Source organism: Musa acuminata, chromosome BXJ1-2 (assembly GCF_036884655.1).
Source record: "Musa acuminata AAA Group cultivar baxijiao chromosome BXJ1-2, Cavendish_Baxijiao_AAA, whole genome shotgun sequence".
Lineage (NCBI taxonomy): Eukaryota > Viridiplantae > Streptophyta > Magnoliopsida > Zingiberales > Musaceae > Musa > Musa acuminata.
This window is the reverse complement of record NC_088328.1, coordinates 27,982,052-28,091,159: the sequence shown is the minus strand read 5'-3', so window position 1 is coordinate 28,091,159 and position 109,108 is coordinate 27,982,052. Positions and strand designations below refer to the sequence as shown.

Genomic DNA, 109,108 nt, shown 5'->3' with positions numbered 1-109,108 from the left:
TATAAATCTAGCTGCAATGATATCTAACATGAGGCATGTTCATGGTGAAGGAGGCCATGGAATGGAGCCCGCAGTGCTAGTGCTCTAAGGAGCTTCAAATGATTTCATGAATTGGTTAATGTAAGCTGTCGAACATTAATGTGAGTTTTCAGCTAGAGAGAAGGTAAGGTGGAGGATGATCTCAACATTGCCATGCTTAGACCTGTGACCACATGTTATGTGTAGCCCAACCTGCAGTTTGCATCAGAAAGAGACCTGTCTGTGTCTTAAATATCGTCGTATCAAACAGGTTTACCGCATGAACTTTTCTGAAAGCATGTATGCCTCTACTCTTTCTTGTGTTTCACAAGCCATGGAGCAGCAAACAAGTACATATAAGTGTGGTTGATCAGAGCAGAAGATCCTCCTTCTACCTATCGTTGAAGCTTTGGTACTTCACAACATGAGGGTTGCGTGAACAACAACTAAAGCAAAAGATTTAGCAAGACCAGACATGTGATTTCTTTCTGTGGATATGAGCTTTTACATCAGAAAGAATCCTCAGATCTCAAGTGATAGCTTCATAAAGAAACACCTGCTGCCTGAAGTAACGAGGACCTGCTCTTAAATTCATTGACCCTTTTAGACCATGGAGTCCAAGTTCACCGTAGGAAAGCTCTTCATCTCCTCGAACTTTTTGTGACTGGTCTGATCCTTTCTCTTGCTTTCTCCCTCCAGTCAGGGTTCTCGTGAATCCCTGTGGCATTCATGTGTCCATGGCCGGGAGGGAACCACATCGCCCATACCTATATCCAGCTACGTAATTCTATCATGCAGGCTTTGCATGCATGGCCCTTGTGGATCCTCACGTGAAGCCTTTTGCATCATTGTTTTCATCAACCTTTCTGTAATCATTACCGAGTTGCAAATGACTAGTTCCATCAACAAGTTTACCATGCAATTATCTGCATCAGTACATGCAGTCTTCTATAGATTGTTTGATAGAATGCCTCACAAACAATCACATCCATGATCACGTGAACTGCAAAAAATGCTGCACGCAATTTGAGTTGAACTTTATCGGTTGGGTTAACTCCTTTCCGATGAATGAGGTTAACTAGAAATGACAGGAAAGTTATATAGCTATATGTTCATGCATCCATAGCCAATTGATCTGCCGACAACATGCTCGTTTATATCCCTTTCTTTCCTATAAAGCTCACGAAAAATCTAAGGTTTTCGGCCTTTAGGGTTTGCGCTGAGTGTCTTCTATAAGTAGGGCTGTAAGTTTGAGTTACTAGCTTGTACTGAAACCGAAGCTGATCCCACGACACCTTTACTCTTGAAGCTTAAACCAGCTCTGTGTCTCTTCTTTAGGTCCTGTTGCTGTCTTGGAATCCCTTTGGCATGGCGCCCAATGGAGAGATGCTCATGGCTTTCTGCCCCAGGAACACCTTCGACGCTCCACAACGACCACGGAGACCCTCGCTGGAGGGCATCCAGAGGGCGGTGTCTGACCTCTCCTTCCAGCTGACCAAAGAACCTGCGGAAGCTACGCTTCCGCCCATCTCCGAGGTGGAGGACGCCAGCTGCGAGTGCTGCGGCATGTCGGAGGAATGCACGCCCGAGTACATCCACCGTGTCCGGGAGAAGTTCTCGGGGAAGTGGATCTGCGGCCTGTGCTCGGAGGCCGTGAAGGAGGAGACGGCGAAGAACGGCGGGAAGCAGCAGGAAGCCCTCGAGGCACACATGAGCATGTGCGAGAGGTTCAGCAGGATCGGGAGGACGCATCCGGTGCTGTACCAGGCCGACGCCATGAGAGAGATCCTGAGGAAGTCGTCGAGAGCCAGAGCTCAGTCGAGCAGCCCCAGAGACAGGGAGAGCGCGAAGAAAAGCAGCATTACAAGGAGCTCAAGCTGCATTCCAGCCATAACCAAGGAGATGAACGATTGCACAGCACTCAAATGAGGTTAGACAAAGAGGAAGGAGTCCATGTTGGTCTGCATGGCCTCCGTTGTTTTGTTGGATGGCCAATTCATGATCCTAAACAGGGTTTTGTTGGCCCGGAGGCTCACTTTCTCTACGTTGTTTGAGGAAGTGGAGGTCACTCCTACCCGTAACTCTTCAGCTAAGGTGGCAGACTTTTTTCCCCTCCATGAAGAATGACTTTGAGGGGTGATTGATCTTGCTATAGTTTCTATCTAGGGCTAGCAGTTAACCACGTCACATATATATGCTCTTCCTTAACTCTTGGAGCAGCAGTCAAAATAGATACTGTCTTAGATTGTACTCATCTCATAATGAGATGACCATCTAGTGTGTAAATGCCAATGTTGGTTAGAGAAAGGGAATACTGTATTATTTGTAGATCATATGTTTACTACTAATTAAACATGGTGAATAATTCCCTTGATGATGCATGCAGCAGAAGCTACTTGTGCATATGCAAAGGAAGTACTCCTTTTTCCCTTGAGATGCATGAAAGATGTTAAAGCTTGTTTGTGTCTTACAAGGATTGATCAAATCTTGTGTTGCAGCCATTAAAGAAAAAGTTTACAACTCTATCCATCTCATAGACCAATCCAGTATAAAAACCATTAATCCAACACAACCTATTGGTGTTTCAGGAATTGTGTGGGGTAATGATCTTAATGGGCTTTCTCTGGAGCTTTGATCTTAATGGGCTTTCAAGAAGACCCCACAGAATAAATGTCTTAGTTTCTTATATTCATTGTGCTAATCTGTTGATGGCTCAACATATGGCAGTATAATACACATGTGCCTTGTCCACAATACCACTTATAGTGAAGATATTGTGGACAAACATTTAAATGGGACCTTATTCATCCTTGCTGTTGTTGTTATTAGGGATAAGTTCCACATTAATTGGTGAGGTGAGGTCTTTTGTGGTACCCCATTTGCACCTACATCTATTAAGCAAGCATTGTTCTCCACTGGATCCCAAGGGCAGTGGTGGTGGCCACAAAACTGCTATGCTGATGATTTTATATTGGTTTGGATAGCTTCAGCCAGTGAGAAATAATTGTAGTCAATGCCCTATTCCCTAGAACACTGGGTAGGACACCAATATATTGAACTGGAAAAGGATGGCATATTTATAAGTGTGGGTCAATATACATATGCCCTGAGAACTTATTGGTGCAAGAATTACTAAAATCTAATAGCTCTTTGCATCCACAAGTGGACTGAATCTAGGCTGTGAGGTTTCCAGAGCTACAGTCAAAGATGTTTAGGAGGTTAATAGGATGGCAACTAATTAGGAGTATTAGAAAACAAGAACTGCAAGGCTTTGAACAGCCATATGGTGTATGAGCATCTTTGCTGAAAGCATTATATAATGGATGAAAGAGATGATCTCTGGCTTGTAGACCACTTGAATAGCCCAAGAGGCCAGATGGTAAATTTCTAGGGGGCACATGCCATATAGCTTAGTGTCGCGAGCATTGTGAGCACAACTTGCATTGTCAACTAGAAATCCTATACCATCTTGCTGAAGTCTTTACATTAATAAAGACGGTTTGGATGTCATACATAGCTTCACAATGGTTTCAAGCACTGTAGCAGAAACGTGTACAAGTACTCTATTCCTTTATTTTCAGACATGTTTTCCTCTCTCCCACGTCCTAAACACATATGTATGTAGGATGCATATGTCAGGATTGGGATCCCACTGCATTAGACTTTCTGAATTTGATTGTGCATGCCTAGTAACGATGGCAAAGAAGTTTGTCCCATGAACTGGTCATTGCTCTTCAAAGACTTTTCTTATTTGCTTGATTTCTGAAAGCATAGAAAAAGTAGCCTTAAGTATGCATTACCTAACTTGCAGTTGCTGAACTTTTATCAGCTAGAGTTCTTTGGATTCCCAACATCTTCTGATTCCAGACTGACATGATGAATGATGCAGAAACACTGTAGATGACATGCAACTAAGCACATAATTTTTGTTGGGAATCTACATAACAGATAGAGGAAGGTGGCGAGGATAAAATATGCATGGAGTTCTTTGTTTTAGGGTGAATTTGGCAAGTGGATCACCCAGATTTCTCTACAATACAAGCTTCTGCAGACGAAGCTTGAGAATCTAAAGGACTGGTTGCTGGCATACATATATCCTTCCTTATCTACTATTTGGATCCTTCTAGTATTTTAATATGCAACTAAACACACACAGTAGCCAAAGACCTCCATAAAGAAATACTCATGACTTAAAAGAAAGCTCTATCTGTACCACCATTTCATATGTCTGAAAGAATGTTTGTCCTATTAGGTAAGTAAAGGTTCTTTTCTCCTTGTTTATGCAATCGCTACAGCGGTATCAGTCATCTTCCAAGAGAGTGCTGCCATCATACGCACTATAATTGAGTCACAAGGCAAAGAAGGTGATGGAAGAATTTGGAGGTGTTTGAAGAAGATGCACATTTGGAAAAGAAACAAAAATAAAATAGTCCACTTTGTCAAACAAAATCTAAAATAAAAATGGATCAAAAATAAAATACATCCCCATCTCTTTTTTACGCGATGTCTGCAGCGGCAAATCTCAAGATGGTTGCAGGATCATATGAATGGGTCCCATTAGCGTCTTACCAGTCAACCCATGACATGTGCAGTGTGGTGGCAATGCCGACATCCCCTCTCGAGCACGACATTTGATGCTTCAGCATACATCCTTTCCTTCACAATTTTAATTATCTTTTGGCACTGTGAATTAGTACTCGGTTCTATGCATCTCTCTCTCTCTCTCTCTCTCTCTCTCTCTCCATTATTGTGATACTTAATGAATCGTATTAGACAAAATCTAGGACATCTTAGTAGGCCAATAATAGCTTGTTCATTTGACCTTAGTTTAAGCGAGAGTTTCTATAACCTTTATGAAAACTTCTCATTTCCCCTTTCTCTTTCTCGCTTATGTACAACACTATGTTAACATTCTTACTTGGAATCTCATTAGATCGATCATATTAACAATACTGAGAAGTTCTTTTGTGGAGAAAAAAAATGTTTTATTTCTTTTGTCCCCACAAAGGAAGTCTACAAAAGAAATCCAGACGATGTTTGTTCATGAATCACATCAATCTCACAATTGTTGGAATTTGGCACCATCTTTGACCAAGGCATTTATTATTTTCATTTTCTTTTTGACTTCCTCAGATCATTGTTTTTCCTCATTAATCTTCATGCTTGGACCAGTTCCACGATTAGATGTAGTGGGAAAGCTACCACTAATCTAATCTTTACAGCTAATTTTAGGACATTTCTTTCCAACTATTGTATCCTTTTCTTTAACAAAATGTATATATCTCTCTCTCCTGATTTGATCATCTGTGGAGATTACATTTGGTATTTCCAATCAATACAGCAGTGAGGTAGCGGATCCCAACTATTTCCTTGCTTAGAAACTCATGCCCTGGCAGCGAAGGCACGACTCTCTCTCTCTCTCTCTCTCTCTCTCTCTCTCTCTCTCACTTTGTGCAAATGATATGAAGCTTCACCAACCAAGTTGATGGATAGGAATTAAGCACATGCTTGCATGGCTGCGCACACTCTCCAATCCAAGAGTGTTTCCTTGGACCGCGGTTTCTCACTGAGGTTGGGGGCGACAAGCAACTACAAATCAACACCATCTGCAGCTGTACGTAGAAAATAAAAGCCTCTTTGACTGAGTCACCAATGTGAAGAAGATATGTAATTCCAGGATACTATTCTACATTATCAGCTCAATCGCATCCACGCTTGGAAAATGTCAACTTTTGTGATCCCTAATACCCATCCGTGTGTTGTTCGACTGTTTAAGCCATGTCAGTTCTGCACCGTCTAGCTCGCCATGGATGCAACTTAGCATTACAACACTCGACACGACAGTCTCTCTCTCTCTCTCTCTCTCTCTCTCTCTCTCTCTGTATATATTTGCTGCTGATTGATTATCTTTAGCCATTCTTTCTTTGTAGAATAATTATTCCTAGATGATCAATTATTTGACGTGACATCCTAACCAATCTTTCACATGAAGTTAGACAAAGATTTGAATAGTTTAGAGCACACGAAGCTGAGAAGTCTCAAAGAGTGTTTTGCATCTTTATAGCCCCTAAAATGCAATTCCATGAAAGTGAAACAACATATTTTTCCGCATATATATCTTCAGCAAATGATATTTTCCCCCTTATTACTATTATTATTATTATATATATATATAAGTTATTTTGCATGTTAATTTGGAGAAAGTAGACAGGAGGATACTTGACAGGAACACAGGGTACTCTTGCACCTTACAAGAGAACAACAGCTACTAGCTGTTTTCTGCACAACATGCACATGAACAACCAGCAACTGTGTTTCTCACACAGTATGCATCGGTAGTATGGTCTCTATCTTGGATTTGACGCTCACTTTGTATTAGGAATTGCTTCTTTCTCAAGCTGGTGACAGCGGAAACGTCAGAAACCTTGTTGCATTTGAGCATTCTCACTCCCAGCTATTTGTGACATCAACATGATGATACATACACCAAGCTGGAAAAGAGTTACGTTTTGGTCACAGATCCAAAGCGCAAGCTATCTTCAGCTCCAAACACTATTTATCATCTGGCCATCAAGGCTCGGGTTAGTGCTAATTTCATTGTGCAACCACAGTGCTTTTTGGTAATACGACTATGTGAAGGTATTGAAAGGAGACCAAAGTAAAGAGAGGAACTGTTGTCTGCAGTACATAAGCTGCCACAAACAACAGATGTGCCATGTTTGCAAGGAACATTGTAATATGCGAGTGTAGGGAGACTAAAAGGCCAAAGTGGCCATTGTTTTATGTTCTATCTGTAGACATGCTTCTCAAAAATGGACATCATGAAACATATACAGCTGATACGATCATTATGTTTGCTCAGTGCAATAGCAGTCCTTATTCACATCTATTTAACACTGTGGCAAAGAGCAACGTGTAACAAAGTTGATCACTCATTAGTATAGTTGTAGCTACAGGATAGCCACCCTGAGGAACATATGTACCTCCGGTATCAACCAATAGAACAGTAGGTCTACTTCACAATATTAATATTGGTGTGAAGAAAACATAGCCTCTATTTATCATGATTCTTGAAATATCCTCTATTTGCCATACTTTTGAGTTGGTTTCACCCTGTCGATCGAACCATGGGTGAATCGATCTAATCCCACATGTAAGATTTATAATATCAATTGTAATATTTTTAAATAGATTTATTATATTTTTGATGTAACTATCAAAATATTATAAATCTATTTAAAGATATTTTTAAAAAAATTAAATTAATTTATCTTATCGACATATTCAAATCGATTGATCGGATCAACCTAAGGATTAGTTCACCAAAAAGGACTGGAATTGCTGTTGTGTTGTGTCGACGGAGAATATGATAAAAAAAGGGAATACCAATCGGAAAAAATGAATTTCTTGAAAAAAAAATATATATTATAAAATCATTACACTGATATTAATAATAAAATAAATAAATAAATACATAATAGAGATCTAAGGGGTAGAGTGCTTTCAAGGATCTGATGGCAACACTTCCTCTTCCGCTGTTGTTTTCGCTAAAAAAAATAATTATCGAAAAAAGCGATTTGTGGGCCCCCACCGGTCTCTGTCGGGTAGATGGACGGGTAAACGAGGCGTGGGTAGTTGCACTTGTTCAAGTCAAAACGGCACGTGGTAATTTCTTTAGCTTTTTACGTGCATTATAGACCGCGAGATGATGCAGTTTTCGCGAGATAAGGTACATTTTTCGGACCACTGGCGACAGAGCCACCACGAGATGACCTCTATTGTCACTCGAAGCGTGCACATAATGACATTTACGCCCTCAACATCTCGTGGGCCCATCAAAAGCTCTGTGGGGTCAATATGGTCATTTCATGTGCATACGAACTCGACGAGGTGGAAACGCATGTGCGGGTGGCTGTGATGTTGTGCTACGCTGACGGCGTATTCAAGAGAAATCTGTGCTGGCAGTCTCAACGTCGTTGGGGGCGTTGAAATGTTGAAGGGTCGATGGCACTCGGTGCGTGCAATGGTGAGTGAGCCGAGAATAATGGCTCCGTCCGAGAGAGATTGGAGGCTATGGGTGTCATTGTCACATTCATAAAGAATGGATTACATCTGCTGGACCAGACAAACTATATCATGCATATCTTAGACGAACCATTGGCTAATCTATGAACGGAGATAGAGAGAGAGGGGTTGTGAACTTTGTATGGCACAGAAGCGGCCAGCACAACAGTGAGTCAAACCTAAGGAGAGCGGCGGTACCAGCATGGCCACTGAAGCAAGAGGGACAGTCCTCGAGCATAGGTAACCAAGGAAGAGGTTAAGCTATGGGTTTAGAGCCGAAGGGAACAAAGAACATCCAGTGAGACGAACATGGCACAAGATGATTGATTGCATGCACGAAACCAAGTGACTAGTTTGAGTCTTCTTTACTTGTTCAGAACACTACTGTACAGTTGATTTGCTTGGATGAGGTACTGTGTAATTCCACTTGATCCAGTGCGAAAGCTTATGGGAACAGCCATGAAGATAACACACACAGAAGCGAGAGAGAGAGAGAGAGAGAGAGAGAGAGAGAGAGAGAGAGAGATGGCCAAGAATGGCCTCAGAGAAGACGAAGTCCTTCAGCCCCGGCGACAAAAACAGAAGGGCAACAACAAAGAGGAGGGACGGAGAGAGAGAGAGAGAGATCAACAGTCCCATAAACGAGGGTCGAAGCTGGAAGGAACCAAAGCATCCGACCATTCCCACATCGGATCGGACGCCGAGTCGTAGAAATCGATCCCCGGACACGGCAACGAGTCGAGAGAGTCGTTGTGGTAGACGAACTCAGCGCCGGGATCGTCCGAGTCGAGGAACCACCCGCCGAGACGCGGCAGCTCCACGATCTCTCCCAGCTCGTCGTCGGCGGAGGGCGATGCCGCGGGGGCTGCCGGCAGAGATGTGACGGGTTCCGTCGCCGCGGCCTTGGCGGCGGCGGCCTGGATGTCGCGGGGTGAGAGGGAAGCGGGGCGGGGGAGGGAGGTGGCGAGCTCCGGGAAGTTGAGGATGGCGGCGGCACCCTTGATGCTGAGCGCGGCCACGTCGTGGGCGCGCGCCGCCATCTCCGGGGTCGTGAACGTCCCCAGCCAGATGCGCGACTTCTTGCGGGGCTCCCGGATCTCCGACACCCACTTGCCCCTGTTCCGCATACGCACGCCACGGTACACCGGGTGCCGGCACTGGTCGCGCAGCCCCTGCGCTGCCCCCTCGACGACCTTCTTGTCCACCTTCGACATCCGCGTCGCTTGCTGATGGAGAACCGGTGAAGGGGAGGATGAAGAAGGTGAGGACGGAGAGGAGTTGGAAGACATGGAATTGGCGCTGCTCTCGGCTTCGGATTGATTCGGAGGATGCGCCATTGGCGTCAAAAAGCGATCTTTTTGTTTGAGATCCGTGCTCTGCCCCACAAAGATGTAGCTGACGCCAAACGAAGTCGAAGACTTTGGTGTAAAGTTCAAGCGCTTATCTTCCATAGATAATGCTTATCTGAAAAAAGGATGCAGAATTAGGTACTACAGAATGCAGAAAGATCACATAGATGCTTCTGTAATCTAGTTGATGGATTTGAACTTACTTTTCGGTGGATCGGAGAACTATATAGATGTGGAAGGCTTCAGCTGACGTATTGACGGCCAGAGAAAGCTGCTGGTAAATCTATTCCATGACCAAGGCGATGACAAAGTTCTGATCTTTTTTGACCGACAAAGAAAGCTTGTCGGCGGAGAAGACAGTGGCAATTAGGATCTGAAATATCTGCTACGTGAAAGAAGAAAGAGGCCTGATTGCTGTTATAGTGTTTCCGAAGTGAGCAACAACAAGCAGTCGAGGACGGGAGTTCATGGAATCAAGCTCTTCTTATAGAAGGGGAGAAACAGGAGGAAGATGCATCATGAGAGAGGAAATGGCGAGGGGGTTTTAATATAGAGTATGGAGTAGAGAGAGAGAGAGAGAGAGAGAGAGAGAGAGAGAGCAGTTTCGGCTGGAAATCACCTACATAGCTTTCTTTACATTAAAACTCAGCATCTTTTCTATCATCTCTTTGTCTCCATTACCCATTACCCTCTCAAGGTAGGTAACTTCTGTCAGCCATGGCTACATCTCCCTCTAGATTAGAGGTTATAGATATTGTTCATCATGACTTGTGGACTTTGATGTTCTTGTTACTTCTACCTGTAACATAATTTATGATCAGATTCGAGACTCCTACAGTGGTCCTCCAAAGACAACTCACCACCATCTCGTTTGTGATATCCTAGCTAACATATTCTTTCAGATATATTGGATGCAGGGCAAGCTGTAGTGAATGACACACAGTGATTTCAACATGTTAATCTGCTGCATGATGTTGACTTCAAATGCAAGCTCTGGCAGTAAGAATTCTCCACCATGTTCCACGGTAACTGAGAAGAGATTGAAAGAAACGATGAGACAAAAGCTATGGGCATTCTGAAAGAGATAAGCCAAGGAAGAACCTTTTCATCCATTAAGATTCCAAGTTCCTCTTTTTAGCTGCAGTTTGACCCTATGAATCCTCTTCAATCTGCCGCTTCATTGATGACACTCGTGATGTGAAGGACTCACATCGACGATCCTAAAACACTCGACCTCTGAATGATCTCTCGATGACAGACGAATTATGATGCTAACATCCACAGTTTAAATGTAACATGCTCCCTATAGATGTCCGCGGTCATAGGGTCCTACACAAGAAATCTGTGATGGAAAATTGAGTTCCTTGTTCTGTTGACCTGCATGCAGCAGGTGTAAGAACTAAGCTGAGATTTCAGAGAAGGGGGGATGGTTGGAGATGGCTGATGCAAGTCTATTGGTGTCTGACCCAGTTGTGCTGTACATCCTCGTAGATAGGAGTTGTCGACAAGCACACCTCTCATTGCATTGCACTGCAGTGTAGGCAATAGGTGTAAGAACTTCTAATTATTAGGAGAAAAGAGTCAAACTGGTGGCATTCATTTATTCAGTAACAATCCAAAAGCTTAGTCTAATGTTTGGACATCATGCAATCAAGTCTACATGGACTTGATAAGACAAATAAATGTTATCCACATAAAAAATATGTTGCCTCCTCACAGCACAGACTTCAATTCTAAGTGTCCGTTAAGGAGTCAGCTAACAGCAAAGAGAGATGCATTCCTCAGGCTTCGACACTGTTTCTACTTTGCTTTACATGAAAAGCTTCCCCATCAAAGTTGCTGATGGTCAACAGTATAAGAATATGATGCATCAACTTTGAGAAATCAAAAATAGATTGAATTTGTAGTACATTGTGCTTCATGCAGGCAAGTCAAAATGGCAAAAACAACCAACCAATCAAATGTCAAGAACACTAATTTTTTATTCCCCCTAAACATCTCGGTTGCTAGCTGTATACATACAGAGAGTTAGCATAGGAGTTTGCAAACATCTTTCTTCTGAAAAAATAGTTTGAAAGATAACAAGCAACTTCTGCAGGTAAGCAGGGTTTGATCAACAGGAAATAATTTTACAGGTTGAGCACCATCAACCGGAACAGCAGGAAATGATTGCAGAGATTGATGAGGATGCCCTTCTTCAATAATAAGCCATCTGCCTATATTATCACTTCCGTAGATTTGCTTGTATATGGACAAAAGGAAGAGAGGGAAAGAAGAGTGGTTTCTCTGCCCTTCCGAGGTGTAGCACTAAGCTGAAGCGATAATTACATGATGAAGTAACAAAATCTGAAGCATAAGAAAGCAAGAGCTAGAGAAGTTTGGGCATGGAAGTCAAAAGCTTGGGTGTTGGATGCCCTGACCCATCGGTATGTGTAGGTTTGAGCTTTTGGATCCAATGGAGGAGCCGGTTTTTGTGATCTTGGCAATTCATGTTTGCAACAGTGTCGAGCGTGCCATTTTGAGCGAGAGCAGATTCAAATTGTTCTAATACCTTCACAATCTGCCAAAAGTCAGGTCTTTTGTCTGGTTGGAGTGCCCAGCATTGCTCGATCAAGGCTCGTAATGCATCCGGGCATTCAGGAGGAACAACAGGCCTCAAGTTCTGACAAGTACCGATTGAACACATTAGCAATGTACAAATTTCTGTAATTAACTACTAGCTTGCTACTATATTTCCTATGACAAATTTGAAAAGACATTGAGTTAGGAACCTAATGTTTCCTGAAATTAACTTAATACAATGCATAAATCATGGCAACAACAGTGTCCCTGATGGAACTATAAGTTTAACCAGAAACTATAAAGGAAACAACATTCAAGATACAGGTACACTGCTGGTGTACAAAATAGCTAGTTAAGAAAGAGAATGAATCAAAGAAGCATAAACAGTTATAAAGGAGATGAAAACAATTTGTCAAAAGAAAAGCGAGAAGCCACAAACATCAACTTAACCCCATTGACTAGTCTAGTGATTCCTATACCCAAATCCTGACAAAATTAAGTACATGGTTGAGAGATAAATTGTACCACGTTAAGAATCTGCACTTGTATCTCAAAAGACAAACTAAATGAAAGCTGAAGGGTGAAATGAAAAATTGATCTAGGGAACTAAGCTGTCGATCATTACATAGTAATCATGTGTTACGAGAAATAAATGGTTTGTGCTAGCTTCACGACACAATGTGCAAAAGATAAGATAATGAAATTGAAAAAAGAAAGAGGAAAGCACCTTATTAACCACTGCGAAAGCTGCCTGAATAGGTGTCATCTCCTCATAAGGGATCCTTCCCGTTGCCATCTCCCAGAGGACTAGCCCAAAACTGTAGACGTCAACTTTGTGGCCATAAGGCTTGTGTTTGATCATTTCAGGTGCCATCCAACGAAAAGTCCCAGGATCCTCTGCTAAAGCATCAAAATATGCCTCCTCGCAAGCTATTCCAAAATCGACAATTTTTACACAAAAGTCTTGATCGAAGAGAATGTTCTCAGGTTTCAAGTCTCGGTGAATGACACCTTGTGAATGAATGTACTCCATTCCTCGTGCAATATCTAGTGCAAATGCAATAAGTTTCTCAAGAGGAAGGGATTTGTGTTCGAGTTTGTGTAAGAATGCTCTCAAGGACCCTCCTGAAAGATATTCAGTGATTATGCAAAAGACGGACGGTTCTTTACATGCTGCTATCAGCTGCATCAAAGTAAATATATCATTAGGAAGGTGGACTATCACAATTACAACTGAATAACATTGTGACAATTCAAAAGGAAATGATATCGTCAGCATTGCCAACCTAGCAGAAGTCAAGGGAACAAGGAAAAACCTGTCATAATTAATACAATTAAAGTCATTGCTATAATCATACAATACCTTCTTCTGTCATGCAATCAAAATATCTTCCAGAGGTTGGACATTGGTTTTCATAAAATATCTGCTATCAAAGACTTTACAAACTATGCAAGATATATTCGGTACTCTTTCTGTAAAGCCAGCAAGTAGCCTTAAAACAAGAATTTACTTCTATTCTTCATAAAAAATGCAAGTAATATTAGGAAAGCTCTGATAATGTTTGCTAGAATGAGAATGTAAAAGTGTATAGAATATGAAAAATGTAGAAAGGAAAGAACTCCAAAAGTGTAAGTTGAGCCCCACAAAAGAGTGTCCTAGGTTTATACGGTAAGATCCATACATGGTATCCCATGGAAACAGATATAACAAATCACTTGCGAGAAATTTGGCCAGAAAACAGATCCGGTAAAATTAAGAGTTTGCAGAAGTCACGTATAAGAAGAACATCGATATTTGTTTTTTTAATATACATTTATTTTAATGCATATTTTCCTAGTGCAAAATCCAGAAATCATTTTAGTTCAGCATACAACTGATGCATCCAAAGCAAGATAAATTGTTTTCAAATCAATCTGGAGGCATAACTCGCTGACGAAGAAACTATAATAGAGGCACAGAGATAATCCGAGTACCTTTATTACATTCCGGTGATAGAGATGAGAGAGAAGGGTGACTTCCCTAGTAAATTGTTTCTCTAACCGAGCAGCCATCAGGCCGTTTTCGTCATCATCTGGTTGTGTAATGATCTTTACTGCGACTGGCCGATCTTTATAGATACCATGATGTAGCTTACTATGAGCTCCAGAAGCAAACCTAAGCCCAAGGTACAACTGGGAAAGATCAACCATCCATTCATGTAGAGTATCCACAGCATTTACCTTCCCCTCACCATGTTCAAAATAACTCGTCCATAAAGCCTCCTTCTGACTCTTATGCTTATCTGATGCTTTCACTAAAGAGAAGTGATTTAGAGGATTTGTCTCAGGAGGTGGTAAGTAACGAGGCACATGATGATCTCGCACTTCTCTCGAGAATAACTTGCCAAAGACACCCTTGTCTGATCCTCTCCTCCTAGGTGGTGGAGTTGAGAACCTCCTCTCATTAGCCCTAGCTTCCTTAAAGACATCTGAAAGGGTGGTTGTCGGAAGAGGAGAAATTGATCTCTGTTTCAGTTTATAATTCTGCCCATTCCTATAAGAAAAATGACCAGACTTCTGAGAATCAGAATCTAGTTGAGCCTTAACTGAAGTCCTAGATACAGAAGTTGTGCCAGAAATCGAGCCCCTCGCACTCAGCCTTCGATCTACATCTCGCTGAAAAGTGAAGGTAGAAGATCCCGAACTCAGAGTCTCTGGGCTCACCTTAGATTCTCGATCAACAGGAAATGAGAAGTCAGAGAACTCTAAATTCCTCAACGTCTTGAACTTCAGATTGGGATGCTTATTGCCCATCTTAGGAGAAATTAAAGATTCTCGCATTGAATTCATCGCATTTGCCCTTGGTTGTTGATCAGAGTTCACAGAAGCAGGACTTTTCGAGCTTGGCTTGCCTGCTTCTGATCCATGATGGCTATCCTCTAGCAATTGTAATGATGGCAAAGTAGTAGAATGAGAAATTGTGCCTGTTTCCTTTGGTCCTGCATCTCGATTGACTGGCAATGAAATTGATGCCAATTTTGATGCTTCTACAGTCCTTTTCGGCTTCAATTCCAGATTACTTTCGGATCTGACAAGCAATGGGATCGAGGGGAGCTTTGAAGAATCTAACCTGTGGTAAACCGTATGAGAAAACTTTGCCCTCCTCACCCAAGAGCTTCCCTCTTCCTCCATTACTGTCGACCAATTAACACACCTAATGAATCAAATTTCGGCAGGAAACCGCAGGAATCATATCCAAAGCAGCTACGGAAACGCTTTCGGATCTCCAGTTTGTTCCACATCAAAACCTGACATCAACCAATCCGATTGAAGAACTCGAAAAGCGAAGACTTCGACGATGCCCTGCACCAGATGAATCCTTCCACAACTAAACGAAATCAGAGCTCCACTGGCAGGAGAAGATGCGATCCCAACCTCTCATACACCTTTCGGAAAACCTATAAAGAAAGGAAGCAAGCAATTCAAAGAACCAATTTTTTAAGGAAAAAGAAAAGAAGAGGTCCTACGCCATGATCAGAAGCAAACACGCCGTCGTGGTCATCATCATCTTATCATAGACATATAAAAGAAAAAAATCGCTCATTTTCGTCGTCAAATCTACACCAAAAAGGATAAAAAAAGTTTCCTTTTCAGCATCAGTGACAGGGAAAAAGAGGTATAATAACACAAAGAAGTCATTCGATTAACAGAGCCGAAAACCTCAAAATCGTTCCTTTCGCAAAAGAACCCACGGATAATCAACGAAATGATCATAAAAAAAGGCCCCTTTACCGTGGCCTCCGGCTGTCAATATCCCAACGGAAGGGGGAAAACTATGGAAGGCGAAGCCGACGAGAAAAAATCACAAAGGGAAAGTACTAGACAACCTCCAAAGAGGAAGCCAAACGTCCAACGGCACGCATCCGCCTATGGAGAGTTCCCTCACACGGTGCTTACAAGCGGCCGCCCTTCCGCCGCCGCCGCCGCCGCCACCACAGAAGCCAAACGCGGGAAGACGGAGAGAGAGAGAGAGAGGAGGAGGAGGTGGCGATATCGTACGAAACGGACGCCATCACAGTCGTTTTGCCGTTAATTTATGTTTTCGCGAATAAGCCCTTCAAAGGAACGTTTTCACATCGCCGTCCACATTTCCATAGAACTTTTACGCAGAAAGCCCACTAAGATAAACTAATCAGCATCTATTAATGCAAAAACAAAAAGAGATATATGTAATACATATATAATTTCTTCGAGAGACTCCTATGATGAGAATATGGTATAAATCAAGATCTATCAATGCATATTATTTTGGATTTCAAGTGTGTATATATAAATTAATTATGGAGGTACGATGAATAAATGAGGGTGTCAATTGCAAATATAAATTTGTAATGGTGGCTCGATACAAAACGAGTTGACCTTATTATTCTTTGGCGGTGCTGCGGTGGGGCCCGTTTATGGCGTGAGGACAAAAGAAAAGTCAAGCAACGCAAGGAGAATTTTAGAGGAGGAAGGAAGAGTCTCGGTCAGAGAAGTGGCTTGGTAATCCTTCTCTCTACCTCTTTATGGATGACAAGGATGGAAATTTCAATCCGATTTGATCAATTATGATGCAAAAGGGGATGGAATTGAGATTTAATTTCAAAAGGATGAATGAGATGCTGAATAGTATCACTTAATTCTTATATATATATATATATATATATATATATATATATATATATATATATATATATATATATATATATATATATATATATATATATATATATATATATATATCGATTTGCGTAAAATGCCTACCAAGTGCGCCATGCAATTGAATGCATTAAGTTTAAGCATTTCACATTCAATACTTTGGTTTGATTTGATGGATTAAATAGTTAATTTTAAAAAAACAATGGGTAATTTTTTAAAAAAATCTTTTATTTTCATAAATTCTCAATTAATGCCCTTTTTATTTATTCTTGTAAAATATTTTTTCCTACAAGACAATATTACTTCTCGTCTCCACCCCTCATCGCCTCGTCATCCTCATCTCCCCACCCCTTTTCCACTATCCTTCTTCCCCATCGCCTCTCTTGCCTCTTCCTCTATCATCGTTCACTAACAACCTATCAATGTGTCCAGGTTTGACTCAACCTTCGCTACCACCCCTTCGCCAAAGTCGCCAAAGTCAACGACGAGGGCGATGGGGCAAAACAAGACCCTTAGTGACCTCCTTCCCCTCACTCTTGTTCGCCAAGTCCTCACCTCTCCTCTGTTGTTACCATCGTGAGAAAGGAGGGTTTCATAGACGTATGGGGGCATGATCATCTTTGATTTCCTTATATCAATGACAACAACATTTCATAAGGTGATGGTGGAGAACTTATGATCGGAACTTGAGTTAGGGTGATGATGGAGCACTTATGATCGGAACTTGAGAAAGATATGTAGAAGAGTAGGAGGTGTCGAAGATGAGTAGAGGTCAAGGATGATGACAACTTTGAGGCTAGTTCGCATAGGCCTAGGCCATGACTTCACCACAATTAGCTCACACAAGCTCAGGCCACGACTGGCTTAGACAAGCCCAAGTTGCAACTAACTCACATAAGCCCAATCACCCTCTCGAGAGATCGCCCATCTTAGCCACCGCAACAATATCGATGAACGAGGAACAAAGACGACGGAGTGAGGGCGGAGGCAATGGATGAGAGCATGACGACAACAACAAACAAGGGACAGAGGCAAGGAATAATAGCAACAACCAATGTGGCGAAGGCCATGAGCAATGTCATCTTTAAATAAAAAAAATGCTCTACAAAAATAAATGAATAAGGGACACTGACTAGGAATTAATGAAAATAAAATATTAAAAAAATCCAAAAAACAATTTGTCTACCCATGGCTTATTAATCATTGAAATCCTTTGAATGATGGATCACAATTATTGGTGACCAGATAAAAGTAAAGGCTGTCATCCCAATATACTCATTGAGCCCAAAGCCCAAAAGTCTAAGACCAATGGGCCTTTGGGAAGCATCAGAAGAAGACCTCATCACCCGCGCTAAGTTTTCCTACTAGAGCACACGTTATAATTGATATAATCAACCATTTAAGCCAAGAAAAGCTATGCAGGTTGAGAAAGCTATGAATCTATGATGGGATAAACACAAAATCTTCATTTATTGTGAGAAGAATCAACAATATTACTCAGATAAGGAAAGAGCATAGAACACGAGGACGATATGTATCGATCTAACAAAGCAAATCATGCATGAGAATTGAATCAACTTACGCCAAAAGGCACCACCAAGCAGATTCACCAAGCTCGGCACACGAACATTTGTAAAAAGTCAGACAAAATAATTCAACGGATGATGAGGAGGACGTCGGCGATGAGGATTCGAGCAAAACACCCATTTCCTACAAGAAACTTATCACTAGGAATGACTGAGTGTCATTTCGGCTTTGTGATAAATAGAAATAACTTTCAAGGCACACAAAAGCCTACGATTACATACACAATGACAAATGAACTGACAAAAAGTGTTGAAACATGCTATGATAGTAACTAAATGGCAGTCAAGACTCGGGCTTCACAATCCTTCACATATGTCTCGGTTTTCCTTGGGGTTTCCAAATATAAGCAAAGATTCAAGAGTGCAGATCCCAAAAATACAGAAAATCATGTTTATGCATTAGTTGGCAAATCATCCTCTGGCTATTATTAATTGTTTTACCTTTGTGGTATGTTTGCATACTCAACAGATTGAAGTAATTAAAACTTTGCTTGGATAACAGATAGCTTGTCTAAAACCATGTAGTATACAACAAGAAAAAATATTGATGATTTGAGTCTTAAATCTCAACTAAACAGTATGAGATTCATCTATTAGGCAGATAAACGTATAATGAGGAAAATTTTGGTTCAAACATGAATCTAATTATTTAAATTCAGTATCATGCTTGATAATACCAAGTATCCCTCTCTTTGACCTAGACATGCTTACAACTAGGTAAATGCCAGCTTTAAACCGGATGATAGATCCTATGTACAGAAAAGGAAGAAGAAAAAAAAAACCATAAGTTTTCATTTGTTATGAATGCATTGTATAGACTGCCAAAATTAATCTAATTTTCTTCCATGCTTGATGAACTCAAACTGCAACATTAGTTAAACAAATTCTAGCAAAGTACTTTTTGCAAGTTATAACACTCAAGGGGGCTTTCTAACTTTGTGTTAGCACATCCAGTATAGTTTCGTTTAACACAACAAAGATTGAGCACAAACAGTGAAACAAGCACATCCAGAAAGACATATAGACCCTTCTAATCGAGGAATACCTAATATGGTCAACAACAACTGTTCTCAGAACAGTTTGGTTTGAAGGAGTTTCAATCTTCTGCCAATGTATGTATTTTGCTTTTGGAAATGATCTCCCTTGTTACAGTTTTCGCTGTTGGCTTCATGAGAGCCTCTTGAGATAATCTTCAGAGCAATATATAACAAGTCCCGATAGAGCCTAACTATTTTGAACGTTTCTTTAAAAAGAATGAGCCACAAGATTCATTGATCAGCTCATATTATAGTTTTCTGTCTGTAAATAAGAGCTCATATATCATTGATCAGCTCATAAAAGAATGAGCCACAAGATTCATTGATCAGCCACAAGATTCATTGAGCCACAAGATTCATTGATCAGCTCATATTAGACTCAAACCAGTCAAGAATACCATCTGTCTCAAAACTGGTCATTTCATGCAAAGCAAATGCAAGGTTCAATTCCTCCCCAATGTGATTAAGCAATTCATAGTTTTCTGGGATAATGTTCCTTTGAATAAGAGCTTCCTTCCACTGAGTTTGTCGCCCGTCAGTATTCATAAACCCATTTTCATCAATAAATCCTTTCTCAGAAAAAAGATGATACATTTTGACAGACAATGTCTGGTTTATCCCTGGAATCCTGTTGGAGAACAAGTCTGGAGACAAAGGAAACTGCATACACCTAATCTCCTTGACAAGAACGCCATTCTGTCTCAAAGTTTTCATGTTCTTTTGTATCTTTTTCATTGTATTACGGTCCTTAGGCATGTGAACAAAAAGTGTGGGTGGGTAGTCCTTTGGCACACCAGCAGATGCAAATACTCCTTCTGCAATCATAATTGAGAGGCTTCTGAATCTCATCTCAGCAGCAAGCGCAGAAACAAAATACCCACCAGATGAAGCCCCCATGGCCATGATGGGAAGCTTCCCAAGCTTATTCTTTTCGATCCACCATTTGATGATCCACTTGATGGCTTCCGTTTCCTCAAACGACCAGCATCTACCCAAACTAGATATGGTTAGGACAGCAAATTTTCGTTCCAGAGCACGAAGCACAAAGATCCTCTCTTCGGGCAACCCAGTGCAGTTTGGGCAGCCTGGGTACTTGTCCCAGAAGTTGGAAGCTCGGACACCGCAACCATGAGCAATGAAAAGAGCGGCCTTGGGCGAATCGGGGATTTGCCAAATGACATCGGTGCCATTCATGAGCTCCAAAGATGGCCTGAATCGGACAGAAGACTGAAAGCCGGCATTTTTGTGCTTCAAAAGATCAGATGAAGGGTTTGGTTTTTCTCTGTTGATCAGAATGCAGGTGACAGCAATTAGGGTTAGTGATGCAAGGGCCACTGCACGCCATTTCTGAGCCCTGTAAAATTGGTTGCTTGAGTTGTGCAATCGACTCGACATCGCTGGCATCATGAAGATTAGCGAAGAATATGTTAATAATCCTATTCACTTGGCATCAGGAAATCAAAGCAAGCATCATTAGAAGGAAATGGGAATCCCTCAGAAGCCTTTCAACGATCAGACGCATTCACATCAAGGAAAACAAACATGGATTTCGAACAAAGGGGAAGCCTACTGGTTCGCAATCTAAACCTTAACTCAAATAGATAAGAGCAAAATCTAATCACTCTATACTAGTCAAAGATCTCATTCAGGAAGCCAAAAACAGATAGAAAAAGAGGTATTTTCCAGATCACCGAAACAAATCATACTGCTAAAGAGGTAAAAATGAGATCTGGAGGTTTCTGAAAGAATTGCGACGGCACAAAGGAACTGAATGCATAAAGGACTACAATCTCACCAGTTTCTTCTGGATCTGTCGACGTTGTTAGAGCAAAACCCTTCCTTCGGAGGGGATTTCGATGGTAACGATGTAGTTCGGGCTGAGCTGAAGGAACGGGCTCGTCGTTCGCCTAATCCACCAGGTTGAAGCAGCAGGGAAGACCGATGATCCGGCTAATGGCTCCAAGAGCAGCTCATACTCAGAGAGGTGGTGTCGTCTTTCTCGCTGCCACATACGTGGAGCCACCATTCGTACGCTCGACTTATACCCACTTATATTTGACTTCCACTGATGCTGTGGGAAACAACTTTGAGTCGTGGCCTCGGGACCGACGTGGTTCGGTTCGGATCCGGACGACGGAGATCTCCCTGGGTGTTCCTCGATGGCCGTCTCCTCAGGGTAGGAACTCCTCACCTGCGCGTCCGACGGGGACCTTCGGCTTCGCACCTGCACAAAGGTTGGGTCGGGGTGCTCAGCCCAACCCCTCCGACGATCAAGTTAGATGATTGTGGAGGGGATTTCAAGAGAAGAAATATTTTTAGTGTCTCTGTCCCCCTCTCCCTTCTCTCTGATGAACGAAAGGGTATTTATAGGGAAGCTTACTGTTGTTTGATGTGCCCGCCTGTAGGAGGCAGGCTGATAGCGTCTGACATGGGCGTTGGCGTGGCGTGAAGAACCGAGCCTGGGTAGGCGTTAGTGCGCCTCGACCGGTGTTTCGGTTCGGTTGACCGAGTGCAGTCGCGTCGATCGAGGCATGAGGCGTCAGCTGACGTCAGCCGAGTCTTATCATAATTACTATCCTCATCATATTCCCCCCGAAAAGAAGCTATGCGTCGATCGTTGTAACGGGAGTCCGAGGCATGGCTTTAGCTTTCAGATGGGCTGGACGCGCTGGTGTGTCTCGGGGACATGAAGCTGAGGAGCCGAGGAGCACGACGCAGGCGGGTTAGCCATGCAAGTGTGATCTCGGGAAGCATGGGACCGAGGAGCACGACGCAGGTGGGCTGACTGCGCAGGTGTGATCTCGGGGAGCATAGAGCCGAGGAGCACGACACAGGCGGGTTAACCGCGCAGGTGTGATCTCAGGAAGCATGGGACCAAGGAGCCGAGGAGCACGACGCAGGCGGGCTGGCCGCGCAGGTGTGGTCTCGGGGAGCATGGAGCCGAGGAGCACGACGCAGGCGGGCTGGCCGCGCAGACGTGATCTCGGGAAGCATGGGGCTGAGGAGCCGAGGAACACGACGCAGGCCGCGCAGGTGTGATCTCGGGGAGCATAGAGCCGAGGAGCACGACCCAAGCGGGCTGGCCGCGCAGGTGTGTCTCGGGGAGCATGGAGCCGAGGAGCACGACGCAGGCGAGCGAGCTGCGCAGGTGTGTCTCGGGGAGCATGGGGCCGAGGAGCACGATGCAGGCCGCGCAGGTGTGGTCTCGGGCATCATGCGACCGAGGAGCATGACGCAGGCGGGCAGGCCGCGCAGGTGTGGTCTCGGGCATCATGTGGCCGAGGAGCATGATGCAGGCGGGCAGGCCGCGCAGGTATGATCTCGGGGAGCATAGAGCCGAGGAGCACGACGCATGCGAGCTGGCCGCGCAGGTGTGTCTCGGGGAGCATGGAGCCGAGGAGCACGACGTAGGCGGGCTAGCCGCGCAGGTGTGTCTCGGGGAGCATGGGGCCGAGGAGCACGACGCAGACCACGCAGGTGTGGTCTCGGGCATCATGCGGCCGAGGAGCACGACGCAGGCCGCGCAGGTGTGGTCTCAGGCATCACGCAACCAAGGAGCACGATGCAGGCGAACAGGTCGCGCAGGCATGGTCTCGGGCAGTCTATGGCCGAGGGACGTGGCTCGGGCCGAGAGGCTGCCCTGAGGGGGGCTCGGCAATTTATGGCCGAGGGACACGACTCAAGCGGGCAGGCCGCCCTGAGGTGGACTTGGCAGTCTTCGGCCGAGAGATACGGGTCGAGCCAAGCCATGTAGATACAGAAGGGGGTTAGGTTGAAGCTAACCACGAACCGGGAGGCAGTCAAATAGGTACTGAACCTTCGCTCGGAAGGAACTGAGGCAGGGCCTCGATTTCTTTTCATGAGGACTACATCAGGTAGCTACCGCGGGTGCTTGACCTCTCTTATGGAGCCCATTGCCGGAAGTCGTCCCTTCTCTTCACGGCCGCCTAGGCCTCCGCCGCGATGTACCGGTTAGCCCGCTAGAGCATCTCTGGCACCGTGGTGAGAGGTCGCTTCGCGAGGGACTAGAGGAATTTGGAAGGTCGCAGGCCTATCATAAACGCCTGCACTAATAGAGAGGGGTGAGTGTCCGGCAAACCCCGAATTTGCGTGGCAAAGCTATCCACAAAATGTGAGAGGGGCTCGTCCTCCCTTTGTTTGAGTCTGAGGAGCAGTGCCGCGGAAGGCTTTGGTCGTGCATAGGCTACGAAGTGGAGCTCAAAGTCATTGGCGAGCTGGTTGAAGGAAGTGATAGTCCCGGTCTTCGAGCCGTCATACCACGCGTGGGCCGACCCTCTCAGAGTGGTGGGAAACGCTATGCACATCAGGGCATCAGAGGTTCCGTATAGCACCATTTGGGTGCGAAAAGTAGCTACATGGTCCGTCGAGTCGGCGGAGCCATCGTAAGCGTCTAGAGAGGGGAGCTGGAAGTCCAGGGGGACTGTCAGATCCCGTATCACGGGCGTGAAGGGAGACCCTTAGTGTGCGTCCTCCCCGAGCTCTCCCTTGGACCTGCGAACCTCTTTCTGCACCTCATCGAGTCGCTGGCTGACGAAGCGCAACTGGGCCCGCAGGGAGTCCGAAGAGAGTGCCTCGGGTTCCGAGCGGCCACTCGGGTTTGCCATTATTGGATCCTCGAGTGGGGCCGGATGGACCCGAGGTGAAGCGGGGGCTCCGGAAGTGTCGTGTGGGCCCGAACGGGCACCTTGCGTTGTCGTAGTGGTTCGATCGCAGGTGGGTGCATCGGATGAGAAACGAGCGGGATAATGGTTTGCACCATTTCCATTAGAGCTCGGACTTGATGGGCGAGGTCCTGAAAGGCCTCGGGTGACACGGGCGTTGAGTCGGCTGGGGCGCCGTCGGGCGACGACAAGCCCGAGTCGTTGAATATTCGCCAATATCGTTCAGAGGTCGTGGCGGGGTGTTCGTCATGATGGTCTCCGTGCGGAGGATGTTCCCCCGAGGCTTCGGTCGGGTGTGACCTCTCAGCCGTGGGCTCATCTGAGCCGCTCGGGTGATCACCCGACATTCCGGGCCCTCCTTCAAGCCCCAATCTGTTGTGGGAAACAACTTTGAGCCGTGGCCTCGGGGCCGACGCGGCTCGGTTCGGGTTCGGACGACGGGGATCTCCCTGGGGCGTTCCTCGAGCCTGCGGGGTCGGTCTTGTGCGACGTCCGATTGGGACGGTGTGGCCGTTTCCTCCGGGCAGGAACTCCTCGCCTACGCGTCCGGCGGGGACCTTCGGCTTCGCACCTGCACAAAAGTCGGGTCGGGGTGCTCGGCCCGACCCCTCCGACGATCAAGTTAGATGATTGTGGAGGGGGTTTCAGGAGAAGAAGTATTTTTAGTGTCTTTGTCCCCCTCCCCCTTCTCTCTGATGAACGAGAGGATATTTATAGGGAAGCTTACTGTTGTTTGATGTGCCCGTCTGCAGGAGGCAGGCTGATAGCGTTTGACATGGGCGTTGGCGTGGCGTGAAGAACCGAGCCTGGGTAGGCGTTAGTGCACCTCAACCGGTGTTCCGGTTCGGTTGACCGAGTGCAGTCGCGTCGATCGAGGCGTGAGACGTCGGCTGATGTCAGCCGAATCTTATCATAATTACTATCCTCATCAACTAATATTTTGTTATTAAATAGCTTTTTAATTCATTTACTTATTTTTAGAAAGAAAAAAACTCATATACATTTTTTACTCTCTTTAGCCATTTTATGAGAGGGTGGAAGGTCGCAACAGAGTAAGCAGAGAGGGTCAAGCGTCCCCCGACGTTCCGGTACCTCCCGCCTCGCTTTTGTCTCCCGGTCGCGCGACTACTGCAAAGCCACCACCTACCTCCCACCTCACCTTCGCCGCGTCTCTGTCGACTCCTCGTCGATCACACCTTGCAGCCACCGCACTGTCCCCATGCAAGTGACAGCTACCGCTACCTTCGGCATCAACATGAAAGACAGCGGCCGTCGCAATGGCGGCCAGCACCAGCAGCGTCACCGCCATGGAGGAGGAGGAGGGGGCCAGCGGTCGCCCCCTTCGTTTTGAAGACTTACTGCATCGTGGAATACGCGCCTCCACCGACGCCGTGATCGCCTGGGGCCGCGACGGCAAGCTTCGCGGTCGTCGACCCCTTCGCCTTCTCGCGGAGCCTCCTCCCGAGAACTTCAGGCACAGCAACTTCTCCAGCTTCGTCCGGCAGCTCAACACTTATGTCAGTATAGCCTTACGCGCCGTATCATGAGGAGGAGGAGTGTGTACTCGCTTGGCCTATGTGTTGTTGAATGCAGGGGTTTCGGAAGGTGGATCTGGGTCGGTGGCAGTTCGCGCACGCCTCGTTCCTGAGAGGACAGACGCATCCGTTAGTGCAGATGGTGCGGAGGAACAGCGGCTGTGGGAAGGAGGAGGAGGTTGAGGAGAGGGTGACGGCGGAGTTGGTGAGGCCGATCCAGGAGCAGCGGAGGGTCGAGGAGAGAGTGGAGAGGATGTGGAGGAGAGTGCAGGAGATGGAGGCAGATGCTGGCTTTCCTGGTCAACATGGCTGGGGACTCCAAGCTGCTCAACGCGACCGATGGACGGGAGAAGCGAGCTCGGTTTCGATCGGACGACGACGAGAGGACGGTGGAGATGGAAGATGGAGCTGGTTCTTGGCAGCTCGATGGCCTGGGGGTGGTGGTGGGAGATGGAGTTTGGAGGGGTGGAGAACGGGTGTTATGTTGCACATCAGGTCTCCGGCACATCGATAGCCAGAAGTGTGCTTCTCTTCTTATTATTTTCCCCCGGCATCCTTAGTATTTGAGATCTTAGGTTTAAGAAATTTATATTAAAATCTCTATAATTATATAAGTAAAACATCTAACTTCATTTATCCTCACATCGTCAGTTTACCGATAAAAATATAAAAATAATAGACAAAAAATATAATTTTAACGTCGTAGTTATGTTTTTGATGATAACAGACAATGACACCATTGGGGGTCATGGGTAGCACGCTCTACATCTACATTGATATCGCTCGACAACTACATCGACACCAACACAAATGTAGAGCAACTCAACATCTACATCAGCACTGATGCAGACACAAAGCAGCACCACTCTTCCCCGTATCATTATTGGTGCCTACGCAGATGCAAAGCAACACCAATTTGCATCTATATCTATGTCGACACCGATACAAATGTTGAGCGACGCTCTGTATCTCCATCTATATCAACATTAACACAATTGCACAACAGCACCAACGTAAATACAAAGAGTCGACATCTACGTTATCCTCATTCTCCTCTCCCTTTGTCTCACCTCTTGCTGTCGCTCTCCCTTTTCATCCATAACAATCACCTGTGGCCCTCCAATAACGTAATTGTTCGTCACCATAAAAAACGTAATTGAAATATTGAGATTATCTTTTAGCCATCGTTTTCATGCTACCATCAATAAAACCGATAGTGTTAGAGTAAATGAAATTATATATTTCACTTTCATAATCATAGAGATTTTAAAATATATTTTTTAAATATAAAAATTAGAATTTTAATATAAAATTTTTAAATGTAAGAACCTGAATAGTAAAGAGATAATTAGCCCACTTCTTCCCATGCTCTTTCATCTTCTTTTTTATGTTGCAGGACCCATGCAAATAAATCTGTGCAATTTACTGTGTTCTTATGGTACATGTAATTTACCATCTCATCAAAATCAAACGAGGAGTTGCTGCAGCAACACGAGAACCAACCAACAAACCTGTATTAGATGCTTATTGGGGAGTTCTGCTACAATGAACTCTTAATAGATTTGAGTTACCTGCATAGTACCTGGACACCACCTAAATGGTATGGTTTTGGAGAGTAGACAGAAAACATAACATTTAGGATAAACAAGCTGGATATCAGAATTATATGGACTACAAAAAAAGCAATTTGCAAGCCAAGAACAGACATCCTTCTACTTGATAGGATAATGTTTTACCACGTATCCAAGAGATGACACGGGGAGGAATATTCTTTTACCCAATATTCCATCTCATTCTGTGATGTGGCAATTTCTTGTTATGCATTATAGTACAATTGTGCCCATAAAAGAAAAAAAACAACTCAGTTAACTTGTTTGATCGAACTACGAAAATTTTCTTGAATTCACCAAATTTTAATATGTTCAAACCTCCATTTCTGGCCCAGGATGTAGACATTCCGACGGAGATAATCTGCAGAGACAATATGAGAAATGCAAATGATACAATTCAATACTTCAGTCAGATCAACTAAGCTTGAAAAATTACATCATAGATAGATCAAATAATCAATTGTTAAAGCTTCTTCCATTAGGCGTTTTGTACTGGACTAGTCTCGAGTATACGGAGGTGCTAGTAGTATAGTTGAGGTGTTGGATGAATTCATGGGTCAAAACCAGCGAAAAAAAAAGAAGCAATGCAACCTGAAAGAAAATATTTTATCTCATCAAGGAACATTGGTATGTTTAATGAGTGTCTCCTGCTATAGTCAATGAATAACCCAAAATGTTAAGCAGCAAGCTAAACAGGTAATTCATGAAGGAAGATCAATTACCAAAGATCAGCGAAAACTATTTGTGAAGATACAGACAGGAGGAAGTCGCATTGAGCATAAATGTCATACAGCTGAAATCCAAGAGATGGCAGAGCACTATACCCCAAGAAGACAGTCCAAGTTGTAAGCATGATTTAACTGTAAGCCTTACTTTGTGCATTCATTCGAGAACAAATTATTCCTGGTCATTTGAAGCTGAATGATCTAATCTATGTGGCGATATATGTATCTGTACTTTGAGTAGACCTAGCTTACTTACTCTCTTACATTTAGTTCCTCAAAATTTTATCACTATATGCAATCCTCAATATCATCCAAATTTCACAGGTAGCTAATTACTTAATTTAGTGGCATGGAACAATCATCTTCAATAACAGACATGAAAATGATGTTTTTGTTCATTGTACAGCAAGAATCTAAATCTGATTATATAATATGGTCCCTTGAGATCTGATTGATGTAAGAACATTACATCTATGAAACTTTGTATTTTGTCTAGTTTATGCACTGTCCTGCATTTATTTGCTCAAAACTTCTTCACAATTTCCAATTGCTTATCTTTCCATGACATCTCAATTAAACCTAATTCAGAAAGAAAATTTTAAGAATTTTAAAGAGCATAAAACGAGAACTCACAGCAATATCTGTACAGGCCAACCCAACTGCTTCTCTCGTTCTACAGCCTGCAACATTATCTTAATAGATCATATTAAGTTCTTTTATTTGATGATCAAAGAAATAACCAATTTCTCATCTAACAGGCTTAACAAGGATAAAGTTAACAGAAAACATGCCTACTAAAACAGGTCAGTCTCATGAGTTATAGTTTTACTTCATGCAACATGTGGCATTTATTTACTCAAATATCATCCCAACAACCCAAGATACGTCAAGGAGAGTGAGCTTTACGTGAATATATGAGGGTGGTTGCGTGATAATTGGGGTCTCTTCATGGGTGAGATTATGAGATTCCGAAGAGTTGCTGTAGGATTCCTCACACCAGCTCCAAAGAGAGACCCTGTCTGCCTTCTAGTTCCAGTATCCACAGGACCTGGTGCTGTTTTTGCTGGTGAGCCTCCTGAAAGATCAAAGGCACTGGAGCTGGAGTTCTTCTGTCTGGTTGAGGGCCATATTTCCTCTCTCTGACCTGGAGTTTCAGGAGTGAAAACCGATCGATCTGCAACATATAAATCATCTAGTCTCTTTTTGGGAGAGCTAAAAAGAAAAGGTCACTTGGTTCGCAGCTTGATCCTAAATAATTGGATGAAACTGTTTAGCATACCATTTTTGAAACTCAAAATGGCAATTTAGAAAAGAAAGATTTTCTTGACATTTATATGAATGCAAATTGCATTAGAAATTCTGCTTCAGATGAAGTGCAACATAGGAATTACCTTGTCCAACGGTAGCTCTACCATCCATCATGTTAGCCATGCTTGAAAATAAGTCTGGCTCAGCTCTAGAAAAGAAGTTTGCTGGTTGGACTGATGAACGCTTCACTGACTCATACTCACTCCTCAACTTGTCATACATCTCATCAAGTTTTCTTTTCTGCCTGGTTTTCAGATAAAGTATTAACATATCTACAAACACATCCACAAAAAACTAAGAGATTGACTTCGTAAGATTCCAGAAGAATAACCTAGATTTTTCAGCGTATTTTTCTTGTAGTTCTTGCTTATCTTTTGATAAGCTTTCAATCTCTTTTTCCATCATCTGGCACTTTTTGGCCATCTTTTGGTATGCAGTATGAACTTGCTCTAGTTTCTCAGTGAACTTTTCATGCAGGGCCTCACATTTCTGACGACACTGACCAATAATCTTGTTCATTTTGTACTGCATCTCTAGTTCCTTTTGTCCATTGTAAAACATTACACTCCTATATGCACTCTTCATAACTGATATATGATCAAGGAGTACAGAAGACCATTGCTATTTATTAAATGTTTCTATAAATTTTGCTTGCATTTTCATCGAAGTCCCCTTCATTTTTGAAATAAAAATTATTTACATCCAGAACAGGCTTAAGACATTTTATACAATTGGATGAGCTTTAGTTCTTCAGAGTAGCACACAGAACTTCCAGAACAAATTCGGTTTTAGGCTACTACAAAATAATGTCTGCATATAGGATACGTACTTGTGGAGAAACTCCAGCCATTACCATCTGCAAAAACCATCATGAGAGAAAGTTGTGAAAGAAAAACACAACTTGCACAGTACAATCAATCTAGTAATGCTTACATTTATCCATTCATCGCCAGGATTTATATCCACTTGTCTCATAAGGCTGACCCACAAGGAATAAAAGGAAGAATAAGTATCAGAAGGAAAAGGATAATATCATTGTATTCTCTGATAGTAGAAGTTGGCAACTAGAAAAGAAAAAGCACACCAGCATTCACAGGGAATTGAAAAATATATTGAGCGCTGAAATGGGAAAACCCTAAGAAATACTTTTAAAGCAGCCAGAAGAAAATTGACATAATCACCAAACCAAAACCTGGCCTTGAGAATAAGTAAATACCTTTTGGAGAGCACTTGATCACATACAGGACAGGCGGCATCATTGCTGATTATCTTGTTTGCGTCTTCAGTGCCTTTGTCTATAGTTAAGAATAACATTTGCTGAATCATAAATTATTCTTTACATACTAGGAAAAAGCTTATTTACAACATTATTGCTGATTATCTTGTTTGCGTCTTCAGAGCCTTCATCTATAGTTAAGAATAACATTTGCTGAATCATAAATCATTCTTTATGTACTAGGAAAAAGCTTATTTACAACATCATTTGGATACAGAAGAGATGGCCACAGGTGGTTGATACAGCTTGCCCTTCCAATTCTCGCCAACAAGCATTGCACCTCATTTCACTTCTAGATGCATGGATTAGAAGATGTACAATATCTACCACCAGCCACAGGTAAGGCAGAAATTTGACCTGCGAAGGTTTTCCCATTATGTCTGTGGAAATTAGTTATTTTTCTAGCCTGATTATGGACTAGCAAAATTTAGCTAAAGCATAGAACATTCAAACAAAAGCAGAATGTCAGTTAAAAACCAAAACATTTAAGGGCTTTCTAAGCCTAGGAAAAACAAGATGAGCCCGGATCATCAGGCTTCAATCATCCAGTTAAAAACAAAAGCAGAATATATAAAAGCTTTTTCTTTTCAGTAAAAAAAAAATTGCAATGACACAATGTGTACTCACTTAGATTCTCAGATCACTCTTGGACAACTTTTAGTTGTTCGAATCGATCGCACGGCTCTTCTGAAAAATCCCTGATTGACAAGAATTAAATTTCAGAATTCCACTGGATGAAATGTAGACATTTTACTCCTGATGCAGAAACAGAATCGTACCAATTGAACGAAACATTTCTGACCCAATCAAAACTCGAGCACAGTTGAAGTTGCAAGCCGAACTCAGAACAAAGCCGGAATTTACTCCTCTATGCTCGGATCTTATCCAGATTACAGAACAACCACCAAAAAAATGAAAAATAAAAGGTGAGCTTTCTGCAACTGGGGAAAGGTATAGCAGCTCGATCTAATGTTGCGCTTAACCAAATCGAAAGAGGGGTGGCTCAGGGCAATACTTCTCCGAGTTGAAGGCATTGAGGGGAGTCGAGCTTGCCGTGTACGGATCCACAAGAGCGAGAATATCAGAAACACCGGAATCTTGTCGGGAGAGAAAAAAAAAAAGCCCTAGCGCGCCTGTCGTCCGAAGCCGGCTTGAGAAGAAAGCGCGAGGAGAGCGAAGGCCGTGGAAGTGGCGGCAAATGCTCGACTTTCAAAGGCCGCAGTCGGTAGAAAGGGTCAGGATCCCCTCCGAGTATTGCATGGATTCTATCGGATGCATTTTGGCATTTGATTTTTTTTTTTTTTTCAAATCACATTTGATCTCTGTCTGTGCATTTTCTAGTTGTCCGAGTTGGATAATGATTTTAATTCAATCGAGATATATTCCAAGTCAGTCGTTCTAAGTTACTAAAAACATCAAATTTGTAAAACTAAATCAAGGGTTAGTTTTTGTGTATGGTCTGATCGAACTAGTCCGATCGATCGAATTAGTCGAATCAATGGATTGATCAACTAATATTGAAGTGAAGTCGTATTTATAGGAGTATACATGAAGATATTTTTATAGATGATAGTTCGAAATCACAAGTTTGGACGATTGATAGTTCAACCACATATCACCCAATGGTGAGTACACATCTAATAATCCAATCATCAACTATCAACCACGTGTGATCCCCATGTTTTTTTTTTAATGAGTGGCCTGTTAGACCATCTGCCCATTGGTCACATGTCATCACATGGTTACAGTATATCTGACGTATCACTCTTTCACTTATTGAGACTGGTATATTGCAAATGCTCAATTACTAATGTTATCTTAAGATAGCGTTAGCATTTTGACGATAATAGCACATAAGACTTCCGTGAGATGCGCTGCATGCGACGATTCTTGGTGAACGATGCACACCTTCGTCACCGTCACCTGCCTCGTTGTTTTCCAACGACCGAAGGTGCTCCTAACACTTCGACAGAGACCGTCATTTTCTACTGGGCAACTACACGGAGCAGTTATATACGATCACCAGCTAGGCAGGCAAGCAAGGAGTTATGAATACCACTACAGCGTACTGCTCCAAGAAAACAAATCATTACTACCCTACAACGTAAAGGATGATGCGCATATTTCACCCTATAAGATCGCCAAACCATTACATCGTCTATCCACTCGGCTTGAAGCACCACCAGCCAGATGCTCAAGCCCCATCGTCTTCAAGATTAACCCTTTCACACTCATCAATCCATTCGCTATATCTGCAAGGCAATCATGGTTCTTGTGAATTTCTAACTCAATGTCTTAGCGAGTTCCAAGGTATACATCATGAGGAATGACTTACATGTCAATAGGCTCAGTCAGTGCTGCAAACAGAAAAAAAAAAAAAGAGGGGTCAAATGAGCATGTTTATTATTCTAATAGCAATAATCCTAAAACAATAACAACTGCAAAATGGTGCATTGCAGTAAATGCTAGGATCCCATGAGTAGATGATGCTCTTGAGACATTATTTACAACAATTAGTTCGGTATCTCATATAAAGCTGACATGGAGGTGTATCTTATTATCTACAACAAGAGATTCATAATAAATTTTACATCACATGACGCAAACTTCCACTTGTTCTTTATGGGAGAGGTATAAGGAATATGCCAAAAAAGAACATCTCAATTATCAAACCCACTGAATGGATCTTGACAAAAACAACAATCTTGGGGTCTGCTTCAATTATTTCCTGCTAATTAGATAAACAACGTACAAATGTCTAACTACCTGCCCTCACAATTTGCCGCATTAGCAAGCACAAGTCTATATTTTGCTCCTAAGAGGAAGAACAGCTTTTTTTTCTTAGACATTCTATTCCATAACATCACCAATGTCAGTCCCTTGCCCATATGAAAAAGGTGAAAGGTTGCATTAGGTTATTGACAATCAATCTAAAACTATATTAGATCTCATAAACATAGATCTTAACTGATTTATTTTTTATATATCTTAATGATGACAAAAGATACATGTAACCGACCCCAAATAGTTGAGACTTATAGTTTTGTTGTCGTTGTTATTGTTGTAGACATTCTACCCCATCCATCACATATACTGTTATGCCCTTCCCCTCCATCTAGTCTGTAAGGGCTCCAACAACCTTCAAGGCTGCTCCCAGCTCTTTTTAAGTAATGAATCTCATAACAAGTTGTATCTATGGGTTACATACACCCAGAATTTGAGTTCTTAGTACAAGAATACCAACTAAGGTAACTTAATTGAATAGAACATCCTTAGTCCTTGTAACTATAGATGCATGCTCTTGAGCACTGACAACAAATGCCTTAGTTCAGTATGTCCCAGAAATATGTAAATTAACATTTCCTAGTAATATGCTCTTGCTCATATTATCTAGACTAATTTTGCTCATGCCTTCTTCAAACCAGATTAAGGAGTTGATCTATGCTCCCTAGACAACTGATTAACTTTGTGTCTGAGGGTTTAAGTTAATGGATAATCAACAAGCTATTCAAAGCAGACTAAGTTAGATTTGGTTTATCTAAAAAACTTATCATTCCTCACAAAGTCTTGGTTTTCCTTGTTTTGGCATCATTTCCTGAAAATACATATAACATTCAAAAAAAGCAATGCTTATAACTTTATGATTTATAGACCCAAGTTTCCTTAATTAATGATATTAATACACACATCTCATCTGCAAAAAACAAGCACCTACATGATGCATAGTTCACAAATTCCATATTGCTTAAGTTATCTACGAAAATTTCCTAATGCATAAAGCCAAATTAACAATTTCTGAAAGCAAATGCTAATTAGCATTTATTAAAGATTACTCATGGGTAAAATAAAAAATATGGTGCTAAATATGGTGAATAATAAAGTCTGTATGATGAACATATTTACAAATTTATGATCTGTTAACAGTCATACCAGTGGCAGTAGTGCTAAAGCTTTCTAGACAAATCCTGCATGAGGCTTCACAAATCAAGTTCTTCATGTCACTGCACAAAAAAGACGTGAATGAAAGATGATAATCTACATTCTGCCTAAAAATATGAAGATCAATAGTTTTATGCAGATCCACTTCACGCAATAGTACACTTGCATACGACAAAACAAGCGACTTAACATTGTGATCTCTGCCAAAAGGGCAGATACTTACATGCGACACTCTACGCTACTTCCATGATTGCAGAATGGGCAGCAGAAGACAGCATCAAGCTTGTCCATTCGTTTATTAGGAGCTGGCTTGGTTCTCGACTTCCTCTTCCCCATGAAAGTAATGTTCGATGTTATTTTTCTACTTCAGTAACTGCAAGAATTCAGCCAATTTAAATGTTCCTTTCTAGCATAAGAGAGAGATCAGGAAGAAGCACAAATAGTTCAGGTAAAGAAAAACACTATATGATGTACAATGTGGAGAAAGACAACAAAAAATGCCCCTCAAATGTACCCATAGAATAAAAATACCAAACACTATGTTGTATTACAGGTAAGGCTTAAAAGAGCTCGATGAATAGGAATTAATAAACAACAAACACTTAAATTTAAAAGTTTCTTGTGTGCCAATGCCTTTTCTTGTTTAGTGGATTGAGTTTCCAGGAGATGGAACCAAAGTACCAGTTATCAAAGGACAAAAAAAAGCTTATTTATCTGTAAAATTTTTCGTCCTCTACGTTCATCTCTGCTCATGCAACTAAGTGAAAAAATGAAAAAAAAAAAAAAAAAACACATAAAAATGCCACAATTTAATCTTCAAAATTCAAAATATGTAAAAATCATGAGCTAACTAATCACACAGCCAAACCTGAAAAGAAGAGTTCGCAAATGATAACTTAGTATGCAGATGCAGTGTATGACATGATCATGGGTGTGCAAATCATGAATGAAAGTGGGCTAATAAAGGAAACTAGCTACATCGGTAAGCTCATGATAAAACAACAAAGTATAAAGAAATGCACATGACATTAACCACATGGCATGGATTGAGGATAGCAAAGTAGGGCATAATGAGTGTTAGATCTTGAATACGCAGAGACTTATGAATACACCTAAAGCCTTATTTTTAAAGCCCACAAATCTTAGGTCTTCATATCACAAGCTTGGCTTTTCTTCCTCCAGCGCGTTACCTGGGAGACTTACTCTTAAGGTATGCAGAGAATGTAGCTATAGCTGCCATATACGACAACTACCATTATACTAATGTCGTTTCTTGAAGATGATAGTCTAACATACGATGTATCTAGATTACAACAAAATGTAAGATTTTCGAAACAAAGGCAACATTCTCCTTCAGTCAACAAATGTAAAGTAAGATTCACCAGAAAATAATAATAACGATAAACAACTTGTTCTTATAAACCACTTTAATGGTAGAAAGCCCAAACAAAGTCGATCCACATACCCTAATTGGAATCACCAAATCGATGAAAGCGGAAACACTAATTTGGAACTCGAGAGAACAAGCGCTCACGGCGTCAGAACCAAATTCCGAAATCTTAGGCGCGCAACAACGTCGAATTAATCAGGATCAAAAGAATCACAAAGACCGACAACTCTCGCAGATGCTAACTAGTTACACAGGAAACGAAGATCCACAAGCCAAACAAAAGAGGAACACTAGTCACATAAACCGAGGCCGTAATTTCCGCGGACAAATTAGGAACGAACCCTAGAAATCTCTAAAAGAACCAAGAAAAGACGAAGGATAGAAAAATATGACCAGATGGCAAACTCACCAACTTCTCGTAATCCAACTAACGTAACAGAAGACGAGAATCCGCAAAGAATGGTGTCGGAACCCAGAAGCCCTAACTCGTCTGTCAAGTCGGAGCACAAACCCTAGAATTGCGAACAGAACGGAGAACGAAACGAAGAATCAAAAGCAGTTGGACGAGAGAGAGGAAGAGAGATAGAGAGAGGCGAACAGCACTCACCTCCAACGACCACGGCGTTTTCTTTGATCCTCGGAGACGCGTGGGATCGAAACCTTTGGTTACGTGACCCGAGAGGTTTATATAGGGCAGGACGGTCACGTGGTGGGCCGTGGGCTGGCCTTATTCTTTTAAGTCCCATGAATGATGCATGTCATCACTTCATGGAATGAAATCAGGAAATATTTCTTTTTTATTTTTCCAAATAAAAACTATTCTCTTTTTTTTTCCTTCTCTGTGTCCTGCATAATTAATTAGTCTTCTGAATTTGTATCTCTAATGTTCAAGTTTTTCCTTTTTCATGATTTCGATCCATAATCTATTTAGTGATTGGATTGCATAATAAGAGCAGTATTTAGTGAGTTCACATTGCTATTTATCTATCATGTATTGTAAGTCAAGTGATTACAAAATCAGAGAAATGAGCCACATTAAGATTACTATATGGAGAGATCTGTTTGATATCAAGATATAAATAAGAATCAATTTGCTTCATATGATGATGAATTTTATGAAAGTGACATATTTAAGGAAGTCACACTGTTCAATATCTTGTGAACAAAACTAGAGCAACTTGATTACCTAATCTGGTGTCCAACATAAAAAGATAACTCACTTATTTGTACCATGAAAAGGAACAGAGAAATGGAACCCTACATACATGCAAGCAAACTTCACATAGTCCAGTTCAACAGGGGATTCAAAAAGAAAAGGTGAAACTCACCTAGTAATACTGATTACTACCAGTTTAGATTGCTTCACAAGATAGATGTACATGTCAAAAAGCCTTTATGTTTCTCTTGCTGTATCTTCTAAAAGTTTATACAAAGTCTCCAGGGTTAACTGAGAGCATGCAAGAGAAATTAGACTCATACAAATTTAATCACAATACAAGAAAAATCATACCTTAATAGATTTCATGGCCTTCACTGAGTAAAAAAAAAAGACACTAAGATGCTCAGACCTGAAACTACTCCAAGATGTGGATTGGATGCTGAAAGGGTTGGCACAGTAGGGAGAGCTGGTTTCCTGGTTATTTCCACCTTCACAAGCTGATGGTGTCTTTGCCATGTCAAAAAGTAGGTTTTCAGTAGCTCAACAACCCTTCTGCCTGATACTTTGACTCCATGCCTGCACCTGCTGCAAAATTTGACTTGGACACTTATACTGGCAAAGCATATATCCACTGGTTTCTTGGATCATATATATCAACTCTTGTATGCAAACAGATATGACTTAAATCCTATGATTATTAACAAAACATAGCTAACAAGATCAACTTTCTTAATTAACAAAACACACAATTTGAATTAAAAGGAGAAATAACAACATCAATGTAACTTGTGGCAGTTTCACAATTCCATCTCCCATTAGAAAAGGTAGGACAGGTTTGGATCACATATGGAAAGAGAATAACTACAGATGCTCACAGGCTTGTACAAATGACACAACAACCACCATAGTAAAAGTGAATTAACTAGAATGTTACTTTGACAGCTTAAAGACAATACTTAAAGAAGATTACAGTAGATCACATACTTTTTCTCTCCCGTACAAATATCTGTCAAGTAGCAATTTTGCCAATGGGCATAAGCTTTGTTTTCAAGTACTTCCACCATAAATAAACTATGTCAATTACCTGAATGTGGGATGGACCGATGGAGGCTATTTAACAGAAAGCATTAGATGATCTCCGGTATCCTCTCTATATATCTATTGAAACAACAGCACATGAAGAATAACGCAAAACTAAAATTCTCCAGTGTATTTACTCTCTTCACATCAATCAGGCATCAGCTCTGGTCCTTGAGCTCCCAAGTGTAAGCTCCAGGTCATCTGATCCACATTCTTCATGGATTCTCTCCCCCTCCCAAGGTTTCACCAATACTGCTTGTAGGTGACCACCATTACTGCTGCTCCCGAATGCAAACTCATCAGAAATGCCATCGGACATCTGAATATCAACACAGCATGGCATACCAGGCATGACAGGGGAGCTGGTCCCACTCTGTCCTGGTGTCCACATTCTTGAAGACCCCCCACCTGAAAAACCTTGTGGGTTTGATGAAACAAGGCTGAAGGTGGGTGATGAAGGAGGCCCTGTGTCAATCTGCAATCCTGCAATCCAAGCAGGATCCGGAATGATTTGCCGGCCAGGACTTGGTGGCGTCGAATTTGGCAGGAACGTGTAGCTGGTATTGACCAATGGCAGTCGTGAATTTGGATCATCCCAGTCAGACTTGATTTGTGGTGTACTAGCAGTTGGGGAACTCAGGGGAGGGGTTACAGGAGCACTGATGGAACCACCATGCATGTAGAAAGGATGTTGGTGTAGAATCTTGGATGGACCACTGGAGGAAGCTGATGAAAGATTCTTTAACCAAGGGATGAGGGAGTTTGCATCAGCACCATTGATAGAATTGTTAGCAGTTGCAATGTAGGACGAAGATGCAGGGCTTGCATAGGATGATGAGGCAGGGCTGGGGTTGTAAGATGCACATGGGCTTGGCTGGTTGGAGGAGTATGGGCTAGGTGAAGTAGAACCTCCGACTACATCCATATGGTCTGCTGGAGGCTTACACCCCTGCAACAAAAAATGTGAAGTCCACATTTAGAGATTGAACTCTTCCATGAGAAGAGACAGATAAATATTGGATATGAACTGAACATAGCTGTTAATGTCAAAGACGCTAAGACATGCACACATCTATAAGACCTCCATTATGAGAGAGGCTCCACATTTTACGAAATACATTGCCATGACTAATGATTTAGGAACTCCTAAAATGATTCCAGATAAATTAAATGAACCATAATTCACAAAAGTTCTTTTGTTCTAGGTTGTGAGAATTTATCACTGAGCTAAAACTCATTAAGTGGTTACAGACTGCAAATAATATTATACTTAATAGATTCTGAAGCACACTCTCCAAAACAACGGGCATAAACAACTAAATGCAAGAGAGACAAACATAATGGAGTTCCAATAAAAATTATATGTAATAAATAGATTGACAAACAACAACAGGATGACTAGTAGGTGACGAGATAGTTTTTTTATGAGCCCAAGACAAACACTGGTAAGTTTCCTTTCTCCCTTTTCTGGCACTGAAAAACTATCTTTCTTCCATTGGTTTTGTGTGATCTAAATTTGTTGATAAGATACAGAGCAAAATCATACTTTTTTTTTCTTTTTTAAATTCTCAAAAGGCGGTTTCTGCATATTGGAAAAATGATTTTACCAATACATGCGTTATCCAGAACAAAATATCATGTTTATTAAATATGACCTGGATGCTAAAATCGTACTCGAATTGGGCTAGAATCCCCTCCAGTTAGTGTTCCAACCTTCTGGTGCCCAAGGGAAGGGGAAAAATGGATCAAGGATTATTCTTTCCCAAGATTCTGGAATGCACCAAATACTCTTACATGACAGGAACACTCTGCATCATGACAAGTTAAAATTGTTTTCACCAATGACCATTGAGTTGCTGGATCTGGCTCAAGGAACAACAGCTCAGTACTAAATTATCACAATTTATGAACAATATCACTCTCTGTGGTACTAACAACTTTAGTCTTCAAAACTGTGTAAAATTTGTTAATGTGATGCGGCATGACCAGAAGGATCAAGTGCGGAACTAGCAAAGATATCTCAATATGGTCCAAGTATTGGTAAGTGCTGTCCAAAGGATTTCTTGGGAGATTGGTCACACTAAACTAACAATCAAACTATCCCAATATTGTTGAATTTGAGTGCAACAATCAAACTATCACAGTTAATGATGCCTGTGAGTGTGTGCGTGTATATAGTCCTTGAAAGAAAAATTCTCAGTTTGCATTATGTCTCTGGAAAAGATGAAATTACATTATGCTTTTATCAGCGGTTCATATGTAGTAAATAGCCCTTTTTCGATGGTACAGATCTAAATTTTTCGTTTTTGGGTATTAGATTCTTAGAGATTAAAACGGAAAGAGCAAGATTTGGATGTCATGGTAATCCCAATCGATGCTTCAGGTCACATTTAGCCACCAGAGGCCACGGGGCCGGAGCGCTAGCCTGCCCCGTCGGAAGCCAAGCCGGCGCATCCACAATCCCCATCTTTAGTCGGAACAGCGAGAACGACAGGGACTAAAACCCACGCCCTTCAAACGTGCACCCCTTTCGATTGCTAAATTAGCTGACTAAGAGTCACAAATAAGAAGGGAAGAAAGCAGAAGATCTGGGAAGTGGGGGAGGGGGTCGGACCTTGCGGTAGGTGGTGCCGTCGGGCTCGACGATCCATCCGGCCTCGTCGCAGAGGGCCTTGAGGACCTCATTGTTGTCGCAATGCTTCGGAAGCCGGTAGTTGCCGTACATCCGCAGGCCCGCGTAGATCTTGGCCGCGATCGCCCGCCGCCGCCGCTCCCTCCGGCGGTTGTTCTCCCTCTCCCTCCACGTCGGCATCCTCGACCGGGACGTCATCCCTACTCTTCTCCACTCCCACGATCCAAACTCCAACGCTTCGATCGATCCGCCCCCGGCGCAACACAGCGGACGATCGATCGCCTGATCTCGCCGATCCCGACCTCCAACGAACAAGAGATCAGATAAAAGAGGAGGAAGCCGGGATCCGAAGGCGGGGTCGAGATGCGGAAGCAAGGCGAAGGAAGACACTGGAGGACGAGGAGAAGTCCGACTCCCAGTTCTCCTTCCTCGGGACGCAGTAAATTGCAGGCGCTGCTAATATCCACGCCTCCCTTCCTCCTTAATTACGAACACACCACGGAGTCCTATGCTTGCTTGCTCGAGAGTATGGACGCCGGCCATTACTGTTCCCACCCTCGTATCCCACCTGCTATATCATTGGACACCCGACTGAGGACCCGCATGTGGGACCATCTCATTAGCTCGTGGTTGATCACATCATCTTGCGCGGTTAATAGGAAGCTGGGAAGGCAGGACGGAGAAGAGGGCAGGACGGGAAAGAGGAGGCATCGGTCGTAGCATTTCGCCATCATAGATCTCTGAAAAGAGGAGCTGAGCAACATCAGGTCATCGCTCGTTCCGGTCTACGATGCGCAGGAGAGGACAAGAGCACACAGTGGTACTTTTGCAGAGGAAAGGGAAGGCGCCGCGAGAGCCGTGGTCAAACCGGAGGGCTTTCCCGAACCTCGAGGCCTTGTCGCTCACCCGGTTTCGTCTTCGGTTGGGGTGGATCGGCTCGTCGGAATCCTAGAGTCGTCTGGCCCAGTAGGATCCACAGATACTATTGGTCAGCAGTTGTGCCTCGAAAGCCTGAAGGCCGGAGGATAGAGACGAAGGAAACGTGACCGGAGCAACGGCTGTCACCACCATCCCCGACGCAAGAACACTTGTTGAATCTACTCGATCCTTAAACTTAGCAGACGCCACGCAGAGACATCTCATTGCAGCATTACAAGCATGCAGACGTGTAATGGAGTACTCCACTTAAACTTGGATTATGTTGTCTCGGATGGACCTGAGTCAGGACAGAAGGTGCACGAGGGGAGTCGTCATCCTCCTCCCACCCATTGCAAGCCAAAACCCTAGCTAGCTTTGTCATGCGTTGCTGAGAACGAGACATTATGAGCTGAGGTTGAGTGGTAGTCAGGCATCGTGCACACTTTGGATGCTGTTTATACATACAGCCGCTTGAAATCACATCACCTCGTGATGCATCAGAATTGATTGGGGTTGGTAGGCAAGCTAACTGTTGACGATGATGATATTGACGAGAGGAAGTGGAGGAGGGTTAGGCCATGTGGGTTTCTTGATGCGTGCTCGGATCAGATTGACAATCTGAAGTAAGAAATCATGAATTAGACGACGACTTGGGAGAAGAGTCTCCCCTTTCACATCAATTTGCTGATTGATTGATGGGTAAGTGGAAACTGCAGAGAGAAGTGGATGGATGGATGGATGGAGGGGAGGAGGAGACGTCGGTATTAGCTCCAAGGAACACTTCCCTCCTTGAATCAGGGGCTCGATCAACCCCACCAGCCGTGCGCATGCAACCAGGGCTCAAATCTATGTGGTTAGTAGCATGAGGGACCTCAACATGGTCTTACTTGGAAGGAAGAACCACCACTTGTCTCTTTGCCACCTACTCTCCGTTATTGTATGATAATAAAGTGTTTTATTTAATTATATATATATATATGTAATTTTAAGTTTATAATTCAATGGAACGAATCATTACCGTTCGACATAAAGAAGAAAGTGATAAATATTTAAACGATAATAGATTCAGTGATAAATCATTCGACTCATTCGGATGTAAATTATGAACATCGAAAGAAAAAAATACATTTTATTTTTATAATTTTATAATTATATTTTTTTATTAAATATCTGAAATACTTGATAATTAATTATCTATCATTTTATATTATATTATAATATTTTTTGAGATCATTAAAAATATTATAACTGAATTGAAAAAAATTATGGGGGTATTATAGGTATAAGAAAATAATTATTATTAGAAAATTACGAAAATGAGATATATATTTTTTTTTCACTGTATCCAATATCATAGGAGGTTAAAAAAAAAGTGATATATGAATATGATAATAATAGAAAAATGCTATAAATGTGCGACGCTAATAGGCAATCTCTCCACGCTATTTGTCTTCATCGTGTCACCCTTTCTCCCTCGGCAAGCGGAAAGGGCGACTAGAACGCACCATCTTCGTCAATATAACGCCACCCAATTGCTTCTTAAAGCTTCCTAAAGCACATCGACTCCCTTCCCCCCACCCCCCATGGCCTCGTACTGCAAGGAGCGTACATTACCTCTCCTCCTCGTCTTCTTCCTCCTCGCACCGGTCCTGCAGGCCAGACTAGTGCTCCACATGGGGATGGACACGGTTCGACCCTCCAAAGCCGATCCACTGCACCACGTTCTCCCCAGAAGAAGCTCGCCGCCATCTTCCCCAATCAGAAGCCGCCATGGAGCAAACCATAACGTCGTCAAACCCATGCTGGACTCCGTCCCCAGCCCCGGCGTCGGCCATTAGCTGCTTCATCAGATTCTTCTTCTTCTTCTTCTTCTTCTTCTTCTTCTTTCTTGTGGGACAGATTCGAGGACATTCCATTCATAGGTTTTGTAGGACAAGCATAGTTTTCCTTGCATTGGATTGACTCGATGTGATTGAGCACACGCATGCAGAAGAGGGATGAGAAGAAGTGTGTGTGTGTGCACGCGTAAGATAATACGATCAACCATTTGTGTCTTCTTGGTGCCATTTTATATATGATATGACATTGTTGATCACAGTTGCGTGCATACATGCATAACCCAAAGCATTCGAGGTGGCAACAATGATTTCATGCCATGGCTGTACGTTGTACCTAAAAGCGTCTTCTCAGCACTGTTTGACTTGAGCATGACGACGAAGAAGGATCCAATGGCTTATGCAGACTTTCCACATTTTTTGGGGGCGAGCTTTCAATGATGAAAAGAAGATTGATGTGAGCTGTAGGTAAGCTAATTGTCATGTCCTGTACATGAAAGAACTGAACCCTCATCCTAAAACAACAAAGTCAACAAAGCATTAGTCTCTTCAACCACTAATCTATTCTTCCTGTCATCATTGGTGGAAAAATACCAACCATCAGATTCTACCTTCCTTAGATCATGAACGAGAATTAAATTCTTAGAACAGTACGTTGAACTCGTCGAGGATTTGAAGCCATCAAATTCGATTAGGGGGAAAGTTAGGAAAGATAGTGTTTCTTTTAGGTTCGTTTCAAAGTTGTCTCCTTCAAACCATATATGTCAGGTAAAACTTATCATATCAAATTTGATCGAGTGAAGATTCACTTGGAAATTTGATGCAGATGAGTTAACCATATATTTCTCGATATGCAATGCACTCATCCATGATCTAAGCATCAAAGTATTGATGCATTTTAATCGAGTGAAACATCTCCCTTATGCATTATGCATCTATCCTAAATAAAAAATCCAAAATGTTTGATACATTCTAACTATGAAATATATCCTTGCATGCAATGCATCCATCAAATAATCTTACATCCAAATAAGACTGCATGAGCACAGGATAGACTTACTATCGATGCCAAAACATTTGGAGAGACTGATTAATCTTCTATATGTGATTTTAAAATATGAACTCGATCAACTTTATCATCCTGAATTGATGATCATAATTGACGCTAATCAAAATTACTTAGACAAACGACAATCATTATGACCAAAATATCACATTATGAGAGTATAAATCCAAGTGTATCTGCTCGATTAAATATCCCATATCTGAAACAGAATTAAATCAAATCATCATCATCGCCGTCATTTAAGCTAATCGTGGCGCATTACGCTCGAGCAAGAATAAATACTACGTCTACCCAACAGGCCAACGAGTCCTATTCCTATTTGAGGAATACGCTGGACCCACCCGTGATTCCATAATTGGTTCCAATCACAGGAAGGTATGCGCGCGTGCGTGCCGTCTTCGAGTAGGAGAAGCATTTGGCGTCAATCGCAAGGAGGTAGGTGAGCGTGAGAAGCGTATACGAGTACGACTACTTAAGGCCTCTACCGCTTATATACTTCTCGTCCCCCTGAACGGAACGACCTCGTAGGATTCTGCGGCGCGGCTGCGATCGGAAGGGTAGGAGGAGTCGAAGGCGCCGAGCGATATCGAATCGATGGGGTGCGGCGGTTCCTCGCGGAAGAAAGCCCAAGGTTTGATCTCCTCCACCCCGTATGAGACGTTTATGGTCGCTGTTTTAGGCATCCCTTCTATTGTATTCTTTCTTGCCCGCGATATAGTCCGGGATCTCCTTCCGATCAATACCGATTGCCGTCGGTGTGAGTCTCGGTGGATCGGTAGGTGGCTGCCACCGGTTGCAATTGGATTGTCCTCGCTCTGGCAAGCAAAGAGGAGGTGTTGGTGGCTGAAGTGATTTCCATCTCGCTCTTGCAACCACTGGAGGAGAGAAGTGGCATTAGCCGCATTCTCAATTTCACCTACAGAGCGTAGTGCTCTGTCGAGGCCCTAATTTGTTTCATCGCGATTGCTCGATTGAGTGGCAATATCATGCGCTGCTTCTCCTCGTTGGTCATTCGATCGTACGCTTTGGTGGGGCATTCTCGTCATGTGTAGCATCCATTCAATATATACACTTTTCATCCATTTAAGTCTCGCGTTGTTGTTTTGATTGCTTTGATGTTAAACCCTCGACTTACTGTCAAGGAGATTAGAAAAGATGGGGTTTTGATGGAAGGCCCATCAGTGGATGTTGGAGGCGGTTCTCCATGGATCGCACGGCTCCGTTTATTCTCACTGGGAAACATACTAATAGTTCCTCCATATTCACAAAGCAGCAGTGGCGAGTATTGCATGAGGATGAAATCAACAATGCAGCTAGTAAACAATGAGATTATCCCTGTGTTAATCAGGTCCTTAGATGCGTCACTCCAGGTGACGCATGTTAGTTCTCTGAGAATTGGCTATTAACAACCCTCGCTTTGAGACACTTGATGTGATTATGTCAATTATTGGACATTTTCCTGGAGGAGCAGTTTTTCTGTAAAATTTAACATCTGTATTACCATGAACATTCCTCGTGATATATATTTTTAGGCATCGTCATTTGTTATTCCACATGAACACTTATGTTAAGATCTTTGCTTTGTAAACAAAATTACTCTGATTATCCAATACTACTCTGAAAACAGAGAGCAGAGGGAGAGAAAATCACTGTCTGCTGTCACGGCCTGTTGACAATGAGATTTATTGGAGTACATGACTGCATGTAATTGTTTTTTCTTGGTTGATCTGCAGATTTCTAAATCTTCTCCTTGCATATGTTGATTGATGTATTATTGCTTCTCCAAGTCTTGATCCCAAAGGAATTTTGACCATGGTCACATTTTTTTAATTGCTCAGGCTTTGAGATTCTTTTTCTTCACACTGATAAATTGTGTTACTTATCCTGAATTAGATATTATCTCACAAATAATTGGTTTTTGTCTCCATAATTTCTTATAATTGAAACATTTCAATGGTTATACTTGACAGAGATATTAGGACAGATAACTTGGGTTCATTGCTTTGGGTGACCATTTACATCCTTTTGTTATAAGCGGATTTCACTATGTACCAAATATTAATATCCTCTTTGGCCAATACACCGAAAGTTGTTTCAGATAATATCAAATCTTTTTTTTTCTTATTGTATTCTTTGGATGAATATTGTGTACTTTAATTCTTGCAGAGATAAATAAGAAACTCAAAAAGCCAGAGGCCTGGACGCATGCACAGCCATTGACAGAAGCACAGCTTAAAAAAATGCGTGAAGAGTTTTGGGACACTGCCCCTTATTACGGCGGTGAAAAAGGTGCCTATTTTATCTTCCTTGCTTTAAGATCTTATATTAGGTGTTCTTCCATGTTAGTGTCTAGAATAGACGATTATTGTTTCATGAATTTCTTTTCAAAAGATAATCAATGTTTTATAAAATGAATCCATAAAAACATTCCAGGAGACAAGATGGAATATTTTTCCCGTTTACTTTATAATTCCATCACACTTGTGGATGGTCCTTGTAAATGTAAATGAATATTAGAAAATGATTTTATTTTCTATTGTTAAGGTTATATTTAGCACAATCCTGTCTTTTGAAATATCAAGCTACTCTATGCTCTTCTGATTTTCATTTCTCAATTTCCAATGCATCAAATATGCAAACATATGTTCTTGTCTATCAGGGAAGTATCTTTGATTTGGACCTTGACTTAAAGTTTTCAAAAACCATCTCTCTTTCATTCTGCATTGAAATGTCATAGGTCCTTACCAATTAGAAATTACTAATGTTGTCACTATTTTTGTGCAATGATAGAGATTTGGGATGCCCTTCGAGCTGCAGCAGAAAGTGATCTAAAATTTGCACAAACAATAGTTGACAGTGCAGGAATTGTTGTTACGAGTGCTGACATGACAACCTGTTATGATGAGAGAGGTTGGTAGTATGTATTCTTCACATTTTTCTTTCTTCTAGAGTGCTAAAACTGATACATCAAATTGTCTCTCAGGTGCAAAATATGAACTTCCCAAGTTTGTTCTGAGCGAGCCAATCAATCTTATTCGAGATAGTTGATTATTCAGTATGGAAGAGCTCAACCTATAGAAGTTACCGTACATCCCTTAGATTAGTCTCTCTACATATTTACTGGAAGTAAAATTGCAGCTTCCATAGTGAGATTTGACATTAATATGTTTAAACCTTAGCCCCTGTTGGGATAAAAAGAAGTCACCAAATTGATGAAGATGCTTTACTTTTTTCTTATATCAATTTTCTATTTCTCTCGGGCTATTTTCTGTGTTATGAATGTGCTACTATGGTTTACTTATAATATCTTCAACATCCCACAAAACTGTTCAAATTGACTGATTGACACTGGCCAAGTATTTTGTAGTGATATTTAAATCTCTCGTTAAATAGTTTTGACGTAAATAAGATATTGAAAAAAGTTGTCTGATTCTCTGTGCATCTTATTTCAACATTACACCAACATTAAGAGGGTTGGTGCAAAGTGAAGCTTGTTGTCTTTCGTTCCTGTATTCATAGCAGAGAGGAAGGTGGCTGGTTGTTGCATTGCATGATACTTTTAGCAGTTTTTATACCCAAAAAAAAAACTGTCAGTAGCAATGAAATTTATTCTCTTTAGGACTCCCTGAATGCCTGGGAAACATCTTTATGGTGATGATTAATTGCAATTGATTACCAAAAAGATACATTTATACTTATTCCCTCTTTTGTTGTATGCTTGCTAGTCTTTCTTTCTTTTGCATAAATGGGTTGTTGGAATATGCCTTTTGGCTTTTAAAAGTTATTCTAGATGTCCCAAACTAAGAACATATAGGTTACTGTTAAATGATGTTTGCCTATAAAGGTTTCTAGCTCTCGGATGCTGGATATAATTCCATTGGACACTTTTGTTCTTTTTGTTCATCGTGACTGTTATATCTATTGCTGCAGAATTATCATGCAATTAATCTTCTTTATCTGTATCCATTGTTTTTGTATTGCTTTTGTGGTCAACACATTAGGTTGTCAAAATCAGGCCACAGTGTTGCCAAGCTACTGTCATTAATTCATTATTTCCTTATGTTCTTTGCTAATTGTATTCTATTATTCATGTTTGTGGTGAACAGGTGTAAGTTTCAATATGTTACAGATTTCTATCTACAGATTTCATATTTTCTTGCCTTTGTGCATCTTGGTGCATTATCTCTCTTTTATAAACAGTGTTTTTAAAATGTATGGACTACAAGATTACAGTTAAAATCCTGTTCATTCCTCCAACTAGCAAAAGTTGGAAAAGACATCAGCTAGGGTTCCTTCCTATCAGAATAATTTGTACTTGACCTCCTATTTAGATGCTTTTATTGGGTTACTACTATCACCAACAAACAAATTTGTATTCTACCTTTGATCTTTGAGGATCACTACAAAAGCACATTGATTTCTGTCACTGCTAATCCACATCTGAATTCCAAAGTGAAGGTGCAATTTGGTACTTATGTTGTTGAGATTTTTTGTTTTGGCTGGTGCATATTTAGGTAGACAAATATTCTCTACAACTTGCACCAGAACAGAACTCCATTGTCTTGACTTGTGGGAGTTCTTGAGCCAGAGAATGACCTATCCTATTTGTTCTTGTCCTAGTTGGACGGTGATAGTGTGAATTATAATTCCTAACATTGTTGCATTAATACTTGGATTTCTAACATGATTGGAGCTGAGATCACTCCATGGCTATCCATGGATCAAACCAACAGCATAGCCAACGCAAATGTCACTTACAACCCTTTACTTGTCCCTACTCCTCCCACCAAATCTTCACCTGCCTTGTTGGACTCATTCCATGCCTCTCGCCATTTCATGGCGTCTGGTCTCGAGGACTTTTCCTCTAGCAAGCAATGTTACACAGTGTGGTGGGCGTGGAAGGTCGGCCACATGACCTTTCATTCATGCTTAGCTCTTAATCCCATGAATCTAATCGAAGGCAGGCGTGGCTTTTGTGACCGGCCGTCGAGTTTGACGTAAGACTCTTTATCAGTATACTTCTCTCCGCCTCCTCTGACGTGTGGCCGACGCAGTGCGTCGACTAGCTTCCAGTTGGCGCTCTTTGAATCAGCAATCTGTGTCTGAAATGTGACTTAGAATACCTAAACTACCCCTCCATGCATTCCTCCGTAAGCATATATAACGTGGAAATTTGTCAGATGTTAATTAGAATACCGAATGTGCCCTTTATGGGCCCTTCTTTATTTCCTCGGCGAGGAAATCAACCCCGCGCGCTTGTCGATCGAGAACCCTAAGAGCCTTCGGCACCCCTAATCGTGAGGATATCCGAGCGATGACCTCCCCGCTCGCGTTCCTCTACGTCCGGCGCCGGCGGTCGCCCCTCGCCGGAGCGTTCTTCGCCCCCGGGGACCTGTCCGGCGCCGCCCTCCTCCACGCCCTCGCCGCCCTCCTCCACGTGCTCTCCGCCGATGTCGCCTGCTGGCCTGCCCGGTCCCAGCGCCGTAACTGCCGGTCCCTCGCCCGCGTGCTCGGGATCCTCGCCATCCTCTTCGATTCCCTTAAGGAATCCTTCGCCCCCTCGCCCTCCTCCCCCCTCCCGCCGCGGTTCCCCCCCTCGGCCGTGCTGTGCCTCCGGGAGCTCTACATCTTTGTCTACAGAGCCAAGCTCCTCCTGGAGTACTGCTCCCAGTCGAGCCGGCTCTGGCTTCTGATACGGAGCCCCCAGATCTCGGGCTACTTCCACGACCTCTCCCAGGAGCTGGCCACGCTGCTCGAAGTCCTCCCCGTTGACGACCTCCGCCTCGCCGCCGACGTCCGCGAGCAGATCGAGCTCCTCCGGCGGCAGTGCCGGCGATCCAAGCTCTGCCTCGACCCCAACGAGGAGGATCTCCGACAAAAGATCCAATCTTTCTTGGGTCAGTTCGAGACCAGGAAGGCACCGGATCCTGTGGAGCTTCGGAACACTTTCTTCGACCGGCTGGGAATCCGTGACGCCAGGGCTTGCCGGAAGGAGATCGAATTCCTGGAAGAACATATCTTTAATCAGGAAGAAGACGTCGATACGTCCGTCATCAGCGGGGTAATTGCGCTCACGCGGTATTGCAGATTCTTGCTGTTTGGATTCCAAGAAATGGAGGTCGAGAGGCCCTTCAGCGACCAGGGTAAGATATCGAGGAAGCGATTGGTGAGTCAGGGGAGCAGTGTGAGCCAGGGGAGCGGCGATTTCTCGCTGACGATCCCCAAGGACTTCTGCTGCCCGATCTCGCTCGATCTGATGAAAGACCCGGTGGTCGTCTCTACTGGCCAGACGTACGATCGTGCTTCCATCACTCAGTGGATCGAAGAAGGGCATCGCACTTGCCCTAACTCAGGCCAAACTCTTTCGAACAATCGCCTTATCCCGAACAGAGCTCTTAGAAGCTTGATCTCCCAGTGGTGTGCCGCTTACGGAATCCCACACGAAACCCCCGATGGCGCTGATGCTTCAGCTGAGAGCATCGTGGCAGCATGCACTAGCAAGGCGGCAACTGAAGCAAACAGAGCCACCGCAAGAATCTTAGTGCAGCAGCTGTCGGTCGGTTCGCAGGAATTGAAGGCCGTCGCTGCCCGCGAGCTCCGGCTGCTGGCGAAGACCGGGAGGGAGAACAGGTCTTTCATTGCGGAGGCAGGGGCCATCCCCCTTCTCTGCCGCCTCTTCCGGTCGACGAACCTGATGGCCCAACAGAACGCGGTGACCGCGATGCTAAACATATCCATTCACGACGACAACAAGAGCCGGATCGTGGAGGAGGAAGGATGCCTGAGATTGATCGTTCACGTTCTGAGGCATGGGTTGACCGGCGAGGCAAGGGAGAACGCGGCGGCCACATTGTTCAGCCTGTCTGCCGTGCACGACTTCAAGAAAACGATCGTGGACGAGGAGGGTGCTGTGGTCGGACTGGTCAATTTGCTGATGCAGGGAAGCCAAAGAGGGAAGAAGGATGCAGTGATGGCGCTGTTCAATCTTTCGACTCACTTGGACACCTGGTCTCGGATGCTGGAATTGGGGGCGGTGTCGGCGCTGCTCGAAGCACTGAAAGACGAGAGCGTCGCCGAAGAGGCCTTAGGAGCTTTGGCATTGCTCATGAGGCAGCCCGTGGTGGCACAGGCAGTCGGGAGTGAGGACGCTGCGATCGCCAGCCTGTTGGAGATGATGAGGAGGGGAACCCCAAAGAGGAAGGAGAACGCGGTGGCAGCGCTGCATGAGATGTGCCAGCGTGGTGGTCTGCCTGTGACGCAGAAGGTGGCCAAGACGCCGATGTTGGGCGGGTTGATCCAGACCATCCTGTTCACGGGGACGAAAAGGGCCAGAAGAAAGGCGGCGTTGCTTGCTAGGATGTGCCAGAGGTGTGACTCGCCGGCGGCCATGGTATATGGGAATGAATGGAGTCCGAGCCGCGCGTTGGCGAGAAGCAGCTCCTCGAGAGGTACGAGCTTCCGAAGCGGGGATGTGTCGGTTTCCATGTCCAGGGCTGTTCGAGTACCTGTGCTATAGCTTGGATGCTAGTAATGCGGTTTCCATGTACATCGTTCCTGTAAGTTCATTGGAAGAATTGTTGAAAGAAGATGAATCGAAATACTGTTCTACACAACACATGATCTATAAATTATGGTGAAATGATTTGAAACAGAGCTCACAAGCCCGCTGGTGGATTACTGTGCTGTTCACTGGTGTGATAGCAGGAAAGGAGGAGCGGACATCGGTTGCTGTTCGTTTCCGAACTACTTTTTACCAAAACACCCCCCAACACCCCCACAAAAAAACCCCACACACGTGACAATCACGTGCGGTTTTTATTGGATGCTATAAATCGAGCATAGGCTGTCTCCCTTGCGGATAGGGACGATTACTTTTGCTGGGGGGAGATGATGACGCAGGCGCTCCTCTTCCCAAACGGCAGCCTCCGCTCGCCTGCCGCTTTCTTTCCGCCGCCTCTGAAGCTTGGGCATCCCAGATCGATCTACGGGGCAGGTAAAGCCCTGTGTTCCGCCACCCTGTTTGCGCTGCTCCTGTGTCGTCTGCTGCTGAGATTGTTCCTTTCGTTAAAGGAACATAAACAAGAACTACCATCAGCAGGATGGCGCTATCGTTGTGGATTCTGGATTGTTGATGCTTTAGCATAGTCTAGTTGTGATGACCATGCAAATCGAACCGTGTTCCTGCTGATTTCAACTTCCAAATTGCAACATGTTTGCTTTCTTCATGGTGTGTGACATGATAAGTGGCAGAATGCAGGCACCGATCCGAGCCTCCCTCTTCTATGCAATGACCAAATGGAATAGCTTGGATTTGGGGTTGTAAGGGGAAGTGGATCAACGATGGGGTTAAAATGGGCACCCTTGCAATCAAGAAATTTGTGTGTGTGTGTGGAAGCCCAAATCAGGAATACTTCTTCATGATAATAGTAGGACCGCAAAGGACCTCCGTAGATAACATTAGAGGAGCATCTATGAAGAGGAAAAAAATGCTGCTTAATTAGGAAGAATGACCTGCCCAACTAGTAGTAGTCTTCATGGGGGCAACGTTTGACTGTTGGTTCCACCATCATTTTCTTGCCAAATTATGAATCACCTTCGCTTCTCATGCTATCCTATTATGATGAATGGGTAAAGGATACTATTAAATTGGTGCAAAAAGATGGTGCATAACATTTAGTACATTTTTATTTAGATGTCTGGTGCAGTATCGGAAACTAAATTTGTTACACACATCTTAAAGTCTGTAACCTTTAGGTTGTCAGCAGAATGCCTTGTTCATGCTTGAAAAAGATTTAGCTATGTTACTTGCAACTGAGTATCACCTTTTGATGCAGCTTATTGAACTTGGCAGAGATTACAGATGCCGTTCTACACAATGCATCTCAAAGTGGCACATCTCGATTTCCCATATTGAGTATTAGATCTGAAGGAAATAGAGGAGGACGTCCTCGGAAAGACACATCTCCTAATAAGACTAGGAAAGAGGCTGATAGGTTGAAGGACCCACCAACATCAAATGTTGAGTCATCAAATGCTGCTAGTCAGGATGAGATAATCGCTTTGTTCAAAAGGATACAGACTTCAATCTCGAAAGGTAGACCAGCTACTCCGAGAAGGAGAAACCTCAAAAGTCAAAAGGAGAAGAAAACTGGTGAACCAATTCCAAAGGATTTCAAACAGGAACAAGTAAGAGGTATGTAAATGCAGAATCATGTGTACTTTACCTTTGATTTTAAATATATGAGTTACTTATTGACACTCTCATACATTTAATTCAGCAAACCTAAATTTCCTAGTAGTTGTTGTAAACTTGTTTCCTTCGCCATAGCTGGGAGGCGGCTAAACAGTTCTACAATGAGGATCTTATGTATCATGCATTTGCTGCTATTTTTACTGTTTATTATTTGTTTGTGTCAACCCAAACTTTTTAATTTTGATTTACGTGGATTAAGTTCCAAGAAAAGATGATGGTGCGCCAGTGTCGGAAAAGAGTAGGCTGTTGGAAGGTTAAACATCCAATAATAATGTGTTCTCTGATGATGCAGAAGTTGCAAGACCACTCTCAAAATTTGTGAAGAAGTCACCTATCCCATCACCTTCATTGGTACAAGATGATAAGGAGGTAGCTGAGGAACAACTGCAATCAGTAATGAGTAACAAAGTGGCCGACAAACAACAGCAGCAGGCACTAACTACAGATAGAGAATCCAATGTGCAGAATCTAGATGAATTGAAGCTCCCCGAGTTGAAAGAACTTGCAAAAAGGAGGGGAATAAAAGGTTACTCAAAGCTGAAGAAAGGAGAAGTGTTACAACTTTTGAAGGGGCTGTCAGAATCCACATGATGAGTTGGAAGCTTCACAAGGACAAGGAGATTTGATGCTAAAGAATCCAAAGATCTTTCAACTGACATAGCTGTTGATTCTTTCAGTTTCTTTACGAGGAATTAGTCTTTTGGTTCATGTGGCTTCATTAGTTTCTTGTTTGACTTGGTTAAATTTAGGTGTCTTTCTTCTCAGTTTCAGTGATTCTTTCTTTGATGTCTTATGTTTTGTTTGAATCAAACAAAGATCTCTCTTTGAACTGGATTGGTTAATGGTTCTTTGTTAATGAGCCACCTTCTGTGACAAGCCCTGTCAAGGATCGTTAACGACTGTTAAATACTATACTTGATATTTTGATGCGTCTCTATTTCTGTCTAATGATCAGATTTGTTGTGAGGAATAGAGGGATATTAATGATATCTGGATTGGTTCAACTTGTTTGAGCCTGCACAAGAAACTCAAGTAGAGTCGAGAGGGTCTCTTCGATGCTCTAATTGACCTGAGAATGGAAAGTAAAAATTTTAAGTTAAGTCAATTAATGATGAATTATTTTAGTATTTCACATTGGGTCGAGGCTTAGATGACTCGATTAATGATCCGACCCTCGATCATCTCGATCTAATATGATGTACGCATACATCATACATAGGAGAGGATCCTTTGTCCCCGATGTGGCATTTTCGTTATTTCAAGCTGCCGTCACGAGCAAACGAGAATTCTAAATAGAATCAGGGTTTCATTCGATCCTCCGCTGAAGCGAGCCGCAGCTGTTCGACTCCTACGCTCGCCCCCGTCTTCGATCTCTCTCTCTCTCTCGCGATGGTTGTCGTCACCCCTCATTCTTTCCTTTCCCCCTTCTCCGTTCCCTCCTCTGAGTGAATCTTTCTTTTTTTCTCCTCCTCTGATCGCAGGGTTCCAAGAAGAAGCTGTCGAACCGGATGCGGGATATCAAGGTCCAGAACCTCGTCCGCAACGTCTCTGTGGCAGAGAGTCGCGATCGCTTCACTAGAGCCGCTAAGGTATGGTCGGAGTCATTTCCTATTTCGATTATGCACTTTATATACGGGTTGATATTTGGTTTCCTTGTCCCAAGTTCTTATTTTGATCGCCCGATTATGTTTTCTACATGGTATGAGGTGAGACCATGCATGATTTGAAATCAATGCTGAAAGTTTTCATCTTTGCGCTTTTATGATTTCTTATCCCTCTGACTCTAGCCTTGGATGACCTTGTGAATCTGCTTTCTGGGTGCAACATCAACATAATGAACAATTTATTTGTTTATTGGAAAGTCTCAGCTGCGTTTGTAACTCTTATAGTTATGTAAATGATTGCTTACTGCACCAGGACGCGTATTTGCTTATATCCTCGTTTCTCAAGTTCATCAGATAAACTAGTCCTAATTGGTAGTTGATCTTTCTCATATGTGTTGCATTATTGATTCCTTTAACTCCATAGTTATAAGAATGCAAGGTTTTGCTTTTCTTAACTTGCAGGTTGTATTGAGTTTATTAGTTGTATCTCCTGTTTCCGCAGCCAATGTAGGTTCTAGAGCAGTTGAGCGGGCAGACACCAGTTTTCTCAAAGGGTACCATTGTTGTTACACACAACAAGTGTCTTAGATGAATAATTTTGAGATTCTTTGTTGATATGCCGACTCCTATGGCTGATACAATTTGGCAGCGAGTTACACTGTCCGGTCGTTTGGTATCAAGCGTAATGAGAAGATTGCATGCTATGTTACAGTCAGAGGTGACAAGGCCATGCAACTTCTGTTGAGCAGACTGAAAGTGAAAGAATATGAGCTGTTGGGGAGAAACTTAAGCAATATTGGTTGCTTTTTTTTTGGTATACAAGAACACATTGATCTTGGGATTAAGTAAGCGATTTTGTTTAGTTGTATTGCTAGTTTTGCTTGGATACCAAAGTATATACTCTAGAAAAATCTGAACCTGTGTTTTAGTATCAATATTAACATTTATGATTCTGTCAGAGTTATTAGCTGCAGTTAATTTCGTTGATGAAGATATTGTCGTTGGAACAACGTGTCTAAGTGTATTATTCTTACCATTAGGGTATAAATAAGATGTTGGGGAATGTGATCAATGTCAATTCCAACTCTGGAAAGCAAGCATAGGCAATCTACATGCAGCTTAGTCAGTGTTTATGTATGTCTATTGTTACTGTTAGGTGGCTGGCTTGGAGAATACTTGATAGCACATATTGTTATCCACTGTCCAATATGGACCTAGTTCCTTTAATATCTAGCTAAGGGCACATGTCAAATTAGAGTTGTTGCAAAAACACACGATTACAATTTCATCAAGTTTGATATGTTACTAGTCCTTGAATAATTTTGTTTGGCATGACCATCAGTTGAACTCTTTGATATGTTAAAGGATCAATTCATTTTTTTTTAAATATTCATGTTTGCTTATTAGTCCTTCTCACTGAATGAGATGTTATTTTACAGATCTGATCCTTCAACTGGTATCTATGGCATGGATTTCTATGTCGTCTTGGAGCGAGCTGGCTATCGTGTGAGCCATCGACACCTATGCAGCATCACAAAGGAGGACGCAATGAAGTGGTTCCAAGTGAAATATGAGGGTGTCATCCTCAACAAGGCTCAGGCAGTCACAGGTCCTTGGAGTTTGGTATGACTGGACCCTGAAAGTTGTTCTACAGATAAATTAGCGCTTGTCTTTTTTTTTTTCTGCATCAGAGTTTTTTTCTTTTTTACACAAAAAGAAAATAAGCTACTGTTCCAATTTTGTGTGACAAAGATATTTGTGCTTTTAGCAGTTGGAGATGTTATTTTGTTGCTAGTGTATGACTTCATTATATATCTGCAGTCTTTGCATGCCTCACAACAAGATGGATAAAGTAATTTCCAGACTATAAAATCTTTTTAGATACACTATAGAGATTGATAGATGATGTTTTTAGTAGGCAACATCAGTGTGACACTTAGGTTACATTAGGAGGATTTTTTAATACATAATTGCATGTGTTTCCAAGCATTTAAGAGGTGCGTATCTTAAATTAGGGTTCCTTGACATGGGAATAAAATGAGGATAATTACAAAGTCAACTCAAGGGCCAATATTTTAGGTGAGAATTGCTTCATGAATAATTTTGGAAGATTTCTTTTTTTTTCTCTGTTGCCAGTGTTGATGAGTATTCTAACAACCAAGAAATTTTAAAATATTCTGTCATCTTTGTGTTGCCATGGAAAGTCATGATATCTGATTCAAGAGATATGTTCCTCAAAAAGGACTACATGAATGAGTAATGGATTCAATCAGATTTTGTTGCTTTTCAAAGTAGAAAGGAACAGAAATTTTGTTTAGAGACTTTATTTGCAAGTGCTATGTATGTATGTATGTATAGAGAGAGAGAGAGAGAGAGAGCACCAGTTTACAGATGTGGTTAGTGAGAACAAGCCGACATGGTGGTTGGAAACACTCCCCAGCACAAGAACTTTATTAATATCTGATACTGGGATAGATCCTCGATGATTAATATACACATGCATGATCCATGTGACATACAAACCTTATCATGGCATGGAAACATCACCAGATCGCAGGAGATGGATTGTCATGAACGGAGAACGGAGAACGGAGATGACACCACGCTCCGGTCATCTTCTACTCTCCCTGCTTCCGTGCCTCTCAATCTTGTCAGCCTCTTCACTTCCGTATCCTGAGAGCTTCCTCCTCTGCCTCTCTTCTACCGCTTCACCCTCCACCGACTGGTCTCGTCTCCTCTACCTCCCCAACAGCCCTTCCTACTTCTCCCTCCTCAATTCCTCCATCCAAAACCTCAGATTCTCTTCCCCTGAAACACCAAAACCCCTCCTCATCATCGCTCCGACTGATGCATCCCAAGTTCAAGCATTGGTCAACTGCTGCAGGGATCACGGCCTGCCGATCCGAGTTCGGAGCGGCGGGCACGACTACGAAGGCTTGTCGTACCGATCCGAGAAGAAGAGCAACTTTGTCTTGGTCGATCTGGCCGACCTCCGGTCGGTGAGCGTCGACGTAGAACACGCCGTGGCTTGGGTGGAAGCTGGAGCCACCGTCGGCGAACTCTACTATAGGATTGCAGAACACAGCGGGACGCTTGGGTTCCCCGCCGGCGTCTGCCCCACGGTCGGCGTCGGCGGCCACCTTAGTGGCGGCGGCTTTGGGCTCTTGTGGCGGAAGTATGGGCTCGCAGCTGATAACGTTTTGGACGCCAAGGTAATCGACGTCGATGGCAGGATCCTGGACAGGGAATCCATGGGCGAGGACCTCTTCTGGGCCACAAGAGGCGGCGGCGGAGCAAGCTTCGGTGTCATCGTCTCTTGGAAGGTCAGATTGGTCCCCGTCCCTGCCACCGTGAGCACGTTCACCGTTCACAGGACGTCGGAGCAGGGAGCAATCGAGCTGATGAACAAATGGCAGAACATTGCTCACCTGCTCCATGACGACCTGCTCCTCCGCGTTAACATAGCCCAAACCGAGGGGGCAAAGAGGAGGGTGGAGGCGGTGTTCATGTCCATGTTTCTTGGAGACTGCGAAGGGCTCCTCCAACACATGGGGCACAGCTTCCCGGAGCTGGGAGTGGAGAGGGACGAGTGCAGAGAGATGACTTGGATCGAGTCTGCAGTACATGCCGCAGGGCACACAAACAGAGAGCCGATAGAGATTCTCACGGACAGAGGATTGCAGCCGAAGATCTTCAACAAAGGCAAGTCTGACTACGTGACAGAGCCCATCCCGGTGACGGGGTGGGAAGCCATCTGGGGTAGGATCTCCGAGGAGAAAGCTGGTTCGATGCGGATTGATCCCTGTGGTGGGAGGATGAGTGAGATAGAAGAGTCACGGACGCCGTATCCTCACAGGAAGGGCAACCTCTTCATCATCCACTACCTTTCTATATGGAAAGATGGTAGTGTTGCAGAATCCAAGCAGCACTTGGATTGGAGCAGGAGGATGTACAGATTCATGACTCCATACGTCTCCAAGCATCCTCGAGCTGCGTATGTCAACTTCAGGGATCTTGACCTGGGAAAGAACGATGGTAGCAGGAGTTACTCTGAGGCGAAGGTTTGGGGTGAGAAGTACTTCAAGAACAACTTTAGGAGGTTGGCCATGGTGAAGGGCGTGGTGGATCCTGGCAACTTTTTCAGCCATGAACAGAGCATCCCACCTCTTGTCGTTGAGACTGAGAAGATGTCACAGTAGATTGGCTCCGAGAGGATGCCATCGATCAGTATCTTGTTATGATCTCAGTGTTTCCTCTACCCACAAATCAGCAATATGCTCCTATCAACCGTGTGTTTGAACTTGACATGTAGAGTTATTGCATATGTTAATAGGATGAGAGAACCGAGAGTACGGTGACAGCTTTGGCTTCTTTCCCACTGCCTTTGGATGGCAACATCCACTGTGAGTGAGAAACATCTTTGAACTTTCCTGGGACATTTTATACTCTCACTAGTTTAATCTGACAACAGTCATGTGAGCTCACTGCATTTGACAGATACTTGTCAGTGTCCCGAGCTCAGGTTAAAGTAATTAGGCCGCCGGACATGGGAGTCAACACTGTTCATATAGATATGGCTTCAGATAATGTTCTATCAGAAGTACTAATAATAATCCAAGTAGAAAAGGAAGTGTTTTTGACCTCTCTGGTAGTCTTTGGAGCAGTAGCCCAACACATGGCGACAGTGGAGAGGAAGGCCACTGAAGCTTTTAGCTTGTGGGGAAGGGGGCACCGAAGCAGGTCAGATCAACACATGAGGTAAGACCTGTCTATGTGCCCACCGTCTTCTGCGTACATTAGAATAATCACCAAACCATATTGGATTCTCCAACAGACGGTGTCAATTGCGCTGCATACAGAGCACTCTGCTCAATAAATTTGCCGGCCGAAGTAGGCCTTCCATCGCAGCACATTACCTTTCGTCGGTCATGGCTTCTCTTCTTCCTGGCTTCATCGTATTCTCTTTGCTTGCTGGTGTCCTCCATGGTCAGCTGTCGCCATCGTTCTACGCCACCACCTGCCCTAACCTGCAGACCATCGTGCGGTCGGTGATGGCCCAGGCCGTCAGCCAAGAGCCGCGTATGGGTGCGTCCATTCTCCGCCTCTTCTTCCATGACTGCTTCGTCAATGTACGTCCATTTCTCCATTAGCTCTCGTCTTGTTGCTTTCTATGGTGTGGTCACGTCTCGTCCGTCGCCATCTGAATGCTGGGATCAGGGCTGTGATGCGTCGATTCTGCTGGACGACACGGCGAACTTCACAGGCGAGAAGAACGCGGCGCCGAATGCGAACTCCGTCCGTGGCTACGAAGTCATCGACGCCATCAAAACCCGGGTGGAGGCGGCCTGCAACGCCACGGTCTCCTGCGCCGACATCGTCGCCCTCGCCGCTCGCGACGGCGTATACCTGGTCAGTACACCAATGTCCTCCCGAGAGTAGAGCGTGTTGCGGTGTTACATGGAAACTGCCGCTGCAGCTTGGGGGTCCGACGTGGGCGGTGCCGCTGGGCCGCAGGGACGCGAGGACGGCGAGCCAGGACGCGGCCAACTCCAACCTCCCGGGCCCATTCTCCAGCCTCGCCACGCTGATCTCCATGTTCGACGCCAAGGGCCTGAGCGCGCAGGACATGACGGCGCTCTCCGGCGCGCACACCATCGGGATGGCGCGCTGCGGCCTCTTCCGCTCCCGCATCTTCAACGACGCCAACGTGAACGCCAGCTTCGCCGCCGAGAGGAAGCTGACCTGCCCGGCGACGGGCGGCGACGGCAACCTGGCCCCCCTCGACGTGGCGACCCCCAACCTGTTCGACAGCAGCTTCTACAGGAACCTGGTGGCGGCGCGGGGCCTACTTCACTCGGACCAGGAGCTCTACAACGGCGGGTCTCAGGACGCACTGGTGCGCAACTACAGCGTCAACGCCACGGCGTTCGCCAGCGACTTCTCGAGCGCGATGGTGAAGCTGGGATACCTCAGTCCTCTCACCGGGAAAAATGGCGAGATCAGGTTGAACTGCAGAAAGGCGAACTGATATGATGCAGTAGTCACTGTTCTTTCACGTAGCGAGGAGACAATTATAAGATCTATTTCTTCAACAAAAATCAAGAATAAGTTCTCGTCGCTGATGGTAAGAGGAACGATAACTATTGACCGAATGATTCTGTACGGTTGTCAACCTTATCATCTACTGATCGTATCAGTAGTCGTTCGCACTGTGATCGACCCTAAGCTAAGATGACAACATTGAAGGAGAAGCGTCTCCTACCGCACGGCACAAATAGAGTGGCAGCTTCATGCCGACGGTAGTAATAGCATGGTTGGAGGTGAAGAAAACAGAGCAACTTCCGGAATGCTTAGCTTAGCCTCACTGGTACGTGAGACAGCTCGGATCGATGTCAGTCTGGCATACAGAAAGGGATTGGCCTGCACAATGATCACATGCACGTCCTTTTCGATGCCTCACGGGCAGGTCACTGTCATGACAACTCGCTCATCCGTGTCCCAAACTCCATGGCTACTATAGGCCAAAGTTTACTCGGCTGTCACACCGATTTCTGCACTGTGGAATAGAGTCCGTGGCAAATGAGAAGCTCAACCCGATGTTGACCGTGAAGAAGACGAGAAGAGGGAACGTGTTGACTGTGTACCCGTGAGTGGCTACTTCGAGTTCGACTGCTGTGCATGGGAGCGCGACAATTAAAGCAGGCTTGCGTGCCTTGGCTTGTGAATGAGCAGCTCTATCGGAGGTGATGAGTAATCAAACAGTAATCGTCCCTATTGAACGTTTGAACAGGTGATGACTTAAGTTACTAAGTTGATAGATCTATTATTATTAATTTAAGCTTAAATATTTTTGAATTAACAGTTCAAACTGAAAAAAGTTAATGGATAAATTATTCTATTGATATAAATTATGATAAAATGATATCAGAAACAATCTAATATCGGATGACTAATTTAATCCTAAGTTGACTTGTTAGACTTTTACTGTCAACTTTGACTTAAAATATTTAAAATTAATGGTTTAGACTCAACAGAGCTAATGAGTAAATTATCTATTAATCCGAAACATGATAGAATAGTATTAGAATCCACTTAGCATTTGACTAATGGATTAGGAGGTAGGAGTCATGTTGTAACATGGAACCACTAATGGGGTGACTCTCAAATACATTATAATAAGGTTTGATTCTATATCCTTCACGAGATCGTAAATCTCTAAATAAAAAAGATTATAGCATTTTGATCTAACCTAAATTAGAAGCAAGAGATGAGCTACATGAACTTATATGGATATAGTATTATTAACATGAGGGTAAATATTTTTTTATAAATTATGATCGATAATTTAATAGATTAATTATTTTATTAAAATAAAATTTCTCTCCACATTCTTTAATTTTTAAAATCATCATTTCCTTGAACTATTCTATTTTGTTAAATAAATCGTGCATCATTTCACAAATACATTTTAGATTATAACTCATCGTCAAAATAATTTGTTGTGCTCCATAAAATATAGCAATATGTTAAATATGTTAGCGAACCTTTACGTCATGATTAAGGTGTCAATACAATTTGGTCCAATCCTAGATACGCAATGTCGTCCACACGGATGCTCGAGGGGTGGAGACTAACGTCGAGTCTTGTTGAGTTTGAGAATCTTCTACCAAACACGGTCTTCTCTCTTGGTGAGAGACTTACTTCTTCATCGTCGGGTTCCTGTACACGGGTTGAGGTCAAGAGATAGATTTCCCAACCTGATTCCTCCGAAGCTTAGGTTAGTGGTGTGTGGATAAATGGGTCGAATGTTTGATGTACCTTCCCCAGCATCGATCAGGGGGTTATCTTTTATACCTTCGAAAGAGGGTTGGTCGTACAAAATCAATTAATGGTGATCGACTCCTTGGGCGGTCGACTTGTACCTATCGTGTGAGCGCCGACTGACCCGCACGGTGTCGTTCCAAGCTTTTTGGAGCGACTCTGTGTTATGCAGCATCGTCTCATACGACCTCGGACAGCATGAGACAGGCGATCGTCCGACTCGAGTCCGGGGTGCCACGTCGACGCGACACCATATTAACCCTAAGACTTCATATCGATGCTGACATGACTGCTAACGATCGCAAGAGTGACACCAGAGTATCTATATTCTGGACCTATTCCACAATTTAGTCTCTTGCAAGTATATCTATCCCACGTGGAAGTAAAATTTTTTGTGCTTTATGACGTAAAATTTTTTGTGCTTTATGACGTTGGATTTTGATCACCTATAATAGATCAGGATAGTCTCTTGTCCACCTGTTAGAAACGAAAAAGCGAAGGTATAGTCAAACCGGAGAGGAAGAAGAGAGAGACACTGCCCGCATTCTATTTGTCCATGGGAGCTGTACATGTTCTGCAGGTGAAACCGTAAGTTCCCGAGGCGGGTCTCTAACACTGCATGCAACAGTAGATTGATTCCTCGCTAGCAAGAAAGATCTAAATCTTCTTATTACTTCTTGCTGCAGAAAGGTACCCTGTTCTCGTTCTTTACCGGCAGTGGACACCCCCAACCAAAGCCCAGACGATTCCTTCACGTAAGAACCCACCACCTCCGTCGGTGGGGAAGATGCGTCATCCACCAAACAAACACGTCTACATGCATGTCCTCCAACTTTGCTGACATACTCAATCCCATGAATACTTACTTCACGGTAAAAATCTAAGCTGCTGAAGTTGATCGGACATCTCACTATCTTTACCGATTCCGTTCCGATTTGAATCGAACCATGATCAGAATTAATCGAATCAACGAATCTGAAATTAAATTATATGGATCCATGCTAAAGAAGGACACATATGAGATTAAAGAAAGAGCATCCAGCTAAGAAGAGTCCTTCGGATGCATTCCGATTCGTGTTCACAGTGGATAATAGAGCAACACTTGACCAGCCACCAAACCGAGTGGCCCTCACTACTGTTATGTTTGGTGCACCTCGATCGATCTCATCACAACAGCCTATATAAAAAACCATGGTGACACCTTCATCACACCTACTCTAATCTTCCAAATGGTACAATGATTGATCCCCACAAAGTGTTACCAAGAGATTTCCACCCTCCCATCCCCCCCACCCAACGATAGAGTCCAAATGCCATGGAGTGGGCATGGGAGAGTGTCGGCGTCACCGCACGCATCTTGAAGCGAGCAGGGCTCGTGTCTCCCTGCTTTATGATCGCGAAGAGCTCCATTTCCACCATCCAAAGATCGTAACGCGAAGGTTAGGTCCGATGTTGCTGTCGAGAGGAGGATCATATGGTGTATTAGGCCAATTATTGGCATTCGCCCACCGCTCCTGGTCACATCAACCCTAGGGTATTCACGACGAGAAGACGAACCATGCAAAGAACACACACTGTCGCAAGAGAACTATATATAGCTTTGCCAACGGAAAGCCTATCTCATTGCATCTTCACAGATTTAGGCTTCGCTTCGATCATGGCTTCGTACCGCTCCGCCTTCCTTGCGGTAGCTACCGTCTGTTTGGTGGCTTGCAGCGTACGTGCGCAGTTGTCACCCACATTCTACGACTGGACCTGTCCCAGCCTGCGGAGCATCGTACGGTCGGCGATGACCCAGGCCGTCGGCCAGGACCCTACGATGGGCGCCTCCATGCTCCGCCTCTTCTTCCACGACTGCTTCGTCAACGTGAGGCATCGATTGCTTCTCCATGCTTTAGATGGATAAGTTTGTCTGCTTGACTTCTTAGTTAGATTGCTTCCTGTTCGATGTCGGTAAGATTAGTTCCAAACTTCAGTTGATCGAAAGATTTAGGGAATGAACGGTCGGGATGTGGTAGTTGGAAGGTTCTAATTCCCTGCGGTGTCGGAAAGGAAACGTCCATCGGACAGCTAATGATTTGATCGCATAAGCTTCTTTACAGCCTGGAGTGTCCCAATGGGTGAAAAGAAGAATTAGCACAGGGGAATTCTTTGTCGATGGTGGATGTTTCGTTGACCAGCGTATTTGACCTTTTCCTCAGGGCTGCGACGCATCCGTCCTCCTCGATGACACACAAGCCATGGCCGGCGAGAAGAACGCGCCGCCGAACCGCAACTCCCTCCGCGGCTACGAAGTCATCGACTCCATCAAGGCCCAGGTCGAAGCGAGTTGCAGAGCGGTGGTGTCGTGCGCCGACATCCTCGCCCTCGCCGCCCGCGACGGGGTTACCTTGGTCGGCCTCATGCTATCCATTCCATAACAGTGCATTGGACACGTGAAACTGATGGGCTTTCCGCATGCAGCTCGGTGGACCAAGTTGGGTGGTGGCGTTGGGCCGCCGGGACGCGAGGACGGCGAGCATTTCCGCGGCCGTCGCTAACCTCCCGCCCGCCTCCGCCAGCGCCTACACCCTGATGTCGACGTTCGCGGCCAAGGGCCTCGACATGCGCGACCTGACCGCGCTCTCCGGCGCTCACACCGTCGGCAGCGCCCGCTGCAGCAACTTCCGCCCCCACGTCTACAACGACAGCAACATCGACCCGGGCTTCGCGTGGCTCCGGAGGCAGACTTGCCAGGCCGTCGGCGGCGACGCCACGATGGCCCCGCTGGATTCCACCAGCCCCACCCGGTTCGACAACAGCTACTTCCAGAACCTGATGGGCCGGAGGGGGCTGCTGCACTCCGACCAGGAGCTCTTCAACAACGGGCCAGCGGACTGGCTGGTGCAGCTCTACAGCTCCAACGCGACGGCATTTGCCACGGACTTCGCGGCATCCATGGTGAAGATGGGAAACATCAGCCCACTGACGGGATATCTCGGGGAGATCAGATTGAACTGCCGGAGGACGAACTGAAGGATTCTTTGCATTCTGCAGTAGTACTATTTGTGGATAGAGTTGCTCGGTTCTATTTGTTCTTTGCTATCATTGCTCACCCATATATATTTGCTACCATTGTTCGTGAATCAAGCAAGAATAGGAAGAGATCACTCGTATGAATAATCCACCAAGCAATGCAAGATGAGTTTCCACTAACATTCTTCTCCTTCTTCTTCTCTTTGGGAGTGGATGATGGTCGGTGCTACTTTGGATTCCTCATAATGGAGAATGTGCACTCGGTGGTGTGGTCTTGCAGTGGCAGATGAGAACGACAAGCATGCGCATATATGTTGTTCTTTATTGCCTGTCAACGTAAAATATGTCCTCCTCATGGTGTTCCTCGAAACTTCATGCACTATAGAATATTTATCATATCACCTATGATGTAAACACATTAATAATATATATATATAGGTATGTTAAAAGCCCTTGCATTCATAATTGTGGCAACACTATATGCGACATGCATGTGAAAGGGCATCTCAATTATAAAGGAAACATAGCAACGTGACGCTAGATTTGTGTTGGTACATTGCATGTGCACCTCCACCCTCTACAATCACACCATTCCCATAAAGAAATGGCAAGCTTAAGCTTTGCACCTGTTTGCCATGGCTAAGAGGTCGTATTTTTAGTGTGCAAACACGAATAATATATAACAAGTAGGGTATATTTTTTGTCACCGACTTGACTTGCACTTAGGTGTATGCCCAACCTGATATAGATGAAAGATTCTCCTCCTTACCACACATTGATGGCTGCTATCCTTCTTGATCCGATGACAACGAATCATGCTTCTCGTTTGTTGTTGTATGTAGTCATAGGAAATGGACCATTCCTATCTCGTTTCCCCTCCCTCTCGGGTAGTCTTACACCATCTCTCCACTGGATGGATGGATTTGTCCGGCCTACTACTTTTGAAGACTAATTTGACCTGTTTTGGAAAAGAGACTGATCCAACCTCACTGCCTCGATCAACCTCGAGAACAAACTCGCTGTCACGCCATCCTCCATCAACACAACAAAAACTAAAAAGTTTCAGATCAGTTGTTTCACGTATAACTTTGTTATTTATTTAAGATTAATTCATATAAAAAAATCATTGATGTCTTGATCGGTTGGACGTGATCCGAACTATTAAGCTCCTAGAGTGTCACTTAGGCAAAGATCGATGTTGGATTAGGCTTTTCAATCTAATCCTTCCTATGCAATTAGTAATCTCAATTTCAAGTTTGATTGCTCCAAAAAAAGGTACTTTTATTTTTATATTAAATGTAAGTTTTTAGATTATCTTTCTCCGCATAAATGATGAAAAGGAATCTATTAATTATTTTTATCATCATAAATGACAAGAAGAAAACTTATAATTGACTTACTTATCATGAATGACGATAGTTGATAGTATATTTGCTTGTAATTAATTCCTCCTCACCATCTTCTCCATTATGCAAAGGTTTCCCAAACGTAGCATGAAGGTCCATGTGGTCCTGGCGTTCTAATGCCCTTCTTTTGAACACTGTTGGTGGCCTCAATTCTGCACCAAATCTATTGATTGTGGTTGCGCGTAATCAATGGGGATTAAAGTTTTCATTTACTGCTGCTTAATTATATCTGAACAATTTGATGGCAGCAATGTTTGAAGCCATGCAAGCGGGTGCAGTACTATATATATCCGGCCGTCTCGGGACGCTCTTCCCATCTCCAACTCGAGCTTCCTGTTGATCAACCATGGCCGCCGCGTTCTGCCGTGACAGAGTGCTCGTCTTCTGCTTCCTTGCTCTGCTTGCCTGCGCCGCCGATGGACAGTTGTCGCCGACGTTCTACAGCTCTACGTGCCCCAATCTGCAGAGCATCGTGCGGTCGGCCATGACTCAGGCCGTCAACAAGGAGGGGAGGATGGCCGCGTCCATCCTCCGGTTGTTCTTCCACGACTGCTTTGTCAGTGTATGCGTCGTCTCTCTCCTCTTCCTTCTTATCTGTCACAGAGATACCATGGAAATGCTTCTGCCAACGCAATCCGTCTCTTTGTTTGTGATCGTTTGGTCTATGAAGAAAGATATGAACAGAGTACGCCCAGTAATTTCTTGCGATAGAGATTCTTAATGGTGATTTGTGGCGTGCCGTCGCCAGATTGAGTTAGCTGTCATGGTTTATTGAGCTCAACTCGAAGTACATCTTGATTGGCATCCTTTTGTCCTTCTTTAGTTTTGACCACTGTCAAAGTGTGTCGATCGACTCTGTTCTCTACACTCCACTGTGCTATGATCTCAGTGACATCATAAACTGTTCGATCTTTTGACCTGATCCATTTGGATGTCATATTTTGTTCTCTCGATCGCTTTCTCAGGGCTGTGACGGATCGATTCTTCTGGATGACACATCTACCTTCACCGGCGAGAAGAACGCGGGCCCGAACGTCAACTCCGTCCGCGGCTTTGAAGTCATCGATACCATCAAATCCAACGTCGAGACCGCGTGCAAAGCCACTGTGTCGTGCGCTGACATCCTCGCGCTCGCCGCGCGTGACGGTGTTGTGCTGGTGAGTACCGCGACCCCTGCGCTTCCCCAAGAATGGAAGAATTACTTGTGTAAATGTATCGTGATGGAAACACCGGCTCATCGTCAAGCTGTCGCATCAATGATGAGAAGACAATAGTGTTAATGACGGCGATGGCGATGGATGTGAGATGTTCACTGATGACTGCGGTAAATGTTCCTTGCAGCTCGGGGGACCAACATGGACCGTGCAACTGGGACGCAGGGACGCCACCACCGCCAGCCAAAGCTCGGCCAACAGCAACCTCCCCAGCCCCGGCTCCAGCCTCTCCCAGCTCATCTCATCGTTCTCCTCCAAGGGCCTGAGCGCCCGCGACATGACCGCGCTCTCCGGCGCCCACACCATCGGCCAAGCCCGCTGCACCACCTTCCGCTCCCACATCTACAACGACGCCAACGTCGACGCCAGCTTCGCGTCGACCCATAAGCATACCTGCCCCGCCTCCGGCGGCGACAGCAACCTGGCCCCGCTCGACCTCAAGACGCCCACCACCTTCGACAACCGGTACTACCAGATCCTGGTGGTCCGGCGGGGCCTGCTGCACTCGGACCAGGAGCTCTTCAACAACGGGTCTCAGGACTCGCTGGTCCGCCAGTACAGCACCAACGCGGCGGCCTTCAGCTGCGACTTCGCGGCGGCCATGGTGAAGATGGGAAACATCAGCCCGCTCACAGGGACCAAGGGGGAGATCAGGTTGAACTGCAGGAAGGTCAACAACTAATGTGACGTGGCGTACGTAGATGGCCTAACTATACGTACATGAGCACGATTATCCAAGTGTGTATTCACCATTACAGGTAATAACGCTCGTTGTGTGTTGGGGAATAATAATAAAGAAAACAACATGCATCACATGAGATCTCAACTACAGCTTTCTTGCGCGGATGCTCCGCATGATCCATGGCACACATCTTGATGCAGCGATTGACGTTGACCGCTTCCATGCGGTTACCAATTGCGGCAGGTTTGACTTGGTCAACCGAGTTAACGTTCCGAATCCGGAAGTGGATTGCATCATCAGTGCACTAAATTCAACCATGTTTTACCACGAAAACGTCCAATCCATTTCGAGTCAACATTTGCGTGCGTGATGGTAGATGAATGTGACCATCGACTTGGTCGATGACGTTATCGAGAACCATATTGCTTGCTGCTTCATGTAATCTGTTAAGAGCCGTTATCGACTCCGACCAAATCGACGTGACTTGTTCACATCGGGCTCACGGATCGAAATCGAATCACGGTTTGGGCTAATGGGCAAGCGGTTCCAAAAGCGTTCGCGTCTCTCACACGAACGTTAGACCGTTGATATCATTTTGACGGTTCCTTAGCCCTCTTTAAGATCCGCCCGTGTATAGTGACTTAAGTCGTGTGGAGAATCATGACTGCGGCCGAGGATTGTGTGAGATTAATTCTATAATTTATCGTATATATAAAAAAATATTATGGCTTCCATCTTTCGTACAGAAAACTAATCATATGCGATGCACTTGTAACATGAAATTTGCCGGTCTCCAACATGTGGTATAGAATATAAAACCCTGCATTTAGGAGAGACAGGTCATGTCCACTGAGCACCGTAGAAGAACATCCCTGACCATCAGTAGACTCCAGCTATTTGACGAACACTAAAGCTAACATGTTCCTGCCTGCTACCTCGTGAAATTTCAAAGCATAAATGATAGTTTGATTATATTATTAATACTATTATTTTCTCACCGACATGTTTAGCACCTCACTCACCCTTTGTCTTATTACCCAATTCAAGGAAGAGCTGCAGCCTTCAATGCAATGATGCATGAAGACAATGTTAGATCGAACCAGTTAGGCACCTCTATCGACTGTTTGAATAGTTTGCATAAGAATCCAAGACTACTCCATCACTCTCTAAGTCGGGTGGAAGAAGGCTGTCATGCATATCGCAGCTCGTCACGGGCATCCATACAAGAGTTCTGCCAGTCAAAGCATGTAGAGTCAACGATGTGGGCCCCGATCCGTCCCGCACATGCATGCAGATTCGTTTACGTAGTCAAAGAAGAAGGCTGCTCTTCTTGATGCTCGTCCAGTTGTTAGTTGTCTCCATGCAATCATGCCATAAACTATATGATGTGGCCAACTCCGCAGCACACATAGTACTAGCCAAATTGAACCCTCATGCTTCGAACACGTTCGATTCCACAGAGAGTGGCGTGAAGGCAGCTGTGTGTGACCATCGAGGTTAGCATTTGCTGACTCTTAACACTTAGCTAATTGGATGGCGAGTACATGTGACATGCAGGTCTTTGCGCAGCCATGTTTGAATTCCACGTACCCTTGATATTTGAGAGCCATGCAAACACGGTGACTGCTATATATACCTTGCCATGGAGAGGCTTTCTTCTCACCTCAGCTTAGGCTTCCTTTGGCGGTTCACTTGGGTGGTATCAGGTTGTCCGTCGATCACCCATGGCTGTGTCCTCTGAGAGAATCGCCATCGTCTTCTGCCTTGCTCTACTTGTCTGCATTGCCGACGGGCAGCTTTCGCCGATGTTCTACAGAAAGACATGTCCCAACCTGCAGACCGTGGTGCGGTCGGCCATGACGCAGGCCGTCAATAACGAGCCGAGGATGGGCGCCTCCATCCTCCGGATGTTCTTCCATGATTGCTTCGTCAACGTAGGGCGACGCCTTTCTTGCATTGCATGGTTTCCGATGTGCTGTTTGAGGTTCTGAATATTGGAGTTCTCGCAGGGCTGCGACGGGTCGATCCTTCTTGATGACACGGCGACGTTCACCGGAGAGAAGAATGCGGGACCGAATGCCAACTCTGTGCGTGGCTACGATGTGATCGACACCATCAAATCCAACGTGGAAGCAGCCTGCCCTGGCATCGTCTCGTGCGCCGATATCGTCGCACTTGCCGCCCGCGACGGCGTAGTTTTGGTCAGTAGCGCATCCCTTCTCTCTCGCTCTCTGTTCTTCTCTGTTTCTCTCTGTCTTTCTTAGCTGATAAACGAAACGATCTCTTTCAGCTTGGAGGGCCATCGTGGACGGTGAAACTGGGACGCAGGGACGCGACCACAGCCAGCCAAAGCGCGGCCAACACCAACCTCCCGGCCCCCGGCTCCAGCCTCTCCCAGCTGAAGACGGCCTTCGCCAACAAGAACCTGAACGCGCGGGACCTCACCGCGCTCTCCGGCGCCCACACCATCGGCCAGGCCCGCTGCGTCAACTTCCGCTCCCACATCTACAACGACGCCAACATCGACGCCAGCTTCGCGTCGCAGACCCAGCAGAACTGCCCGTCCTCCGGCGGCGACAACACCCTGGCGCCGCTCGACCTGCAGACACCCACCGCCTTCGACAACGCGTACTATCAGAACCTGGTGGCGCAGAAGGGCCTCCTCCACTCGGACCAGGAACTCTTCAACAACGGCACTCAGGACGCGCTGGTCCGGCAGTACAGCACCAACGCCGCAGCCTTTTCGAGGGACTTCGCGGCGGCCATGGTGAAGATGGGAAACATCAGCCCGTTGACGGGAAGCCAGGGAGAGATTAGGTTGGATTGCAAGAAGGTGAACTGACACACCATGTGCCAATAAAAACCCCAAGGGTTTAATAACAACTTCTATCATGCATCGTTATCGAGCGTATCTGCAAGCTTCAAACATGTATTCGCTAAGTCTATCGACTCATCTAATCCAGGTTTGATTACCCCTTAGTTATATTTGTTGATGAATCGAAGCAGATCGGTAGACCCTCAAGTCCAGTTTACAACATCTATCTAAGCATATACTTAATTGACATTTTTATATCCTCCAACATCTCGTTACAGATAAACATCAACATGACGACACTAATTGAAGGCCCAAGTGCTGTCCTAGTTGACTGAAGGAGGCTATTGGGTTAAAGAACTCACAGGCCCTTTTTGAGGCTAAATCATCGGACAGATTTATCTTATGAGCTGATCCACTAAAAAGGACAAGAATTGCTATTGTGTCTTTAGGAAATATGACGGAAGTTAATTGATAAATATAATAAATGGACATCTTGGAAAAAAAAAATTCAAAAATGGCATATCAAATATTTATTATATAAGAATATCATGAGAATGAAAAAAAAATCATAAATATGTATCATATACATCTCCTCTTTTGTTATACTAAATTAAAGATTTCAAACTAATTTCATCTCCGTAGCTGTATAATGATTATAGTCTTCTAGAATATGTTTATGTAGGAAAGTCTTGCAGAGAACATAGTGCTCATTTCGAATACCGACTAAGGTATAACTATGAAGCACGAAATGCCATGGACCTTCATGCTGCATGGAGAATCCACTTCCTGCGTACACATATGTCGTTTCCATCGAAAGCTTATCCTCTTGTCTGCACATATCTTGTGCGTTACAGAAGGGTCATGAAACCATGAAGCAAATCAAGGCTGCTGAGACCACCGAGGCAGTGGCGTCACTCTGTAATAGAGAAACTTGGGATCCCAAGGTACATCAATGGTGGCTCCACTGCAGAAAGGTTTAGATTACTGAAACCTAGCTTACCAGCTCCAGCTTAAACAATAAGACATGATCCGTCATCCACGCTGCTCAACAAAGAACCCACGCCACAGACTCTGACCACATCTGACCTACTATTACAGTACATCTAGAACTGACAACTCACATCACGTTGGTGCATGGGCCATGGAGCTTTCTGCCGTGGGAGGACACTGCAGCCAGGAGACACATTTCATGCATCATCATGCCCTTCCTTTGCCAGAAGACAAGCTCAATCATTGCATGCATTTTAGGTGTTACCAGACTTGGGAAGGGTAAAAGCATGGAACCTCGGGAAGAAACTAGCTTCTCCAGGTTCTGATCTTAACTCACCATGAGCACGTACATCGTGCAGTGCTGCTGCTGCTTCACAAGCTCAATCATTGCATGCACTTTGGCTGTTACCAGACTTGGAGAAGTAAAACATTGAAACCTTGTGCTGTGCTGCTTGCTGCTCTTTCCTTCCAAACTGATGCTGCAGAGTGTTTTGAATAGGGCTAACCTTATTTTATTGCCACATGATAAGGAGACGAAGAGAGGTTCATGTGGTTTGACCAAAAGACTACAATGAAAATGCAAGTTGAAGTGTACCTGTTGTATAATATTTTGTATGGAAGTCATATGCATGTTTGCTACCTCTTCTTTGCGTAAGTTCACTTATGGGGTGCACAACTTAGCTTTGAGTTGTGTGCTGATGATCATTAATTTAGTGGTAAAAGATTCCTTTGTGATCCGATCATCATCTTTATTTACTGTGACAGTGATATCATACTATTTTTTCCTGTTGACTTTACGCACATTGGTGTCACATGCGTAAGCACGTGTCTCCTTTTGTTATTATTGTCTTAGTATTTTCTTGTTGTTTTAGTCTTCACCTTCCAATCAAAACAAAACGTGGACAGGCAGCATTTGGGGCGTGTTCGTTGTCATTTACGTTCTTAGAGTGTTTGCTACGGAAGAGGATCATAACACACAGGCCGAGGAAGAAATTGTTATGGTCATCAAGCTTAATTAATCCTTTATTAATCACTTAATTTGATATGGTTAGTAGAAGACTTCTTGATCCCTCCCCCACCCAAATCAATCATTGTTGTGTGATGATGGATCCCCTTCCCGACATCGTGTCCCACCTAATGTACCCAATCCTTTCTCCTCTTCTTCGTTATCGTGATAATAATGCACATATATTTTGCTTTTCTTGTTTTTATTATGAAAAATTACAGCTGAGTTATAATTTTTTATGACGTCATATTCGGAAAATCTTGTCCTTTTTAGTCCTTAATTTTATAGAATATACAAAATTATTATAAATAAAAAGGAAACTGTTAAAAAAATATTTGTGTTCTTTTATATATTCTTCACATTATATATATATATATATATATATATATATATATATATATATATATATATATATATATATATTTATATTTATATATTGCGGCAGCGGCCGAAGAAGACACCCAACGCAACTGAAAGCAGCGCTTCGTAGCGACAGCAGTGAGAGGAAGAGTTCGAAAAGAGTGCGGAGTTCCGACAGTTAAGCCGTTGCCTTCTCGCCGCCGTCGTCGCTTCCAGAAGCTTGGGTTCATTCCCGACGGCCGTGGGAGCGCCGCTTCGGTTCGAAGTCCTCCGTGGCCGGCGAGAGGGGTGGCGGCGGTCGTCGTGGAAGCGAGCGATGCCGCTCGTCCGGCTCCAGGTGAGGAACGAGTTCCGGCTGGGAGATGCGAAGCTTTACGATGAGGGTAAATCCGATAAGGACGATTCCAAGGCGATCTTGGATGGCGTCGCGGTCGCGGGGCTCGTCGGGATACTGCGGCAGCTGGGCGACCTTACGGAGTAAGTAACCCTTTCTTTGATTCGCTTCTTGTTTCCTTTCTTGCTCGTTCGTTTCTCCTTTTGATTTGTTCTGCTGCTCGACTCGTTCAAAAAGCTGCGTCTTCTGGGACGAATTTTTGCTCGATGGTTCTCGAATTGGCTTAAAGCCCCTTTCCGATGCTTTTGGGTATAGTTAATTTGGAGTTCATCTTACTTTGTGAATTCTATGGTCATAAAAGTTATTTGCGGTGTTGCAATGGGCTATATAGACTTCTTATTCCTCACCATTCATCAAATTTCCTTTTCCTCCTGTGAAATGGTGATCTCGACTCGTTTGCTTACTAGTGAATGATGGAGGCATTTTTGTTGGATGTGGTTGCTTTTAACTGATCAGAAGGAAGACCACCTCTAGAGTTGGTGAGTTGGTGGGCTCACATGTCTCGTACTCGCAAGTGAACATTATTGTTGCAGCTCGTAAAGGTGGCTTGCATCAACTTCAACCCATGTGCGATCTAGCTGGACTCATAACAATGAATAGATCTGCCTGATGATGGATCATTTGGGTGATACGACGACGGCATGTGTCGGTTCTGAACTTGGCCCGCAACATTGCGGAGTAAAGCTGCAAGTGCAGCTTATACCTCACAAATTCAATGAAGGTCTCTGCTATTGTTATGCTTCTGGAGTAAATTTTAGGTTAGAGAATGACATAAAAGCAGATTCTTCACGTCCTATGTCAAAACGGATTTGCTGAAAGAATGGTTCTTTTATTTTCTTTATTTTATTTAGAATTTGATAAGTTGAGAACCTGCAAATGTTCTCAAGGATAGAAAGATGGGGAAGTGAGGTAAGTGGTTAGTGAAGATGGTAATGTTAAGATCACTCGAGAATAACAGTGAACATGGTAATAAAATAAAGGATGGTTTGGCAATGTTGATGTTGCTATATAACTTATGAGCTTAATCATTTGGATTATATCGGTGTCTTAATTATAAGCTGTAAAACATAGATGCTAATGGCTAAGATCTAAGCAATGGATAGGAAACCAAAGATCATGATTGAACTAATCACTCGTATGGAGCACAATTACTATATTGATTTCCATTGTCTGTCTGATGCACTCTCCATGATAGAAGTAACGCAGACGGTTGGTATCAAAGCCTGTGGTTTTGATTTGGGCTCATTGTGCAACAGTTGCTATAAAGGTGCAACAGTCTGGTGCAGTCCCCACAAAAGGGAAGTCTCCCCAGCCATAGTTATCGTGAGAGAAGAATGTGAGGATACAACATGTGGTTTGGCAATTAGATATCAGCTCAGCAGAAAAGTAATTGCAAGTCTTATCACCTGGATTTTAGCTATATGATGCAAGCAATAGCTGAATGCTCCGTGCTCTTCAATCCTGGCTACGTTTTTTTTTATGTGCTGAATGCTAGTCCTAATCGGTGTGATACCTCCTTGGTCCAATGTGCTTCAAGATTTTTATTTATGTACTCTGCTCATTAGATTATGTTTCTCAGTTTTAAATAACTTGATCTTCCAACTGCTTTATTTTTTATTATAGTTGTTTCGTTATGTCAGTTATTCTTATTGTTATTTCTGCTTCCTTTGGATGGTATTGATTTACATAATTTTTCCTTTTTCTGATTTTTCTCATGATATTCTGTGCACTATATTTTGAATATTTTCTATATGCCTCTACTGAGATGAACCTGGAAATATAATAGATTTGCTGCAGATGTCTTCCATGACTTGCATGAACAAGTAACAGCTACAGCTGCAAGAGGGCATAAAATATCTACAAGAATACAGAATATAGAATTTGCACTTCCATTCGTTGAGAAGGCTGTTAAAGGACAGAGAAGCCATATACATTTTGCATATGTTGCAGGTATCATTCTATTGACATATTTTATCCATGCATACTATAAAAATTTTAAATTCAGGTGCAAAAGCGCTAATTACAGTTATAGAGTTCTTTAGCATCAGGGTACTCAAAATAACTTATAGTTATAAGATGTCTTTCTCCATACTAAATTATCAGATTTCAGGTTCCAAATGGCATGCCCGTCTTCAAGATGAGAAAAGCCAACTTGTGCCCAGTGAGTTGCCATATTTTATGATTGAATCGTATGAAGAATGTCGTGAGCCACCACAGTTGTACTTGCTTGACAAGTATGTTTTGTTTGGCAATGATTGAATTATGTGTTCTGATAATTTCTCTGCTTTGTTGTCAATAAATTAAAAGTATCTCCCGCTATTCAGATTTGATCATCATGGTACTGGAGCTTGTCTGAAGAGATATTCAGATCCATCGTATTTTAGGAGGGCATGGGCTGCATCAGAAACAGAAAAAGCTGAAGGTCTACAAAGAGAAAAAGTTCAGAAAATCCAGGTGCTTGTTTCTTTTAAATTTCAGGTGTCTATTTCCTATTATATCAACTGGTAAAAGGGCTTTAAATGGTGATTAGATAGGATGAAACTTTTGAAATGTATAATTAACTTGATAATGAATGATATAGTCAATCAACACATACAGCTGGAGTCAATATGGTGGTAGCTGGGCACAGAATGTAACTGGTAAGAACTAGGAGTCACAAACCACAGCTTAAATAAAGTGCCATCATCTGGGCAGTTGATGTAAAAATCTGTCCTCTGATATTTTAGTTAGGAAGTGATTTTATTATTCTTAATTGGTTATGTTTGGTTTTCATTACATGATTTGCTCAATGGAGCCAAAGTCCTTGTCTCTGAAACATAAGGAGAGTTCCTTTCTTAACTGGCCATAACCACCGTTAGTTCATGGGCCGAAAACACTAAAATACTTTTACCCCCATGAAATTACTTTTAGAATCTATATTCTGATAGTTATGTAAAGCCAATGAACAATAGGGATACCTTGTGCCATTGGATTGTTGCCCTGTGCTTCATGTGTGTCAGACCTACAACTAAACAATCCTCAATCCACATGAGACTGAGCTGATTCACTGCACTTCTTTCTCCTTACTCTATTGGCAACAAGAGACCTTTGGGGATCCTCTATTGCCTTTCAGTGAGTGGAGAGATAGAGAAGAGGGATCTATATTTATAGACTAGCTGTGCTCCTCCTATCTAACTAGGCTTGTTTAGGTCAGCATGGTATGTAACTTGGTTTAGAATCCTTATCTAACTAGGCTTGTTTAGGTCAGCAAGGTATTTACCAATATGCACAAAGATTATTAGGAATAACTCAGACCATAAAGTTATGACAACTTGATATTTTACCTGTTGTGCACATGTACTCTTAAAGTTGCATCTAATTAGAAACTACTGAAATTCACCCACCAAATCTTTAGACTTGCTTATGCAATAACCAAAAATTTCTATGCTTGATCTTAAGATCTTGCATGATATATTTATGTTCAGAGGAAAGGATCACAACCTAGAATTGGAGAAGTTCAACGTGAAGCCTACATATCCTGCAAAAATAGCAGGTACTGTCTCTTTGATTTGGTTTTCTATTTCTTAAGCTAACATTTCTGGTTCTTTATCATGGACTATGGGACTAACATGAAACATTTGTGTTCCTGAACTTTGTTATGCTTGTCGCAGCACAAGGTTTGCATCCCCCAGCATCGATGGGCAAAGCTTTACAACTGAGGATGCATCAGTACATGATGCAGGACTAAATTCTGAATTTTCTAGTAGATCTCCATCTTTTGGTTCCAGGATCAGGGAACAAACATTAGATGTAAATAATTCGGCAGTGCCTGGTGGGTTGAAAGACAATGAAGTGTCAGAATCTGAGATTCTGTGCAATCATAGTGATCTGAACGCAAATGGTTCACATGACAATTCAAAAGGGCGATTGGGTGATAGTTCTAATCAAGGTTCACCGCATAGGTCTAGTGCTGTCAGATCATATTCTGTTACATGGGATGAAAAAACTGAAATAGTTAAACCTAGGAATTCTGTGTCATGTGATGTCACTCTTATTAATACAGTTCAAGATTCAGAGTCTCTGCAAGTGGACTCTGAACCACAAAATCAGAACCATACTAAAGCTGGAGCATTCAGTCAAGCAGACATCTTGCTGGATACTGGTAAATTACGGGTATCATTATCTCGTGCAAACTGCATGGATGAAGTCACTAGTGAAGCAGAAAACCATGCGGATGCACGCAATACCTTGGAGTCTGATGCCGAGAAAGAAGTTGAGTGCCAAACAAAATGGGAAGTGAATCCACCATGTGACTTCAGTTCTCGAGAAATGCAACCCGGAAATATAAGGAAACAGGACAGAGCTGCACCAAACCCTTCTATTGTCAAACTTCCTAATGCATCACAAAGTTCTTTGAAGCAAGATTCATCTTCAATGTTTATGGTATTAAAGCCTTCAGGCAGCTCAGGTCATATGCCGCCTCCTCAAGAAACTGTTGACTCTTCTCCAAATCATGAGTATTCCTTTGGAAATAATATTCATGATAATTCAGAAGGGAAATTTGATCAAGGCAACAGAAACAGTCACTTACCTGAGTCAGACATTGCTGATTCACAAATTATGATGGCAGACAAAAGTAGACCCAAGACATCTGTAGCTTGTGCACCTTCCATCCAACTTTGGGCAAATGGTGGTCTTTTTGGAGTTGGGGCTTCAAAACCTTTGTTTCTTGGGGTGATGAATAATTCTAGTGTAGATGTTACATCTGGTTCTAGGAATTGCTCATCTAATTTACCAAATAACATTTTGAAGACTTCGAAGCGCATTAATGGATCATCGACCACATCAGATGCAATATTTTCATTCAGTGAATCTATATCAAGAGCTTCCAAATCTGCACAGAAAATTGATGGAGAATCTCCTGTTTCAAGGTCCTTGGTCCAGAGCAATTCAAGTGTTAATCGGTTTCCAGCCAGAACTAATGATTTAGTTCAATTGAATGATTCCTCCAAATATCCTTCATCTTGCCATAGGAATCAACAATATGACAAGGTTGTCAAGCAGAAGTCACAAGTCCCTGCACGATCCCTTTCATTAGGAGTATGTGATATGGGTCGAGAAAATCACTCAATTGTCACCAATGTAAGCTCCAACAGACCTGTTACAACCAAAAACAGTGCTGTTGTAGATGGTGTTCCTTTGTCTGTTGTCTATAATACTAAGTCACAGTATCATGCATATAACCAAAGTACAAAGGGTATCTCATCAGGTTTTTCTGAACCTGGACAAAGGTTTCTTGCGAACTCACTTGAAACAAAAGGATCAATTGCCAATACTGATGGTTCTGTACCTTCTGGCGATAAAAGGAAATCAGAGGATATTTCACGCCTAAATAACCGCATGAAAGCACCAAGTGAAGCAGCTTCTCTGGCATTCTTTGGAAAGGGCATCAAAAAGCAGTTTGATGGTGAGTCTTTGGAAAGGTCAACCTCTTCAACTTCATATTTACCGGAACAGTCTTCTCCACCGCTTGAACATATGAAAATCTCTTTTCAGCCTATGAATGGCCTGGAAACCTCCAAAATGAAACTTAAAGTTCTCAATGGCAGTCTCCCCGAGACCAGTGAGGACTCCATCTTTCCAGCATTTCAATTGATTCAGGGCCCAGTTGATTCATCACCAGATAATGGTTCAGAGTCAGATGACGATACATTTTGTATATCATGTCCTTATTCCTCAGAGGATCTCTTTAGCCCTCTCGCAGACACTAATTCTGAGCTGTGGGATAAAGATGAGAGAAGTGAATGTGAAGACCATGAGTTATGTGATGTCTCACCTAGAATTTCAATGTTGAATGCCTCTTTTTCTGGCTATATGAAATTAGAGAAAGTGAACCAATCCATGATGGATATGGAAAGTGGATTGGGTCATTATGGTGTTGGGAACACTGAAGGTACATTTCAAGATGTAGCAACTTTGAAGCTTCCTGTTCAAGGTTCTGCTATATCCTTAGGGAATCAACAAAGAAGGCATGATTCTTCATCAGATGAACCAGCAAGTGTTCAGATGAAAACAAATGGCCATCTGCCACCACCTCCACCACTTCCTCCAATGAAGTGGAGGATATCAAAGCCATCAATTTCTTCAGGAGTAGTTGAGGCTGCTAACTTCCCCAACAACACCAATTATCCAAATGGTCTACAAGCTCCTCCATCTTTTTCTCCTCATCAACAAGATCAGAGTGCACCAAGACAACCATGTGATTCTGACCTGATGATGCCATACTCTAACAAAACAGTAATGACATATTTAACATTTGCACTGCTTTCACATATCGCAGTTGGTTATATTTTGATATATGCTATACCTGCTGTTTCCTCATTATTTGTAAATTATATCTGCAGCAAGATCAGCAGAAGCCAAATAAGCAGAAAAATCTGAGAGAAGGTGCCAGTAACAAAGAAGTCGACTTATGGGGAGAATTGCTTCGTCAAATCAGGAACAAGGTTGGTCTGAATCACGATTTAGAAAGCCTTCAGCTTCATGAGTGATATTGGTAGTTAAATTGGACTTGCTATTGACAAAATATTTCATTCAACATTTCTTCTTTGTAACAAAAATGCCTTGCATTATCCATGATATGCAAATTAGCTAGCATCATCTGCACAATTGGGGCCTAAGTTTCAAACTGAATCTCATGAAGTTAGCTATATTGCCACTTCTAGGTTAATTTCTATTGCAAATCTATGTGAAAGATTGATTTCTTATATCCACAAAACTAATGATGGGCTTTTACAAATTACAAGAATCCGTGTGATCAATACTGCATCCAAGCATAAAGTCCTATAATCGTGTTAAAAATCCATGATTAATCCAGGGTGCATGTTCTCGAATCACAGGAACTCTAATTCTGCTAATAAAGACATTGTTCATGATGCTGTTCTGTTGCTATATGCAGTCATATAATCTGAGATGTACTTCGATGTCAAAGATAAGTCTTCAACCACAGGCTACATCAATGTAACACTGCCAATGTTTTGCAGTCTCGGAGAAGGCAAGCACAATTCACCAGGTCCAACTCATTTTTTATTTCTCTTTTACATATGTTTCACTCATTAATTTGTTCATATATTTTTTTATCTCATCAAGCAGCCGGGCACGAATGAGGATGCCGATGACAGACAACTAAACCGACCGAACATTCCAACCTGATTTAAGTGTGGATAAAATGCTTTTTAGTTCAGCTGTTAGCATGCTGAATAATTTACAAAATGTGTGTGTAAATCAGCAATTCTTCCGGTGTAAATATAGTACCCAGGGCTGTGTTGCTCTCTCTCTCTCTCTCTAAGCATTTTAATATTCAGATCATGGTGCTGCATCTGTAACTCACAATGTACTGTAGATATTTGCCTACATTGTTCAATCAAATAAGAACGCAATGATAGAAACCAATCTTTGTTTACTGAAAGGAAACAAAAGCTTTTTTTTGTTTGCAGAGGAACACTGGCAAATCTGATGCTAAGGGTGGTTGCTCTCTCTTAGATGTTGTAGAATCATCAAGCTAATTAACCATACAAGTGTTTTGATGCACAAATTCTTTGACATATAAATCTCTATCCATTGGAATCTTCCTCTACATTAGACTCACAAAAGAAGGAAAATGAAGGTATCCTGCCCTCAGTGTAAGTCATAATGTATCCTGCTCTACTCAAAGTTCTTACTTTCACGTGTCGTCATAGTTATTAATGAATCTTTTGTTGATAGCTAAAAATGACGTTCTACCTAATAATATTCTTGTAAAAGTTCATATATATATATATATTCTTAGAAATATTCAGATCCTGTGCTTATGCTGAAAACTCAACTCAAAGATGATTACATATGAGATAATTATAATTGTTTAAAGAATATTTTAATAATTTTGTAAATTCTTATCACTATAAGAAAATTTTAAGGTGTATTAATATCGATTAAGATATGAATGTTTATAGCAATCTTATAGTAACTCAATGAAGATTAATTACAAGAATATTTATATTTTGAATTTTATTTTGTATATTTTTATGCCTATATATTATCGTCTGAGCTCTCTCCGTTCTCGTCGTCGTTGTCCGACCCTTCTTTCTTCTTCGTCTCCGACTCCAAGAAACGACGCAAAGCCCTAATCTCGATCGGGCATGACGACCAGCAATCTTCCTCCGGGGGTGCTTCTTCTCGTTTCCCTGATATATGTTCTGGTCCCCTTCTTCCCCCGAGATTTCGAACGAAGATCTAATTTCTTTTCCTTTTCTCTCTTCCTTTCTTGATGCTTCTTCCGGTCTCCTTCATCCCCCGAGATTCCGTCTTCCTAAAATAGGGTTCTGGTCCCCTTCTTCCACGGGATTTCGATCGAAGATCTGATTTATTTTCCTTTTCTTTCTTTCTTGACGCTTCGTTCGAACGGGAAACGTCAGCGAACCAGGTGGTTCTCCTCGTTTTCGTCGATTCCTATGCGATAGTGTTATGGGCGGATTGTTCTACGTAGTCAGCCATTGATGTTATTTGGGATTCAAAACACGACATGTTGTTGATACATTGTCTATTTGGAGTGTCATGGTTTTTTTCCTCCTTGTTGACTTCATCTTGGTTTCTTTTGTTGCAGCACTTGGGATCAATGCATCTCCATGAGAAGAAACATGCGCTACTTCAACGTTATGATTCTTGGCCAGGCAGTCTCGTTATGAAGGTTCTTTCTAGAGGGACTACTTTAGCTGTTCCATAGTCAGTTAAACTCTTCTTTTTTGTTATTGTCGAATCAATCTTTGTGTGACATTTGTTCTTGTTTGATTGTTGTCTCTTAAATGCAAGACATGTGCTCATATTACCTATCATGGGCATTAGATTTTTGAGTAGTCTACTTCTCCCCAAATGATGAATCCCCTTAAAAGAGCACTTGATACTTTCATCAAGAATCTACATACCGAGTCTATGATATTTTTGCAGATGTCCATTGGAAACAATATGCCATAAAAATATGTGAGAGGGCGATAAGATAGATGCCTGCACATGAGGACATGCCTTTGATTACGATCTAACTATGTGCTAATGCTACTATAGAAAAAGGGCTCTGAAAATTATTCAGCTTATTGTCTCAAAATATAAGATGATCGTATTGTCAATCTTATTGTTGCTTATGTAGATGAGAAGATACAGCAAATGCAAATTTAGTATTAAGACTGTTAATGAGGCACTGATAAGGTATCAGTGTTGGGAAGTGAAAGCTTGGTGAGTTGCTTATCTTAAAGGTTCTGTGAATTTTTCTATTGTACTGTTAGGCCTGAATGATGCATTCTGACCTATCTTCTATTCAGTGGAGAAATTCTCCACTTGTGATGGAAATATTAATATAACCTGATGGAAATATTAATATAACCTGAAAAATGAGATCGTGAAAGTTGATGTCCGATACAAAAATCATTTGATTGTGTTAACAAGACAGCTTTGTTTAATTTAGAGGACAAGAGAGTTGTCAGCTAGTGTATACATGACGTTGTTATGAAACGACTAAAGTTTTCTTTATTCAGTCCTGGTCAAGTTAGAAAGGAAAAGGATGATCAGGCTTCCTCACCAAAGTTCTAGTGGTTGCCTGGTAGGGGTTGTCTATTCTTCTAGTAATTTTTTAATATTTTCTTCATTATTTTTAGTTGATGTTGTAGGGAGTCTCTGGATTCAACTTTTGAGCTTATCTGTTATCTGAGTCCTGATATGGTTATGGTGTTATGTTAGGTTATCAAAGACAATTTTTTTCTTATAAATAATGTGTTCTTTAAATGTAATTTCTTATTTCTTTTTCTTGGTAGTCATATTTATCTTGCAAAGCTTTAGTTTCATTTTATCTTTCTTGATAACCTTGAATATGTATCTAACTTTAGACATTGCAATCTACCAACTTCTTTGGGTTTTTCCCATCGCAGTGGGTGCATGTAGAAAGAAGACACCTTTGATGTCCTTCATTTCGACTGATTTAACAATATCTTCTTCAATCATCTCTTGTTGGTAAGGATACGGCAACTTTATGCTAGTTCTAGTAACAGATAGTTAATCTCTTTAAGGTACAAATTTTGTTTTTATCACTATAATTTCTTTTGAACCTCTCTTTTTTCATATTGATACATCATTGTCTGCAGTTGTCATCAGTGTCATCGGGTACATGGAGTCCTGCAAAGTTGCCTTCATCCTCATGGACTGTTCATACCACTCCCTTGTTGCTCAGAGGGTTTAAGACTCTCTCTTTTTTCATTGAGTTTTGCAGTTGCTGTCCAAACCTTCTTAAAACTCTGTCTCAGGGGCTCAAAGGATACTGCTGCTGCTGCTCTGGCCCTAGTCGGAAGAAATGAGTGGGCACTGAAGGCCAATAAGATAATGGTCGAGGTGCAACCAGTGAACAGGAAGAGTGCCCAAAAGCTGTCCAAGCTTAGGCTCTCCTTTTTCCTCTCGTTGTCTGGGGTTGGAGAGCTGGACAAGGCGACCGAAAACCACTTCTTTTCTAGGTTATTTAGTGCCCCGTTCTCTGCTAGTTGCAGTATGACTTGGGAGAAATCAGCAACCAGAGGAGAATCTTTGGGGAACACCTGAGTTAGAGGAAAAGTAAACATAATGTTAATAGTGTACTTGGTTGAGTAATTCACGAGTGCAAAAGAGTATCGAAATGCCTGCTTAAGAAATTTCATATATATATATATATATATATGCAATTGCATGCTAAATTTGAACATTTTCGTGAAAAATGTTGCATTGTTGTATTTTATTAGCAGGGCAATGAAGTATTTTTCGTATTGCAGGCAGGGATAGATAAGATGAGACTGACTCACAAAGCCAAACCCGCCCAGCCTGTGTGTCTCCCCACTGACCGTGAAATCGTTGTACCGGGAGAGGAACACCCTGATATAAGGCGTCTCAAGGTAGGCAGCTGATATCTTGTTACTCTTAAAGGCCTCGCTGTAGGCTTCTGGTGATCTAATCCACTCAATGTTTCTTTCTTTGTAGCCTAACACATCCTTCAGGTACTTGAGAACAAAGGCGTCGCCATCATAGCCAACCCTACTTCCTGGTGACACCGCTCCAAGTTTCTCAGTAACTAGTATGGAGCTGAGGTTCGCTGTAAAGCTGGATGTCAAAATGAAGACCACAAGCAGCCACACAACCATCACCGTTTTCGTGTAGTAGTTGTGGATCCTTCCTTCATGGTTAAGAAAAGGAAACATGACACGGGTCAGGTAAATCACTGGTATGACATACAATGTCAAATCCTGATCGATTCGGTTTACCATGGGCGAAGAAGATGGTGGAGAAAATTAGCCACAGCGCAGCTCCGAGCTGGACGCACCAAGTGCCATGGAACTCGGGATTACTGTCGCGTTCCAGGTACCACAAAACGCCTGCGGTGTAGATCAGGGTGGCAAGGATAAGGAACCACACGTCTCTCGTGAATGGCTTTATGAGCATCCATGGCGTGTGGTTGGGTCTCAAGGGCACCATCATCGCAAGGCCTGATGAGAGAATCGGCTCGGTGAACGAGACATCCACCGCCCGTTTTGCCAGGATCGTGAAGTCCCCCACCGCTGCATCGATTACCTGGAACAACATTTTTGATGCATCAGAGCTCGACTCACACTTGCTACGAAGAAAGATCATCTATGTACCTGCAAAGGGACCCGATTCACGAGATCATCGTAGGAGCCAGCGAAAGGTATGAACTCGTAATACAGATCATAGCTCAAGTGTTTCAGAATCTCCCGAAAGACGTCAATGCAGAATCCGGTTATCCCCTTCACCTTCCCAGTACTGTCATCGTATTCCACCTTCACGAATTGATCGAAGGTCGTGTGATTGGGTACTCCGATCCTTAGCATGCCCCACCCACCTGGGGTCCTCTCAGTGCCTCCTGGCCAGAACACCGGACGCAGGACATCCACCACCGGCCTCCCATGCCCCATCTCCGTCTCCTCCTCGAAGAAACCATATCCCTCTGACCAAAACCCTAGCTCCCTGTAACTCCTTCCTACTACGTTTAGGACACGGAAGGCCGAGTTTCGTCTACCGTCCTCAGGCAAGCTCCCCTCTCTTGTGAAGCTTATGGAGCCACTCAACCCAGAAAAATTGCCCAGTAGGACACCTTCCAACAACGCGATGCTGCTTCTGTTCTCGGCCCTTTCTGCTGCCGCATGAGCCAGAACATGCACCGCGTCGTACGCTCGGACTGCATGCATCCCCGGTTGCTTACCCTTTGGTCCGTACTCTTGGTCGAATCTTTGCTGGAATTCCGAAGAGAAGTCGTGGAAGAAGCTGGTGGTCGTGTTGACGTAGGTACTGATTCCTATCACACCTTGCATGTAAGAAGAGATGAAGGAGGAGCTGAGATCGGTGGAGTCGAGGAGGGCGGTGATGTCGTCATTCACAATCCATACGTGACCCTTTGCCATCATCCCCAGCAGCTTTGCCTCCTTGAACAGATGGACGGCCAGCTCTGGTGAGGATCGCAGGACGATGAACAACTTCGATAGCTGTGGAGGGACGTGCTTCAGCTTCTGGCGAACTGTATCCGCTGCGTCGACGTCGGAGACCGTGTGCCATGGTGGGAATGCTATATGGTAGTCGATCCGAGAACCACCGGCTCGAAGCGCATCAGAAAGGAGAGGGAGGACTCCAGATATGCTGCCATAGCTATCATCTTCGTACAGTACTATGACTCTCCTCCAGTTGTATGATCTCACGACGTCAGAGAGGCAGCGCGCCTCGCCGGAGTTCGGATACGACATCCGAACCAAGAAAGGCATCGGTGACGAGGGGGTTGGTGTCGTGGCGAGAGAGATTACTGGAATTCTTGCAGTGCTGCCAAGTCTTGCCAAGACCGCGACCTCCGGCCATGTCCCCGCGCCGATGATTGCTTCTGCTCCCCAGTTCATGAGATCTTGAGCTGCACCACCACAGATGTATGCATGGTATCAGCAATAGATTCTCTTGCCATTAAAAGAAGAAATGAATCACCTTTCGTGTATATTTCGAGGGGGTCGGCGCTGCTGCTAAACTCTCTGACACTTAGAAGAAGCGATGAAGAAGAAGAGTTGAAGTGTCGGGCTGCAATCTCAATTGCCACCTTCTTCTCTCTCCCGACGCGAGACTCGGTGTTTACCAGCGCACCAATGTAAACGCTAGCTGCTTTGGCGCAATAGAGAGAGGAGCAGAAGAAGAGGAACGAGAGGAGAGAAGCACGCATGTTGTTCTACTACATCTTCTACGCATCAAACATCTACAAACTCTGCATATTCAAGAAACAGTTCCAGGCTGGCGAATTCCAAATCTTGGACCAAGAAATCACTCAGAAATTCACTTCGCCGACTTTGACTTTACAGGGTTGACTTACGTTTGACTTGGAATCAGTGTGATCAGCGACTGTGGCAGCGAAGTTTTTGGAGTGGAAACGCATGCCGCGACTTAAAGTTGTTGACCCCAACAGGAGCGATCCTTCTCTTGGATTTCCATCTCCACAAGCAACAAGAACCATGTCTTTCAGCTTACTCTTGTGGTGGTTGGATTCATGTTTGTTGGACACTTCAAGTGCAAGGCATCATCCGATGACAGAACCAACAAAGGAAAAGGGGAAGCAAAGATGACTTCTCCTCCTCCTCCTCCTCCATATTTCTCACCCTCCAAAATGTGGCTGCCACATTCCAACCAATCTCTCTTAGCTCTCTTCCTCTTCGTCTCGGCGTCGATTCTGGTCGTCGGCACACTGCGAACGATCGTAGAGTTTTCTTTCCTGACTAAAATCTATTTCTCGACAACTCATGGAGACCCTGCTGACGTACTCGAACAAGGATGCAATCTCTTCCAAGGGAGGTGGGTGTTGGATGAGCACAACTCTCGCCCTCTCTACACCGAGGAGAGCTGCCCCTACTTGACCAGGCAAGTGACCTGTGGGAGGAACGGGCGCCCGGACTCCCTCTACCAGAAGTGGCGGTGGAAACCGGACGCATGTGATCTGCCAAGGTTTGACCCGCTCCCGCCCTCATAGTCTGCTAAACTTCGTTCCATAGATCTCATCGCATCCCCATGCGCCATTGCAAGGTTCGATGCTTTGAAGTTGCTGGAGAGGCTGAGGAACAAGAGACTCATGTTCGTCGGCGACTCGATACAGAGGACGCAGTGGGAGTCCATGGTGTGCCTCCTCCAACCTGCAGTCCCCGACGGCAAACGGTTCATCCACAAGGATCCCCCAAGGAAGGTTTTTATGGCGGAGGTACAAGCTAGTCCATGTCGATCGCTACCGTGATTGCTTGTTCTTCATGTTTACGCTGGTGGGCAGGAGTTCAATGCATCGATCGAGTTCTACTGGGCTCCGTTTCTAGTGGAATCGAACTCTGATCACGCCACGAAGCACACAGTTCAGAGAAGGCAGGTGAAGCTGGACTCCATCACGGAACACAGCCAGCACTGGGCGGCGGTCGACGTGTTGGTGTTCGAGAGCTACGTTTGGTGGATGTATCAGCCTCTCATCAACGCAACGTCGGTAGCTTCTCGTCTTCCACGGTGATCAGTACAAACGCGATCGGCTTCGTCTGATTTCTCCTCCTCCTTGGCAGAAATGGCTCCCATGACGTCCGCGAGTACGATGTCGCCGCCGCATATGAACTGATGCTGAGGACCTGGGCAAAATGGATCGACTCCGCTATGAATCCCGACACACAGAAGGCCTACTTCATGAGCTTATCACCAACCCATCTTTGGTAAGCCTGCACAACCCTTCTCCGTTCTTGTTGCAGGAACTGCTGATGGCAGCTCTTGCAGGAGCTGGGAGTGGAGGAACGGGAGCAACGGGAACTGCTTCAATGAGTCGTACCCGATTCAGCGGCCATTCTGGGGAGCAGAATCCAGCTTAGATGTCATGAGAGCAGTGGCAGAAGCTCTGCAAGGGTTGAAGGTGAAGGTGACGATGTTGAACATCACGCAGCTATCGGAGTTCCGCAAGGACGCTCACACCTCCGTGTACACCGAGCGAAGAGGAAAGCTCATCACGGGCGAGCTGAGATTGAATCCAGAGATGTACGCAGACTGCATCCACTGGTGTTTGCCGGGTGTTCCAGATACTTGGAACGAGATCTTGTATACGTACTTGATACACGGTGGTCACTAAGCATCTGTCGTAGTACATGAGAATTATACACCATACATTCTTCTTCTTCCCTCTTTGTATCTTTGCCAATAACAAGATCGAGAGGAGCTGTAATGCATCCATCCCTCCGAAAGAAAAGGGCTCAATAGATTATGATTCAGCACTCTGGAGACGAAGCAAAGCAGAACAAACAGAGCACTCTGTAGACTGACAATGAGCTTTTAGATAGCGAGGAAAGAGGAGAGATCGATAATTAATTACGATATCAAATAAAGACAAAAAGGGAGATTTTGCCGATGTGGCAATGATCTAAGATGGGAGAGTTAGTATTTATACTACCTATCGGGATGACGAGACAACGTATTCGGAAGCTTACAGAACGTTACCGTCTTTTTATACGCGGCAAAAGTACGTTTGCGTCCTTTTACTCCGGACCCCACCAAAAGTGGAGCTCCTACGTTAGTGGGCCGGACCCGGTCTGGATTTGATCCGGAACCGGACCCGGTCCGGCCGAATAAAATCGGTGGTAGATGAATTGACATCGATCTCGTAATGTTTAGTAGTTGGATTAATTTGTTGGTTCATATGTCACGGATGTCAGAAGCTGTCACGTGACCGATCTAACTAAACCAGACCGGTCGAAACTATAAAATGGGGTTCAGACCTTTTGTTATCTCGAAGTCGAAACCCTACGGGTGTCGACGGCGACTTTCTGGGCTGGGCGAGGTCTGTTCTTGAGGGTTCCGCCTTAGAACCATCAATTCCGATCCGGAGGAGCGGAAAGCTCGCATTTGGTACATCTGTCCTCTCTCTCTCGACTGCGTTCAGATATTCTTTTTTTTTTTTTTTTTAGTGTGATAGTTCTTTGATCAGTAGTGTTCGGGACCTTAGTTGTTATGAGCATTTGGTTGGGACTAATTCGAACAGTAATGAATCGATCATTTTCAGCTTTAGGGTTTAGGTGATGAACTTCCCTTTGGGCCACCTGCTTCGTCTTTGATTATAGTGATTGTGGCCGCAAAATTAAGCATGACCCGACATCATGGAAATGGCCATCTTATAGTTGCTTGAGCTTAGGGAATTATAATCTCTGTTGAGATTTATCAGCTGAATTCTGAACTTCTTTTTTGTTTTTGCACTTGCAGTCTTCTCCATTGCCAGACAATATATATGTAGAAATAAACATTATGTTGAATAGTCTCTTACGGGAGCAATAATTCTCTCTTACTATGGGTTATTATCACAATTCATATACATTTGATAGATTTGGTGATGAAGTGTGTCGTCAGCACAAAATTTCTGAGGGAAGCTCTAGTGCAAAAACTAAGTTATGAGCCTTTTACTCCAAAGGCTTACTTGTCAAAATTATGATCACCATCGCCCTAAATATTTTTCTATTTCTTCCTGAGGATTTTTGTTAGTGATGGGTTAAGAGTATTTATTTTTGAGTTATTTGTAGGTGAAATGTCTGTTTTCATTTTTCAGCTATTTTCTTCACATTGACATTTTTACAGATCATACTTGTTAGAAAAACTTATTCTATGATAAGAAAATTTTATTTAATCCTTGGGTCTTGGGTGAAAGACATCGATTTACAAAACAATATTGGTCGGATCGTATTAGTATAGAGAACTTGCTTAAAATAAAAATACTTGTACTAGGGAAAATGCAAACTAATAATTAGGGAAAAATGTTCATGAATTGTCAGGAGGAAATTAAGGTGGTAAGATTATATGTCGATTTGTCATGTCTCCGTTTCTCAGATTAGCAGGTATGCGCACTTTGTAAGGACTGCATTACAATTTCTTGTAGTGCCAACAAATCTTTCCTCTTTTTAGAGTACTAGTTGGATGATCGATTTTTGTGATACCTGGATCATTAAGTTTGAATGAATAAATAAATCACAGCATGTAGTTCACTGGAACATGGAAAAAGGAAAACATTCTGCATCGTGTCAGTTTACCAGTTGGAGTATTCTGTTTGTTCCTCAATGCAAGAAACTGGTGCAGGTGCAAAACTTGTACTCTTAATGCAACAAGGTCTTTATTGTCTTTATTGTTTGTTGTCTTAAAATTTGTGGAGTCTCAGAAGAGTTACGATATAGCTTAGTTACTTTGAATTCATTTATAAACCTTGATCATATAGATTACTGACAAGTGATTCTGTATGGTTATCTTGTACTTTTATCTGTCATATCTTGTTTGTTTTGGCATTTCTTCCTTTCTGTTAACTTTTTGCTTTTGGTAGCATGTCTTATTGTTGCTTGATCATGTAATTTCTTGACCATCAAAAGAGCTCTTTGGAGTACCTTGTAGAAATCTTTATAGAACAGAGATGTCTACAAGGGAGGTGTGTGTGTGTTTGTGTGTTCTCCAAAGATTGTGGTGTGAGTATCCCTTATCACGTACCTCATTGATATATGCTACAGCTCAGGTAATTGTCATCTCTAATATGATGTTGGTTGGAAAATAGGTAATGGAAACTGATCAGAAACCTCAAACTTTGTACCGCTGCAAAAGATGCCGCCGCATTGTTGCCTCACAAGGGAACGTGGTACCACACGAACAAGGTAAAGGAGAATCTTGTTTCAAATGGAACAAACGAAGCGACCCATCGAACACCGATAAGAAACCTGAATGTTCCTCAATATTTGTGGAGCCTATGAAGTGGATGGAAGCAGGTACCTAGAAACAACACTTTTATCACTTGTGAGACTGCAAAAGAGGCGTCATGCAGCAATCAAACTAACCCGCAATCCCTGGTTGCTGTGTGACCCAGTGGAAGGCGGCCATGTCGAGGAGAAACTTTGGTGCTTAGGTTGCAAAGCTCGTTTAGGCTCATTCAACTGGGCAGGGATGCAGTGCAGCTGTGGAGCATGGGTTAATCCAGCATTTCAACTGCACAAGAGTCGAATTGATGAATCTACTTGTTGAGCTGTGTCTGTAATGTTGATTGAATCGCCATTTTACACCGTATTAATGTCAACAACACTGAATCTTTTTTTCCAAGAAATTAAAGAACTTTGTATACCCTTCCATTGGAAGGATATAAAGGTCTGATTACAGTAGGGTGGAAGCTTCAGCTCTCTCCACATACAAGGTAGCTGAGTAAGTTTACTGTAATTAGTTAAATTGTGTACAAAAACTCGGTGACCCAAATAATGGAGTCAAGTTTTCAAATATCACTAACAAAAGAGTTTAACATCCATTGTACATTTTTATAAGAACTCTTTAAGTTGACTAATTTGCTTTTGCTTGCCCATCTCAGCACCTTAGTGCTTGGCACGTTGCTTGTTTTGCACCCTTCACCTTGCAAGGAGTACAGTCAGCAGCCACTATATTCCTCCTTTTGTCTCATAAAACAAAGTCACTCACTGCCTACAAAATTCAAAGAAGAAATAAGGAGGAACCATCACGCTCTAGTGAGAATTCAGCTGAACCAAATTGCATGTGTTGTTGGTGATTTTGATACTCTTTAAACTGATGTTTCAACTGGCTTTTTTTTCTATAAAATGGTGAACCCATGTTTTACTTCAATGGCATGGCGAGGAAAGCTAGTCTTTGCCCAATGAAGCTTACCCTCGAATTTTAACCATGTTAATTAGCATATGTTCACTTAAATAGAATTGTTTATGTTTTTTTTTATTTTCTTACATTTAATTTACCCAATATAAATAATAAAAAAATAGTGGTCTGGGCTGGGCCGGGCCTGCATACGATCTCTTTTCATTTTGTTATTTTATTTTTTTACTCATTTTATTCGAATATTCTGTCATGCTTACGACATGATGGTATGTAAACGAACATAATTACGTTCATGCCACCATTCTCACACGCTAGGAAGTGATTACAGCCACCGAAGCGTCGGTGGCTTTCCCGTAAATTTGTTCCAGTGAAGGTTACTTTCTACGAATATGAATCCGATCAGAACCGAGAGTGAGGCGGGCTTGAAGGGAGCCATCTGGGGATCGCTCGATTTGGGTGCGATTCGGTGCGTTCAATCGAAGCAAGATGGTGGGGATAAGCGGGGCAGGCGTTGCGGCGGGAAGAGGAGCAGGGTCGTGGCGGCTCGCCGACGAGATGCACCCTCCCGGCGGAGGTTGCCGCCCGGTGGCGGCGGAGTACATGAGGAGGTTCCACTGCCACGAGCCGGAGGAGAACCAGTGCAGCTCCGCCATCCTCAAGCACATCAAAGCCCCCGTCCATCTCGTAAGATCCTTCCTTTCCTGGCACTCATGTAATTGTCCTTCTCTGACGTTCTAGTTCAAGCTGCCTCTGGATCGAAGAAGACATGAATTATTTCGATGGACATGTTTGCTCTGTTGCCTGGAACCTTTATTATGGTTGCTTTGATGCATTGAACATTCACGTTTCCGAAGTGCTGGATACATAAGATGTAACTTGATGTTTTGATGGCAAAGTGATTTGATTATCTATTTTTTTAGAGTGTTTTGATGGCAAAATTCTTTAAGTTAATGGGCGGCTGTACATTCATTTCTCACAAACTTCTATTCCATGAATCATGATTACAGTTATAACTTGACGATGATCTGTTCTGCTCATATGTTCATAGGTGTGGTCTCTTGTTAGGAGATTTGATGAGCCACAGAAGTACAAGCCTTTTGTGAGCAGGTGCATCGCACAAGGGGATCTGGGAATCGGGAGCTTGAGGGAGGTTAATGTGAAATCTGGACTCCCTGCCACCACCAGCACTGAAAGGTTGGAGCATCTCGACGACAGTGAACACATCCTCAGCTTTAAGATTGTTGGAGGGGACCATAGGCTCAAGGTCTGTTGATCTTCTCACTGCTGCACATTCCCAATTCCTTGCTGTTAAATTACCACGTTCTGTTTCTTTCTTTTCTTGTTCTGGTGAACTATATTCTACTTGAAATTAGACTATGTTCTGATAACAATACGTTACTAGCATGAGCTTATCTCCTGATTTGAGCTTTTGTAATATCACAATTGATAAAATCTTATGTGCCCTATTAACGATTGGTTTGCTTCCTGATGAGTGCACAGAAAACTAGTATGACTATCATGCATATGATGAAACTTCTGTGCTTGATGATATAGATTATCACGACTCTGTTTCATACGGTCCAGTTCTTGCATTGATTGATTAGCATAGAGATGTTTTCTTTAGAAGCAGGTAATAATCCCAGAAACTTAGATCAGTAGTACGGATTCTTACCATTTGATTAAGGGTAAAGAGCATGTGGTTTCCTTGTAGAATATATACATGTGTTTAATTTTTTTGTATGCCTCATATTAGCTTAATTTCTTGATTAGCTTTTGTGATCATCATCTTTTTCAAGGTGGAAAATTTCTTGGATATATAATTTTTGCTTGAAGAGTTAGGAGTAAATAATCACTTAAATCTACTCGACTATAAACTTTTAGGTTCACTTGTTCTTTATCAATCGATGCTTGGCTATTGTCCTGTTTCTTTGGATCTGCTAATTCATTTGTCCATTTACTTAAATCTACAAATGCGTTTAACCAGTTTGTTCAGATCTTGTGTATGTTCATATTCTCTGTTTTTAGGACTGTAAAGCTCATTCAAGCTATTGTGTATGTTCATATTCTCTAATCGATCTCTTGATCATCTACCATCTTTTGTTCAGTTTGGTGGATGCTTCAGACGTGTGGCCAAAATGTTAAAGTATACATATGAAATTTATAACCTGACTACTTCAGGGCTCTCATTTTGCTATGCAGAACTATTCATCCAATGTAAGTTGGTTTATGGCTGATTATGAGCTATCATTTTGCCAGAACTATTCATCCATTGTAAGTGCCCATCCTGAAATCATTGATGGGAGACCAGGGACGCTGGTGATCGAATCATTTGTAGTGGATGTGCCTGATGGGAACACCAAGGACGAGACTTGCTACTTTGTGGAGGTCTTGATCAAATGCAACCTCAAATCCCTGGCTGAAATATCTGAGCATCTGCCACTTCAGGACCACACAGAGCCAATTTGTCTGGACAGAGGTGGAGACACGGGTGGGGTTACAAGTGATGTTTCAGGGCCTTCAGTTCATTAAAGCTTTGCCATAGTCTGGTTGTTCTTATTTGCTCCCTATATCATCGGTAATCTTGACAATCACCACTGGGCATTGCTGCATGTGAATAGTGATGCCTGCTTAAGTGTTTCTATGGTTTTACTGGTGATGGCAAGACTGCAGTCGCTACATTAAAGGAGAAATATGGGTTGTAGGATTGTCGCATGTATGACTCCTCTTAAATGACTTGAGTGCTATTCGAGCATTGTAAATATTTGACCATCTTGATTCCTATTTCATCTATTTTATCTATTTTACTCAGAGGTATTTAACAGACTAATTCTTCTGATAGGTGGGAGGGCACATTTTGTCAGCAAATGTAAAAAATCAAAAGCCATTGTGATCCATCACTGGATGGTGTGGTCCTCTTTCAGTGTGGAATCAATACAAGCAATCATGGTCACACTTTTGTTTCTTGTGATGCTTTTTGAAGTGATATCTCCATGTTTTGCATGAGTATCTAGTTCTCTTGCTTGAACTGTATCAATGGCTGCCAGTGGAGTCAGTGAGACCTCTGGTCAACAAAGTTGTCATTGCTATGCCTATGCAATGTGGATAGATTCTTGGTGGACCTGTCTTGGTGATGTTTGATGCTGCCTATGCAAGCAGTAAGACACAATGGAGGTAAATAGAGATGCTTTATAGACCAAGCATACCTTACTATGCACCTACATTGTGTTGTTGATGGTTTTGAGTTCCTGCTCTCTCAGTGATGAATCCCACTATGAGTTCCTGCTTGTTTCTAATAATTGAATGCATACTTGTACTGTGAAGCAACACAATCACTGCATCACAAGGACCAATGATGAGATATCGTCGGAACTTTGGATGTTGTGTTGACTTTAACCCTGCAGAATGCGTCACTCTTGACTGGTGGCTATCAAATCAAAGAAAGCCTAATGTTAAGTGGGCCTAATAATTAGCATCACATCAGGTGGGACTCATTGTGGCTAATTGGGCCTGCGGGCTAAGGCAGAGGCGGATGATTGGAGTTATTTCGGTTCGGTCCGTCGGGATCTTTATTTCGTTTCGGCTTGGTTCGCAGTAGACCGTTCTACCGAACCGGATGTTTTCGTGGTTTCCCAATCAGATTAAACCTTCCGAGGCTTCTTGGAAATATACGAGTATAATGGTCGGGTTGGTTGGTTGGAGAAGGGTTTGAGTTCGCAGTCCTACCCCTTCTCGATTTCGTTCTCCGAGTTCTTCGTGGTCGTCGCTTCCCTCCTCGTCATGGATCAAGACTTCCGCGCCCGGCAGGCCGCCATGTACCGCGCCGGCACCGGCGCCGCCCCCGCCCCCTCCTTCTACCCCAGGGTCAATTCCGCCGCTGCTGCTCCGCCCGATCGCGGAGCTTCTTTTCATCACCCTGCTTCCTCTGCTCCTCCTCCCTCTTCGTCTGGTATGATTGTTTCTGCTTCTCCTCGAAAACCCCCCCTAGATGCATGTGTTATGAATTTTTTGATGATCGGATCTTATGTTCAATCCGTCGTTGATTCACTGATTTTGGATCGGCATGTTCGAATTGGGCAAAATTTGCTGAGGGGAAATATCTCTGGTTGTTTGGTAAAAGATTCTTTTCCAATTTAAGTCACGGTCGATTTCGATCATCCTCTTTGATTAAGAAATCTGTAAAACTTCGGCAGAAAACAGATGATTTAGATCGTTGTCGACGCTAATCACTGAATCTTTTCTTGGAATAAAGTAGGTTCTCTACCAACTGAAAAAAATTTCTCCATGCTATTCAAATAAAAACAGTCATCTTAGATTTTAGTTGAAAAAGCTAACGACAAGAAGACAAGGATTATTAATGAATTGCGAAGGAAGTCCGAAAGTTGATAGGATTGGTCAATTCAGTACAATCAATTTTTTTCCCAAATTTTTGCAGCTACCATTTATTTGTGTTTTAATTGTGAAAGTTTGAGTTGATTGAGGCATCTATTCAACGTGACTACCACTGATAACGGCCTAGAGTCATCCTAAGTCCATTAGTGCTGTGAGATGTGCACTATATTATTTGAGGTTATTTAGGGGTATGTAACAAAGGGGTTAATACATGAATTGACTAATTCATGAAGAATTCTAGCAGTTTTTAAAATAAAATATTATCTTGAGCATGGATCCCAAGGCTCATTTTTTTTTAAATGTTTTTTACTCTAAATGATGAGTTTTCTTCTTCTTCTTACATCTTAGAGACTCACTATCGACTCTACATCAGTTAAAATCTGTTGATCCTAGATACTACAATGTCATTGATGGAGAATGTATCAAGAAATTAAATGTTGTCTTCTGAGAATTTGGAACTCTAATTTACTAGCTTGATAGGTGAGTTTCTTAATTTGTTTGCGGTAGTAAATGCCATCATATCTCAACTGTATTCAATTAATATCTTAATGCTCGATTATGAACTTTGCTGTGTTGCTAATTAAGTGAGAAAAACATATGAATCTTGAAATGAGTCTTTTATGGTGTAACTTTTCTATATAAGGTCCTGGTGATTTTTTGATATAAGTTAAATTATCCACTACATGTCGAATTACAAGGTAGCTGGGGTGGAAAAGAAAAGCATTTAAGCAGTGTTTCTTGACATTATACCTGAAGATACTTCTTAATGATCAATGTCACTTTGCTGTTATTTGTGATATACTAAAGGATAACAGGCTGAATAAAATCTTTTAGAGTATCATACTAAGTCATTGTTGAATTTCATGTCCCCCTTGTTTCTATTACTTGTTTGCTGCATAGCTGGCATCTTTCTTTGTCTTTATGGGCTTCCTTCTTAAGATAAACTTGCCTGTGCAAGATCATTAATGGTTCTTTTGGACTTTTGGTGCACCTGCTTGTTTTACCCATTAACATCTTGATAGTGTTCACCATATTCATTGACATTTGTCTGCAACATTTGCGTAGCAATGATCAAAAAAGGAATATAAACCTTTGGTAAATATTCATCACCATAAATAAAATGAATATTTTTTTTTCACTTAATTTGATAATTTCTTTATGTTCTTAAATACTAATCTTCTGCTGTCCTACCTAATTATGAACATTTGCTTTCTTACAATTGGCTACATAGTGTCTACAGTTGTTAAAATCTTATATACAACTGTAACTGAAATTGCTATTACCAATTTGATTGTTCCTGATGCTAGCTTCAATTTTATAAATTATTGTGTTAATGTCTACCATTATTTTTTTTCTTGGAATGTTAATTAATATGGACAACATATCACACGTAATGGAACTTTAAAATTGTTTAGCTGCAGGACTTGGCATCAAAGTCATGATAAAGCCAGAATATCAGATAACACCTGTAAGTGGTCAAGTGTTTTATATTTTCTTATTACAGACAATTTTTACTGAATTTTACATGTCAAGCAACCTGCATGGTTGTTGAGATATATATGGTTGAATTTGTAATATTTGAATAGCCTTTCTTTAGATATGCAATTCCTCCTTTCTGATCATAACACAAATCTATTTTTCTAACGACCTTGGATCTCCTCTTTATTTGAATATATAAACTAAACTTGGACTTTATCATCATGAAGATTTGCTTTTACTAAGCTTTTACTTGACAAGGCTCGTTCACACGACACTTTTGTAACGAATCCATGTTAAAGTACTTATTATGGTGTTATCTTGGTTACATGCTTGTGCATTTACATGTTAGTGAAAATTTATTTTTATTTTGATCTATTTTCCACGCTTAGTTTAGTTTAACTTTAACAAACTTATCTGATTTTTCTTTTATAGCCTTTTAACTATTGTATCAAGCCATTAAATATAGTCTCAGTTTCAGATTTGCCAAATGGTTTACCATCATTTTGTCATTTGGGGAAGTAATGGTGTAGTAGGTGAGGGAAGAATCACTTATTTGAGAACAAAGAGACAATAAGATGATTGTACAAAATAAACCTGATAACTCTTTTTCTTTTATGAATCTTAGTTATTTTGCTGCATGCAAAGCTCCTGAATAATTATCTAGCACCTTGGATAAAAGATTTAATTGGCATTTGGCTTCTAAATCAAGTGCAGACCTTGTTGAAGACTTGAAGTTGTTATTCAACTAAGAATCCAAATTAAAATTTGTTGACAATGAATATCTAAAATTGATCTTGACAGAAGACCAATATGAAAATTTCAAAAGCAGCTAGAAAAGATTTCTTGGACTTACTTGATTCAACCCTAGACCTGTTACTATAGGCCAACGATTTCAATAGGTGCTCGGGCCTCGCGCCTCGCTTCATTTCTAGGCGGCGCGCTTCAAAGAGGCACCGCATGGCGCTCGCCCGAGCCCAGGCGTCGGGCGCTTCGGGTGAGCGCGCGGGTTAAACCAGGCGACCGAACCAGCGTTTTAGGTCTGGTTCGGTCTCCGGTGCTTTAGTTGGTTCAATCGAACTAACTAAAGCACCGATATCAGCCTTCCTCTCGCGACTTCCCAACCCTAACCCCGCTGGCCGCTCTTGCTATCGCTGCACGCTGCTACTATTGTCGCTGCCACTATCGTTGCTCCTACTGCCGCTGCTCACTGCTACCGTTGTCGTTGCCGCTGCCACTGTCATCTCTCCCCGCTGTCGCTGCCACTGTCGTCACTCCCCGCTCCTGCTCCCGCTGTTGCTGCTCGCTGCTACCACTGCCGCTGCCACTATCATCATTCATCGCTCCCGCTTCCGCTACTCGCTGCTGCTCCCACTGTCATCGCTCGCCGCTCCCGCTCTCGTTGCTGCTGCTCTTAGTCAGCAGCCTCGATCTTCGTCTTACTCACACTCTTCTCACTTCGTATACTGTTAACAATATATTAACAGTATACTACTAATTGTATACTAGTAAAAGTATTTTTTTTATTAGATTAATAATATAATTTTGATTTTAATACTATTAATTTTTATTTATTTGAAATTATTATTATTGTTTTAAATTTTGAGACTTTTTGTTAATGTGATATTATAATTTTACAAGATTTTCTTAATTTAATATCATATTTTTATTTAAATAATTATATTTATTAATTATATTATATATTTTTATATTTTAGTGTCTCATTTTGCTCGGGCGAGTGCCTAGCACCTCGGACGTTTTTAGACCTTGGTGCCTTTTGGCGCCTAACGCTTTTTAAATCACTGCTATAGGCTGGATTCAAACTTAAATTAAACACAATTTGAATCCTTTTTTATTTGTTATGTCTATTGCTCTTAGGAGCTACTGAATGATTTGCAGTATTGTCTCTCCTCCTGTTCTGTAGACTGGACTTCATCCAGAATAAAACTGAATCTTGTGGAGTTTGAGTCTCTAGCTATTATTTGAAAAAGAAAATGTTGGGATAGGTGAAGATTATAACGCTTTTCCACAAAAGTCATAGTTTATGTTTTTTTTTCATCTGAAGCTGATGATATGGCGGGGCCAACAAAATATGTGTAGATTTGAATTGTATACACCTATCATTAGGATATTTTTTATAAAAATGTAATTTCTGATATTACCATTTGAGCATACTTGGTAATTTGTTCTTGCTAAAGACCATATCTTGGCCTTAAGTTCTACGTATAGTTTGGGGTAGCATTCCATGAAAGAGTACTGCCTTTTCCCTAATATTATTTTCCAATAGATACCCCTTGTTTACTCTATCGAATGTTGAGCAACCTATATAATGTAAAACAGCTTAACAATACATAAAATAAAAGAACGCTTAATTGAGATATATTTTATAAGTTGATTCCTGTGTTCTATTTTATTGATTAAAAATGTCTTGTAAATGTTAATTTTTTCATTGCAAATTTATGTTTCTCTAATTAACATCCAATTTTTCAGCCTCAGTTGGCTCCACAAATGCCTGAGGTTCCTCGTAGCAAGTTCCAATTTGATTTTGAGTTTGAGAAACAAATACTAGCTGAGGCCGAGAAAGAGAGTCAGAATTGGAGCAGAATTACGGCTGAAAACCAGCAATCAAAGATGTCGTCTGCATCATCATCTTCATCTCCTTCGATGGTACAACAAGAACTTGTTTGACACTAAATTTCATTTAGCTATAGTTCTATAAAATATAACCAAAATTTCTTCTTAAATATCGTCAAATGTTATCCAAATAAAGTAGTAGTTTTAATATGACCATGTCCTCTTTCCTATGCTACTATTATTTTTCATGTTCATTTGTGAATTTTCTTTTCTGAACATTGACTTTTTTTAATATCATAACAAGAATCTCACAAGTGGCTACATGTGTCATAATGTATCTGAACACTCTAGGTGGTTTGATCACTTGTTGGGCTGTTTTACTTTTTGCAGGAGGCCGTTATTATTATTTTGATCAACTACTAAACCCCACTATATTCGTCAGAGATTGTAAAATTTATGAATCAAAGTGTTCTTAATTTGTATTTGTTTAATTTTGTGAAGGCATCAACAGGGGATCCAATTGTGGATAAGTATGTTGCCTCTGGGCTTCGACGTGAAGCAGTGTCGCTTGCTGTTCTGAATTATGGAGACAATCCAGTGAAGGTATGTCGACAGTCTCCTTGGAAGACATCTCTCTCTCTCTAAAAGAGTTAACTGAACAAGATTTTCCTTGTATATTGTCCGAGCTGCATTTCTTCCTTTCAAATCTCTTTTAGCAGTTGAGTTCATAATCCTCAGAGTGATAATATAGCAGATTGGTACAAAGAGCTGACTTTAATGGCTCACTTCTATGTTCAAGTTGCATAAATAAACTGAAATCATGCTTTCATATACCTTTTTGTTTCAGGTGAGAGAATTTGTAAAAGGGTACAACATTCTCCGTGAGATGGGATTCTCCTCAAAAAATGTGGCAGAAGCACTGGCTATTTATGATAATGACACTGACAAGGCTGTTGCCCACTTCCTCAACACTTCACAGTGATGCTACGTTAGATGTTTGGGGTCATATTATGTGGAACCCAGTAGGTTAGTTTCTGGGTGTTCACAGTATGTATCTTGAGGTTCCCGTCTTGTGTTGGGTTTGAGATGCGCAGAAGCTTTCTTTAAGACTGAGTTGGTCATTCAATTTGATATATATATTCTCTAAACAAGCTTGAATATCAGATTGTGAAATCAATAATTTGTTTTATGGATTATGGATTAGAGTATTGGATAATTAAGAAATAATATGTATAAGAAATTTTTATTGTTGAGATAAAAATATAAAGATGAATGTGTGAAGTTATTAGGAAAAATTAAAAAAGAAATTATTTAAATATAAGATAAGATGAGAAAATTTTGTTTCAAATGATATGGGTATATATTTATAATACTTTTTTATTATTGAAATGATTAGAGGTAGTGAAAGATTTTAAAAAAATTAATAGAAATTATGATTTTTTTAATTGATAAATTTTTTATTATAATTTATATCCCACAAACCTATCAATTCAAGCCGCTTTGACTTCACTAAATTTATTATGGATTACTCAAATTGGGCTCATAGATTTTGACCAATCATCCATCTAATTAGTCTCATTAAAACTAAAGTTGATCAAAATCAAAGATTAATAAAAACTTAATTTTCTCCGAATTCGATCAAAACTTGATTGATGGAGTCTAAATCCAATTAAGTAGTCAAAATACACTTATGATCAAAATATTTGAATAAAATAAATCAAATTATTTAATTTTATATTTGAGGACATAAGCTAAAAAAATTTATTTTTTGAGAGGTAAAATTATAATTTTATTTAGGATATATAATAGAATTATATAATTCTTAAAGGGTAAATACCATTAAAAGTATATAAATTTGAATTAAAAGGATTTATAAGAGCAAAACTATAATTTCAAAAGAAAAACCCTAATTCTTTCTTCCTTTTTCGTGACCGATGTGCGAGGCATGTAGCCATTACGGTGCGTGGTCGCGGCATGGCTTACAATGTTTGCATGTGTGTCGCCAACTTCTTATACTACCGACCAGTGACCTCTTCGATCGTCGTGCGATGTTGTGTCATCGTGCCCATGCTCGATTATGCATACACATTGCCTAATGATTGTCGAGAGCGCAATTGTGCCCATGCTTCCTCTTGACATAGCCATTAGCCATCGATGTCTAGTTGATACTGGTCATAACTAATAGATGCCACCACAACAACATTGCTATAATCATCATAGGCAACGACGCTACCATAGCCGCCATAAGCAACAACGCTATTGTAGTTGTTGCAATCACTTGTGACCAAAGTAGGTTTGCCATCATAAGGCTGCTGCATACATGCAACTGTGCATGCGATCATCGTCAACTATCATATCCCATGACACTTTCGCTACGTACACATCTGCTATCTACGATTAGGCTTGTAACAATTGAAGGCCACCACCCTTAATAATACTATCGTTGATAACAAATTATTGACTATGATCTATCGATTAAACATGAGAAATTTCACATTGCCCTTAAGCAAAAGACAAAAAATTAGATAGAAAAACATATCAACAATATCGATAGATCCTTAAGCATCATAAATCAAAATCAAATAACACTTTTTTAATAAGTAAAGAGTGCTAATAAATATATCTAAATACAAAATTGATCTAAAATAATTTTATGAGCTAAAGTAGTTGATTTCAAAATATAGCTCTGATACAATTAGCATAAAAATCATAATTATGCTACTGTTATATCTAAAAAAATTAATACAGAAACTAAAATAAAATAATGATGTATCAAATTTATGATATATACTTTCGATGTCATTCAGAAAGTTTTTATTTAATCTGCAAGTGCACCATCCTTTGATTAGAAAGCTATGATGCTAATATGCAAAGAGAACTATATTCATCTTTTTCTCTTTTTCTATCATTCATATAATTATTATAAGTGATGGATTATGAACTAGGGAGATGAGAGAAAATTTGTAATATCTTGACAACTAGTTGTTTCATCCCTAAGAGGTAATGTCTTTTTATAGAGGAGCATAATGGATATAGGATAATAATTAGGAGAGTCCTTATCTAATTATAAGTAATCCTACCGAATATCCTAATAGGATGGGGTCAAGACATTTTCTATTATTTATGTGATTATAAGATAGAGATGGGTAGAGCACTCTCTAGCTCATCTTTGTTCTGTTTATATTATTAAATTATATATAATACAATTTTTATCAATAATATAAATAAAAAAATAAATTTTATTATAAAAAATAAAAATCAAAAGTTTATTTATATAATAAGTTAATATGTAATAGCATATTCAAAACATTCCATGTCCATTCAAGATAAAGATGCTTATAAGGTAATTGATATATATTTTAGTCTTAATAATATTATTTATGTTTAAGTTTTTATTGTTAAACACTTTATATGTTTTTCATTCTTGTATATGGATATACAAGCATGGAAATTGAAAAGGCATGATTAATGAAGAAAATTATTAATTTATAGATTTTTAGATATATTTGTATTTATTTAATTGTAGCTATATTTGAATATATTTATTTATTTTTATATTTAGATATATTTATATTTAAAATTTATTATCATATGTAGATTTTATTATAATATTTATAAAATTTGATATAATTAATTGATTTTGAAATTAGGAGAGTATGGTGAACCCACGAGTTCTTCGTCCCTAATCAAGACTCATTGTTATCCTATTGATAGACTAGATGATGAAGGATACATAGGATTAAGGTAGGACCTCATAACGATAAGTTCGATGAACAAAGAGGAGATAAGAAGACAGGCACGACGAGCAGAAGACACTGCATAAAAGCGATAGGAGCTTACGGTGGGAGCGACGAAGGCAACGAGCAACGATGGATAAATGACATTAGTGAGGTAAAAGTGATCGAGATGTTTGACAAGGAAGGAAAGGAAAAAAAAATATTTATAAAATAATAAAAATTAGGGATGATATATAAGACACACAAGAACGGAAGACACCTTAAAGTTTCGAGGGTGAGAAAGATTGGACTTCGATTCGGGACAACCTTTCTCCAATCCAATCACAAATCAACGTGCAACGGTGCATCGATGAACAAAATTTCGTCGTCTAATTTCTCTTCTCTTACTTGGGGAGGCTGCGGTGAGTTCAAAAAGCCACCACGCCCTTCTCTCTCTCTCTCTCTCAGGCTTTTGCGTTGAAATGACACTTGAAGAGGCTCGAGGGGGACAGAATCTGATGTGATCCAAAAGAGTAGCGATCAACGCCAGGAAAGAGCTGCAGGTTCTTTACAGCAAGTCTCTCCCGCCATTATTGTTGTGATGTGATCTCAAGGTCACCCCCCGTCGTCCTTTCCCTACGAAAACCAGCGTCTGCGACTTCTCGGCTCCTTCTCTCTCTCTCTCTCTCTCTCTCTCTCTCTCTCTCAGCCAAACACTCCTCCTCACTGATTCGTCCATCGCATGCAGGAGCCTCTGGCTCGGATTGATGGGTGATTGGACTCGGTCGGTGGAAGTGGTCAGTGCTTTGCATGTTGCGGAGGGCAAACGGGGACGTGGAACACGCACCTCAGCTTGCTCGTCTATGACTTCTGCATGACCTCTGATGTATGGGCGAAAAGACGATGGATGCGTCGAGTCTGGTGATTCTGGCTTTAACACTCGTTTTCAATTCTGAGGCAAACCCAATTAGAAACTCATCATGCCGGAGACGATGATTCTGACGAGCTATGTCACCAGAAAACATTCGACGATCGTCGAGGATTAGCCACTAAGTTGGTGATAGATATGTCATATGTTCGATCTGATTACTAATCCATATACGCCAACTAAAGAAAACACCGTATTAGTTTAATCGGGATCTGACATCTCAACGTGGAACAAAACATAAACAACTGCTAAAACGGTGATAACAATCACAAACTGGAATGGGTCGTCAGTCTACCCATCCATTGGGTTGTACACACCTATGGCAGACAACCGGAATCAATTTGCGCTGCAAGCTTTCGAGACGACCGATCTTTTCATGCCATCTCCATATGGTGAACTTTTCAGTAAAACTGAGCTTTTTCGCGCCTCCTTTGATTAGTCTGTTCATGAGTCCTTTGGTCGACCAACAGTGCAACCGAGGTGGACGTGAAGGAGAAAGCTTTTGGCTCTCCAAGTACACCGATTAGATTCGAAGGACCGAGACGATCAAAGGAGTACATGGTTGTAAACAGTCGTTAGAGCATTGACACCTTGGTAGATTATGCCTCACTAATCTATAAGTTTTTGGTGGTAATTGGCAGGAGAGCTCGTTTTAGACGGAACATTGGATGAGTACCACCGCATTGCGTTTTATGTGATTATTTATATGATCGATGTGATATCAGCCAAGTTCTTGGCTATTTAAGGACCTCTTGCGGGATCTCTAAGTCGGGAGATTGCTTGGTGGATTGAAGGATCTTGATCTGTGTTCCTCTCTCTCTCTCTCCCCCGCTTTCCCTTTTTTGCTGGTTTCTCCTACTCCTCGGCTTTCGACTTTCTTCAGGAAGAATCGATGTGGCTTAGTGTTTGATCCGTCTTTTCCTTGTGAGGTTGGTTCTGTGGATTCCATCGACGGTGTTTTTGACATGGGATTTGCGAAGAGAGCTTCCTTCAGTCCACTCATGGGTGGCTATGGGACTTTGATTAGCTGCCGACTCATTCATCCACATGCCCGGCAAACTAGGGTTTTTGCTCGGCACATGAGTGAATGATGCGGGAGGTAAGTCTGATCCCATGCCGTCTTTGCTTGGACTGAAGGGAGCTCCCTTATCTACCACCCCCGTGCAAAGGATGTGTTCTCCGTCTCTTTGTTCGGGATATCTGCATGTTCATCCGAATCACAGATACTTTTACAAGTTGACCATGCTCTTCCGAGAAGAGTATTTGATTGGTGCGATGCAACCTTTTCTCTGTTTTTTGGCCGCAGACACACCTTTTTCTGTATGTCGTGGTGTTTGTGAGTTCTTGATCTGAAATCTTGTTCGACAGTGAACGAGCTTTGTGTGAGTGTAATCCTTGTGCAAGGCAAGGCTCGGAAACATGTTTCTGTGGATGCAAACTTGGGCAAGTCAAGGAATCGTTTTGTGTGTGATTTCAGAATTTAGACAGTTTGATTGCTAGACTTCACCGTGCTTGCTTTGATCTGCTCGATTCTTTGGTTTCCTCCATGGAAAATTAACATGCAAGCTTTGTGCTTCCTCACCGAGGGGTGTTTTTTTGGGAAATATCTTCCAAACTCATCAAGCGCAACCAAAATTAACTAAAGCTTTCATTAGATTCATAGTACCATGCTCTTTCTAGTGCATGTCCTCCACAAGGAGACCAATCGTTTACGGTGAGCACGTTCTCTTGCTTCAAGCTCCTGGAGCTTTGTCACGAGGGTTTTATGGTAAGGGAGAAGCTGTATGGTTCAGTACAGGTTAAGCCCACGAAAGTAATCATATTATGCCTTGTTTGAGCTTTTTTTTTTATCAGAATCCTTTGTACTTGCATGAACAAAAGCAGTCCGTAAGCATCAAAACTTAGACAAGAACAGAAGTGGAGACAAGAACAGAAGTGGCTCTTTTTTGTTTTTCGTTTTTAACGAGGGTGGCTAAAGAAAGCATCATTTTGTTGTTGTACTTTCTTTCATGGAGTTCAATGCTGCAGATGTTTTCCATCTTACTAATTGCAGATCTTTCCGGTGTGTATAAGTTTTTTGAAGATCTATGGCTTGCTTGTGTAATGGTTAAGTGTGAATATTTCAATATCTTATAAATTCTTCAGTGTTTTCTTGCAAGCAGTAAAGACAACATTGTGCCATCTGATAAACTTCCATTTACTGTGTAAGCTTAACTATCAATGTTCTCAGTGCTTACTTAAAATTGTTAAGATGTTGATATTGGAAATAAATTGGCACATATTTTCGTTAATATTGCTTCTTTACTTGATCAACAAGTTTTTTATTAATGGTGATGGCCATTTATCTGTTTCATTTTTTTTTT

The 109,108-nt window shown here is 42.5% G+C and overlaps 19 protein-coding genes and 1 long non-coding RNA gene across 34 annotated transcripts in view; 13 read left to right on the top strand and 7 right to left on the bottom strand.

Moving 5' to 3' along the window:
• The first annotated feature begins 1,169 nt into the window (after positions 1-1,169).
• Positions 1,170-2,315, top strand: LOC135613076 (uncharacterized). Its single transcript, XM_065110042.1, has 2 exons — positions 1,170-1,262; positions 1,357-2,315. Exon 2 carries the CDS (start codon positions 1,387-1,389, stop codon positions 1,945-1,947), a length of 561 nt encoding a protein of 186 aa, XP_064966114.1. The 5' UTR covers positions 1,170-1,262; positions 1,357-1,386; the 3' UTR covers positions 1,948-2,315.
• Positions 2,316-8,406: 6,091 nt separating this feature from the next.
• On the bottom strand, positions 8,407-10,295 carry LOC135607288 (ethylene-responsive transcription factor TINY-like). The gene is made up of 2 exons (XM_065099010.1): positions 9,635-10,295; positions 8,407-9,546 (listed from the first exon to the last, which is right to left on the bottom strand). Exon 2 carries the CDS (start codon positions 9,531-9,533, stop codon positions 8,709-8,711), a length of 825 nt encoding a protein of 274 aa, XP_064955082.1. The 5' UTR covers positions 9,534-9,546; positions 9,635-10,295; the 3' UTR covers positions 8,407-8,708.
• Positions 10,296-11,393: 1,098 nt separating this feature from the next.
• LOC135586035 (serine/threonine/tyrosine-protein kinase HT1-like) lies at positions 11,394-16,020 on the bottom strand. 3 transcript variants are annotated; one of them, XM_018822631.2, is made up of 4 exons: positions 15,765-16,020; positions 13,968-15,430; positions 12,721-13,176; positions 11,394-12,093 (listed from the first exon to the last, which is right to left on the bottom strand). In XM_018822631.2, the coding sequence occupies exons 2-4, from the start codon at positions 15,162-15,164 to the stop codon at positions 11,800-11,802; spliced, it is 1,947 nt and encodes a 648-aa protein (XP_018678176.2). In that variant the 5' UTR covers positions 15,165-15,430; positions 15,765-16,020; the 3' UTR covers positions 11,394-11,799. The 3 variants fall into 3 exon arrangements, with proteins under 3 accessions (XP_018678176.2, XP_064955065.1, XP_064955076.1); XM_065098993.1 differs by having other exon boundaries at positions 15,860-16,020; XM_065099004.1 differs by lacking the exon at positions 15,765-16,020 and adding an exon at positions 15,500-15,600.
• Positions 16,021-17,727: 1,707 nt separating this feature from the next.
• LOC103975451 (uncharacterized) lies at positions 17,728-21,304 on the bottom strand. Of its 2 annotated transcripts, XR_010485126.1 has the most exons (3): positions 21,089-21,304; positions 19,302-20,690; positions 17,728-18,380 (listed from the first exon to the last, which is right to left on the bottom strand). XR_010485126.1 is itself a non-coding variant. In XM_009390417.3 (2 exons), the coding sequence occupies exon 2, from the start codon at positions 20,686-20,688 to the stop codon at positions 19,657-19,659; it is 1,032 nt and encodes a 343-aa protein (XP_009388692.2). In that variant the 5' UTR covers positions 20,689-20,690; positions 21,089-21,304; the 3' UTR covers positions 19,132-19,656. The 2 variants fall into 2 exon arrangements, 1 of the variants encoding a protein (XP_009388692.2); XM_009390417.3 differs by lacking the exon at positions 17,728-18,380 and having other exon boundaries at positions 19,132-20,690.
• A 3,948-nt stretch (positions 21,305-25,252) lies between these two features.
• On the top strand, positions 25,253-26,024 carry LOC135612015 (heat stress transcription factor C-2a-like). The gene is made up of 2 exons (XM_065107737.1): positions 25,253-25,492; positions 25,569-26,024. Exons 1-2 carry the CDS (start codon positions 25,253-25,255, stop codon positions 26,022-26,024), a joined length of 696 nt encoding a protein of 231 aa, XP_064963809.1.
• A 2,560-nt stretch (positions 26,025-28,584) lies between these two features.
• Positions 28,585-31,585, bottom strand: LOC103975452 (E3 ubiquitin-protein ligase CCNB1IP1 homolog). Its single transcript, XM_065110037.1, has 10 exons — positions 31,445-31,585; positions 31,209-31,309; positions 31,057-31,127; positions 30,645-30,786; positions 30,370-30,442; positions 30,087-30,132; positions 29,979-30,009; positions 29,485-29,740; positions 29,237-29,397; positions 28,585-29,019 (listed from the first exon to the last, which is right to left on the bottom strand). The coding sequence occupies exons 4-10, from the start codon at positions 30,712-30,714 to the stop codon at positions 28,748-28,750; spliced, it is 909 nt and encodes a 302-aa protein (XP_064966109.1). The 5' UTR covers positions 30,715-30,786; positions 31,057-31,127; positions 31,209-31,309; positions 31,445-31,585; the 3' UTR covers positions 28,585-28,747.
• Positions 31,586-32,462: 877 nt separating this feature from the next.
• On the bottom strand, positions 32,463-37,194 carry LOC135607266 (transcription elongation factor 1 homolog). Of its 3 annotated transcripts, XM_065098952.1 has the most exons (6): positions 36,366-36,442; positions 36,168-36,270; positions 34,592-34,741; positions 34,360-34,430; positions 32,765-32,786; positions 32,463-32,681 (listed from the first exon to the last, which is right to left on the bottom strand). In XM_065098952.1, the coding sequence occupies exons 3-6, from the start codon at positions 34,702-34,704 to the stop codon at positions 32,624-32,626; spliced, it is 264 nt and encodes an 87-aa protein (XP_064955024.1). In that variant the 5' UTR covers positions 34,705-34,741; positions 36,168-36,270; positions 36,366-36,442; the 3' UTR covers positions 32,463-32,623. The 3 variants fall into 3 exon arrangements, with proteins under 3 accessions (XP_064955024.1, XP_064955036.1, XP_064955030.1); XM_065098964.1 differs by lacking the exons at positions 36,168-36,270; positions 36,366-36,442 and adding an exon at positions 37,087-37,194; XM_065098958.1 differs by lacking the exon at positions 36,168-36,270 and having other exon boundaries at positions 36,366-36,482.
• Positions 37,195-37,699: 505 nt separating this feature from the next.
• LOC135607260 (protein BZR1 homolog 2-like) lies at positions 37,700-41,125 on the bottom strand. The gene is made up of 2 exons (XM_065098941.1): positions 40,612-41,125; positions 37,700-38,946 (listed from the first exon to the last, which is right to left on the bottom strand). The coding sequence occupies exons 1-2, from the start codon at positions 40,825-40,827 to the stop codon at positions 38,149-38,151; spliced, it is 1,014 nt and encodes a 337-aa protein (XP_064955013.1). The 5' UTR covers positions 40,828-41,125; the 3' UTR covers positions 37,700-38,148.
• A 3,822-nt stretch (positions 41,126-44,947) lies between these two features.
• LOC135613070 (uncharacterized) lies at positions 44,948-47,685 on the top strand. The gene is made up of 4 exons (XM_065110028.1): positions 44,948-45,079; positions 46,615-46,737; positions 47,239-47,358; positions 47,432-47,685. The coding sequence occupies exons 1-4, from the start codon at positions 45,043-45,045 to the stop codon at positions 47,494-47,496; spliced, it is 345 nt and encodes a 114-aa protein (XP_064966100.1). The 5' UTR covers positions 44,948-45,042; the 3' UTR covers positions 47,497-47,685.
• A 1,999-nt stretch (positions 47,686-49,684) lies between these two features.
• On the top strand, positions 49,685-54,636 carry LOC135607235 (U-box domain-containing protein 17-like). 2 transcript variants are annotated; one of them, XM_065098904.1, is made up of 3 exons: positions 49,685-52,441; positions 53,300-53,641; positions 53,994-54,636. In XM_065098904.1, the coding sequence occupies exon 1, from the start codon at positions 49,763-49,765 to the stop codon at positions 51,962-51,964; it is 2,202 nt and encodes a 733-aa protein (XP_064954976.1). In that variant the 5' UTR covers positions 49,685-49,762; the 3' UTR covers positions 51,965-52,441; positions 53,300-53,641; positions 53,994-54,636. The 2 variants fall into 2 exon arrangements, with proteins under 2 accessions (XP_064954976.1, XP_064954969.1); XM_065098897.1 differs by having other exon boundaries at positions 53,283-53,641.
• A 286-nt stretch (positions 54,637-54,922) lies between these two features.
• On the top strand, positions 54,923-57,099 carry LOC135607255 (large ribosomal subunit protein uL5z-like). Its single transcript, XM_065098931.1, has 5 exons — positions 54,923-55,093; positions 55,183-55,290; positions 55,817-55,859; positions 55,955-56,150; positions 56,745-57,099. The coding sequence occupies exons 1-5, from the start codon at positions 55,091-55,093 to the stop codon at positions 56,932-56,934; spliced, it is 540 nt and encodes a 179-aa protein (XP_064955003.1). The 5' UTR covers positions 54,923-55,090; the 3' UTR covers positions 56,935-57,099.
• A 144-nt stretch (positions 57,100-57,243) lies between these two features.
• On the top strand, positions 57,244-59,665 carry LOC135607244 (tetrahydroberberine oxidase-like). Its single transcript, XM_065098913.1, has one exon. It carries the CDS (start codon positions 57,807-57,809, stop codon positions 59,502-59,504), a length of 1,698 nt encoding a protein of 565 aa, XP_064954985.1. The 5' UTR covers positions 57,244-57,806; the 3' UTR covers positions 59,505-59,665.
• Positions 59,666-59,851: 186 nt separating this feature from the next.
• LOC135607249 (peroxidase P7-like) lies at positions 59,852-66,321 on the top strand. The gene is made up of 5 exons (XM_065098924.1): positions 59,852-60,063; positions 60,140-60,434; positions 60,523-60,714; positions 60,782-61,324; positions 65,722-66,321. The coding sequence occupies exons 1-5, from the start codon at positions 59,852-59,854 to the stop codon at positions 66,139-66,141; spliced, it is 1,662 nt and encodes a 553-aa protein (XP_064954996.1). The 3' UTR covers positions 66,142-66,321.
• Positions 66,322-67,855: 1,534 nt separating this feature from the next.
• Positions 67,856-72,422, top strand: LOC135607229 (peroxidase P7-like). 2 transcript variants are annotated; one of them, XM_065098891.1, is made up of 4 exons: positions 67,856-68,109; positions 68,513-68,704; positions 68,889-69,431; positions 71,866-72,422. In XM_065098891.1, the coding sequence occupies exons 1-4, from the start codon at positions 67,894-67,896 to the stop codon at positions 72,283-72,285; spliced, it is 1,371 nt and encodes a 456-aa protein (XP_064954963.1). In that variant the 5' UTR covers positions 67,856-67,893; the 3' UTR covers positions 72,286-72,422. The 2 variants fall into 2 exon arrangements, with proteins under 2 accessions (XP_064954963.1, XP_064954956.1); XM_065098884.1 differs by lacking the exons at positions 67,856-68,109; positions 68,513-68,704; positions 68,889-69,431 and adding exons at positions 71,094-71,377; positions 71,453-71,644 and having other exon boundaries at positions 71,734-72,422.
• Positions 72,423-74,704: 2,282 nt separating this feature from the next.
• LOC103975463 (SCAR-like protein 2) lies at positions 74,705-82,449 on the top strand. 4 transcript variants are annotated; one of them, XM_065098868.1, is made up of 9 exons: positions 74,705-75,091; positions 76,795-76,958; positions 77,119-77,242; positions 77,333-77,462; positions 78,473-78,540; positions 78,659-81,284; positions 81,407-81,493; positions 81,946-82,059; positions 82,140-82,449. In XM_065098868.1, the coding sequence occupies exons 1-8, from the start codon at positions 74,931-74,933 to the stop codon at positions 82,009-82,011; spliced, it is 3,426 nt and encodes a 1,141-aa protein (XP_064954940.1). In that variant the 5' UTR covers positions 74,705-74,930; the 3' UTR covers positions 82,012-82,059; positions 82,140-82,449. The 4 variants fall into 4 exon arrangements, with proteins under 4 accessions (XP_064954940.1, XP_009388704.2, XP_009388703.2 ...); XM_009390429.3 differs by having other exon boundaries at positions 81,392-81,493; positions 81,946-82,041; XM_009390428.3 differs by having other exon boundaries at positions 81,392-81,493.
• A 641-nt stretch (positions 82,450-83,090) lies between these two features.
• LOC135607206 (protein trichome birefringence-like 31) lies at positions 83,091-90,208 on the top strand. Of its 5 annotated transcripts, none has more exons than XM_065098836.1 (10): positions 83,091-83,448; positions 83,629-83,712; positions 84,941-85,022; positions 85,154-85,516; positions 85,808-85,927; positions 86,013-89,015; positions 89,094-89,265; positions 89,332-89,531; positions 89,609-89,752; positions 89,814-90,208. In XM_065098836.1, the coding sequence occupies exons 6-10, from the start codon at positions 88,564-88,566 to the stop codon at positions 90,157-90,159; spliced, it is 1,314 nt and encodes a 437-aa protein (XP_064954908.1). In that variant the 5' UTR covers positions 83,091-83,448; positions 83,629-83,712; positions 84,941-85,022; positions 85,154-85,516; positions 85,808-85,927; positions 86,013-88,563; the 3' UTR covers positions 90,160-90,208. The 5 variants fall into 5 exon arrangements, with proteins under 5 accessions (XP_064954908.1, XP_064954901.1, XP_064954918.1 ...); XM_065098829.1 differs by having other exon boundaries at positions 85,154-85,613; XM_065098846.1 differs by having other exon boundaries at positions 83,629-83,747; positions 85,154-85,613.
• LOC103976244 (glutamate receptor 2.7-like) lies at positions 85,205-88,242 on the bottom strand. Its single transcript, XM_065107728.1, has 5 exons — positions 88,014-88,242; positions 86,669-87,942; positions 86,294-86,600; positions 85,838-86,205; positions 85,205-85,597 (listed from the first exon to the last, which is right to left on the bottom strand). The coding sequence occupies exons 1-5, from the start codon at positions 88,240-88,242 to the stop codon at positions 85,205-85,207; spliced, it is 2,571 nt and encodes an 856-aa protein (XP_064963800.1).
• Positions 90,209-94,053: 3,845 nt separating the features above from the next.
• On the top strand, positions 94,054-96,470 carry LOC103975466 (abscisic acid receptor PYL3). Its single transcript, XM_009390435.3, has 3 exons — positions 94,054-94,346; positions 94,711-94,926; positions 95,919-96,470. The coding sequence occupies exons 1-3, from the start codon at positions 94,149-94,151 to the stop codon at positions 96,189-96,191; spliced, it is 687 nt and encodes a 228-aa protein (XP_009388710.1). The 5' UTR covers positions 94,054-94,148; the 3' UTR covers positions 96,192-96,470.
• An 852-nt stretch (positions 96,471-97,322) lies between these two features.
• On the top strand, positions 97,323-103,297 carry LOC135607200 (uncharacterized). Its single transcript, XM_065098821.1, has 5 exons — positions 97,323-97,608; positions 99,473-99,519; positions 102,018-102,194; positions 102,603-102,704; positions 102,949-103,297. Exons 1-5 carry the CDS (start codon positions 97,440-97,442, stop codon positions 103,081-103,083), a joined length of 630 nt encoding a protein of 209 aa, XP_064954893.1. The 5' UTR covers positions 97,323-97,439; the 3' UTR covers positions 103,084-103,297.
• A 4,224-nt stretch (positions 103,298-107,521) lies between these two features.
• The window catches only part of LOC135607194 (uncharacterized), a 2,387-nt gene continuing 800 nt past the window's right edge, over positions 107,522-109,108 (top strand). Inside the window, exon 1 of the long non-coding RNA XR_010485109.1 lies at positions 107,522-107,674. This is a non-coding gene — a long non-coding RNA (uncharacterized LOC135607194). The remainder of the gene's footprint in view (positions 107,675-109,108) is intronic.

Bases quoted from the DNA above. Each gene is read 5' to 3' on its own strand.
- LOC135613076 (XM_065110042.1), top strand. From the start codon at position 1,387: ATGGCGCCCAATGGAGAGATGCTCATGGCTTTCTGCCCCAGGAACACC.
- LOC135607288 (XM_065099010.1), bottom strand. From the start codon at position 9,533: ATGGAAGATAAGCGCTTGAACTTTACACCAAAGTCTTCGACTTCGTTT.
- LOC135586035 (XM_018822631.2), bottom strand. From the start codon at position 15,164: ATGGAGGAAGAGGGAAGCTCTTGGGTGAGGAGGGCAAAGTTTTCTCAT. The intron at 13,177-13,967 runs GTACTCGGATTA...ACTTTGATGCAG, and splicing joins ATCACCGGAATGTAATAAAG to CTGATAGCAGCATGTAAAGA. The intron at 12,094-12,720 runs GTGCTTTCCTCT...GGTACTTGTCAG, and splicing joins CTTTCGCAGTGGTTAATAAG to AACTTGAGGCCTGTTGTTCC.
- LOC103975451 (XM_009390417.3), bottom strand. From the start codon at position 20,688: ATGTCGAGTCGATTGCACAACTCAAGCAACCAATTTTACAGGGCTCAG.
- LOC135612015 (XM_065107737.1), top strand. From the start codon at position 25,253: ATGGCGGCCAGCACCAGCAGCGTCACCGCCATGGAGGAGGAGGAGGGG. The intron at 25,493-25,568 runs GTCAGTATAGCC...TGTTGAATGCAG, and splicing joins TCCGGCAGCTCAACACTTAT to GGGTTTCGGAAGGTGGATCT.
- LOC103975452 (XM_065110037.1), bottom strand. From the start codon at position 30,714: ATGAGGTGCAATGCTTGTTGGCGAGAATTGGAAGGGCAAGCTGTATCA. The intron at 29,398-29,484 runs GTTATTCTTCTG...TCTGAAAACCAG, and splicing joins AAATACGCTGAAAAATCTAG to GCAGAAAAGAAAACTTGATG. The intron at 29,020-29,236 runs GTAATTCCTATG...TATATGTTGCAG, and splicing joins TAGAGCTACCGTTGGACAAG to ATCGATCGGTTTTCACTCCT.
- LOC135607266 (XM_065098964.1), bottom strand. From the start codon at position 34,704: ATGGGGAAGAGGAAGTCGAGAACCAAGCCAGCTCCTAATAAACGAATG. The intron at 32,787-34,359 runs GTATGACTGTTA...TTCTGTTTGCAG, and splicing joins CTTTAGCACTACTGCCACTG to CACTGACTGAGCCTATTGAC. The intron at 32,682-32,764 runs GTAAGTCATTCC...ATTGCCTTGCAG, and splicing joins CTGACTGAGCCTATTGACAT to ATATAGCGAATGGATTGATG.
- LOC135607260 (XM_065098941.1), bottom strand. From the start codon at position 40,827: ATGACGTCCCGGTCGAGGATGCCGACGTGGAGGGAGAGGGAGAACAAC. The intron at 38,947-40,611 runs GTCCGACCCCCT...TTTTTGTTGCAG, and splicing joins ACGGCACCACCTACCGCAAG to GGGTGTAAGCCTCCAGCAGA.
- LOC135613070 (XM_065110028.1), top strand. From the start codon at position 45,043: ATGGGGTGCGGCGGTTCCTCGCGGAAGAAAGCCCAAG. The intron at 45,080-46,614 runs GTTTGATCTCCT...TAATTCTTGCAG, and splicing joins CTCGCGGAAGAAAGCCCAAG to AGATAAATAAGAAACTCAAA. The intron at 46,738-47,238 runs GTGCCTATTTTA...GTGCAATGATAG, and splicing joins TTATTACGGCGGTGAAAAAG to AGATTTGGGATGCCCTTCGA.
- LOC135607235 (XM_065098904.1), top strand. From the start codon at position 49,763: ATGACCTCCCCGCTCGCGTTCCTCTACGTCCGGCGCCGGCGGTCGCCC.
- LOC135607255 (XM_065098931.1), top strand. The intron at 55,291-55,816 runs GTATGGTCGGAG...CAGCCAATGTAG, and splicing joins GCTTCACTAGAGCCGCTAAG to GTTCTAGAGCAGTTGAGCGG. The intron at 55,860-55,954 runs GTACCATTGTTG...ACAATTTGGCAG, and splicing joins GACACCAGTTTTCTCAAAGG to CGAGTTACACTGTCCGGTCG.
- LOC135607244 (XM_065098913.1), top strand. From the start codon at position 57,807: ATGATCCATGTGACATACAAACCTTATCATGGCATGGAAACATCACCA.
- LOC135607249 (XM_065098924.1), top strand. From the start codon at position 59,852: ATGGGAGTCAACACTGTTCATATAGATATGGCTTCAGATAATGTTCTA. The intron at 60,435-60,522 runs GTACGTCCATTT...TGCTGGGATCAG, and splicing joins TCCATGACTGCTTCGTCAAT to GGCTGTGATGCGTCGATTCT. The intron at 60,715-60,781 runs GTCAGTACACCA...CTGCCGCTGCAG, and splicing joins CTCGCGACGGCGTATACCTG to CTTGGGGGTCCGACGTGGGC.
- LOC135607229 (XM_065098891.1), top strand. From the start codon at position 67,894: ATGGCCGCCGCGTTCTGCCGTGACAGAGTGCTCGTCTTCTGCTTCCTT. The intron at 68,110-68,512 runs GTATGCGTCGTC...TCGCTTTCTCAG, and splicing joins TCCACGACTGCTTTGTCAGT to GGCTGTGACGGATCGATTCT. The intron at 68,705-68,888 runs GTGAGTACCGCG...TGTTCCTTGCAG, and splicing joins CGCGTGACGGTGTTGTGCTG to CTCGGGGGACCAACATGGAC.
- LOC103975463 (XM_009390429.3), top strand. From the start codon at position 74,931: ATGCCGCTCGTCCGGCTCCAGGTGAGGAACGAGTTCCGGCTGGGAGAT. The intron at 77,243-77,332 runs GTATGTTTTGTT...CCCGCTATTCAG, and splicing joins CAGTTGTACTTGCTTGACAA to ATTTGATCATCATGGTACTG. The intron at 77,463-78,472 runs GTGCTTGTTTCT...ATTTATGTTCAG, and splicing joins AAAAAGTTCAGAAAATCCAG to AGGAAAGGATCACAACCTAG.
- LOC103976244 (XM_065107728.1), bottom strand. From the start codon at position 88,242: ATGCGTGCTTCTCTCCTCTCGTTCCTCTTCTTCTGCTCCTCTCTCTAT. The intron at 87,943-88,013 runs GTGATTCATTTC...GTGGTGGTGCAG, and splicing joins CCTCGAAATATACACGAAAG to CTCAAGATCTCATGAACTGG. The intron at 86,206-86,293 runs GTAAACCGAATC...TTAACCATGAAG, and splicing joins CACCATCTTCTTCGCCCATG to GAAGGATCCACAACTACTAC.
- LOC135607206 (XM_065098836.1), top strand. From the start codon at position 88,564: ATGTTTGTTGGACACTTCAAGTGCAAGGCATCATCCGATGACAGAACC. The intron at 89,016-89,093 runs GTTTGACCCGCT...CGCCATTGCAAG, and splicing joins GACGCATGTGATCTGCCAAG to GTTCGATGCTTTGAAGTTGC. The intron at 89,753-89,813 runs GTAAGCCTGCAC...CAGCTCTTGCAG, and splicing joins TTATCACCAACCCATCTTTG to GAGCTGGGAGTGGAGGAACG.
- LOC103975466 (XM_009390435.3), top strand. From the start codon at position 94,149: ATGGTGGGGATAAGCGGGGCAGGCGTTGCGGCGGGAAGAGGAGCAGGG. The intron at 94,347-94,710 runs GTAAGATCCTTC...ATATGTTCATAG, and splicing joins TCAAAGCCCCCGTCCATCTC to GTGTGGTCTCTTGTTAGGAG. The intron at 94,927-95,918 runs GTCTGTTGATCT...TCATTTTGCCAG, and splicing joins GAGGGGACCATAGGCTCAAG to AACTATTCATCCATTGTAAG.
- LOC135607200 (XM_065098821.1), top strand. From the start codon at position 97,440: ATGGATCAAGACTTCCGCGCCCGGCAGGCCGCCATGTACCGCGCCGGC. The intron at 102,195-102,602 runs GTACAACAAGAA...AATTTTGTGAAG, and splicing joins CATCTTCATCTCCTTCGATG to GCATCAACAGGGGATCCAAT. The intron at 102,705-102,948 runs GTATGTCGACAG...TTTTTGTTTCAG, and splicing joins ATGGAGACAATCCAGTGAAG to GTGAGAGAATTTGTAAAAGG.